At 41.9% G+C, this 111,517-nt stretch overlaps 4 protein-coding genes across 4 annotated transcripts; 2 read left to right on the top strand and 2 right to left on the bottom strand.

Annotated features, from left to right (window-relative positions):
• Window positions 1-16,254: 16,254 nt before the first annotated feature.
• LOC308294368 (uncharacterized protein) lies at window positions 16,255-50,802 on the top strand (the record flags this gene model as incomplete). Its single annotated transcript, XM_080737100.1, has 16 exons — window positions 16,255-16,380; window positions 17,643-17,745; window positions 29,715-29,849; window positions 30,119-30,491; window positions 32,483-32,839; window positions 33,372-33,407; window positions 33,888-33,955; window positions 35,629-35,878; window positions 36,471-36,599; window positions 38,640-38,683; window positions 39,333-39,411; window positions 39,975-40,103; window positions 40,815-40,940; window positions 44,525-44,596; window positions 45,954-45,976; window positions 50,799-50,802. The coding sequence occupies exons 2-16, from the start codon at window positions 17,672-17,674 to the stop codon at window positions 50,800-50,802; spliced, it is 1,899 nt and encodes a 632-aa protein (XP_080593226.1). The 5' UTR covers window positions 16,255-16,380; window positions 17,643-17,671.
• Window positions 50,803-51,763: 961 nt separating this feature from the next.
• On the top strand, window positions 51,764-61,235 carry tnnt2d (troponin T2d, cardiac; the record flags this gene model as incomplete). The annotated part of the gene is made up of 11 exons (XM_080737099.1): window positions 51,764-51,836; window positions 52,364-52,429; window positions 53,058-53,082; window positions 53,222-53,285; window positions 54,873-54,989; window positions 56,105-56,182; window positions 56,286-56,414; window positions 58,092-58,207; window positions 59,012-59,102; window positions 60,411-60,448; window positions 61,165-61,235. The coding sequence occupies 11 exons, from the start codon at window positions 51,764-51,766 to the stop codon at window positions 61,205-61,207; spliced, it is 840 nt and encodes a 279-aa protein (XP_080593225.1). The 3' UTR covers window positions 61,208-61,235.
• On the bottom strand, window positions 60,667-76,774 carry dnm1l (dynamin 1-like). Its single transcript, XM_080737374.1, has 18 exons — window positions 76,615-76,774; window positions 75,420-75,564; window positions 74,076-74,122; window positions 73,194-73,265; window positions 73,023-73,109; window positions 72,744-72,906; window positions 72,532-72,652; window positions 71,912-72,043; window positions 71,016-71,222; window positions 70,171-70,291; window positions 69,603-69,758; window positions 68,396-68,485; window positions 67,846-67,938; window positions 67,695-67,748; window positions 66,212-66,358; window positions 65,941-66,050; window positions 64,334-64,493; window positions 60,667-62,240 (listed from the first exon to the last, which is right to left on the bottom strand). Exons 1-18 carry the CDS (start codon window positions 76,714-76,716, stop codon window positions 62,184-62,186), a joined length of 2,064 nt encoding a protein of 687 aa, XP_080593500.1. The 5' UTR covers window positions 76,717-76,774; the 3' UTR covers window positions 60,667-62,183.
• Window positions 76,775-79,290: 2,516 nt separating this feature from the next.
• On the bottom strand, window positions 79,291-85,320 carry dnajb9a (DnaJ heat shock protein family (Hsp40) member B9a). Its single transcript, XM_080737375.1, has 3 exons — window positions 85,233-85,320; window positions 80,470-80,709; window positions 79,291-80,044 (listed from the first exon to the last, which is right to left on the bottom strand). The coding sequence occupies exons 2-3, from the start codon at window positions 80,684-80,686 to the stop codon at window positions 79,614-79,616; spliced, it is 648 nt and encodes a 215-aa protein (XP_080593501.1). The 5' UTR covers window positions 80,687-80,709; window positions 85,233-85,320; the 3' UTR covers window positions 79,291-79,613.
• Window positions 85,321-111,517: the final 26,197 nt, after the last annotated feature.

Genomic DNA, 111,517 nt, shown 5'->3' with positions numbered 1-111,517 from the left:
GTAGATTAACAAGCTCCGTTGAGCTTGTAAATCATCAATTTTAGAACATTTTTGAACATTTTATTTTATATAGTAGATAAAGTTACATAAATGCAAGTTGGTCATCACAGATCAAATCAAAAATGATGGATGGACTTTTGATTCTGAGCTCAGGTTTGTCTCTCTCTTTCTGTTATCAGTTAAGTAAAACTTTCAGCCACTGACTGACAGTTGTGGCATTTGCTGACCAAAAAACAAGCCCAGGTGCTGAAGTACTTGGCAAACAGAGGAAGATAAGATCACACACAAGATATTGACACTAGACGAACAGGATTTCCCTGCAAGTACATTGTGCCCAGACCTTTTCATTGGTAGTAGATACTGTACCGTGGCTGTCAACCAGACACACTCGTGTTCAAATGTTACTGTACACAAACTCTGCTGTGCTGTGCTATGTTATGCTGTGGCTTGCACACCGGTTGGAATCTGTGTTCTGGTCAAGGAGTTTTTCATATGTGACCATGTTTGGTCATGTGGAACAAGCAGCTGGGCCTTCTTGATTGATTGCAAACGCCTTTTCGACATGTGTTTATCTATAAGTGTGTGGAGGCCCTTTCTTTATCATTTAATGAGTGCTGTGTCTGATTTGGGGACATACGGTAGACATGTGAGCTCTCTGAAGAGAAACATTTTCAAACATTTTATGCATTAAGCTTTAAGTCACATAATGTAGTGCAACTGTTGAATAATACATTTACTTTGTAAGGAGTGCATTGGTCACTGTGACCCCCTTAGACATACCCCTTATTAGACAATCTACAATTGTAATTCTTATATTCTGATTGCTGGAAATGTGCTGAGTAAGGTTATGTTTTTTCTTTGTTTCGGTTTCTGTGAGAATTCGGAGCTCATCTCGGACACCAGACCAATCAGTGCTAAATTTCTCATGAAGGGTGTATGGAGAGGAAGTCACTCCACCCCTTCTTTTTCAAATCGGCCTCATGGTGGTGCGATACCAGCCTGCTTTACATTTAGGCCTACAACTATTCAACTGTAGATCGTATACAATCACGTACAGTCAAGTTATAAGCAATCTGGCTAACCGTCGTCAAAGAAAAGGGGAACGGCCTCTCGGTCTGTTCCTCTTCCCTTTCTAATGCGTAAGCTATCAGACTCTGTCTCGAGAGAATGAGTTATAAGAGCCTGTTTTACAAAAATAAATTATAAATAACAAATCGTGAACCGGTCTGATTGACCCCAAATTCAAATCACGTAATGAGGGGCCTCCATATAACCCATAGTGACACCACAAATGTGACAAATGTCTGTTTGTTTTACCCCCAATCTTAACCAAATTAGAAATGCATGGCCTTGGGAGTCACTTGGCAATGATTGATGAGCTTTTCCATACTGTTTGCCTGTACTTGGCTTCCAAAATTAGTGGGAGGAGCCTATTCTTTCACATTCAATAAGACAGGGTCTAATAACGGCATTGCTCTAATGTGGATCTCATACTTCATGTGGCCAGACATGACACAACTAGACAGGTGCTCATTGGGAACGATGCATGTTTGAAGTTGGTCGGTCAGATGGTTCTGGTGATACGTAAACTAGAGACACACACACGCAGACAGAGAGGCAGACATACAGAGATTGTGTAGACAGTATGTTTCAGCCCAATCCAAGGCCCTTTGGCGGCAGTGGCTTAGGAGGTAGAGCAGCCATCTTTCGAATCAGAAGGGTTCCAGCCAGGTTCGATCCCCGGCTCCTCCTGGCTACATGTCGAAGTGTCCTTGAACAAGACACTGAACCCTGAACTGCTCCCGATGAGCAGGTTGGTGCCTTGCATGGTTTCCATCCACCATCTGTGTGTGAATGGGTGAATGTGAAACACATTGTAAAGCCATATCTACTCGTAAGACGCCCTAAGGACGGCAGACTGCTGGGCGAGTGATGGGGCTTTGGCATGAAATCAACTTTGACCAAAACTAGGCTGCACTTACATCAGGTCGCACTTGTTGATGGTGATGTCACCAAGATTGCATAATATTAATGACATCAGGGCTCTGGAGTGTGACATGAGGCGTTACCGACGGACATACATGATCTGCAGGTTTTCATACTAGATGTCTCCATGATGTATTACTCAAAATATTCAGGCTAATCCAAGCTAATTTAGCTGAGCTACTTCTTTGGCCTACCGGCAGTGTGGATAAGAAATTTGGTGCTGATTGGTCCAGCGGTTTGCAAGATTAGCTTCAGACAATCACACCCGCATGCAGCTTCCTTAGGTCCTGGCGTCTGCAACCGACAACTTACACAGTCCTGGGTAGATCACCTGCTTGGCAGAGATATACTGTAATTATACTGTAATAATAAGGTCTAGTTGATCGGAACATAATCTCAACTGCCTCCACATCCTGACCTGGACATTTCCTGATGTGATTTGAATGCAAATCTTGCATTAAAAAAGGCCTTCAAAAGAACATAAAGCTTCACATGCCTCACTTTGATGTCTATGATTAATAAATTGGCATTCATGATGTAAAGACGACTTCATCCAGCTGGTCATTTCAAAGCCAGACATCATACAAATATAACATACTGTACACACAGCTTGTACACACCATTGTGGAATGAACAAATTCACAAGGGAGAACTAAGTGTTGAAACTGTTATGGGCTTTTATTGGAAGTCTTTAAACTTCTATTGCACACTGTGGTACATTATTATCTCGTAACATTTATTACAACCTGCAGTGGGCCACTTGAGCAATTCTTTGGCCAAGTCCATAAGCAACAAAGGCTTCCATTTCTTTTTTTACTGGCACTGGTCACTTGTCTGACAGGTTAAAACAACAACTTACTAAGTTAGTACATTTAATCGACAGTTGATGAAGGGAATGATTCATAAAGCTATTCCAGGAATGTGAACGATTGCCCTAGATTACATTTGTCTATAGTTCACCTTTTTCTTTTCAAATCTTTTTTATTAAGGTACAATGTCACAATGAGGCAGGTACACACATAGTGATGGCACCCCAAATCACATTCCAATCACAATAATCATTGGTACAAAATATCACAAGATCTGAGGCGATCACGGTACGTACACATTCAGTTGTAAGTTAGAGAGACCCTGCCCTTAAGAGATAATAAAAGAAAACATTTTTTCCCATATACCCAATTTAGTGTCAAGCCAATTCCCCCATCCCCATACTCTACGTTAGACCTATCCCTGCTAATCCCCACAGTAGTCATTGGGAGGGTAAAGACAACAACGGGTCTCCTCCGATACCCGATCCGTCATGCCACCATCTTCTTTTCACCTGACATTAAGGAGCTTCACCAGGGGGGCGTAACGCATGTGGAGGTACACGCTATCCTCCCCGGTTCCACCCCTCTCTGAACAGGCGCCCTGACCACTGTGGAAACCGTTTATGCAGAGACAAATTCTGTTCCTCCTCCCCAATCGACTTCCCTCCCACGAACACAGCCAATTGTGCTCGTTGGAGCGCCCGGCCAAGCCGAATGCACCATGAAGGTAGTGCTCCATGGTGGTGGACAGGAAGTTTAACCTGCCCACCCAGACGCCCCAATACTGGACTGCCACCGGGTCCCAAAAGGCAGCCTCCAGACATCAGAAATTAAAAAAAAAAAAACATAATAGGTTATATAATCCCAGAGGGAAGGTGCTATGTGGCGACATATTTATCTAAAAGGTAAAAAAAGAAAAAAAAACTAATGTCCATGAGTCAGTTGTAAAATAAAGTAAGGCCTGCCAGTCGAGAGGCTGCTGTTACAACCAAAAAGAAAAAGTAACAAAAATAGTAGTGATACCACCTCCCAGCCGGCAGAGGCAGCGTAGAACCATTAATTGTCGAGCGTGGTTCAGAGTTCAGAGTTCACAGTTTGGTCCATCCTGTCAGAGGCACACAATGGCGGCCACCGACCAAAAACAAACAACCAACTCAGGCTATCAGCATATTAGAGCCACATCGTAAGAAGATGAAGTATAAAAATAACGAAAACATGTCGAGAAGTCTCGACTACAATCATGTCATCATGAAGTGCAAAGTATTCGATCGCTCTCTAACACTTAACTAAACCGCCATAACGTAATCGTCATGTACGGAGAGAAAGAAACAGCGCATATTAGCATACCACAAGCGCAATAGAATTCGCCGTAAACAAAATACCTAATTGAGTAAACAAGTGGATCGCATTAACCGTTGGAACGGACATGTCTACATACGCCGTTTGATCATATAATATCAGTCAAAAAAGGGTCGCGTATTTACGTCAGAAAAGGAAATAGGAAAATTAAAGAAAGAAAAAAAACCCTGTTAGCATGTACTAGCTAGTTAGCCAACCCCACACACTATCGACCATTCCACAAGCTACTGTAAAACAATATAAATAAATAAAAAAAAGTGACATAGCAAATAACACAAGTCAAACCCATCTAAACATTTACTTTACACTGTAGTATCCATTGTGGAGTACGAGAGATCGTCCATATGTGTGTAGAAAAAATAGAAAAGTAGAAAAATAAAATTACTGGAGCATATATAGCATGTTAGCATGTGTTAGCTGGCCAGGCTAGCCAGACCAATATACTAATACATCCCTTCTCAAACCGATGCGGTCGAAGATGAAGGCGATGTCCCCTCGTTCTGCCCCTGGTTCTTCTTCAAAAAGTCTGCGGCTTCTTTTGGAGAGGAAAGATGTTTCCTCCCCTCCACGGTGGTTATGAAGAGTCGAGATGGATGTAGGAGCTTCGGTTTGAAGCCGCGTTTGTACAGGGCGGACATCACGTCTCGATAGGCCGAACGCTGTTCGATGATTTCTTGTGGCAGGTCCTCGAAGATCTGAACAGGGGTCCCCTTGTAATTTAGGGTTCCCCTTCTCTTCCTGGCGTCTCGAATTATGGCGTCCTTGATGCGGTGACGGTGGACACGAGCTATTACAGCCCGAGGTCTGGCACCAGGCCCAGGCCTGGGAGCCAAGGCCCGATGCACTATGTCAAGCTCGGGCGCTTCAGGTAGCAGATCCTTGCCCATAATTTCGACAAGTAGGTTAGAAAAAAAGGTATTAGGCTGATCTTTTTCGATTAGTTCGGGTAATCCGATTATACGGACGTTATTTCTACGCCCCTGGGACTCAATAGCGACAGCCTTGGCCTTGATTCTAACGTAATTATCCTCCAGAGTATCACATCTAGCGTCCAGCTCGGCGAGCTTGTCGGAATAACGCGACGCGTTCTCCTCCAGTGTCGTCAGACGATGTCCCTGGTCAGAGAGCTGGATTTGCACGTTGTCTATTTTCGCCTCAAGTGAAGCGATGGTTGCATTAGTTGTCTTGAATTCGGAGGTTATGGATGCATTTAAGTCGTCAAACCGTGTAAGAACAATGGCCAAGTCCGCAGTTGTTAATGGCGCCGGCGGGTCGTCCTTCTTGGCCTGGCGTGTCTGCGGCTTTGCAGAGACCGCTGGTTTCTGCGAGTTAGACATTCTACCAACTTCTTTTTCGGTTCAAATCAATGAAAAGTTGTAGAGGATGCTATTACTGCACTTTTAGTGGAGTTTAAAAGCAAGTGAGGCTTTGAAAAATAACTTTTTAATGAAAGTGGGAGCAGCAGCTCCTCAAACGCACTACTGTCCCATTCGTGACCCGGAAGCACTCTCCTAGTTCACCTTTTTAAGGTTGTAGGGTTCTTGAGATGAAAACACTATAAACACATAAATGTCCAATAACTCTGCGTGCGCTCTGTGCACTGCGTGCGTCCTCTGCCCTGCATGTAGCCATGCACCAACTCATTCAACTTCCAGGAAGCTTTCTCTTGCGGCTTTGCAGCTATTGCTGTTGAATGTCCTCCTAATGTCGTTTTCATGTAAGGTAACTGAAGAGTCCTTGGTAAATAAATTAAATTTAGAGAAGGTAGTATGTCGGCAGTTTGGGAACATATGTTTTTATTATCTACTTTTATAGTTCCAGTTGATTTTGGCTGATGATGGCATGTGCCAATGTAACATAATGTCCTTCCAAACTGCAGGACTTTCCTCTCCTCGCGAGGCATTTATACACTGTCGTATGACAGTGCCGTGTGCCGAAAATAGGAGATAAATCATGACGTGTTGCTTATGGGTATTACGGTCTTGTGTTTGTATTCGTTTGAATGCTGAAATTCATCATTTATTTTAGTGAATACAATGTTATTTTAACCAATCTGTAGACTAGAGTATGTTAATACTAATACAATATACCGGTAACTAACACAACTGCGGTGATTGGCGGTGGAGACATTTAGATCCTGTGGTAGGGTAGGACCACTAGTGGTTCACAAGAGATATAGCATGACATTCAATGGGAAATATCTTGCTTTTCTAAATTAGCACTCCATCATATCATATATAACAATAGAAATGTCAGTGATCAAGCCAGGTAGTCCTGGGTAGGACATGACAATAACAGATTGCAGTTTTAACTATGACGATGCCATGCGGAGGGTGAGACCAAGAGTGTGTGTAAGGAACTGAACCCCTATTAGTCTGCAATACAGTTTTAAATACCCCCAAAACACTACAGAACAGCAACAAAACCAAATCGTTTCTGACAATGGACTGATTGTAAGTTCTTGTTTGAATATTCATGAGTATGCGGTGCCTGGTGAGCGTTGTTGGAGTTTGCAAATGGTCAGCCTGTGATGAATGTCCAGTGGCATGAGAACAGACTGACCAGGGTGAAGTGCTGAGAGATGGGGGGGGGGGGTGAGGGAAGAGAGAATACGAGAAAACAGTAAGGAGAGAGAGAGAGAGGAGGGAATGGGTCCCGTGCCAGCTTGCTATCCAGTGAGTTTGAACAGCCAGGCCACAGAGGGGAGTTGCTAGGGCGACATGCCCAGAGAGTCAAATCAGTTACAGATGTATCCTTTAGAATCTGTGCTGGCCCGCCTGTCATTCGTGAAATGATTTGTGTATTTGACTATACCTTATGACAGGAAGACGGGGTACTACAACAGTAAGGAGGGTTTCTTTTTTTTTGGGGGGGGGGGGGGGGGGGGTAGTTGGCTGCCCATGCATAAATGAGAAGATTAGGAGTATTTTGTACGGTTTACGTAAAGTGGGGGGGGGGAGGCGTTGTTTCCCTGTTCAAGTTAGGGAGACGCATACAACACTGTTTGGTCAAAATTAGAAGGAGAATTCCACAGGGCAGGCCAAATGGGTTGCTTTGCAGAAAGCAAACTTGCAGCAATATCGGGATTTAACAGTCTATTGCGGTGCAGAGGGTAACGCGATCATCATCATCGTGTTGTGAAGTCTTCCATTTATCCGGCTGACTCCATAGAAATGTGTTTTTGCTCTTTTATTATGTTATGAGATAGGAGGTGTTATGGTGCCAGGGAATAGGAGGTGTGAGAGGATGGATAGAGGATGCCAGGCCACACACACGCACGCACGCACGCACGCACGCACGCACGCACGCACACACACACACACACACACACCGCTGCTCAAAACACATCACCTGCTCCATGATGAATGGATACATGTTATCCATTCTGTAACATGGTGTGTGTGTGTGTGTGTGTGCGTGCGTGCGTGCGTGCATGCATGTGCGTTGGGGGTATGAGTGCTGTAGTATATGTGCAGTCAGAGACACATGTTAAGGCGAAGGGGTGTCAAGGAAAAGTGTGCATGCGTGTGTGTGTGTGTGTGTGTGTGTGTGTGTGCGTGCGCGTGAGAGCATGCGTGCATGCGTGTGCGTCTTGTCCGGCAGCCAAAGTAGGAGTTTTCGAGTCCCGCACATGTGGAGCCTCATTGGCCTTCTGGACCGGAGCCAAGCCAAACAGGACTGGAGCAGCACTCTGACATGTCTGTGAGCTGTTAGCCTGCAGGTCAGCCTTTTGTCTGCAGCTCCATAAGGTCCACGCTGCCCCAACCTCCAGGCTCCCAAACACAAACCAGCTTTTGTCACACCCCAGACCCTTAATTGGTCCCATACAAGAACAGCTGCATGGGAATGATGGATAGCAGTGTGTCACATGTCTGACGAGGACTGGGGGGGTCAGAAAAAAGCAGTGGCGAATCGAACAGAAATGCACAGTCATTTGAATTACGGGAGGTTATGACTATAAATAATGATGATGAAGATGATATATATTTTTTTTAAGATTTGTTTTTTGGGGCTTTTTTGCCTTTATTGGATAGGACAGTAGACTGACAGGAAATGGGGAAGAGACAGGGAGTGACATGCGGCAAAGGTCGCTCGGATCGGGAATCGAACCGGCGACGCCGACAGGCATTGATGCCGAAATGGCAATGCCTATATGGTATGCGCCTGGTCCACTACAATCTGAGTTCCAAGAGGTTCTTTTTCTCGCCACTAGGGGGGCGAGAGGAACCTCTGGGCCAAAACTATGATATTCCTGGGCAGGAAGTTGTCCCAGGCTCAGAATCTGAGCTGGGACAATACAGGAAGTAGAGCCCTGTGCAAACCTTCAAAACATCCAGAACAGAAACCAACCAAAAACACTACAACAATATGCAGCCCATGTTTCAAGGTGAATCCTACCAGACTAGGTCCACTAGGCCACCAGGCGCCCCGATGAAGATGATATTTAAGACATAACTGACATTATGAGCGTAGGAAATGGTTGGGCTTAGAGTATGAGTATGTTCAGTGGCAAGCCACAAGGTGCCCTTGATTGGATAGTTGACCGATGTTGTCTCTACATGCAGGGTAGAGGGGGCACATAGCTGGAATGCCTCCTACATCACCGCTGAGAGGGACACTTTGTGTGATGATGGAGGAGGCAAGGAAAGGAGGCAGGGGTTGATTTGAGTCAAGGAGCACGCATGCTAGCAAGGGAGGGAGAGAGTGTACTTCGTTGTGTATGTACAACGGTAACTCTGGCTGGCTGACTGCACCTGCGAGCCCCTGGATTCCTGACCTTGTCAACCTGTAGACTGACATCTGACAAGCATCTTGGCCGAGTCCAGCGATAACATTCTTCACTCACCTCCCTACAGCAGGAGAGCGAGTCACAGTTAATAAAAGAAAGGGAAAGTCTAATCCATTTAACTCAGAGTTGAATTAACACTCTGAATATTACTGTGTACTGAAAAGTGAGTGAACTTGTTCATTACTGTAATTTTTCAGGCGGATGTTGACAGCTGACAATGATTTAACAAAACTGTTATAGCCTATTATGTCTTGATAGATGTGTTTGGTGATATGAAGCCAGAAACACCTTATGAACATATACCTGGATGTTATTAAGTGATTTCCTTCCTTTAAATAATGTAACCTGCCAATGTTGAAAAATAGCCAGGCCAGACCCCTCACTGTCTCTGGCAGTCATTCTAACCTCTCATTCTTAGGCTCTATTGCACATATCATTATGGTTTAGACCTCGGAAATAACCACCTACTTCAAACCACTTGGATTTTGTATTATTTTTGATAAATGTTGCCCAGAAATACTTTTTTCGTTCTTTCTTTTCCTGGGAATTGAATGTGGATAAGAGTGTCATGACGTTTCAGGATGTTTTATGTGTCTCGTAATGCCCGTGTTTGACATTTTAAAGCAGAAAAAGATCCCTTCTGGTCCATGGTGTTTTCAAGTCTCTGTGACTGTATATGGTATTGGTCATTCTGGCACTTTAAACCGCCATGCACTCCTGTCCCATTATCGGCCAGAGTTCAGCACTGGTGGGCTGCTCTTCAGATCTCACAGATTAAAGGAAGGGTACCCGTAGATGATGAAGCCTGCCACTTATAAGTCTGTATACAGTGTTGTGTACATACGGTACATGGTACACTACCTCATATGGTCAGTGTAAACAGAACCGGGCTCTGGGCTGGACCGCCTTTGCACTAACTGAAATGTCAACGTTGGGACCATTTTGTGGAGTCATGAGTTTCGCCCCCTTCTTTGCTTTTAGAGTGTTGACGTTTAGTGATGCAGCTCTGATGTCAGCTAGGTGCCAAAAAATAAGCGTTTGCAGTTGTGCCTTGTTATCAAGAGTAGAGAAAAATCTATGCGAGTAAATTAGTAAAACAATTAATTGGAATATGATGTGTCAGAAAAACATGACTAAAAAGATTGCGTGCGTGCGTGAGTGCATGCGTATGTGCATGTGTGTGTGTGCCTGTATGTTTTTCTGTATGTGTGTGAAAGACAGCGAGAGAGATAAAGAATTGGAGCAAGAATGAATGTTTGTCTGTGTCAGAGAGAGAGATGGAGAGTGGGGAGACAGCGATGGAAAAGCTCATTCCTGAATGCCAGTGCATCCCAGACAGAATGTGGCTTTCATCAGAATTCCAGATCCTGTTCTCAGTCAGATTCCTTCGTCGTGTGCCGGGATGCTGAATGTTTTCCTTCACCACTGTCTACTCTATAGCCTCATCTGCATTACATGAACGAGACCACCCACACCAAACGTTGCAGCTTGGCCAATATTTGGTGTATCAACGTGACCCATCCCCTACCATTAGCGGGGGGCTGAGAAGGATAGTGACATGCTTTGGGAAAACAGGGAAGGGGTCTCACTACAGAAACAGAATAGAGAGGAATGTTCCCAGTGGACGTCATTGTGCTCTACGGACGTTGCTACTGTACAGCATGAGTAGGCCTACATGCTTAACGGAATACAGTACTTCACCCCAAAATGTATTTTTTTCCCACTGTCAACCAGTTCATGGAGTGTTTGTTGCATGCCTTAATCGTAAATGAAGAATCTCAAAACAACGAAAATGTTTCATGAATTGAAGTAAATATGGATCCAATATTAACAACTGCAATCTGCAAACCTACCAACTCTCTAACCCCAGCATGCCTACTCTGGGTGGAACATTTGCCAAAAAATAGCAGAGATATACAAGCTTGTTCAGTTGAAACCCAGGTCCATTTCAATGATGCGAAGCCTGCAGAGCTAGTTCAGGCCAAGCCCCCAGAATCATGGTAGAACAGTGAAGCGGCCGTCGCCTTGTGGTCAAATCTGGGATTGCAATACTTCCGCATTTAAAATGCCACTGCGCATGCTTCAACCGTGTGAAACCCTAGTGCGCCTGCTCGGTGCTCAAGACTTCCACTATTGGGCGATGGGCACCCAAATTTGGTGCCTAAATGAAGAAAAAATTGGAAGTAGAGTGTTCTTCCGGGTGCTTCAAATGCTGGTGAGCAACTTTCATTGAAATGAATAGCTGGGGGCAAGTGGTAGGTAGTCTGTCCTCTAGATATATTACAGTACAACTCTATGGTTCAGGCAGACAACTTGCACTCTTCACCTGATCAGGGCGAGCTATTTAACGTCACTGCCTTCCTTGCTTTGCCTCCTCGCTCCTCTGTTTCTGCCGCCTCTCTGCCGTCCATTGCCTCTGCTGTCTGCTTTTCACAATCCCCTTTGGGATCTTAATTCATTCCCTTAAATGTATTTTTGGCATATCACATCACTTGATTTTTTAATTGTCATGCTTATGGGGAATGAATAGAGACAAATAAGCCTTGATGCTTCGATAATCTATATTAAATTATTTTATGCTCAATAAAAATATGTTGAATTCAATCCAAGAGATGTCTGACTGAAGTAAGATTAAGAATAAACTCATACTAGTTTTCTCTCAAAACGATTGTTTAAAACAACATTTCGAGGTGAGCGTGTGGTGCATGTGAGCTCAGCTCGTGCTGAAACCCACAGGCGTGCTCATCATTCATGCATGACACTGTTTACAGCATCTGAAGCACATCATCTGAAATAATAATACTCTGAAATAGAACAGAGCATCGGGTATAAAATCACAGTTTCCTCACAGTTAGTCAATCACAGTCAGTCAGTCAGTCAGTCCTCCTTGTGTCAAGCATGAAAAAGTGTGCATGTAAATTCTGTAATGCATTACAGACAGTCAGTCAGTCAGTCAGTCAGTCAGTCAGTCAGTCTTGTCATCTACAATGTTCAGGAATGCATAGTAAGTAAGCTGAGGCTGTAAATAAAAAGAACACACTTGGTGCTTTTGATTTATGTTCATTATATTTGAAAAGCAACTTTTCCCCATCTTCTCTATGTGAACTAAAACACAGCAGTGCAGGTAAAATCTGGATAATTTAACATTTTCATGGGCGCCCAGTGGGTCAAATCGTCCACGCAACTGGAAAAGAACATGCAGTAAACAGGAAGTCATCACTATTATCAGTACCATTTGACAAGGAATGGGGATTTGTTTTTGAATCTTGTGTCTTTTCTGCTCTGAAATCCAAGGACTGAACACATTACACCAGTCAATCACCACTGACAGCATATTCTCTGAACACTTTAGCCAATGCATCCCAGTCCAGCATATTCTCCATCAGCTAGTGAAAGGAGTTGTCTTGGCCCAGGGTTTTATGACCTTATTCTATAAATTACCCCCTGCCCATACAAACGTATAGAGATTTATTATTACTGTACTGGAGGCTTTTGGCTACAGATTGATTGCTGCAGATGTAGATTGGATAGTGGATTATATACTTTGGCAGTGACATACTAGAATTCTCCTTTTATCTATAATATATATGTAATGCATTTCACATGCACACTTTTTCATGCTTGACACTATAGGAGGATACAGTGTCATAGAGCCTCAACTGAAACTCTACAAAACAATAGTGAGACATGGAAAGGGAATATTAATGCATTTTATTTTTAAGCAGTTTAGTTATATATTATGTAACCAATATTTATATACCTTAGTGTCTACTCTTGATTATAATTACATCTAAAGATGCTTCTCCTTCATTCATGTTTGGTGAATGTAGCCTTTGCCTGGAAGAGTTAATGTCTTCAGGCGGTAACCATCGTCATCAGGTGTTTCGACCCTTGAACCGCTACACCCTCCGATGGCAGGGTCGACAGTGGTGGCCAAGTCACTGCCCATCTCCTCCTCCTGGCCAAGGTTAAACTCTTCCCTCCGGCTCCATGAATTATTGTTTTTTTAAACCAACAAGAGGCTGGAGGTATTGGGTGGGTCCCTCCTGAGGTCTTGAGGTGACACAGGTGCGTAGAAATCTCCAGTACTGTGGTGTTATTCCTGCCTGGGGCTCTCCTTCGTCTCACCAGCCGCTGAAGCTGCGCGCTGCAACTGTGACCCCTCTTCTCCACACTTGGTCATGGCTTGATGTATTTTGCCTTTTGTGTTCCTGCAGATCTTCTTGCAGTGACACTTTACTTCCAATGCCTCCCCAGTTGATGTTGTTTATGTGAGCCGTCACCTTAGCTGTGATTAATTACTGGCTGTAAACCGTTAAGTTTGTATTGTTGAGTCTCACATACTCCCCCCCTCTCGGGAGAATTCTGAGGGTATCTGTATGTCTGTAGCTTGAGTTGGTGCCCTCTCGCGACTCGCGAGTGCTGTGCATGAGGTTGCTAACCTCATACACCCACGGCAGGCTTTTCCTGGTGGTCATCTGTCTCTCCAGCGTCACCGACCTTCCTCGGTTTCCATCCAGACTTTCCTGGAAGTCACTGGTTGCCCAGAGGTCTATGATTATAATTACATCTAAAGATGCTTCTCCTTCATTCACGTTTGGTGAATGTAGCCTTGGCCAGGAAGAGTTGATGTCTTCCGGCTGGTAACCATCATCATCAGGTGTTTCGACCCTTGAACCGCTACATCCTCCGATGGCAAAATGTTTGAAACTAGTTTAAAATATAGTTGAGCAGCCCAGTAGCCAACGTGTAGTGCCAAGGGGGGGCCAACTCCAGTTGCATGCCAGTACCTTGGTCAGGGGCAATGGCAGGAGTATGTAGCATACATGACTTTCATTTTTATGCTGACGATACGCAGCTATATCTTTCTGTAGCCCCCGATGACCCCCATGCTCTTGAGCCACTGCTGTCATGTCTGTCCAGTATAAAATGCTGGATGACCAACAACTTTCTTAAGCTAAATGAGGACAAGACAGAAGTCCTCATAATTGTTTTTTGTGAACAGAGAGAACCAATTACAAGTAGACTCGGTAGCCTGGCTAAAGAAAGTAATACTTCAGTAAAGAACCTGGGTGTGATCATAGATGCAGAACTGAATTTTAATACCCACATTAATCATGTCACCAAAATTGCTTTCTTTCACCCGGATATTCACCAGAAATATTGCAAGAATTAGACCTTATCTGTCATTGGATGATGCAAAAACTTTGATCCATGCTTTTGTTTTCTCCAGACTCGACTACTGCAATGCACTTTTTTCTTGCCTCCCAAAGAAAACTACCGACCGACTACAACTAGTTCAAAATGCAGCAGCCAGGGTGCTAACCCTATGCTGCTAACTAAAACTAAGATGAGAGAACACATCACTCCAGTTTTAGCCTCGCTACACTGGCTCCCAGTTGGTTTTAGGATTGATTTTACTTGTTTATAAATCTCTTAATGGTCTGGCACCGTCGTACCTCGTCGACTGCCTGTCTAGATATGTGCCAAACTTCCAGCACACCTAAGACAGGCACCCTCTGTGGATAGTTTTAGCTCAAGACCTTCAGATGATTATACCGGTATGTGCTTGCTATCTTTCATGTCTGTCCGCCCTGTTGGTAAAAGTTTTTATTGTAGAGCTCTCTTATTGAAGCTCAAAACTAACTTTAAACTTCACCTCCCTGATTTCCAACCTGAGAAATTGGATGCTGGTTTGAGACGGTGGAGTAATGGAGGCATTAGTACTAGGTTGAAGGTCTTATTTTCTGGTAATACGGTAATGACATTTGAACAAATGATTGAGAAATATTGTATACCCCAGGCAGGACTTATTTGGTTACCTGCATATAAGGCATTATGTAATATACAGCACAACATTAATGGACAATCCTGAAAGATCTGTTGAGAAACTGTTATTTTTGAACAGCTGGAACGATGTCTGGCCATTTATTTTATGAAGCTATGCATCTTGCACCCCCTGCCACTTTGCAGGGGTTTAGGCACATGGGAGAAGGAGCTGTCAATTGAAAATGAAGAGTGAAAAGATACGGAAACTGGAGACAGGCTAAATCAATTTCAGTTTGCTTTCGTGCCAAAGCAATACAGTTTAAGATCATACATACTGTAACTGTATAATGTATATATCTCACAATCATAGATAATTTTAACCATATGATTTCACCCATGTGCCTTAAATGGAAGACTAACTCACTGTCTTTGGTCTATGTACGGTATGTCCCCCAAGGGGGGAGCTACAAGCTCACAGCTATTTTATTATGACATGCCCAGAATATGGTCGCTAGAGTTCATGTGTGTTTTTGCACACTATTACTGTAACATATGATATTGTGTATATGAAACCGAACCCATGTTTTGTGTTTTAATGTTTTATAATGTATCCTCTTTTACCCATAAAAGGTGAAAGAATCAATGAATATATTGTTTTAAAACTATAATTTCAGTCAACATTTACTAATGGCTAATTAAGGTTTAAAGGAGGAATGTTTAAAAAATGCTAAAAATAAAAATAAAGCCACTAATAGGACAATATACACATACTGTAGGCTACAGTATGACTGAAGCCTTGAATAGACAATGACTGTAACCACTTAAACCCTGTATACATCATTGACTGCAGTCCCCAGAGGTAAATACCACCAGACCCCCTCCTTTTTCCCTGTACACCAAATCTCTGAAAATGTCATGTTTTATTTTCGCCAAATGATCACCCGAGAATAGTGTGTTTTAATTACTGTAGCTTCGATGGGCGGGCAACCTTACCACACCCTTCACAACTTGGCCAACAAGGACAACAGCTCTGCTGGCATAGCAGGCTGAAGCAGAATAAGTGGAAAAAGAGGGAGAGGAAAGATACTGCCGATCAGTGGGGAACTTTGTGAGAGAAACCGTCTGGGCACCTAAAGGCTGCTAATCCAGCCTGACAGTGTGTTGGGGGTTCGAGTCCCGATCCTGACCACCTTTGCTGCATGTCACCCCCCCCCATATCTCTCCCCATTTCCTGTCAACCTACTATATATCTATCAAATAAATGCATAAAGTGTAACATGAGCTATGTTGGGTGGGGAGAGAGAAGATCGTGGAGGGATCTATTAACAAGATCTATTTGAAAGAATGGGAAAGAAATAGGCAAAACAAGAGAAGATTGTCAGTGGAAGCAAGAGGTAGAAGGAGAGAGAGAGAGAGAGAGAGAGAGAGAGAGAGAGAGAGAGAGAGAGAGAGAGAGAGAATCAGGCAGAAGGAGGAGGAGGGAAGCTGAGTGTAACACTGAGAAAGAGGAGGCAGGCTTTGCCTTTTCTGGTAGTTAAGGCTGTTGAAAGAGCAAGCAGGAATTCGTTGAGCTGCAGAAGGTTCAGGGATATAAACCAGACTGGAGAAGTAGATACAGTGAGAGAGGAGGGAGTGCTGTCCATGGACTAAACATCAGCTACTGTCAAGGTATTGTAAACTAGCAGGCGCTCTTTTAATTACGTGCCATAAGGCTGTCTTGGGTGGTCGCTTGGCTTCATGACGTTGTTGATGTTGGTTGGAGCTCATCTGTTGCATATGGTCTTGCCTATGGCAGTGCATGTCTTTCTGCAATCAGGCCTGTCCTCGAGTTGTGTTATTAGTGACGCTGAAATCCGACTTATTCTATTGCAGCGCCATTCTGTTACTGTTAAACTCTGCTGTGTGCATGTGCAATAATTTGAGCTTCATTCTAAAGAGATGGCTTGGCACTGTGCTAATATGACGTGACTTGGGGTTTTAAATGCATACTAGGGGTCGTACTACATTTCGTGACCCTTTAGTAATCAAATTTCATTTTCTACATGGGACAACAATGTTAAATGGTCTTGCAATACTATGCCACATAATACCAGTAAGACTCCCTAATCGGGAGATAAGCGACCGTTGGTCGCTTATCTCCATAAATAGAGCAAAAATGTGTTTTTCCAAAATCTTCCTGATCCATGTTGTTGACATGAGTGTAGACATACTGTGTAGTGATTGTCGTGATTTTAGGGCAAAATCTGAATCGGCCTCATGGTGGCGCTAGAGGGCCATGTGAGAAATGAGGGGTGGGGTCTCCTCGCCGCCAAGGCGGACGAATAGGTACCGGCCCCGGCTCTCCCGGTCGCTCCTAGCCCGAGTTACGGCATTTTATGTGAGCTGCAGTGGCAGGGGGTCCTCCACTGGGGGCGCCACCACTTTTGCATCCGTTCTGGAGCACCAGGAGTGGGTGGTCCCCGGGAATGCCCCGTGAGCAGCCCCGTTGGGGTGGTCATTTGGTCATTTTTGCACATTTGGTAATTTTTTACACCTGGGGGTCCCCCAGGGACCTGGGGGTCCCCGAAACTCCGGGGGTCCTTGGAGGTTGTAGTTTGGCAGGCAAGGAGTGTGTGTGCAAAATCTGGCATGGATCGGGGCAACGGTTGCAGAGATATGAGCAGGGCAAAAGTGTGACGTGTGACGTGTGACAGAGGGAGTGACAGAGGGAGTGACGGAGGGAGTGACGGAGGGACAGCCGGTGGAGGTTTGGATAGTGTGCAAGTAACTGCGACCTACGGTCGCAATAATACATGTTTGAATGAATGATTGGATGAATAGAGCAATTCACTTGATTCATCCAATGAAAAATGAATGAATGAATGAATGAATGAATTGATTGATAACTTTTGGTAATTACATGGTTAATATTGATTTGTGTCTGATTTCAGCGTGAACACAAGGAGAACCTTTGGAAATTATGGACGATGACTTTGAACGCCGTATGGAGCTGAGGAGACAGAGGAGAGAGCAGATGAAGTTGGATTCAGAGAAGTGAGTGACCTACAGGGCTCTTTTATAAATATTAATCGATGGCATACTTTAACATTTGCGCTAACACTTCATTGTACGATTGTTATAAATTCCAGTCCTTTGTGTCATGAGTTTCATATTAAGTTTGTTTTGTTCAGGCACCTTGTTTGGGCAGCCCAGCTTTTCTCTTCAGTCAGGCATTTATAGCATTGAGTAAATAGAGAGCGGATAGCCCCGCCCCCAGCAATTCATTTCAATGCTAGTGCTCAGTGGCGTTTTGAAGCATGCGGAAGTAGGTGAATCCAGGTGCATTGTGGGTGAATCCAGGTGCATTGTGGGGGAAATTGGCAACTGTGCAGTTGCCAACATTTTTGACGTCGAGACGTAATTACGTCACAAACGTCCATTGAACCCCATAGCAGACCCCAGCGGCGTGCTCTTTTGCTCGTGCATCTATTTTTCACCCCGCCTGCAGTTCCAGCTTTGGCCAGTGAGCTTGAGCTTCAATATGTACAAGCCATTCTGGGGGCTTGACTTATAGGTAGCTTTGTTAGTGTTGTAAACTCAGTGAACTCACGCCAGGACATATTCCACAGTGTCTCTCACGTTGATGGTGTTCAATGTGTGCTTCGTGAAGAGTAAAGGCCCATTCCCACTGGGCCAGATAACAGATATCTGGAGATATTTCTCCAGATATGTTTCCATGCAAAGTGGATGGTAGATACAGATAAAAAATATATTTGCCACAGATAAAAGTATCTGTGGCAAATATCTGTGGTAGACTTTTCTTTTATCTGCATCTACCATCCACTTTGCATGGAAAAATATCTGGAGAAATATCTCCAGATATCTGTTATCTGGCCCAGTGGGAATGGGCCTTAAGTTGCAATATTGTATAACTCATCATTGTCAAAAATTATGAAATTCAATCTCATAGTGGATTTGCATAATATTCTGCACACACACACACACACACACACACACACACACACACACACACACACACACACACACACACACACACACACACACCTCTGGTGTCGTGCAGTGGTCATGTCCATTTTGTTTATGTATTAGATGAGGGATTAGTCAATAAAATGTAAGTAATGGAAGTCTGCTTTCATGTTTCATGAAATACTTTAGATCACATACACAGTACACACGTTCAGTCAAAGAGAGATAGAGAGACACACACACACACACACACACACACACACACACACACACACACACACACACACTCTCTCTACGTATACACTGTGCACTCACGCACGCACGCACACAGACAGACTAAAGCATGAGAACTGGGAACATACCTTTTTCATTATCCACAGCATCATAATTGAAAGCCTCATTAGTTTCAACGCTGTCTGGCTGACTCACTTTACTGCTCACAAACAAACGTGATGAATGTCTGCACCAAACGGCCAGACTACACCAGAAAACGTGCACGCACGCGTGCGCTGTCTGTGTGTGCGAAAAGCCCCTGGCTACACCAAGGAGGGAGTATGTGTGGGAGACCAGGGATTTTATGTACAAAACGCATACGTGCACGCACAAAATCGAACCAATCCTATTTTTTCAGCATGCGTATGTGGGGCTCGCGCTATCTGTGAGCCTGGTGTAGCCGATATCATTGATATATATTGGATCTTTTCAAAACGCGCATACGCACGCACGCCCCGCATACGCACTGACACGCGTAAAAAGGCTTGGTGTAGCCCAGCCGTCAACAGAGCAAGATGTTGGAGTGGCTGAGCCTTATATTCTACTACTTCTGGTGGAGAACGTCCCCATTTACAATGGCTATTGGGCACAATGACAATCCTATAATATCCTTACGGATATTCATGCTTCACCGTTTCTATTTAGGGCCCCACCCCATTTGGGGTAGGTCAGTGGTTCTCAATGTGGGGTCCAGGGACCCTCAGGGGTCCCCTGTTGAATTTTTGATGGTTTAGGAACTAAATGGGCTGTAACTCAAGAGAGTGTACAAATGGAACCAAATGGACCCGTGTTCCTTATAGTCCTTTTGGTTCCATTCGTACCATCTCAGAGTTAAATTAACATTGAGGACTATTGGGAAACCCTGCAGTACAGTATCAAAGCGTGCTTAAAAAATGCCACCATGATGTATTGGTGGCAGAACACTGATGCTATTCTATTCACCTCTACTGTGGAAATGTACTTTCAACGTTTTCTCCAAACTCACATACAGACATTGCTTACACACTGAAAGTGAATGCTTGGACAAAAGCATCTAAACTGTAACCGTGCCTTAAACAAAAGCACGGAAAGCACAAACACATTTTCTGCTCTGCACTTTGTTTGCAGTTCTGCAACTCTTGCAAAACACTACGCTTTCTTACATTAGACACTTCCTTCAAAAGTGGAATCTCTTGTAGTCGTTGTGAAAACGAAATGCAAGACAGAATTGAGATTGGCAACAAACAGATACACGTCACACTTTCACATTAATGAGCACCTGTTGAGCACCGCCTTCACGCTACAAATCGGGCCTCAGGTAAGCTCACCTCTTTTGTGAGAACCTTTCCAAACACTGAGGCAGTGAGAGAGAGAGGAAGAGGTAGAGGAAGAGAGTGAGCAGGAAGAGGAAGAGAGAACGGAACGAGGACAAGGACAGGAACAAAGAAGTTAACATTTCTGATGACATCAGGGCCTCTTTGGTGGATCATGTCACACGTCATTGCCTGGCGATGAGGGAAGCTTGGCAGAGATGCTGCTACACGTTAGCATCCATAACATGGACCTTTATTATGGAGAACAGGTATGTCTACAACACCAGACTGTACCCTAGTCTGCGTCACAATACAATACATTGTAGTCCTACACAATAAAATGCTGTGAAATACATATAATCTAGTTTTGACGTTACTGTGTACAGTTTCATGGTACAGTATGTACAAAAAAGAACCTAACCAATGACATCATGATCTTGCATTTTCTACAGAACGTCCAGGCGACCTCCTGAGAGTGGAAGGCAACATCTGTTCCCCCACGAGCAGGAACTGATCATATTGTCAATATAGTGTTGGCAAATAACACCGTCCTCCTTCATCAACTATGAGCGCAAATGTCACCGATCACACAGCAGTCCAAATCCGTGTCAGTCTATCAACACTCTGCCGCATCTTGCGTCAACACTTTCAGCTGAGCTGAACACACAGTTCAAGTCAAACGACCTTCACTGTGACTATGTGCAAGTATATGCTAATATGTACTGTACTGTACTGTACTGTACTGTACCAATGGCCTTGTTATTAGAGTGTCCTCTCTGAGATTGGGAGGTAGGGGTTCAATCCCAAAACTATACCTGCTTGGCACTCAGCCTCAAAGGTTGGATTGGATGTACAGTAGGTCCCTGCAACATGCTAGCATCATGTCCAGGGGATGTTCTACTTGTATAGCATGGCTGTGGGACGTACTTGTACATCAGGCCACGGAAACAGGCTGTTCCTGCCTTATGGGCCACATGTCTACTTACTCTAATACAGTGTGTGTGTGTGAGTGTGCATGAGTGTATCTGTGTGCGTGCGTGCACAAGGGGTAATGTCCATGGTGGCACCTGCCTTGTCTTGTAGTAGGTAGTTTTAAAATCCAAATAAGAACTTCTGCACTGGTACAGGTATTCAGTTCAGGATGGACCAAAGCAGGGCCTTGGTTTGATGTCATCTGGGACCATTCTGGTTTCCACCAGGCTGCTCTGGTCCAGGAATGGTAACTTCACACCTATCTGATTGAGGAATTCTTTTCGGAATGTGTATATCGTCGTTGTCGGGTGATAACCTTGTACAAAACCTTCTTTTTTAAATAGCGAAAATAGACGATCTACAAGAACACAATGCCTCGTAGCGCGAGGTGTTGTGTGCTTGTAGATCTGCTATTTTCACTAGTTTTGTGCGACAGTCTTGTAACCAGGGCTTTACTTTACGAAAAAACATACACATTTGAAACTTGGAGATACAAGATGTCTACCCGACAGTGACGATATGCACCACATGCCAACTCTCTGCAAGCAGCGGAAGAGGCATGGGGAGACATTGAGATGGGGTCAGCCCAGGCTTGGATACGGCACACATGGCGGTATTTGCCTAGCCAGCCAGGGATGACATTGCATGTGATGTGGATGAGGTGATTGTGGTCAGACCCTAATAGAATGCGGGGTCCATGAACCATACTGTACAGTGTACACCCCATCCCTTACTATGTTTTGCTTTGCCATGGTGCTCTAATTTTACCATAATTATTGTTGGTTTCTGTGAGTTTACAGCGCTATAAAAATGCAATTCATTATTTACAGGAAAATGTTGTATTGGTTACGGTACTGTATTTCTACCTTTCTTTGTGTGTTTTATATTTATTGTTGTTTTGAAAACCTACAATGGAAAAGAAAAAGTAAATAAGCTTTTTCTGAAGCTTTTCTATTCTTGAGTTCATTGAAATGTGAGTAGATGTACTGTAACAGTTTTTCACAGAAGCCTTTATGAGAACATTAAAACTGCATACAAAGTACTAAAGACCGCAGTGTTTTGTATAAAGTACATCATCAGTGTGGTGTTTCTGCTTTGAAAGAGCCATTCAAATGGTGCATGTATTTATCATTGTTACAAAAAGGCTATGCTTTGTTTTGACATAGAATTTGAGATGTTTATCAAGTGTTGTGTCTTATTTGGCTTGTGTGTAGAGTTTAAGCCACAATGAGCCAAATTCCTAAACAAGTGTGTAAGCAATCACAAATAAACTAATGTTTTCTATAACAGTTTTGACATGCAAATCAAGGATTCTCTCCTCACCAATTTCCAATTTGATCTATTATCCTTATAAGGGCTTGGAAGCAGCAGATGCAAAGTGATCAAAGCTTAAATATGTAAGTTTGTATTTCTATGTTTGAGTGAGTGTGTGTGTATGCCGGTTCATTCTTCTTTGCATAAGGGAACATTTGAGTTTGGGTCTGACCTCATCCATATGTTAAGTACATTGTGGAGCTGACGTGAACAGACAGGCCTTGGACAGTGTTCAGGAGATGACGGTTTGATGACCTCCATTGACCTGCACACTCGTTAGAGAGTTGTTTGCCTGTGCTGATGGATTACTGGATCACTCTCTCACTGTCTGTCCATCTACCTTTGATTCATACATGTCTGCTTTTCATTTAACAGTGATTTATCACTTTAATACTTTAAACCAGGGTTAATAGAAGCTGGGCTTTAGACAAGAAATGACTTATGCTCTTTGAGGCCTCATCAATGCATTGAAAATTAAACTGATCCAGTGGGGATGCTTAGTATCCAACAATAACTGAACTAGACTTGGAGGGTGAAAGGATGAAGCTATGCCCAACAAGCTCTTCAAATAACAGAGCTTCCTGACTATGAACTAGCCGATGTGTCTGTGTACAAACCCAAGCTAAAACTCATGGTAATAAGATATATCAAATAGGCCTACATTTTAAACATACTTACGGTGGTGTAAAGCAGGGGTTTTCAAAGTGGGTGACGGGGCACCCTGGGGTGCCGTGATGTCAGTCCAGGGGTGTTGTGAGATCATTTAATAATATATATATTTTTTGGACAATTAAAACAATATTTACTATCATTTTAAACTTGAAGTACAACGTTATTTTCAGTCAGTTCTAACCAAAATGGCTATTATCTCAACGTTTTCCTCGCAACATAATTGCTAAAATATACTATAAATATAAGGTGCTGGGAGTGAAAATTATGAACATAATGTAGGGGTGCCTCGGATGAAAACAAATATTTAAAAGGGTGCCCTGAGCCAAAAGGTTTGGGAACCCCTGGTGTAAAGTAACCAAGTTACTCAAATACTGTACTTAATACTTATGTACAATGTTGAGGTACTTTTACTTGAGTATTTCCAATTTACAATACTTTTACTTCCACTCCACTCCATCTTTGAGGAAAATAGCCTATTGTACTTTTACTCCACCACAATTATTTGAAAAATGTAGTTACTAGTTACTTTGCTGATAGAAAGTATTATTGCGACCGTAGGTCGCAAGTTAACTATGGAAACCGGCACATCTTTCCGTATCTCTGTCTGTCTGTCTGTCTATACCACCTGACACTGTGGTTCCCCTGACATCACTGTGACATCACAGGTGATATCACAGGTGACATCACCTATGTAAAAGTCCATACCTATATGGGTATTCCCCAAAATCCCTTTTATGCCCATATATGAAGATCACTGATGTCATCGATATACATCACTGGCCAGATGGCCAAGACATGGCCTATATCTGTGTGGCTGGTTCAGATAGGGATCTCCATGTATGGGCATAAAAGGGATTGTATGTTGTGATGTCATGGGAACCAGAATCCATTTATGCCCATATATGGAGATCCCTGATGTCATCAATATTAAGCCCATATCTAACAGGACCTCATATGGTAATGACCATATATGGAGGAAGACGGCCCATATTTGTGTGGCTGGTTCAGAAAGGGATCTCTATGTATGGGCATAAAAGGGAAGTACCATACAGTACATGGAGCTCCATATATGGGTACCAGGGGTCTCCGTATATGGGTAACTGGTCCGATATACAGTATATCACTGGCCAGATGGCCAAGAATTGGCTCAATCTCAAGGTTGGATGTCTCCCTGAGGCGTCTTACTAGTATTACAAAACATACATTAATCACTTCAGCCCTGGCCCCTATTTTATGCATAGGCTGTGTGAAAATAGCCGATCTACGATGCGACGAGTTGTGAGCTTGTATATCTGCTATTTTCATACATTTTAGTACTTTTACTTAATTGGTACTTTAAGTATATTTTGATGCCAATATTTTTTCACTTTTACTCAACTAACATTTTGAACACAGGCCTTTTACAGAGTATTTATATTGTGGTATTGCTACTTTTACTTAGGTAAAACATTTGAGTACATTTTCCACCACTGAATACTGTACTTATAGTATGGCACAATAAGCCACAGGCTTCAGCCTACACCTTTTTGGTCTAATGATTCATATGCAATTAAATGAAAAGAATATATTTGAATTTCAAATGACCAAATAAACTAGTACTACTACTACTACTTATAATGTATTATAATCTATAATGTTTTATTGTTATAAAGCATTATAAGGCCTATTTGTGTACTGCTTATAGCTATACAGTGTTATAAGCAGGTTATAATGCAATGTAAGTATGTTTTTAATTATATTCTTATAGCCATGGGATTTGTAGAAAGTGTTACCAAACTCATATATTGAGTACTTAATAACTTAACTTGGTTTCGATTGTTAGATTCACAGTAAAAACCAGTGCTGAAACAGCAAAACAGGTGTCTTTATTTTCTGCCAGCACTGCTAAACATCTGTGTTATGAACAGCACCGTTTCCACCTGTGTTGATGATCGGCTTATTCACTTAATTACTCAAGCAATCAAACAAATGAACACACAGCTGGATGGGTAGACAGTTGTGATGAAAAGAAATGGCAGATTCAATTTAATGACATCTTACAGCACGGTGCTGTGAAGTAACTTTCTGTCCCGAACGTGTGAAAACATCTGCGCTCCTCCAGGCTGATCAAAGAGAACAGTTAATTCAAATTGATGCTCTCAGATCTCAACCTCCCGATTGGACAAGGAGAACCAATTTGTCCGTCTTTATAGTTCAGCGAGACGATGATTGAATGATTGGAAACATGCCCCGAACAGTGAAAATATGTACAGTTGGAATGTGTTGACATGAAAGTGTCATATCCAGCTCAATCCTTGTTCATTAAAGTGGTCTTTCAATCTTTCCGTTCTGAGGGAAATAACTTCTTTGAGGATAGTAGCCTACCGCACATGAGGATTAGCTACAGGATTATTGATGTGGTATGTTGCCTTTGACATCCCCTCTGCTGCACGATAGGCTAATATCGTCGTTGTCGGGTGGAAACCTTGTATGTCCAAAACCGTTTGTTTTGTATTTATCATTTGAAAAGTTATTTAAACTAGTGAAAACAGCCAATCTACAAGCACACAACGCCTTGCACTGCGAGGCGTTGTGTGCTTGTAGATTTGCTGATTTCACTACTTTTGTGCAACGGCCTTGTATTGTGACGATATGCAACATTTAGCTGCTTAAGCCCTACTATTCATAGAACGTGAAAATAGGCGATCTACAAGCTCACATTGTGTTGCAATGCGACACATTGAGATGTAGATAAGCTATTTTCACTATTGTTTTTTAAACATAAAGACAATAAATATATTTTATGAAAATTTCCCCAAAATTGGAATACCAGGAGTCATGGGGGTTCAAATAATCATTCACAGCCCAATACATATACAGTACAGTATAATCAATCCCCTTATTTGTTTTCTTTCAGATTAAAAGTCCAATGTTTATCATTTCAGAAGCCTTATCTGCTTTTCCTCTGCTGAGGGTCAAGGGGGCGTGCCAAGCAGCGTTCTCACAGTCTGCAGCCAGAACCTAGCAACCCTGCCTTTCCTGGCCAGAGTCGCTGAGCCTCTGCTCCGCACAGCAGGCAGGATCCAAGGAAACACTGCAGACACTGGAATGTTTTGACTGCCGTTTTTATTTCAGAGCTAGATATTCAACTCCCAATGTTCCAGCCTCTTGACAACTTGAGTGGAGTCTTAACAGTCAGCCTCAGTCTCTCTCTCTCTCTCTCTCTCTCTCTCTCTCTCTCTCTCTCTCTCTCTCTCTCTCTCTCTCTCTCTCTCTCTCTCTCTCTCTCTCTCTTGCCTCCCCCCTCTCTTTTCGCTCCGTCATTCTCTTTCTTTCGCTATCCTTTTTCTCTCACCCTTGCTCCCCCACTCACTACCATTGTATCCATCTCTTCTCTTCCCCTCGTTATTTGCCAACTGGAACAAGTTGGCTAACAATGTTAGCAAAATCTGCCAGATGTTTTTTGATATGCTTCATCCTGACAGTCTGTCCTGGCTAACAGTGTGTGACATTTCAATGGGACTCGTACAGTAGACCTGTAATGCTGGGTGGAGTAATATTTAATAGAATTACTTCCTCTTTGGTTTCATTCACTGAAAAAAGGGGGGAAAAAAAGTCTATTCCATTTCGGAAGAGCCTTGCCTGAGGATTCATAGGATTTCCGTCCTGTTCGGGTCATGGTTTGTGTTCCAGAGACAGAGAGGATTCTTGCGGTTCCCATCCTCACAACATCTGTAAATCATTGCGTCGGGGATTCAGAGGAAATAATACCCAAGCTCGATCAATGGGCCATTTCAAGTTCTCTCCCCGCCTCTTAAAGACTGGTAATGCTTAGAGAGATACATCCTGAGCCTGGCACGTACTGCAGTCTGGACATGGATGCAATGAGTGGAAGATGTATTCTGTAGACTGGGAGAGAAAGCAGGGATTGCTGGAATTGATTCAGAACCACTTTGTCATGCTTTAAAATCCTGTCCTTAATATCATTTTTTCTTATCGTCACTGTCCAGCAGAAACCTTGTATCTCCAAATTAAATTACAGCCCTGCCTCATCATACTGTTGCACAAAACTAGTGAAAATAGCAGATCCACAAGCACACAACAGCGAGGCGTTGTGTGCTTGTAGATCTGCTATTCTCACTAGTTTAAATCATTTTTAAAACCATAAATACAAGACGAACGGTTTTGGACATACAAGGTTTCCACCCGACAACGACGTTATGTAAGGGCAGTGGGGTCTTCAACTTCTTTTATTTCCCCTTTACTGAGTTTGACAGTGGGGAAAGCTGAGATAGCTCGGGGGAGGGCACAGGTTCTAGCGAGATGGCCAACTGAGTACTGACATCATGCTATTTTGGGGAATGCTGTTATTAATATGGTTAAATGTTTTCGTTGTAACTTATAGGTGGAAATGTAGTCCTTTTTATCTCCCTTTATCTTTTTCCTCTGTCCTTCTATCATCTTGTTCACGTTCCCCACCCCATCAACACGGAACTCACGTATGTTAATGCATACTGACAACGAGTCCTGAAGGGATGCTCACACTAGGTGTGTTCTTTCTCTTTCATCAGTGTGACATTTGGACGTGAGACACATGCAGGGTGTGTTATTAAGCTTCTATCTCCGACATCCTTGGAACCTCATCCTGTCTTTAGATGGTTTCTCTCTGGAGGTCAGGAGGAGCGTATGGGACATGTGGATCAGGATATTGCATCGGGGTTCTGGCCATGTGGTCCCATGCATAGAGTTAATTATTTGACTGGCAAGAATGTTAAGCCAGAGTTTCATGAGGACCAAGCCTTTCTCGGTCCTCATGTGCACTCGAGTACCTTCTGAGACTGATCAGGTTTAATGTGTATGATGTCATTACAGCTCTCTATATACTGTAGTATGGACATACTGTATGTGTTTAGGTTAAGTAGTGATACAATCAATGCAACACTCTCCTTTCCACCGAAAGAAACTGTGTCCACTACTGTGCAAGATCTCAATTATGCTTTTCAACAGGGCTTATCAATGCACTTGTTATGGCCTCTTCGTTCAACCAAGGCTCAACAAAGACTGCAAAGTGCAAAAGTAACAAAAGGATGTCATGACTTATAAAACAAAAATAAAAACATAACCAAGTATAAAATAATAAACTAAAAAAGAAATGTCGACACAGCTCTTCTCCCAATATACTAAAACACAAAACAGAAAACAGACTAAATTAAACCAAAACTGAGAAAATATTGGTGAATCCCAATGGCTACTAACAAAATAAGAACAAATCATGGAAGAGTCATTTTGTATAGCCTTTATTATTTCAGCATGAAGCCTATACTACTGTTTAGAGATTTAATAATAATACATATTTGGGCCCCACTCCTTTGGGGTATTTTTTGCACATACTGTACATTTGTCCTCTGCATTTACCCATCCTATATTAGGAGCTCTATTAGTACAGTTTACAGTTTAGGCATTTAGCAGACACTTTTAATCCAAAGTGACTTACAATAAGCAGATAATACATCACTATAATAAACATGATAACATGTCAGAACATCAACAACAATATAACAAATGCATATGAATATCAATCTAAAAAAACAATATAGGCCTAATCAGTAAAGAAAGAAAAAAAGGATTCTAAAAACCTAAAAAACAAATCCTAACTAGCTTCCTGTATGGCCATTGAGTGTTTCAGTAGTGCTATGGGTTTAGGTGGAGTCTGAAAAGGTGGGTCTTCAGTCCACGGCGAAAGCTAGCGAGTGAGTCCGTTGTTCTAAGTGCGACAGGGAGTTTATTCTACAGCTTGGGGGCCAGGAGGGCAAACTGTCTCGGTTAAATGTGGATTTTTGTCCTGGGGCTCTTAGCGAGGGTTCTGTCAGCATCCCTGTGTTGGCTGATCTAAGTGAACGGGTGGGGGTGTAAGGGTTGATCAGGTTTTGGAGGTATGGAGGAGCCATACCTTTGGCTGCTTTGAAGGTCAGCATCAGTGTTTTGTATTCAGTGAGGGCCGCAACCGGGAGCGCTTGGGGAGCCGTTAGGCGGCCTATACGCACTCAGCTACAACTGCCTCACTTTTTCATTTAAAGTGAACTCTGAGAAGCTCTGAGTAATATTGTGCTTGGCTCACTGCATACGGTTTAGTCTTACTACAGTAAGATGGAAACCCTGAACATTTTTATTTTATCACAAAATATGTGGGAAGCACATAAGCTACAAAAATGTGTGGGGATCACTACCTGGCAACATGGACCCCTTTCACAAACTTGCTATAGCAGGGCAAAGACGTCTGTAGCTAATTCAAAATAATAATGAGTCTGTTTGATTTAGGTGTGCCAAAGAGGAAGCAGTAGCCAATAGTATTGTCAACGCTTGGTAAGCCGGTACACCTAAATCAAATGTACCCACTATTCAATTAGCTGCAGCTGTGTTTACGCTGAATGACATGTATGTGAAAGGGGCCCATTATTTCTCTCAGTGGTTTGTGGCTGTTTCGCTAATAGCGTCCATTTAAATGTGAGCATACTGTGTGTTGTGCTGTCTCAGGATGCCCGGTGCCGTCAATGACGAGGACGAGGACGAAGAAGCTGCTCGGGAGCGGAGGCGGCGTGCCAGAGAGGAGAGGAAGAAGATGAAGGAAGCAGAGGAATCTGGAGTTGCTGAAGTCATCAACACCCACAGGTAAAACCTTTTCATTTTTGTCAGACGACAACGACGCAGTCGCCCCAACGAGCCATAACACTGTACAGTAGCATGTAATGTTTAATTGAATAGTATGTGCATGATGTTTGCTGGACAACATTTTAAAAACACAGACAAAATTCTTACTCCATTTTTTGCTTGAAGATAAGTTCTTGTGTCGGCAAGTCGCAAGTGACACCGTCATGCAATAATAGTAAGATGAGTAAATGAATGTTGTGAATGAGTGTGGGTTATGTCCCCAATGGCAGTGTGACGGCGACGGAGACGGAGACATCCACCGGGGGAGATGGTGGCGATGATGACCAGGCCTTGCTTGACCGTCTGGCCAAGAGGGAGGAGCGCAGGCAGAAGAGGGCGAAGGAAGCCGTGGAGAGACAAAAGGAGTTCGACCCCACCGTCACCACCAACGGCACAGAGGAGGACTCCTCCGCCCACAGAGAAGCAGAGGAGCCGGAGGAGGAGGTGAAGGTGAAGAAGGAGGAGCAGGAGGAACCAGCTCAGGAGGAGGAACCAGCTAAGGAGGAGGTGGCAATCTCCGAGACTCCAAACTCCTGGGGGACGGAGGAGGAGGAGTCTGCGAAGGCTGAAGAACCAGCGGGTGCTCCTGAGCCAGAGGAGGAGGTTAGGTCCCCTATGTCAGTGGTTCTCAAAATGGGGTCCCCAGAAAAATGATATAATAATATAGCATCAAAACAATTTCAACCACTTTAACTGTATATCGGCGCTTTGAAAATAGCAGGTCTACAAGCTCACGATCTGTTGCACAAGTGTTTTGAGCTTATTTGAGAGGGTAAGGACTGTATTAGGCGGGAAGGATAGGACAGTAGTATTCGTCAGAGGGAATTGTTGAGAATTCAAAAGGAGACAGGTGTGGAGTGTTGCTCATAGGCAAAGCTAACCTGCGCTGAATGACAGTCAATTGTCAATTTAAATGACATATATTGGTGAATATTTCGCATAAAATATATTTGGTTGATGCCTCATTCATACAGGTTGTTGTTTTTATTGGTGGTGATATTGATTCCAGCTTACAATGCATCATGATCATTTATTGTCAGTGAACAACACCGTTAACCTGACTTTCGCCAGATGGTTTGCAGCATTGCGTATGCCTGCATAACGCTCTGCTTCTACCATCTGGACTCGGTCCAGCACAACCGATGTAAGGGGCGGGCCATTTTTTAAAATTCTAAAGCAGGTGATTGGATATGGCCGTGCCAACTCCAACGACTCATATTGGCCTGTCTGCATGACGTTGCACCCAGAATCCGCCTCCTGGGTTTCCACGTGGTCTGCAATCAGACTCTATTGGCTCAGAGCCGCTCAGAGCCCGCCCATAGCTGCCGCTGATTGGTCCGGCCAGGGACATTCCGAAGGGAACCCCTCCTCCGCAAGTGAACCCAGATGGTAAAGCAATGCATATTAATGCTGCCACCATCTGGCGAAAGTCAGGTAACAACACCGTCTCACGATGACGTAAATTGAGATGTACTGTATGCTGAGACACATGAGCCCATGTTTGTCTTGTTGATTTTTTTTTACTGCCCCTTTTTAATGCCCAAAAAGTTAATTCCCCCTTTTTGACAAAAATATGAATGTTCCAAACTGAGAGCTTCTGAGCCAAAATGTAATAGTCGTTATTACAGACTTAGAGCAAATTGACTAGTCAGTTATTATGGTTAGCCAGTGCAATCTAGTGAAAAGTACATAATTTACTCACAATTTCACCTCAACTGTCTTACAGAACATATTCTTAATGCCCCCTCTCCTTTTAATGCAAAAAAGGTTAAAGCCCCGTTTTAGAGCAAAAAGACGAAAAGGCCTCTTTTCATTTTGTCTTATATAAATACATTGAAACCCCTACTTTAGTTTTGAGTAGTTAAGTGTCTTTTCCTATGAACAGACGCCTGCAGAGGAGCCATCGAGGACATCCACCACCAGGGCAAAGGTATGTATATAATGTATCTGATGCACTGTTACAGTATTAAGGTTTTGAGATTTTCATTAGGGTACTTTCTTTCTTTTATTTATTTATTTATTCTATATTTTTTGGGGTTGTTTGAATTAGTTTACATTTAGTTTAGTTGAAAAAAGTTTTAGTATTTGTATTTAGTTTTAGTATGATGAAAGCCTAGATTTATAGAAGCAGACAAAGATTTTATTTCACGTATGCAATTCTATTTTGTTTGAGTTAGTTTGAGTGTGTTTTGCACTGTTCATTTGTTGTTCATTGTTTATATTCAGTCTTAATATTAGTTAACTGAAATATATCCTAATGTGAACATTTAGGGATGACAAGTTGTTTTTAAATATGTTCACTCATATTCCAGTAAATGAATAGAAAAGACATGCACCTTATCTTACCTTAGGAGGAGGTTGAGGAGGAGGAGCCTGTAGCTTCAGAACCAAAGATAGAACAATCAGATTTAGGAGAGAGAGAAACCGAAGAGGAAGTCGCTGCTGGCGCTGATGCGGAAGAACAGGAGGAGCGGAGGAAGAGAGAAGAAGAAGAAGAGGAAGAGAGGAGGAAGAGAGAGGAAGAGGCGGAGAGCAGGAAGAGAGAGGAAGAGGAGAAACGCCAAAATGAGATGGAGGAGGAAATGAGGCGGAAGGAGGAAGAGGAACGAAAGAGGGAGCTGGAGGAAAAGATGAAGAGGGAGGAGGCTGAGAGGAAGCTAAAGGAAGAGGAGGAACGTAAGAAGAGGGAGGAAGAGGAGAAGCAGAGGAGAAAGGAACTGGAGGAGAAGAGCAAGAGAGAGCAGGAAGAGAGGCAGAGGAAGGAAGTGGAAGCCAGGAAGAAGAAAGAGGAGGAGGAGGAGAAGCGGAAAAGAGAGGCGGAGGAGAAGAAGAAGAGAGAGGAGGAAGACAAACGGAAGAGGAGGGAGGCGGAGGAGGAGAAGAAGAAGAGAGTGGAAGAGGAGGAAAAGCGGAAAAAGCGAGAGGCAGAGGAAAAGAAGAAGAGAGAGGAGGTATCATGTGACTCTCAGGGCTTTTAACCGGCAACCGCTCCCAAATCCTGGATAACTCAAATGAAGTCATTGGTTTTATGCTCCCTCTTTGAAAAGTAACAGAATACAGACGTCATAATGTAACAGAAACACGTCCTGATCAAAGATGATTAAATCTATGGGTGGGTGCGTGGGGGGCAACATTTGAGTTATCCAAGCTCCTTCTTCTTTTTTGTTTTTGCACTCCCAATCCCATCATGCTTTGCGGTGTGGTCAATGGTCACAGATCACAGTGTGGTCGCAGTGTTTTGCTTGCCACATGGATAGACAGGCTGGTTGTCCGAGACATGTCATAACACTCTCACAGCACGCTGTGTGTCTTCAGAATCACAGTATTACATCTGCACTGCATTCACGGGCAGGCCTTTGGACGTGTTATGTATTAACGGCTTCTCTTGTGGGCTTTGGCATTTAATGTGTTTCCACTGAGAATCGCTGTTTTCATTGTTTGATTAATCTCTTTCCAATTTCCGTGTGTCTTCTTTGTCAAAAGGAGGAGAAACCCAAAAAGCTCGGTTTCAAGGAAAAGGTAAAATTTAGGTTTCTTGTCACAGAACATTCCAGGTTAATATTAAAGAACCATACCAGATTTTTTGTTTTAAATGTTGGATCTTTATCACTCTTACATAGATAGAGGACCTTTGCTAAGTGTCACTCCACATCTCTCTCTCCCCACTTCCTGTCAGTCTACTGTTCTATCAATAAAGGCAGAAAAGAAAAATCTATAAAAACATTTTTAACTCATTCTTGTTATTGAAGACTGGTGCCTCTCAAAACAAGATCTCAAAATCATACAAAAGCTACCTCACTTCAGCAAAATGCTATTATGAAGTTGATTCGAACTGGGATATGATGTTGATGCTCTGCTCTCACTTAGATTTAGTCATTTAGCTTGTAAATTAGATCTGCTATTTGGATTCAGCACCCAGATAAGACTGTTTAGGGAGAGTTGAATGTGTTGATTCTTTGTTGTTATAATGGTGTAACACTAATCTATTTCCTTTGCCAGTTTGAACCAGTTAAACAGAATGGAGCTGTCCATGACAACAAACTTAAGAAACTAGAGCGGACTTCAAGGTGAGGTTTGTTATACTGACCAATTTCTGGGGTCTGCTCATAATGCCAACCTCCCATTATTCCAAGTAACAGGCATTCGCACACATAGACATCAAAGGGGGCTTGAGCCCCTGCCCTTTTATCTATCTGTAAAAACTGCCCTTTCCAGACCATAAATGCAGTTTCTACCACTTTTTGTGGTCACATGTTCAGATACTGGATTCTGATTGGCTTAAAACAGTGGTAAATCAGTCAACAACCTTGAGTTGGCTCATGGACCCCGCCCACTGTTGTGTTGCAGTTGATTGTAACTATATAACCTTGCCAGTTTAAACTGTGTTTTCTTTCATTTATATGGTAGAAGTGGTAGAAAAGCAATTTACCATTCAAGGGTTGTTGTTATTCAAGGGTCCACAACCCTGAAACAGAGGTAAATCAGCCAACAACCCATTCCCTCTCATGGTAAATGGCTTATTTTTACTATGGTGAAAGAAATGCAAATGCCCTCTTTCCATGCCATACCTGAAGGCAGCATTCAAGAGAATTGCCTTGTCCAAACTCTCCTGAACTTGAATGCAGCATCTTATGTTGAAAGAATTGCCCTCTCTGTGTTGAAATCCATGCCATTATGCCACATCTCCAGTATTGACTTGATTATGCTTAGTTCAGTGTGGTTTCACACACTTAAAATAGCCAACCTCCAAGCTCACAACGCGTGAGCTTGGAGTTCTGCTATTTTCGGTGCTTCCACCAAAAGGCCCTTTTGGAAGTTTCAGCCCCTTCCTCTCTAACATTCTCTGCACATCCCTGCCAAGTAACGCCCCAATAGTCCGATAAACTTTAGGTTAGAGTGAGGTGAGGTTAGGGTTAGGGCCGTCGGAATAATGACATGGAACCCACTTTCTTTCCAATATGGCTGCTGTGCATAGAGCTCATTCCCATTCTCATCACTACTGCCTCAGTCTGTGTTCTGTTCGCTCATATGCAGCTCAACACACCCCTCTCCTGAGGAAAGCAGCGTGAACCTTTTTAAAGTGGGAGATGAGGGGGGTAGTACTAGTAACTGACAGTAAGTCATTCATTCAGACAAATGTTTGTAATAACTTTGTTTTGGAGAATTAAATCACATTCTGCATTCATAACAAATCCTCTAAGGACTTCTGCTTTTCACAAATAAAACTACATCTATAAAGTATACATGATCTAAATTGAGTACAATCAAAGGTGACAAGGGACATTTGGGAGGAGGCCCGTCAGGGTCCTGGGGGACAGGAGGGCTTTCATGTAGGAATGGGCTAAGCCAGTGGTTCCCAAACCTTTTCCCAAAAGAGAAATTTGCTCGGGACCCAAACTAGTGAAAATAGCAGCTCTGCAAGCACACAATACATTTCGCGTCGCGTTGTGAGCTTTTAGATCGGCTATTTTCACCACTTATACTTTTTTTAAATTTATGTCATTTCTGTGTTTGTTTGTTTGTTTGTTTGTTTGTTTGTTTAAATGTGTATTGAAAATATATTTCTAGAAAAAAAAATATATATATGTACAGGGTATATAAAATTGGATTTTTACTTGAGTTGTGACCATAAAAAATGTGTCCGTGACCCACAAATGCCCAAAGCCTGGGTGCTTGTTTCTAGTCATCCTAATAAGTATTGTGTCACAGCTTATTGACCCGTTCACGTGTTGCTCTGCAGCCGAGAGAACGCGCACGCTTCCACGGCGGAGGAGGCGGAGCGCCTGGAGGCGGAGCGGAAGCTGATGGAGCTGCAGCGCCGACGGAACGAGACCGAGACCGAGGAGCTGGAGAAGATGAAGCTGAAGCAGCAGGAGACCGAGGCCGAGGTGGAGGAGCTGAAGAAGAAGAGGGAGGAGAGGAGGAAGGTGCTGGAGGAAGAGGAGAGGCAGAAGAAGCAGGAGATCGCCGACAAGAAGGCCAAAGAACAGGTGAAGAACGACAGGCAAAGGAACTGTGTCATTTTATCAAAAGAGCCAAAGGGCTTTTTTGTGCTTGAGCTCAATCAAGAAAAGAAGTGCATAAAATGGGTGAGACACTTTCTCCGTAAAAAAGAAAGAAAAACTCAATTGGCATTATCACACATGGGTGATGTTATGGTCAGAAAGAAAGAAAGAAAGAAAAGAAAGAAAGAAAGAAAGAAAGAAAGAAAGAAAGAAAGAAAGAAAGAAAGAAAGAAAAGAAAGAAAATTTCTACAATTACTGCCTATAATGACATACCCAAAAGAAGCCTCAAGGGTTAAAGTGGTTACAATGCTTATTGGTTGGTATAGGAAGTCCAAATTGCAATTAACAATAACATACTGTATATAAAACCATTTGTTTTTAATAGAGAGGATGTTTCAATATGGAGTCTCTCATAAGTATGTAAGAATACAACACATTTATAAAAGCCAAGTCATTTTGGAAAGAAACCCAAACATAGCATAATACTTATCAGACGCAGAACTTGTGGAGAGACTACAGAAGGACTCTGTAATTGTTTAGATGTCGTCGATAGAAAATATGTCCTTTTTGTAACAGGAAGAGAGGAAGAGGATGAGGGAGGAGATAGAGAGAAGGAGGGCGGAGGCCGCGGAGAAGAAGAAACAGATGGAGGAGTCTGCGGGGGCGAAGCCCTCCTTCAACGTCGGTGCTAAAGGCTCCTCAAAGGTGAGAGTCTGGAGTCTCAGTCAGTTGGTTTCACTCTGGTTGGGGACCAGAATGTTCTCTGACCACTGAATGAGGAGCAATATAAGAATTAAATCACTGTCACTCATTTAACCCATTTAGGACTGAGGCCATCTAAATCCTGACCTACGTTTTCTGAAAAACCTCAAATATTCTTCAAAAATTACAAAACAATATATTGCTATATTGTTGTTCTTTCATTCCAAGGCTTTTCGGCTGCAATACCAAAATGTCCTTGGCTTTTTTGCTTTAGGGGCGCTCCTCACCACTTTACCCCGCCCACCTCATAGTCTCGTTACAATATTGCCTGCTATGCCTCTCGTCCCTTTGAGGAAGCAGAAGCAACTAACGCAGATGGCTCTGAAGTCTGAACTAGCCAACAACGCTCCCCTGGGTGACATCATCCAGGGGAGCTTTTCAGGAGAGAACCGTTCTGACACACCCACCCAGAAAATCACAGAGATGAAAGGCAAGAGTTAATAAATTGTGTATTTTTTGGTTGGGAAAAGACACTGGGAAGAATAAAAAACAAGAACAAATAGACGATTTTTTATGTTATGGTGTAGCCCCTTTAACTCTGAAAGTGTTAATTTTCTGGAGTTTCAGAGTTAAATTGACACTTGATTGATTTTACTGTGTGTACTGTAGATGATGGCTCCAGTGTACAAGACAAGTCAGTTCTGGCGGTGGAGGTTTGGAACACTGAAATAGATGTACTGTACATACTGGTCTCCTAGGTTTTTGCAGCATTCTGTTAACTGCCTAATTCTGCCAGTATGTTTTGTATTTGCTTATGCTCAGTTTACAGTACAACGCTTACAGTATAGTATCTGTTTTCACCATTTTACAGTCTATTGACTGTGGACACAGCCCAGTCTGTAAAAGTAGAAGACATGGCAACCCAGCGAAAATACATGTTCGCCAACCATCGCAAAAATGGGTTTGGAATCACCATGCAGGAAATGAGAACCCACTTTTTTTGTTTTTACCACTTTTCTTATTTTTTCTTATTTTTTTATTTTCATTTGCTTAATCCCACTTTATCCATGTGCATCTAATATTGCCCCAATGTTATTGAAGCTTGAGAAAAGGTCAACATGCTCTGCAGTTTAATACTCTCTGGTGGTCTGTTTTCCAATGTTCCCATTTTATTATCTGTTTCTAATTCCTCTCGTTTGCAGGCCTTATATTATTAGTTGACAGGGATAAAAAAAATGAATATGATGTTGCTGGCATCTAATCTTTGTTTTAAAAATATCTATTTTCAAATGAGGACCAATGACTGGGCAATTTTCTCACTGGGGTATTAGTGGAGGAATGTTGTGGATTGTGTGTGTGTGTGTGTGTGTGTGTGTGTGTGTGTGTGTGTGTGTGTGTGTGTGTGTGTGTGTGTGTGTGTGTGTGTGAAGTTCCCCGCTTCCCAAGTGTGTTTGTGTGTGTGTGTGTGTGTGTGTGTGTGTGTGTGTGTGTGTGTGTGTGTGTGTGTGTGTGTGTGTGTGTGTGTGTGTGTTACATCCAGCTCTGAAAGTGTATATCAGAAGCATGATGAATCCTAAGCAGAAAGTGTGGGTTTACAACCCACATCCTACATGTTTGGAGTGACAGCTCTTGTGCTTATCCTGGCTCCCCGACAACCCAAACCTTCAAGAACCAACAGCGTTCATTTACCAGGCGGAGCACTGGTTCTAAACCTACTGGGTCTGAACCTACTGAGTCTGGACCAGTGTTGCACTGTCGCGTTGTCAATGGATGAAATGGTTTGTAGAGGGCTACGCTTGGCCAGGAAAAATGTCACACTACGTATACAGCGTAACATGTTAGAACACACCACTGGTCTGAACCTTCTGGGTCTGCCACTCTTAGGTGCCGTGTTCACTCTGGCTTTTTTCCCTGAGTTGAACATATTTTAGCTCTCAGGAAAAAGTCTTAACTGGGAGCTGTTGTTTATTTCAGTTTTCGTACGTGAGTTGTAGTTGTTGAATGATGATATTACAACTTAAAACGATATGTTGTTTTGTACAGATCGGAGAGAAGGCCGAATTTTTGAACAAGTCAGCCCAAAAAAGGTGAGCTATAAGGCAATTTTGTAGCTTCATGTTCCATCAACTCAGCTGAAGTACTGCAATACACCCATATTTACACAAGCAGATACCGTGTGCTGCTACTCAAAGATTTGCCATTTCAGTCATGACAAGTGACAAGCCAGTGGGCCAATTACTGTACATGAGTTATATTTGGTTGTTGTCGGGTGGAAACCTTGTATGTCCAAAAGGGTTTGTTTTGTATTTATCATTTTATAAATGATTTAAACTAGAGAAAACAGCCGATCTACAAGCACACAACGCCTCGCGGAGGCGTTGTGTGCTTGTAGATCTGCTGTTTTCACTACTCTTGTGCAAAACAGTTTAATTTTTACTTTTGTGCAAACAGTTAAATCTTTTCCTAATGGCCGGCCTGGACCGGCCGGGAATGAACCGGCCGTTCGGGAGTTGTCCCGCTTTTCCCAATGGCCAGCACGTCCCTGCGTGTCACTGAAAAAGAGCATGCATGAGCAAACCTTACCAAGACAGACCCTCATTTTACTTATGTCTTATAAGTGATACGATGTTGTCCTGTGACAAGAAGTAATTTTTGCCACAGGACACCGTCATACGACTCAGTATGAATCAGTCTTTAAGACTAAAGTTCACTTTGTTGCTCATCTCTTCTACATAGTGGCACAGTCAGAACGGCCCACACCCCGATTGTCTCCAAGATAGGCAACAGACTGGAACAATACACTTCTGCCCTACAGGTGAGAGACGCCGATTCATCTACAGCAGTGGTTCTCAAAGTGAGGTCCGGGGACCCCCAGGGGTCCTTGAGGGGGATCCGGGAGGTCCCCAGCAAAATGTGTCAATTTAGAATAACAAATGTGTTAAGCACTTTAAATTTGGAATATGAAAAACAAACAAACAAACAAAAAACATTTTAACAACACAAATCTTGCATATATATTTTCAGATTAATACATCTTAATTTGGGGGTTCTTGATGTGAAAAAGTTTGAGAACCACTGATCTAAAGCAGTGGTTCCCAAACCTTTTTGCCAAAAGAAATGTTGTCTCCCCATGACATAAACTAGTGAAAATAGCAGATGAGATGACGCAATTTGACATGTGTTTTTGTAATTTATGGAATTTCTTAGATTTATTCATTTATTTATGAAAAATGCTTGAAAATCATTTAAAGTAATTAATAATAATAATAAAAACAACAGACATGTGATGTAGCACTGTACAGTAGTAGCATCGATGCAGAGTACAGTAATACATGTATCTTACTTTCTTTTTCACAAAGTGTCAATGTATTTCTGCAGGGAAACAAAGACGTCAAATCCCCCAAGTCTGCTGTGGCAGACATTCCTACAGGAGGGACACGTAGCATTAAAAGCATGTGGGAGAAGGGCAACGTCGGCTCCTCTGATAGCCCTGCTCCCTCAAATAAGGTAAGGGAACAACAGAGAGAGAGAGAGAGAGAGAGAGAGAGAGAGAGAGAGAGAGAGAGAGAGAGAGAGAGAGATACCTTTGACCACATACTGTCCCTATGTTGGGTATGTCATTATAGACAAAAATGCTCTAAAGTTATGACTGAGCCGAAGCAATGTGAGATTGTCGGCCTAGTACAGGGCTTAAAGGAGTAGTTCACCCCCAAAATGACTTTTTTTCTATTGATTAGTCACGCTATGGAGACTAGAGTTCAATAATATTTTTAGTTTTTTGTCGCATTCCTAAGACAAAAATGTGATGACAATAAATTTACCCCCATTCGTTCCGGATGGTGACCCGTTTTGAAACGGGTCACCATCCGGAATCAATGGGGGTACATTTACTCGAATCAAATTTTTGTCTTAGGAATGCGACAAAAAACTAAAAATATTATTGAACTCTAGTCTCCATAGCGTGACTAATCAAGTCTCCATAGCGTGACTAATCAATAGATTTGTATAAAGAATACACTTTCTTTTCGTTAACTTTCATAACTCTGTTTTCACATTTCTTTATTCTAGTAGAAAGCCTACATCTTTAGTTGTACGTACGTTTGTACATTTTTGTTTTATACAGTAAATGTAGGTTTCCCATGCCAATAATGCTCCTTTGAATATGAAAGATGGGAGTACTGTATCTCTATGAATGACCTTGGACCATGTCTCTCCCAGGATGCGGCTGGGATCAGAGTGGGCGTGGCTGGACGGGTCAACAGCTGGATGGCCAAGCCTGCTGAGGTGGAGAAGACACCAGCACCAGCACCGGCCCCTGAACCTGAACCAGTTAAACCACCAGCAGTAAGTCTTAAACCTGAACCTGAAGCAGTTAAACCAGCAGCAGTAAGTCTTAAACCTGAACCTGAACCAGTTAAACCAGCAGCAGTAAGTCTAAACCTGAACCTGAAGCAGTTAAACCAGCAGCAGTAAGTCTTAAACCTGATCCTGAACCAGTTAAACCAGCAGCAGTAAGTCTAAACCTGAACCTGAACCAGTTAAACCAGCAGCAGTAAGTCATAATCAAATGTCCCCTACTCCCCACATTTTCTTGACCACTTAAGGCCCATATTACTTCTTGGTTCAACAAATAGCGAATAGTGGAAAAGAAACAATCTACTCACAAGCTCACGAGTCACGACACATTGTTATGTGATGCATTGTGATGCTTGTAGATTGGCTTTGATTAAAATTGTTATGATGGACTTTGATGCATTTTGACAAATGCCCAAATTAGGGACACCAATGGTTATCATACATTTTAATTAAATTGTTAAATTGAGATATTATCAAACATAAATATCAAACCTATCAGAAAGTGTACATTTCCCAAAAGGAAGCGCTGTGTATTTAATTCAGTCTGACCAGAAACAGGGAGCCACACATAAAATGAATGAGGAATGAGAGGATAATTAAAAGCAGAGGCATGGATCCCCTCAAACCCCCCAGCAAATCCAACCCTGACTGTAGGTACTCACACAACAGTGTCCCCTGATATTCTATCGTGTGGATTTACTGTACACATCAACAACTTCACTGCTGTGCCTGTCCCATAGACTGGACATAAGTTTAGTGACACCACATGGACAATTCTCTACCCAGCATTTGAGAAAAAAAACAATACCAGTAAGCAGTGGTGCAATGGTGATTCAATGTTTGGGGGGTCACGAACGTCGCTCAACACCCACTATACAGGTCTATTGATATGCATATACGTAGGCTTGTTTCTTTGTTAAAACAGTTGTCGAGGTGTGAACTTGGGGGGGTGCGAGACCCCAGCTCAGAAAAGATATGGGTCGTCGAAGGCGCGCGACCCAAGACTGCGGCAACACTGCCAGTAAGACACCCAAATGGCGAGAAGAGGTTGTGCACTTGGGCGTGTGCACGTGGCTACTTTGGAATGTATACCCTTCGGCTGAGCTGGTCGAGTCATCAGTAGTTGCGTTTCCATAAAGCCATTTTTTGTGCATTAAGGCTTTTGCGCATAAATCTTTTTATGGAAACACTTCAAAATTATTCGAAAAAACTTTTTTGCACTTGGAGGAGGAGGATTTTGAGGCTTTATCGAAAAAATGTAATGTGCACTAAGCGAATAAGTTTTGAATTAAAATGCAAAAGTAAAACCAAAAGTAAAACCATTCGTCATTATTCTCCTTTCCGCGACGGCGTCACGTGCACAGAATGGCCAAGAACAGCAGACCTCCAAGTCCAAGCTCACATCGCATCCGCAACGAGCTGTGATGAGCTTGTACTGTGTATCAGCTGTTTGCAATGCTGTTGCGGGGGTGAAGTAGCCTACAGTATGTGGAGTGGAGTGGAGCGTCTCTTCTCTCTCTCTCTTATCTTAAGAAATCTATAGGCTGAAGAGCCCTGGGTTAGAGACAGTGCATGTTCAATAATGTGTCTCACTTGACTGGAAAAATACCGCCTGTCCGACTGCTTATTTCATGAACTATCTCCCAAGAATCTCATTTTATCAGTGGATGGAAACAGGCAAAATGCGCATTTTCTTTTTTCGACTCTCTGATGATTCGCTTCCTATTTTCGAAAAAGATTTATGGAAACGACTAATGTGATGTCAGAACAGGTCAGCCATATCCATGGAGTCTGTGAGGTCAAATGTAGAGGTATTGACCAGCTCCATATATAGAGATCTATATATGTGAACTTCAAGCTCACAACGGGTCACACAATACGGCGTGTTGTGAGCTTGTAGATCTGCTATTTTCACAGAGCCTTCCCTCCAGAATGGAGATGCTAGGGTCCTTAATGCTACGCTGCTGGAAATAATCTGATAAAACTATCCTGTTACCTACCGTTCAGCCCGAGCGATAAACAGTACACACACTGTTTCTCATGCCAGGTGGCTGAATGCCAACATATCACCTTGCACTTCTGTTTCGGCACCCTTCTATGGCCACAATAACTCACGTTCACCTCGGCAGTTATTTTAAGATGATTACCTTACACCTCATTCTTTACATTCACTGTAGTCAAGTGGGCAAAAACAGAACTCTCATTGTTGCTAAGAATGTCTTTCTGTGTGTGCAAAAAGGACTTTGCCGCATTGGGACTCCACGTCTGTCCACTCCAAACAGTCGCTCTGTCTATATTTGACGATGAGAGCACCACTTCCTTTTGAGGAATCCTTCAGCCAAGGGCAAACAGTCATATTGCTTCATTTTGAAAAACAATGACTTTTCACCATTTTATACAACAAACTATGCCTTTTTTTTTTAAGATTCCATAACACAATCTTATATGTATAACCTTCTTAACCAAAACAGTGTGAGTTTCATAAGCTTTCATACAGCAACAATTGTGAGTTGTTGTTCACTGCCTGGCATTGTAATGTAGTGTAGTAATGTAGTAATGGCTTAATACCATCATAATCCATCATCATAATTCCTAAGGATTGGGTGAAGGAGGCCCTAGTTATGTGGTAGACATTGTGTCGTGTTCTATATTGGGGACTGCTAATGTATCTTACCAGTTATAGGGACACACGTGACTATGCTGTGTCTGCATGTGTAGGGGAATTGCTGACTGACGTATTGCATTATTCCTACTTGAAAGTTACGAGGGGGATATCTTTAGTGTTGTGTGTCCAGAGGAATGGTCATAACCTTGAGTTTACTGATGTTGCAACACTTCCACCCCATGGGAAGAAGTTGTACAGCAGTCTGCTACTTGGACTTACACTTAGGACAATTACTACTACATTTTGGACATTTAGCAGACGCTTTTATTTTTTTCTTACAAGTGTGAGATCAGAGTAAATGGCATGAAGCCCGGTCACTAAACGACAGGGTAAATGGTCACATAAGTAAACAATTTAGTGCTTCAAAGAAACTGGGTTACTTTACCACTGTATTTCTGCTATTGTTGTCAAACATTGTGTTTACTGGCATGTGTTATTCTCTTCTACTTTGCTAGCTTTTCAGCTTTCCCTCTCTTCAGCTTCGCTTCCTTTCGGACTTTTCTGTCTTCTCGCTTCCTTACTGCTCACATTGGAAAAGGTACTGAAACCGTGTGTTTACTAAAGTATAGAGCACAAATTTGGAGTGTTAATTCAACTCTGAGAATTTACAGACCTGCAAAGTGTCCATTTGGTTCCCCACTATCAATGATTTAGCTGGGGACCCCCCTGGAGCCCACCAAGGACCCCTGGGGGGTCCCCTAGCCCCATGTTGAGAACCTATTTTGCTAAAGGATCATAGATTAATAATCATAATTAATAATTATTAACGTATTTCACCTGTCATATGAAATGCCAGGGGAAAAACATAATAATGGGGATTGATATGAATCATTTCAGTTGAGACTATTTGGATTTCAGGGTTGTAACTTCGAGTACAGATAACACTTTTTACGGTTCATCATCACAGGAAGTGAAACCCAGCGATGTTGGCAACAAGCGTGGCCCCTGGGAGACAAAGAAGACCTCCACGCCTGCTAAGGTACAAAGAGCAAGCTGAACACAACCTGCAGAGTAACCATTTCATCTTGTTGTTGAGCTTTAAAGTCACATGCTTGTTTGTTTTATTCAGTCTACCTAAAGGCGTGACTTCAGAGGTAACTGTATTGTAATGTGGCTTTAACACAGTGATTCTCAACCTTATGAATTTAAAGGACCCTCAGTTTGATATGCATTTATAGGCCCATTTGATACGAGTTCTACAGTATCTCCGGGACCCCAATCTACACTGTAAAATCCTCAGTGTTATTTATATATTAATATAACTTCGATTAAAGGGTCCATTTTGTCCAATTTGTACACAGTCGGAGTTACGGGCCTGTAAAGGTCCTTTTGGTTTTTATGTGTAATTTAGCTGGAGACCCACTGGAATCCCCTCAAGGACTATTTGGGGTCCCAGGGCCCCACATTGAGAACCACTGGCTTAGCGTAATGCGCGTTCCACTCTGCACACAATGTGTGATCGCTGTGGTGATTGCACTGGTTCCATCCATGAACACTTCAAACTATCACCGTGAACTGCGCCATGCCGTATTATGCATATTTGTAAATGCAACATGTGTGTATGGCTATGATTATTTGCCAATATGGCCTCATGGAACTTTTATTGCATTCTGGGATTTAGAGTTCTGTGGAAACATCTCTGATGTGGTTTCTCAACCGGACCAAGGACGGATCTTTCCATGTCACACTTGGCGGTGATCTATGCGATGTTAGGGGATAAGTTGGCTGCACGACACGGCAGTTTGGCATGGGTAACTGCATTACAGAAACAATATAACGGTCAGAAATACCTTACAGTTCATGTGGTTATGCTTTGATACAATACTGCACCTCGCGCAATTTTAAAGATCGAAGTGCTCCAGAAAACTGTTTGACGTGCAATTTTCACCCAATACTCAATGTGTGTGTGTAGCTCTGTGTGCTCGTGCATTTGAGTTTGCGTGGGATGGCTTATACATCTGGTGAGAATTTTGCTGAATGCATCCGTCTTTAGGGAAATAAGAAGTGGCTTTCTTGTGGATTGCTTGCCTACAGTATGATCTCACCCTGCACCGCACAATCCTGAGTGTTCATTTAAATGAACACTGAGAATTTCACAGTGCACCCCACCTGAACCCACTCACTGCACTTTGTTAATTTAACTAGGAGTGTGTAAAAAGTGACCCATATGGTCATTGTTACAACCTCAGACTCAAACTGATTTTACTGCGTACTGATGATAGTCCTTTGGACAGCTCCAAAACTGGATTACATTAATCCTTAATAAGGTGCTGTGAATGGCGTTTCTACGGTCAGCTCTAAATAATTTAACTTCCTCTTCCTTTATGTGTTTACAGGTGCCCGTTGGAGGAAGGAGCAAGTTTGGCGCAAAATAATGGTAAGTAGAAAGTTTAATGTTCTGCACATCAAACCAGGACCCGATTGGACCTAAAAATAGCAGGTGTCAGGAGAAAGAGAGCGTGTCCTTTAGGCTAGACTTTGAGTGAAGGAGTGAGCCATGAAGTCATGACAGCCATTTTATAGCCACCCCAGTGGGCAACCATTACTGCCATGCCCCTATACCAAACCCACCCTAGCTGTTCACCGTAAATCAAACGTTCCACTTTGGAACACTTTGACACCGGTCATGGCGCTGTGGACTAACGTCACCGCGACCTTGTTTCACAGTATGAAGAACGTTCCAGTCTTAGCAAGAATGGCTGTCATAGTTCACCCCGCGCCACCTGGAGCCGCCCAATGCCACATAGCATCGTTCCACACTGCAGCTGCTTGATTGTCACATTACTGCTGTGTGCGGGGGAGGATTAGTGGCCGTTTAAGCAGCAAAGTAGCCTCAATCGCCAGGCTTATTCAATCAGGACTAATGATAAAGTCTTGCAAAGCTTTAGTAAACTTAAAAGCTGTTATCAGAGAGTTTGCCGACTAAGAGAAGTTGCAATAGTAATGATGATAAATTTGATAATAATTGAGGTTGCTGCCAGTGCCACTACTACCGAAGCGCTGACTTTGATGAGATAATACATCTCTTCCTTACTTTATCCTCAAGCGGCTTAGCCTAAATGCCAATACAAAAGTAGTCCTTATGTAGACTTACCCCCCCCCCCCCCCACCCCCCCCACACACACACACACACACACACACACACACACACACACACACACACACACACACACACACACACACACACACACACACACACACACACACACACACACACACACACACACACACACACACACACACACACACACACACACACACACACACACACACACACACACACACACACACACACACACACTGGTTGTGCCAGAGCTATATAGAACAATACAAATGGAAAAGTGTTTGTCAGGTTTTAGTTTCAGCCCTAAATAGTGTTCCTCATTTGTAACCTCCCCCAATTCTTGATCAGAAATAGACCCCCGAGGAATGAAGTGAAGGGCAAATGACAATGTTACGGCTTCCAAACACTCCAAGCAGAGTCATGGCTTCTACTGCAGTTATGTGTCAGCGGACGGAGCAAAGGGATTGATCTACAGCGAGTCACACGCACATGTCACACACACACACACACACACACGCGCGCACACACACACACACACACACACACACACACACACACACACACACACACACACACACACACACACACACACACACACACACACACACACACACACACACACACACACACACACACACACACACACACACACACACACACACACACACACACACACACACACACACACACACGTTTGCATTACTATTCTAGTGAGGACAAACTTTTAACATACATTTTATAAATGCAATTTCTTACCTTTTTTAATGCAATCTTTAACCTTAATCATGAACCAGGTCCAAGACATTATTGTCCTTGCAATGTCTATTTCTCAACTTCTACTATACTTGTGGGGACATTTGGCCCTCACAAGTATTCATATACTGTACTAATGGCAGTACACACACACACGCACACGCAGACACGCACATGCGCGCGCGCACGCGCACACACACACACACACACACACACACACACACACACACACACACACACACACACACACACACACACACACACACACACACACACATAAAGATTTACCTGTTGGTTAACAGCCAGGAGGTTAATAATCTCTACTGGCACCTCATAAAGTTTGATGGGCTATGCTATGCGTTAAAAGCAATACTGACTGGCTCATTGAAAGGGAAATTTATCATTTCTCTTTCTCTGTCTCTCTCTCTCTTTTTCACCATCTCTATCTCAGCAGGTGTGAGACCGTAGCCATCGGGATCCCACTTTGAAGGCCCAACCAAACCAAATATATAAATCGAAACATTTTGATTCTCCTATAAAGATCAAAGGGACCAGGAGAACAACCTTTTTGCTACAAAGTCTACAAATTATATTTTTTAAAGTTGCTTTTGGCGTGGCCCTTTTACATTAGTTTGGTGTGTAATAGGAATGTTCAGTGTTTTCATTGTTAACAATATAAACCTATGATGATGTATTCCCATTGCACCTGACTTGATTTCTTTAAAAAAGTCATTCATTTGATACCGTAGAAAGAGTTTCCCATGCTATCAGTAATTTAACTTTTTGGCCGCTGTTGAAATATCAAATATTACATGAATAAAGGTTAGAAGGGTGGATGATGGAGCAGCCATCCATTAAAACACTACGTATATTAGTTACCTATTATAATATGATTTCAAAATTAAAATAGGAATTAATTCTAGTTGTTGTGTTGTGTGCTTTCTTTCTGAACTTTCTTTTCAGTATTTCAGGATAGATTTATATAATTCATTCATTAACGGGATTTGATGATGTCACGTGGCTCATCTTGAGTAATATGCAACTACTCTAGCTCTAGTTTTATATTCCATATACCATCACAGCTTGTTCTGATTATATTAAGCATGCTTTATTCAATGTGATATCTGAGCAGGCTGTATTTGCCACGTCATGGATAGCATTTTTATCTGTGACAGACAGTACAATATATTACCAGTGAACTGATTGTGGTTTGACTTGCCTGTACATACTTGACTTTGTGTTTGTTTTGCTAAAGAGCGGCGCTTCATAGATGATAGAGACCACGGGTAGAACATGTCAGTGGTACAATCAGCCCAGGACTGCAGCCAGAAAACCACAGTTTGCAAGCAGTTGTCTTTGTGTACAACATGGGGGATGTCGCCTTTTTGACATGTGCAAATTTGTTTGTGCATTTACTGTAATATCTGTTAACCACATGAACCCTACTGTCCCTAATCTGGGGGGAAAAACAGCTCATCTAGCTCACTGGTCCTAAACCTTTTAGCTTGTGACCCAAAAGCGAAATTTGATTTCGCTTTTGGGTCTGTACCCAGGCTAGTGAAAACAGCAGATCTACAAGCACACAACGCGCCGCCTCGCGCTGCGTTGAGAGCGTGTAGATCGTCTATTTTCACTACTTCTAAGTCTAATTCATGTAATTACTTAGATTTTCCTTTGATTTCTTCATGAAAGCCTTTTTGTGAATGCTTTTTGAAAATGTTTTGAAATAATAAAAATAACAAAAATTAGGAGACGCATAAAAGGTTGTCCGCGACCCACATATGGGTCCCCGACCCACTGTTTGGGAAACAGTGATCTAGCTGATACAGTACAAGCTCACAACGTGTTGCATTGTGTGACAGGAAAAAAGGGGACTCTGGTCAACTAAGTGTACAGTATAGGGTTTAAGTGGTTAACACTGTGACATAAAACAAATGCCTACATTTATATCTACATGACCAAACTCTATACCAAATTTGATCTGTTCTGCCAAAAAGGAACTGTCATTCCAGCTTCTTGTTTACAATTGTCTCTTTACAATTCTATTTGCATCGCAGCAGGAGGGATATGGTTGATGGGACAAGGAAAATGTTCACCCTACTGTACCAAAGCCTGTAATGAACAGATACTGTACTCTGGTGTTTCAGAGGAATGCCTTATTGATCTCTATGTGCTTGAAATGTGCCATGATGATGCATATCGTTACTGTCGGGCAGAAACCTTGTATCTCCAAGTTTCAAATTTGTAAATTTTTTCGCAAAGTAAAGCCCTGCTTCATCATACCAGGCCATCGCACAAAAGTTGTGAAAACAGCAGATCTAAAGGCACACCGCGAGGCGCTGTGTGCTTGTAAATCGGCTATTTTCACTAGTTTAAATCATTTTAAAAATGATAAATACAAAACAAACGGTTTTGGACATACAAGGTTTCCACCCGACAACGACGATATTGTGGGGTCTTTCAGATTAACTGTTGTAATGAACTGCTTTATTTTAAGGTATGAACTTCTACATTGTACTTGCTTCAGCAATAAAAGAATGGAAGCCTTGACATTCGCTTTGGTTTTTATTTTTGGTTGACTGTCAGGAGGTGCTTTTATTACCCTGCTTAACCGGTGATTAAATCATCTAGCGCTGAAACATACGTTGATGATGAAAGCTGGGAATGGATGCCTGACATTTCACCTGGGAAAGGGTTAGGGTTAGTGTGTACATCCATCAATGTATAAGTGTCTCTGCGTGCATGTACAGTAGTTGCATAGCATTTTTGACATTTTCAAAATGTATATAAAAAATAATACAGTTATTACACAAGAGGCCCAAGTTGGGGCTAGTTTCATTATATGTATACATTTGTATGTACACTTTGATTGATTAATTGAATCCTTTTTTAGAAGTTTGCATAGGAAAAGCACAGGACACAGTATACAGTAGTTCAAAATCAAATACAAGGTCTACTAAAAGGATTTAAACCCAGAAAGCACAATGGCTTGTTTACATTTTGGTCCTTTGGTACTCAATTCATAGAGTAAACTTAAGCATATGTAAACCGTAGACCTTTTCACACTTTCCCTTTTCAATGTTTGTGAATTTATCTGATCTGATCTGTTCCTCAGCAACACAATTCCACTGACATGGTCTTTTACATGATGTATTTTTGATGGAACTTTATTGTACACTTTTCTAACAATAGACAATGTCTCTCCCATGCCGCTCAGCCATAGGACAGTGCAGTCATATGACTATGAAGGGTTGGACTATGTACAGTATCCTCAATCCTCAAAGCTGAACTTGTTGGAATTGTGAACCTCAAGGAATTGGAGTGTGTCTCTTGTTGTCCCCCTCTCTCTGTGTCTGTGTCACAGGTAAGGATTATTTTATGAACTAGGGAAATTCCTTTGATGTGCCGTATTTCTTTGAAATATAGCATCATTTTGAAATGCATTTTGTTGGAATTTTGCTTTGTAAAAAACAAAACTGGAATCCTGTATTTTAATTTTGACTACAGATTTATAGTTATTATTCATAAGCTTAAGTACTACAGACCATATATGTTCCTGAATTATGTTTATTGTCATTGTCGATAGCAAAAGTTTCAACATATAAATAGTCATCTTTCCTCAAAACATCTCACTATAAAAATGGTTGTCAACGCTCTCACAAATCATGAACATGAATCAAGGAACATGAATTTGGGGCAGCCTGTCAGTCACTCAGAGTAACAGCCTCTCTAGACAGGTGTAGACAGAGTTTGAGTCATTAGCATGACTGACATTCAGTCATTCTGTTTGTTTGTTTGTTTGTTGGTCTGTCGGTCAGTCTGTCAAGGTTAGAAAGACTTTAAAGATCTAAATGTGACCATCTTCATTCGCCTGGGAAACACCTTTTGCTATTTGAAAAGATTCCAGTGAGATTATGTTATGACGTTCAGCTGTTTGTGAATGTAGATTTGAATTTGTAACAAGTAAAAGGAGCTTTGATCTAAAAATAATACAAACTATGTAGGCCTATTGTAGAATAGGATAACCCTTTATTAGGCTACAGTGTTAGCAGCAGAGAGTTAAAAAAGTAGTCTACAAAACAACGAACAATAGAGAAACATTTTTCGCAGATAGTGACTGTAGAATGACATGTAAAGGCTTGCTTGCTATATCCTGTGTTGTATCATTTTAAATATGCACAGTAAAATCCCCAGTGTTACTGTATCTATTTGTAACTCCTAGAGTGTACAAATGGATTTGGTTACATTTGTACATGCTCAGGAATTAACTCTCAGGATTTTGCTGTGTAGGCTGACAGAGATCTGTTTTCCAGGGTTCACATTTTAACAATGTCTGACACCGAGGAAGTGATGGAGGAGGAAGTTCAGTATGTTACCAACTTTATACTTTTAAGAATCAGATGTATTTATTCAATAACTGCAGTTTATCTGATTCAAACATCTTCTCAATACATAATGTGATATTTTGTCTTTTTTTCCACTGCCACTGCTTTAATGAAGAGAGGAGGAGGAAGAAGATTGGGATAATAGAGGTATCTATCTATCTATCTATCTATCTATCTATCGTGAATAGTAACTCTGTAATTAAATGCAGTGGTCGACACCACTGGAAAAGAGGAATTGAATTAACCACATAAGCCCTATTTCAAATATAATGAAAATAGCCAATCTACAAGCTCAGTGTGTCGCATTGTGACGCATTATAAGCTTAATGTAGATCATGAGCTTGTAGATTTTCACTATTTTTGAAGATTTCTGGAAAATCTTTTTTCAACGATTTGTTTGAGGGATATTTGTGGAAAACAACTTTGATTTGTTGTTGAGTAGGCCTAGTATTCAACGGCAGTAGTTGAGTCTATACTTTGACTCAAGTACTGGGGTTGAGTACTTTGTCCACCACTGATTCATGGTATGTTTTTGGGTTATCAGTACAAGAGGAAACAACAGAGGAAGCAACAGAGGAAGCACCAGAGGAAACACCAGAGGAAACCACAGGTAAAACATATTTTGTAGACTCCATATACAGGGGTGTCGCACCATATTCTGGGCCCTGGGTACAAGGATTCACTGCGGGCCCCCCATGAATGTTATTTATAGGGGGAGAACCCATTTATGCATTATTTTGTGCTTTAACTATTGAAAAATATCAGATAGAGTGCCGCTTGTATATCTGCTATTTTTGAAAAATCGTAAAAGGTCTTGAATATTTCAAAAAAAAAGAGAGAAAAAAAAAGTTTCTATGTCAGTGGTGCTCAAACTTTTTCATGTGAAGGAGAAGGACCCCCAAAATTATATGTATTTGGCCATGGACCCCCATCTCAAAATATTTAGTTCCAGGGACCCCCCCCAGAAGCAAAATTTGAGTTACAAATATTCGCTTAAAAAAGACATATATTCAAAGATTTGCACACATTTTCACGACTTTTCAAAGATAGCAGATCTACAAGCTTGTCGCGCTGTGATCTTGTATATCTGATATTTTTCAATAGCTAAAGTATTAAATAATTGAGGCCCCTCCACCTTGGGCCCTATAACTCCTTTACTCATATACTGTACCAATTACCATAGTTCTACAAAAAATGCTCTTGATTATCAATTCATTTATGTCTGTTCCTCTTCACAGATGAATCAAAGCCCAAGCCCAAGCCGTAAGTTGCCATTCTTCTTTTGTGAAAATGTCAGGGTAGACTAGCTACTTTGTTACCCTAAAATAGGCCTATACAAAGTAAAAACTACCATTGATCATTTTTATTGATCATGTCACTAACTTCTCATTCACACCAACAGGTTTGTTCCAAATATTTCGGCACCAAAGATCGCAGCTGATGGAGGAGACAAAGTGGACTTTGATGTGAGCTGATGAAGACACGCACACGCACACACACACACACACACACACACACACACACACACACACACACACACACACACACACACACACACACACACACACACACACACACACACACACACACACACACACACACACACACACACACACACACACACACACACACACACACACACACACACACACACACACACACACACACACACACACACCATAAAACTCCAGCAGTGGAGGAAGTGCAAAGATTTTTGTTTAAAAACGTAAATAAATAAACATAAACATATTAGCTAGATATACCTACTGTATTTACAGTAGGCTACCAAATGCTAAACTACTCATTATGCAGATGGCCCATTTCACAATAGCTATAGGTTCAGGCTACTACAGTCTAGCTCCATTGTCATTATTACAGAAGTATCTAAAACAATTATGTTGCCTATTCCTAGTGGACGAGTTTTCATTTTCAGATTGTTTATTTGTCACACTGTAAGGACTTTAAAAATGTAAAAGTGCAAAACATGCCCTCTGAGATGTAGTGGAATGAAATTGGATTGTGTATGTATTATGGGTGTAACGATACATTGTAATATCGATTCGATACATATCACGATACATGGTTGACGATGCGATACATGGACGATATTGGTTCATTCATGGTGATACGATACGATTCGATTAAATGATTTAAAATCGATATAGTAACTATTTAGCAACGAAATGAAATCTGTGTGAAAGGTGTAGATAGCACAGGTTTTTAAGGGAAACATGTATTATTATGGATATAAATACGTAATACACAGTGATTATCTGCCAAATACATGGACAATTGTATATTGACAAACCTGCACCTTGACATGAACCCAGAGATTACACACATTTCTCGATAGACCAGTGTAGCTATATGGAAAGGAAAAGTAATTAAACCCCTCCTTTTAATTTTTTCATTTAAAAATGCTAAATACAATGCACAAGTAGGTAGTATCGATACAATCGATTCTTTGCACTGCCGATTCGATACGATACAAAATAAAACGATTCGATTCGATTTTAGCTGTTTTCATTTCGATATACTTCGATTTTTAAAGTTAAAAACGATATTTCGATACAGTTACTATATCGTTACACCCCTAGTATGTATTCTTTGTAAATGTAAAGTAGGCTTAAAGCTGTAACTCATTCCTGTTCTACTCTGGATTTGAACACAAGTCCCGTGTGAAAGTGCTGACATTTTTACCACTGAGCAAATAGAGCCTGCCTGCTTGCTCAGAGGAGAAATCCAATTTTAACCTTCAGGTCAACCTTTTGACCTTCAGGTAAAAGATATGGACCTCCAGGTCAGAATTCATAGCAGACAACAGGATTGTGTCAAAGGTTGTGTCAAACCTAGATGTCTCAATAGAAGAGCAGGGAGGCCAAATACAACCTCCCCAAATGTATAGTTATATTGTATTAACATACTCTACCATACAGCATGTTTAGCGTTTTATTCACTAAAAACGAGCTACACAATACAGCTTTAAGTAAGGTACTTGAACAAACACACTTGTTAGCTACTGACTGCCCCCTATTGGTTTGTGCTGGTACCAGGACATCCACAGGAAGCGTCAGGAGAAGGATCTGTCTGAGCTGCAGTCTCTGATCGAGGCCCACTTCATCCAGAGGAAGAAGGAGGAAGAGGAGCTCATCGCCCTCGTCCAAAGAATCGTGGGTTCCTACTATATAGAGCAGTGGTTCTCAAAGTTGGATCCGGGGACCCCCAGGGGTCCTTGTGGGGGGAGGCTTTAGATTCATTATATTGTTTTATGTTTGGGAAATTGATATAGCAGTGGTTCTCCAACATTTTCATGTCAAGGACCCCCAAATTAATATGCATTTTGGCCGCCAACCCCCATCTAAAAATATTTTGTGCCAGGCACCCTCCATACAAAGTTTGTGTTGTTGCCAACAAGCTGACAACGTGTGAGCTTGTAGATTTTCACTAGTCTACAGTATATGAAATATGGCTTCTACCAGGGCAGGAATTTCATGGAGGCCATGGCCAGTTTGGCCCCTCAAATCAATGGCATTACCTGAGGCCACAGTGGCCTTAATGCCCCAGCTGACTGTACCACTTTCTCCTCTGTTTCTTTCTTGTCAATATGTAGACAGTAGACACCAGTGTCTCTTTCTTGTCATGTAGACACCAGTGTCTTTTGTTGAATTCTGAAATCTTAACTCCCGAGTCCCCATCTTTAAACAAATCCAGTGACTTTGATTGGTGCTTGACTAAGCATGGATCAGATTGTAAATACCATAATTTATCTATTTCACTGGAGATTAGGTTATCATCCCTAAGTTCACTTAATTCAACAAATTCTTTCAATCGTGTTTTATTTCTTTCAATTGTGTTTTATTTAATGGCCTTCCTGTCCTGGCATTTGGCCTTTGTGCCCCCCAAAAATGGAAAACACCAAAGGCCAAGTGGCCCTGCCTCTAAAATGACAGGATTCCGGGCCTGGCTTCTACGTATGGTTAATTCATAATGTACCCGTCCCCTTGCTGCATAGTAGAGTGAAAATGTCAATATTTGTCTTTGAAATGTAGTGGAGTGAAAGTCAAGTAGCTAAAGTATTCAAAAATCCAGATCCTCTCAAAATGTACTCAAGTACAGTACTCAATGTAGTGTAGTCTACTTCATTACTGTCCACGACTGTTTAAAACTACAATGGTGCTGAATAAGAATGCTGTGTGTGTGTGTGTGTGTGTGTGTGTGTGTGTGTGTGTGTGTGTGTGTGTGTGTGTGTGTGTGTGTGTGTGTGTGTGTGTGTGTGGCCCTGCAGGACAAGCGGCGTGCTGAGAGAGCAGAGCAGCAGAGGATCCGGGCTGAGAGAGAGAAAGACAGGCAGGCCAGACAGGCGGTAAGGAGATCTCACCACACAGGTCTCATCTCACACACCAGCGACTTGGAGCTTGCAGCGTTCATTGGTTAAGTGCTTTCTTCTTTGCTGGTGTGTTTTACAGGAGGAGAAGGAGAGGAAGGAGCAGGAGGAGCACCGTAAGAAGCAGGATGATGACATCAAGAAGAAGAAAGCTCTCACTACCATGAGCCATCAACAAAAGGTCATTCAACATCTGCTCCACATCTGTCACGTACAGGGGCGTCACAAGAGGGGGGGGGTTGGACTGAGTTAATAGGGCCCAAGGTGGAGGGGCCTGTCTTTAGCTATTGAAAAATAGCAGATATACAAGCTCACAGCGTGGCACCGAGTGCCGCGCTGCGAGCTTGTAGATCTGCTATTTTTTAAACTAATGTGAAAATGTGTGGAAATCTTTGAATATGTGTATTTTTTAAGCGAACATTTGTAACTCGAATTTTGCTACGGGGGGTCCCTGGAAAGTGGAAACACATATTTTGAAATGGGGGGTCCGTGGCCAAATACATATCATTTTGCGGGTCCTTCACATGAAAAGGTTTGAGCACCACTGACGTAGAAACATAGTTTTTTCAAAGAACCTTTTCGAAGGATTTGAAATATTCAGACTCTGCACAAATTTTCATGATTTTTCCAAAATAGCAGATCTACAAGCTCGCAGCGCTTGTATATCTGCTATTTTTCAATAGATAAAGCACAAAATAATTGAAGTGAATCCTTGTACTCAGGGCCCAGAATTTGGTGCGACATCCCTGGTCACGTAGTCAAACCAAACGTCACGGGGAGGAAGCCGATCATTATGTCCAATCACTCAACCCCTTGGAGAGATAGATTGGTCTGAAGGCACGTGCAAAGCGGGCTGGGCCAAGCCAAGCTTTCTCTCAAACGGCAGAGAGATTGAAAGACTGAAAGACAGAGAGAGAGAGATGTTCCTTATTAAGGACCTGGCTGATTTTTATTCAACTTTTGCTAGTACTGTAACTTCAGCAATTCTTGCTTGCCAGGGGGCCCCGGCCCCCCGAACATTTGTCAGTACTGTAGTTCCAGCATTTCTTGCTTGCTTGGGGGCCCGCCTGGTGGTTCACAGGGCCCCAAGTTGCTGCTTAACTCACTTAATCCTCAAGCCGGCCCTGCATGCACGTAAAAGGGCCAATGTACAGGCTGAGAAAGAGAATGTTTACACTTTACAATGTAAATTGTAAAAAAAAAGGTCTCTTCATGAACATATACATACATAACTTATGCCATTACTTCTCTTTTGTAGCAGTCATTGTCTGCCCTGCTCCAATTCAATACAGCATGGGCCACACGGAAAACTCCTTAGCATCAAGTGTAGAAATAGACCGGCAATGGCCCATGTTTTCCAGGACATGCCTATAGCACGTTTATCCCATGCACACCATGTAGATCTTCTATTTTCGGCTCTGAGTATAAATTAAGCTTATGTGTGAACTTGCAGGCTCTGTTGACAGGTGTTTTAACGGGTCAGTCAGTACAAATTATAACAATCACTATAATCCATATTTGTAACTCATCTATTAAATGTATAAACTTTGAATGAATCGCTTGTTTCTAACTTTGTTAATATCCTTATGTAATGAATAGGCTATTTTCTTCTTAATCCCATTCTAAATCAACAGCTTTGGGAGATATTGTAACTTCTGAGCTTCAGGCAGTACTAGGCTACTTGTCCTACCTGGCACCAGGTTCTACATTATGGAAGAGTAGTCCACTACATATATACTAGTTATATTGTATTAACATACTTTACTATAGGCCCACAGATTGGTTGAAATCAGATTATTCATTCAAATAAGTAACGGATTGCAGCTTTAACAACCTTAACCTCTTTCAGTCCAGTTCACGTTTTCCACTTCACATGTGACCACCACAGGGTTCTGAGGGTAGAAAGGGAGCCAAGAAGCAAACAGAGAGGGAGAAGAAGAGGAAGATCTTGGCTGACCGCAGGAAACCCCTCAACGTCGATCATCTAAACGAGGACAAACTCAGGTATGTCAGCACAGTCAAACGTTCCACTGGCCAGTGGAGGGAACTAACTAAGGACATTTATTCTATAAGTACTGTACTCAGATTAAAAATGTATATACTTTTAATTTACTTGAGTATATCCAGGCAATCTCAGGCAAATATTGTACTTTTTACTGCCCTACAATTAATGAAAATGTGAGTTACAAGTTAATAGATTTAGATTATTATTAATAGAAATCCAACACAAATGAAGGGTTAATTACGCAAGTACTGCGTTCGGCTGCGTATGTAGGTATGTAGGTACAGTAGCTGTATGTTTAAGCCTGTGGCCCAATCAGGGACCAGCATTTTTGGCAACGTCATCAATTAACAGCCAACGAGGGACCAGCATTCCTGGTGATGCCAGTGAACAAGTAGGCCATACATACATGGCCTACTTGTGCACAAGGCGCAAGTTGGCACCTCGACAGAGTGCAGTTCTAGTTGTACTCCGAGTGTTTGAGTCAATTTAAGTACACTCTCAGTTAAATTAACACTGTGATTTACTGTACTGTATATACTAAAGCTTCAATCTGTAAGCCTTATGTCCATTTTCTCCCTCTCCCAACAGAGAGTGGTAATCTCAACAATGCCCAACTACATTAAAGAGGGTTCAAATAGCTTTGACAGTTGGCGTCCTACCCAACAATAGGCTCTAAATATCTCAATGAGGATGAGGGAGACCACCTCCAACCACTACTGTGCTATAGTTATATTGTGATGACATAATCTACCATGTAGATTAAAATAAGTCTGACAGTGCATTGTTTTGTCTGTTTTTTTTAGGGACAAGGCCACTGAGATGTGGAACTGGTTGATGGAACTGGAGGCAGAGAAGTTTGACTTCACTGAGAAACTCAAGTTACAGAAATATGATGTAAGTCAGACAACACATATCTCCAATCATACGTCTGTCATACACTGTGACCTCTGCAACATGCTAAGTTTTCCAAACAATGGCTGCCTTAGGACCACGTAAATGGAACGGTTTGTTCAGAACGAGAACATTGTGGGTCCTTAGTGCGACCGTAGGTTGTATTTAGTATGAAAACCTGTCTGTCCATCCGTCCGTCCGTCACGTGTCACGCTGAGGCGTGATCTGATGTCTTGATTCCATTAGATCCCTGATGTCATCAATACATGTCCTTGCCTTTTTATGCCCATATATGGAGATCTTTGATGTCATCAATATTAAGCCTAAATCTGTGAATGCCCATATATGGACATATTGGGTCAGTCTCATGGGGTCTATGACGTCAGACATCTATGTTGTCAGACGTCACGGTCAGTCATCTGCATATTTGGGAAAATATGGCAATTCATTTGGTCAAAGTTGATCCCATGCCAAAGCGCCAGCGCTCGCCCAGCAGTCTGCCGTCAACCCCAGGCAGATGCGTGCACGCGCCCATGTTGCCCTCTCCCTTAGGGCGTCTTAATAGTTGTCTGAGATACTGTATAGACTTGTTTGATGGTGGTTGCATTATTAAGTCAAGGGTTGAGTTGTTCTTCAAGGGTCAACAGTACAGGTGAATAGGCTTTGTGCGTATCCAGTGCTTCCGGTTCATTTTCCCATAACTTCATTGGCTCCACCCAAGACAAACAGACACGCCATCTATGCATTCATTCCCATCTCTATGTGACATTGGTGGCTGTCTCTTTAGGAGACCAGAAGTAGGTTGTGAATCTATTAATTCCAATTGGAGAAGCGAATTCACAAGTCACACGTTCCGAACATTCCAATCAAAACATCAATTTCTTTAGAGTCAAACCAGGAGAAAATCTACTTTATCGACCTCTGTCCCAGCAATGTACTCTCGAGAGATCTAGAAACAGTAATCATAGGACGATTGTCAGATCTGACGTCAGATGGTGCCCACTTAGGAGACTTATTTGTGTACCATTTCACACATGGCGAAGCGTGGGATGGCACGTCTTCCTAAAATAATTGAGCATCTTTGGCACAAAAGATTTGAACTGGACACATAATGAAGGTGTCCATGTTTCTGGTTCACATCTGCTGCTGGGCAAACCAAAAAAAATCTATGGGAACTGAACAGGAAACGGTTTGTGACTATATAGTTATGCACAGAGCCTATTGTATCAATAGACTTTAGATTCTTGGGTTCCTGGTCAGATTCTTACATGGACTTGAATGATTTAGTCATGCTTTTCTGTATCTTTACAGGTTAATCAGCTTCTTGCTCGTGTCAAGGACCACCAGAGGTAAGCACAAGAGGCCAAAAATGTTCCAGGCCTGGCCAACATTGACAATTAGGCTAGAAGTTATATCTGCCATCTCCACTCGCCTCCCTCATTTTACTTCTAATCTCCATTACGACCATGGTCATGAACGATTCAGAGTTCATTAAGGATCCAATTATTTATTTGAACACATTCTTCAAATGCTAAAAAAGAAAAGAAAAGCAAAAACAATACTGTATCAAAGCAAAGAATGACCATGACATTCCACAAGGCTAATTATCAATCTGCAACCATCTCCACTGTTGGCATCATACCTTGTTCACACTCAACACTTCATCCATTTGTATGTGAATGTTTGCATTGCACATTGCATGCAGTCTGCGCTGCATTGGAGTTCTCAATGCATTTTCAAGGAGGACTAGACAGAAATGTGCGTGGGTGCAATACAAATTATGGTAAAGTCTGAAATTGTAGCAATACATGAGACAAGGATTTTGGTTCATGGAGGATTTTCCCTTTCCACATCAACATGGCCCAAAATAAATAAAACCCTGTTCACCGGTGACAGCACTGACAAAACAACATAAAGCATTATACATACTTTCACCTAAATCATTAGTCATTTTGACCCCCCCAGGCACCCGGGTTTTAGGTGCTGCTACTGAGTGACTTTCACTGGTGCTAATAGCTGTACTATGCTTGGCTTGAACACTGACCATTTCTGGTGCTCTTTACAGCGCAAAAGGCCGTGGCAAGGGCAAGATGGGCCGGGTAAGGTAAAGCAGACACCGGTTGTCTGTCCTGCACCTGGACAGATGATGACTCAGTCCGGGGATCATAGGCCCAAGTGTCTCTTATGGTTTCTGTAGTGTTGGGCTATGTGTCAAATAAAAGAATCATTACAGATACTGTGTTGCCTTTCTGTAATTCCATACCGATTGTCTTATTAAAAGGTGCAGTGATGTGATTTTGTCTTAAGTACCGTACCCTGACATTTAGCTGCTAGCTGATACATTTACTAATAAAACACCAAGCTGAACAGCATCCAGAATTATTCAGAGAACTCAGTTATTACTAGATTATAATATCATACAGAACAAGTACGGGACATGTAATCAAAATGACAACTGAAATGTTTTACTTTGACTGTTTTAGCTTTGTTACACACCATGGAAGCTTGTACTGAAAATAATGTAATTACACCTGTAACTTGCGACAATAAACTTGAAGGTGAAGGAAAGCATTGAAAACAGAACACTAACAGTATGTGGCTATGGCAGGGTAGTTCAGCTTACTTGCATGGTATAAACGATGCAAATAACCTAAAAAGGGTTGTGTCATTTCTTAAGAAATATCCTCAGCACACATTATGTTATTTCATATACTCTCAACAGGAGAAGAAAAAATAAAAAGCATGAACGCGTAGCATTCAAAGTACTTAATCTAGTCGGTTTGTCTGTAAATCTACAATATGGACAAACATTCCTCAGCTGAACCCCACATGGTGAAGCTTAATGTACTTACTGTACTACTTACATACAAGATGTGTGCATGTGCTATGCAGATGGCAGAGGCTGGGATATTGATATGTGCTGCCTTGTTGATGTACTTCAAGTCCATTTGTACATAAAACTACATTTCCATAATACACAAATTGATACCAGTGCATGTTGAAGGTTTGAGTCTTGGTGGACTGGGACAATGGAGAGAGAGCAGGGTCCATGTAGGAGGGGGACAGGAGACAGCAAGGTCGTCCTCACCATAAATGAGTTTCTCTGATCTCTGCTATCACCTGGCTGGCTTTCTGCAATGCCTGGGGACAGGAATGAAATGGAACCGAGTGAACACAAATCGGGGCAGCTGTAGCTCAGGAGGTAGAGCGGGTTGGCAAATGATCCGTGGGTCGGAGGTTGATAGATAGATATGATAGATAGAGATACCTTTATTATCCCACGGGGGAAATTCAGTTGCCCAGAGGCAGCACAGCAGTTTAAGGTTACAAGTTACAAAGAAGTAAGAAAAAGAAAAAGAGTACTGTAGTGTACAGTCCAAGAGCAAGCACAAAAAAGAAGATATAAACATAAAGTGTTGAAAAGCTATTGCAAAAAAAGAAAAGAAGAATTTATACATATATATATGTTCAAATCCCGGCTCCTCCTGTCAACATGTCGAAGTGTCCTTGGGCAAGACTCTGAACCCCACACTGCCCCCAATGAGTTGGTTGGTGTCAGCTTGCCACCATTGGTGTGTGAATGTGGGAAGTGAGGACGCTGGCGTCGAATGTTCGCCGCTTCACTTCCCAATGTATGAATGAATGAACCATTGTAAAGCGCTTTGAGCACTTGGAAAAGCTTTATAAAAATGCAATTCATTATTATTAAATACATCACAAAGTTGTACATTCGCCATAACCAAAAATATATTTATTTAAATACCAGGCTCATAGCTCATTAGCCAATTTGGCTGCATGATGAATGTATTCCTAGACACTAGGGATGGCCAACGGTTAACCGTTACCGTTAAACCGATAAGAAATTGGTTACCGGTAAGCACTAACGGTCAATTTTGACCGATAAAAAAAGAAAAGAAAAAGGAAATCAACCAATGTGTCACACCAAAAGCCCCGTAGACCAATATCTACGCAACATCAAGTCATCAACCATGCAACTATACGCGCTGTGGTCACACATTTCTGGACACCAATGTCTGTGTAACATCCATGCATTCACGCAACTGCAAGTCAGCGACGCTGCTTGATTTTGGAGTCGTACACGCTGACTTGTTCAACAAATGCTCCGTTGTCGATTGGATTTTACAAAACAGACCCCCATCACATTGAATCCCGTTTAAGAAGAGCTTAAAACACAACTTTCTAATGTTACATGTTGATGACGTGAGGAACGCTAAAGTCGTCTTTTACAGAGTAGGATATGCGAAAATAACAAAGCTCAGAGTCACAAATTCAATGATCGCTGCATCAGCACACACAAAACACGGGCGAGAGAGAAGAAAATTAATGAAATGGACATCACGTTTAGCCAATTAAACCATTCCAAAAGTCATACGATTGAAAGTTATTGCTCTACATGCGAGCATCTCGCTGCGGCTGTTTTGTTAGGCGAGAGCCAGGGAGTGCACAGAATGTTAGAGAGGCATGGGCTGAAGGGCCTTTTGGTGGACAATTCTGTTGATAAAAGTTAAGGGCTCCAGCCCCCTTTGCTGTATGTGCGCAGTGCGCACGTTCCTGGTGACAGCGCATCACATTACAGACTGATCATTTAAATCCCACCGTTTCTTTGCAAAAACACATTTCTTTTAGAAAACATTTGTATTCTTGTTTCTCCTAGTTTTATTGTTTTTAATGTGTAAATATGGCACTTTATTATGGGGAAAAACGGGTGTATTTCCTTTTTTAAATCGCTAAAATAGCGCATTTTTGAACACATTTCCTTAACGGTTAACGGTTAATTAACTGATAAGGCCTTACGGTTATCGGTTAAGAAAAAAATCTCCATTTGGCCATCCCTACTAGACACTTTCAACCTGGCGTTCCTATTCAGGGCAGGTCATTATAGGTCAAATAAAATAGATATAATTATTCTTTCATTTGTACAGTGTGGCTCTAGAAGAGGGTCTGTGGTTGTGTGTACGTGTGTATTTCTGTAGCTAATCTAACTGATGCACATCACATTTTGGTACGGATGCTGCCAGTAGGCCACAGTGGTATGTCCACAATTTATTTTTAAACATTCAATACTTTTAGTGAAAATCTCTGATTTACAAGCTCAAAAGGACTTACAGTGCAGTGTGAGTTTGTAGATCAGATATTTTCACGCGACACTGGCGTTCGACAAAGTATGAATTAGAGCTCAAGTGGTTGTTCACTTAGCAGTAACGCATGGTTACCTTGAGCATGTCTGCGGCCTCGTTGCGTCTCTGGGCCATGTCCTCAGACTCTGTGAGGAGGTCATCCAGCAGGCCTGACTTGTAGAGCTGACCCACTAGCTCACTCTGCATGCAGTCCTTCACATGGTTGACCAGGAAGTGCATCACAGCCTTGGGGACGCTGGGACCCAGGAGGAGGAGGAAGACAACAAAAGGGGCATTCAATACCTTACAGATTAGGAGAAAATACAGAGGAAATAAAAAAATAGCTGTCTTTTAAGATAATATGTTGCATTATCTCACTATTCTGTTACAGTTGTAGTGGCCGATACCAAAAACTCAACGATCGAAAAAACCCAAAGTAACAGAGAAAGAAGATATTTACATCAGGAGATGTAAAGAGACAGTGCTACAAATGAACTTGCCAATAGGGGTCACTATTAATAAATAATACAAATAATACAAAAAAAAAATAATAATAATAATACATCTTAACTCAAGTGCAGAACACTCATTTTAAAGGACAACTTTGTTTTTTTACAACAAGGGTTCATCTTTTAGATTGTAATTAGAGAAAAGAAAAGATGAGTGTTAAAATGTTTTCATCTACTGCTTTCTAATGTTTTAGCAATTGGAGCTATTTTGATTTCAGTGTGTGGGGGCATGTGTGCAAGTGGCTAAATATGTATTTTTCAGAAACAATAAGCCGTCGATTTGTTTGTTACTATTTACAGTAACACTGCTAGCCCCCATAAGTGACATCTGCCCATGGAAGATTGCAGTGCATCTTGAGAATGGGCTTACTGTGACTAAAAAGGCATATTTAGCCACTTGTATGCATGCCCCCAACCACTGAAATCAAAATCGTTAAAATCGCTAAAACGATAGAAAGCAGTAAATGAAAACAGTTTGACACTCATCTTTTCTTTTCTCTAATTACAATCTAAAATATTAAAGCAACAATCCAGACCTGATTTTAGGCCTTAACCAATCTGTATGATAATGTTAATACATATATACAGTATGTTAATATAACTAGCCCTTACCCGTTCAAAGATATGAGCTCCGAAATGATGTGCAGTGTGTGGGTTATGGGATGTGCACTGTGCACACAGTATATGAGGGATGGAAAGTAACTTTAACTGGTGCTTGCATGCTAATATGTAGGAGCATCAATGTAAGAAATACCCGTTCCATTTAACGGCTACAGAGATACTGTGTAACGATCTGCATGATTTTTGGACAACATCTGTAACAGGGCCAGAACCCCCCCCCCCCCCCCCCCCCCCCCGCCCGCCCACACACACACACTCCCCCCCCCCCCCGTGTGTGTGTGTGTGTGTGTGTGGGTTCAGACAGACAGACACTCACTCACTCAGACAGACATTCGCAAAATTATAGTATAGATATAAGCACATGTAGTCACTTAATTGTTCGCTTAATGATTTTTTGAAACAGATGGCACAAGGGATTGGACACTAGAAGCACCACAATTCTTATTGTAGTTCTGACATTGCAATGTTCCTCTCTCCGTCAGGAGAGGGAAACAAAAGAGATGAAACTTATGAATTGTACCTTCAAAACAATTATAGTGGTGGTAGAAGCATAAGGGGTAAAAAGACGTGTACCTATCCTGGATGTTCTTCCGTACGATGAGGAAATAGGACTTAATGAGCCTCTCGATGACCTCACAGTCTCTCTGCTCCCGAGCAGACAGCTTCCGGGCGACTGGCACAGGCTGGAAACACAACCATAAACAATCTAATTCATTAAAGATTGAAGAAAACCATTTGGTTCCATTTGTACACTGTCAGAGCTAAGGGGAGACCTTGAAATGTAAAAGTTTGAGAAACGCTGTGGTAAGGGAATAACAGGTAGTCCAAGGCCTGGAGTACTCACCACATCTAGCAGGTTGACAGCGTGGCCCTTGTGTGAGCTGGCAGAGCCGGGGGCCCTTTCTACTGGCATACCGTCCTCTCCCTTCTTCAGCATGCCCCTCCAGTTACCGGTTCCCCCATCCACTTGTTCACTCTGGGAGCCTCCTGCCTGTAGAGACCAACGGATGGATGGGTGTCCGTCAGATTACAGTATCGGACTTGACATGCATCTGAATGATCACTGGCACAAGGTGCACACACTGACAGGCAGTGACGAAAATATGTTTACGGCAGGGATTCATAAAATAAAAGACAAATGAGTAAGCAATCAAATAACGCTGTGACACAGGCCTTCTTGTGATTTAATTATTTAAGTGTTATTTGTTGCTTATTTATAGTCTTCATTCTTGCCCCCAATGGCTCCAGGGTTGATCTCGGACTTCATGTGGCCACTGTGACATCTCTATGATGTATGACTTCACTTGACAAGTTTTAAGCCTGATCAAAGCCATGTTGACTTCCATTATAAGTTATAACACAAAAATGAAATGTATTTAAAAAAGTACAAAAACATGTGAAAAAAAGAATTAGTGGAGGTATTCAAACTGTGGCCTACGGGAAAGAAATGAGCTCAAGAAATGTATCGCTGATAGTTCCAGCGGTTTCCGAGGTCAACTCCGGACATACAGACACACAGACAGACCATCTTTAAGAGAGCTGTAAAACGGCATGCAGTGGACAGATATACAGCAAAATCTTCAGTGTTAATTTATCCATTTTGGTTACATTTGTACACTCTGAGTTAATTTAACATTGAGGATTTTACAGTGTACGGTCCAACAAGGCCTTCGTGAGTGAGTATGGTAAAGGGGGATGGATGTCTGTGGGACATTTCAGGGACCAAAACAAGTGAACAAGTGTTAGCTGCATGGAGACAGGGATATGGACTACGTGTAGGAAGCGGTTGAAGGTTCTAGTTAGGCTGGGCAGCAAGACAAGTGTGGTTGGGTGGGTAGACGTTGACCATGCCATCAGCAGGCAGTGAGGGCACACACCTTGGTGGCCTCCCCCTCAGGGGAAGAAGGCGCAGTGGGGGAGTAACCTGGGTCCTTAACAGACTAGAGAGAGAGAGAGAGAAAAGGAGGAAGAGAGGGTGGACCGAGAACCAAAGAGCTTGATACTTCGGTGCGTGCATACATAGTCGTGCACCGAAAATACCTGATCTACAAGCACACAATGTCTGTCGTGCTGTGAAGACCTGCTATTTTCGGTGCGCTACACTAGTGCAAGTATAAATCCAGCTTAATAGGACCTAAAAGCAGAGGTAGGGACGCGCGCGTGTCTCTATTTAGGTCGAGAAAGTGTCCCCATAACTTTTTAAGTTTTAATAAATTATTAAATAATATGAAAGCATTTGAAAAAGGTATCTGAAATCTTGTAGCTTGGAGAAAAGAGAGCAGAACAGGAGAGGAAAGAAGAACAGGGAGGAGAGATCCCGGCAGTACCTTCTCTCTGGGGCCAGCAGAGGGCGCGTCTCTCATTCTGTTGCGTCGCTGCTCCTGTGAAAAACGAGTGCAATGCAGTTATTCACTGGCCAACAGCAGAGTTGCTCTACGTTGCCCTCAGTGAATACGTGGAATGAGGTTCAATTCTTACTTCTATATTATTGTTCATGACACCACAGGCGTCAGCAAAATCTGGATGCTTGGTGTTGATATAGGCAAGCTCAATTGCTACTAGATTATGAACCTGGGGAAAAAAAGCAAACAAAAAACAAGATACAATTAATTTGAGCTCAGAAAGCATTAACCCATTTAGAACGGGTACACATTTTGTGTATCATTATTTTATGCTTTAACTATTGAAACATAGCAGATATACAAGCTCACAGCGCGGCACCGAGTGCCGCGCTGCGAGCTTGTAGATCTGCTATTTTTGAAAAATCTTCAAAATTCGAATTTTGACCCCATTCTATAAGTGTCTTTTGAATCCTTCTAAGATGTTTTGAAAAACCTATATTTCTATGTCGGCAATCTGGCTATAACCATCGTCAAAGAAAAGGTCCTTTTCACTTAAATGGAGCTCAGTTGGTCTGTTCTTGAGACACTACTATGGCAGTGGTTCTCAAACCTTTTCATGTGAAGGACCCCCAAAATGACAATTAATAATACCCAGGCATCTTGAGGGTAAAGAAACAGGGACTGACCATGTCATTGGTGACTGGTAGTCTTTTCCTTAGCAGCGAAGTGACCACTTCTACAATAGCATCGTGAAGCTTTGGAAACCTCAGCAACTCCTGCAGGGATGGAAAAGAAGTATCACCAGAATAAAGTGTATGTGCACTGAAAAAAGCATTCCCTCTACCCGTTTATTGTATGCAGTCAGTGTACCACCAAAATGAAACCAAAGCAAAAATTGTCTTCAAACTTAATGGTAGGCCAATCGCTAATTGTGGTGAGCAAGTTAGATATTTGGGTCACATGAGCAGGAATGACTTCTTACAGCATGTGATGATGACGATGTGCAGCGCCAGTGTTGCCAATTGTATGCACAGCACAGCCCAATAGGCTAGCATGCAAATTGCAGTACAGATGATGTTAAAACAGCTCTTTATTGCGTACTGTACTCCACTCTTTAAAGTTATAGTAAAAATGAAAAGTTGCCATTTAATGTTTCAGTCTTGCTTAAACTCCTGATGGAAAGATGGAAAAGTCCAAGTCATACGTTTGTGACTATTATGTTCCCACCTTTCATATTGTATTGAGGAATTTCATGTACAAATTTTATATTTGCAATTGAGTAAACAAATATGATCATATAGTCTTTGGCTGACCCTACATTGAGCGACAAGATATTCCTCCTGTTTCTGGAAACATTGGAACATGTCTGTATTTTTTGGATCCATGTGTTAGATTAATTGAATTGAATCCTGCTGTCAGGGTTTCTCTGAGCCATGATACATTCATACCTTCATATGTTATGATACACCTTTGTGCTGTCTCTATGGTAACCAACTGTTTATGTTGACAAAAAGGGAAATGGCAACCGCCGATGTTGTGATGTACTGTGATCCATCTATGCCACGGTCTACATGCAGACACTGCCAAACCTGCTCTGCTAAAAGCTCTTTAAAGCGATAGAAAGTAGTACTTTGCATTTCCAGGACAACAGACTGCACTTGGACATGCTAACCAATCTTATTATACAACCTTTATTGTAGGTGTGCAACAGCCTGAGAAGGTCTTCACATTTTTTCCTTTTGAGATCACTTGTCCGAAAAAGCTTAAAATTACTTTAACAGTGGAAGCCAAACCAGAGCATTGTGTTGGTGATGGATGTCTAAAAATGGTCTAACAATAAAGATCTTGATCTACAGGTATGTGCTTTAGCTTGTGTGTTTGTGTGCATCCTACCTGTGTGCTGTAGTTGCTGCAGTGTTGAATAATTCTCTGCATCTCCTCATGCACCAGCTCCACACAGCGCAGACTGGGTTCTTCTAATCGTTTGACTTGCCTCTTCACCAGCAGCTCAAACGACACTTCAGGCACAAATAAAGCAGGCCTTGGACCCTGCACACACAAACTCCATTAACCCACAACTATCTTTGACTCAAGTGCAGAAGCCAGTGAACCAATGAAACTAAAACGGTTATATATTTTCCCATAAGACGTAATCTAAAAGAGGGGTCCCTAACTTTTCCACTTAAAGGACCCCCAAATAGACATAGAATCTGGCTAATGCGAAATGGGCCAAAAAAGTGAAAATCGCCCATCTACAAGCACACAGAGCACCACTTGTAGATCTGCCATTTAAAAAGCGTTTTGTTTTTTATTTTATTGACTAATTGTGACAAATATGACATAAGGGGGTGCCATTTTGAAAGTGAGTAAACTCGCACAATAATATATTATGAACTGAATTTTATATATCGATTTTTAAGTGTGTTTGTTTCTTCTCCTTTCCGTTGCAAAGCTAACTCACCGTTGCGTTTCTTATCGCTGTGAGCACATCTATAGTTGTCAGACCGCCCAGCGGATCTACGGACTCCAGTGTGCGTCCAAATGTCTCATGGAAGATATAACAGATTCTTGCTCCACCGCATCTAAAAAGAAGACAAGAATTCAGAGGGGGCCATTCAAGTGGTCAGAACTTGTCTTTTGTATTTTTCCTGAGACTAGCTCAGGGGGGATCCAGGGGGTCCTCAGTTAAATGTGTTAACACAGCATCACAATCATTAGTGTGGTTGCCAGTAGGGAAACCACACTATTGTTCTAGTCTGGAACAAACATAGCGTAAACATAGCCAATCAGGAAGCAGCAAAAAAAAAAAAAAAAAAAAAAAAAAAAACATAGCATAAACATAGTCAATCAGGAAGCAGCAAAATGATTATGGTCAACATAGCCAATCAGGAAGCAGCAAGATTATTATGGTCAAAATAGCCCATAAGGAAGCAGCATTCTCTGTGACGTCACCATTATAGAGTACAGGTAAGTCTGACGTTCTGCCTATCCAGGCAATAAATATGCAACAACACTTGCAATTTCCAATTGCATCTTTTCTAGTTTTAAACACATTTATACTTCATTGGCTATTAAAAAATAGCAGATTGTAAGCTCACATAATAATTTAGCATTTGTAAAACAAATCTTCTATTCTGGGGGTCCTTGGCATGGAATATTTTTAGATGGGGGTCCGGGAACACACAAGAAATGGCCAAATACATTTTGGGGGTCCTTGCCATGAAAAGGTTTGAGAACCACTGCACTAGCTCCCCTCAGTGGTCTATGACGGTGCCTGCATGCAGTAATCAGGGTTGCATAACTCACAGTTCAGCTGTCTCGATGTACTTGGCTGTGCCCTCTATGGTGTGGCAGTACTCTGCGGCAAACTTAGTGATGAGTTGCAGCAAGGTGGAACTCTTGTCCTCTACGGGTTCACCATAGCTGCTCAGTAGGGACTGGTACTGGGCAGCCAGCACGTTGATACGAGTCTTCAGCTCAGGAAGACAATCTCTGATGTGGTGCATGAGTAACCTACCGCCAGGAAAGAAACAAGATTTCACTTTTAAGCTTATAGACATACTGCAGATAGATGTATATTGATCCCAACTAAGTGAAATGCAGTCATAGCAGCACCATAGTAAGGATTAAACAAACGGTATAGAAAAGGGAAGAGAACAATTACAGAATAAGTAATAATACATGTAGGCCACTAGTGGTTGGAAATAGAGGTATAGGTATTGTGTGCTTTATCACCAATAAAAATGGTATATAAATGGACTTAAAACATAGTGACTGACCTGGCCACCAGCATTTCGGACAGACCGACCGGACATAAATAAATATAACGTGGCTCAATATGTACATATTGTATAGTCACGTAGTTAGATATAAATAAGTATAAATATGGTAAATGGACAATCTATCAACCGTAGTACAGTATGTGCATATTCCAACAGCAAGTATTATATCTTGACTGAATTATTTAACCATCAGTAGTTCTGAAAGAGAGAACTGAAAAGTGGCACGGTCGAGACAGATGGACGCCCACCCTAAAGCCTGGGTCTGCCTGACGTTTCTTCCAGTTATTAAGGGGGAGTTTTTCGTTGCCACTGTCGCAAAATTGCTTGCTCAGGGTGGGACAAGGTAGGGTCTCTGCTCTACATGTAAAGTCATAAAGACATTTAATAAAATTGAATTGAATTAATTATTGTTCACCCTACCTGTTCAATGTTCTGGCCAGATATTTGGTTCCATTTCTGTTTGCAAGGGAGGGGTACTTCTTCTGTAGGAAGGCATATTCATCACGAATGGAATCTGCCACCAACTTCTTATTGTTGATGTCCAGCTGACTCCTAGGAGGTGGGTATCAACAAAACAAATATAGAATTATGCTTAATTTATACACGTAGATGTGTTACACGTGGTGTAACACATCTACAAGCTCACAATACGTCACAGATGCAACACAACCCCTCCCCTTCTTTCTATCCATCACTTTATAAATTTATAAATGTCTTTATCGCAGACTTGTGGTCTACAGAAAACATACAATTATCACAAACATCGAAAAAAAACACAAATAAAAAATAGTCCAAACAAACCTCATTTGAGAGATATAGTAGATATAATAGTAATATTAGTAGTAGTAGTAATACATTATACGAATAATAATCGTGTTCCCTTTAGTTGTTATTGGGGTGTTTTGCTACAGTACTCTTGCACATATATGGAATGTGTCCTGTGCATTTATACCTCCTAACTATTAGGAGCAGTGGATGCCATTAGATATGACTGATGGGATACGACAGGCGACGGTTAACCTTTTCAGCATGTTTCATACCTGTTGACAACACCGATGAGACCCAGTTTAACAGGGATAACTCTGCCCATCAGTACGTCCATGGCATCTGTGCCAGCGTCCATCAAATCAAGTTTGGTCACCACTGCTAACGTCCTCCTTCCTAAACATGATACAAATAAAAATAAAGAGATAGAAAACAAAACAAAACTAAAGGAAACCAAAGTGACAGGAAATAGAGGAGGGATGTTTACCATCGGGGTCAACCTCACGGGCCACCTTGAGAGCCTCGGAGGTGGCCATGTCTGTGTTGGCAGCGGTCACAGCCAGGATAATGCTGTTGGGGTTGGCGATGTACTTCAGGATCAGCTCTCTGATCTGAAGCTCAATGTCTTTGGGTTGGTCTCCCACTGGAACCTGTTTGAACACACACACACTTTAATTGATGAATGTACTACCGCTATACCACTCCATACTAGTCCAAATTCTATATAAGTTACTGGTCTTGACAAAACATTGATTCTTTGCATTACCTTTGTAATGCCAGGCAGATCCACCAACGTCAGGTTCACTACGTGTGGTGAGAAGATCTTCAGGTGAATGGGCTCATCACTGATCCCCTACAACAGAAAACTATTAGATCTCTGTCGCCATCCGATTAGTGTTGTCTGTCTCGCAGCTCGCCATGTGGCTAATTAGCATACCTTGTTGTTTCCAGACACTCGTTCGGTTTCTGCTTCAATTTCTTGCCTGATCTCATCAAATTCTGTGTATATCTGGAAAACAAGCAAAAAATAAAAGAACAGTGACATTAACAAAACAGAAATGTCTTTAAGCATAATGACTCATGTTTAGACTATTCAAAGTATCAATGAATCATTCAAACTACTTTATTCAAACTAGAAGATAAATTGATTTATGGATGTATAATGATTAATATGCAATATCGTCATAGGCTTAACCACTTAAGCCCTAATTTATACTTTGTTGTACAATGGTGTCCTGCGAAAACAGGTCTACGAGATCACAATGTGGTGCAAGATCTGCATTTCTTTCTATTTTTTAAAATTTCTTCAACTATAATAACTGGCCAAAATAGAACCGCCAGGTAGAAAGTGGTTAAGTAAGTGCATAAAGAATTGGCACTCAAACACAAGTGTGATCAATGAAGCAGTTCTTTTCTGAAAAATCCTGTTAACAGAATAATACATCATATCATGGGATGGTACCAAACCCATAATAACAAATCATAAGCATAAGGTATTCTTTGTTCAGACTCTGATTAACTACTGTATTTGGGACAGTGAAGCAGGGAAAAGCCATGATTCCCTTGTGAGGACATTAGCCTTAGAGAAAATCCACAGTTATATTTTTAGTTACGGCAGTGCTGTGCACTTGATTTGATAAGAGATTGTACAAGTTCCTGTTGATTCACACACTCCAGAAAACCACAATCGTGCCTCTGGCAGTTATTCCGTGGCTGCCAATGAATCAATACAATATTATACAGGGAGCCCGTTTTATTATCTGAGCTGGGTTATCAAATATTCAGAGGTTTCTATTCATAGACGTGGTCAGTAACCTACCTTATTTTTGGTGTGTAGAAATTTGCCCCATTCTTCTCCATCGATGCCTGTAAAAGAACAAAAGAAAAGGGAAAGGAATCAGGAATCTTTCAACTTGGGGTGTCAGTTCCTGCTTGTTTGACATCATGTAGCTTTGAGATCAGATGTGATAGATTATAACTGCCATCATGTTAAATGTCTCTGGGGATGACAGTGACACTGTATGATTGCTTGTCGCTTCAGCTGGGATGGAAATTTACTCTTTAGGCCAGAAAGCAATCCATGGCCAAGAGCCAAGGATATGAATAAACAACAAAGCTGTTTATATAGCCCACAAATGGAAAATAGAAGTCAACTGTGGAAAGTGTTTTAAAAAAGGACAGGCACAACCAGGTCTAACCGAGTCTAAAAAAAAAATGTATTTCAACTGCAATCAGCCGAGCTACACAACAAGGAAAAAAAACAAAGGTTGGAATCTGTCAGTCAGTTAGTTAAAAGGAGTTTGTTTAAGCAAATCGGAATCACAGTGAAGTGCTTTCAAAACTCCATGGTAATTTCAAACTGAAGACAATTTCTTTCATTGATTCAATGACATAGGTAAACTAACTGAATTAAACAGAGACCAGCCTTATGGGGGATGGATGCATGATGAGCTGAATTATGCTAAGCCACAATGCTGGGTTTAAGGCAACACAAATAAGTTACAAAATGGGCTGCTAAATGTAGACAAGAGAAGGCAAGGAAAAGGAGACCTCTGTAAAGGTGTCCATTTTTCCTGGAATTGGAGTCTGTGGTTCAGGAGAGATGAAAGGAGAATGGTGTTAGCATGGCTAAACTGCAGCTACGGCACTCTGCAGCGATGCAGTCGTTTGTAATCAAGGAGCCATTCCAAGAACACAGATAGAAACAAAATCCACAACTAGTGAAACCTTTTTAAAGGTTTTCAGCTGCTGGGTACGTCACCACCACTCTCCTGTACTATACAGTAGGTGAAAGATATTGCTGACCTCAATATCTGCTGACGTAACATGACACACTGCAGATGCACGTCTACTGTATGTCATGCTGTGATTGTATTCACCTATCCAAAATTCCAGACGATATCTTGTCTCATGTCACGATATCAATATAATATTGATCTATTGCCACTGCAGGCTGTTTCAGCCTGCACCAAAAACCCACTCAAATCAAAAGATCCATAAAATGCTAGAATCTCCCATGGAACTTTCATTATATTAACCAGTCAAACATCACTTTTTTTCTGCCAGAATTTGGCCAGTGACTGCAATGCTATTTCCCATGTACAATCAGAAATCCCCACAGAAGCCAAGCAATGGACGGAAACAGTAAGGGCAAAGACATTACCATTCTCCTCGCTGGTTTTCCTGCGGTCCTCTGGATCTACATGTACCAGCTGAAGGATGAGAGGCCTTCGGGTGACGACACCAGTACCGCGTGGTAGGAGGTCTCTGCCAACCAGGCTCTCTAGCACAGAACTCTTCCCACTGCTCTGTAAACACAACAACTAAAGGTTACAAACTTACTGTAGCTTTCATATTTATGTTAGTATGTATGACTCATTCAGCATTGTCCATAGTACATAGCATGACATGGGACACTCCTTCCATGGGTGTTGTTCATTTAATGTTGGGTTTCACAAGTGGGAAGTAGTAACACCCAGGTCCTCCTGAGAACTGGTATGGCAAAATGTTACACATAGCCTGGCGGGATTTACTGTATCATTAATCAACTGCCAATTAAGATAAGGCTTGTTTGGCAAATTGTGTGCAGAAGCAGTTCCAGTGTGTGTTGGCTAGTGTAGTGGACTGTGGCATGCAAGAATATGATAGCAGTTAGGAGCTTCCTCCTGACAAGGACACGCACAGGGACATGGCATCTGAAATGTCCTGTGGCTGGCCCATGTCACTGTAACAACCTCATGATCAGGTGCCTGTCAAAACGTCTAAAAACACAGTGATGTTGACCTGTAAACGTACACACAGTATTGCTTATTAATGTATTGGTCTGTTTACTCAATTAATTAAGCAACACAAAGGAACTAGACAGGCCCCCCCTGTCTGCCTATGCTGTGTGAATGGAAAACAATAAGTCAACACAAATGCTTGGTTTCTGAATGCCATCATAGTTTTCTAGAAAGAATTGACTGATGTTGGACAGGAGTCAGGGTAGTTTGTGTGTGTGTCTCGTGTGTCTGTGTGTAATGCAAATTATGAGTTGAGATATCTCTGTGGCCAATCTAAGGTAGCAAATTGCTGTGGGTTATTTTGAGGAAATGTCGGTTAATGTCATAAACTGACATGGGATTGTCCCTCAAGTCACGGTAGCCAAAATATTACTTAAACACCATTAAGTACATCAAAAACTATAGCCAACTTTAGGGTAAGGTTGATGCAGTTGTTGGATAATTGTAGAATCAAAATGAAAACGGTTACGTCTAAAGCTGAAATGTGAAACTGAAGGATACTTTGAAGTCAATGAGCAGAGCAAGCAGCAGGTTAGCGTCAGTTAGCCTGCTATCTTCTACCACTACGGTTCCTACCTGGGTTCCAACAACAGCTATTTGCGGTAGCTGGATGATATCCGCACCAACTGTATTAAATACGTCTTGTAGTTTGTTTATGACGGGTATGAGGGCTTCCATAGCTGTGATTGAAATAGCTACCCGTCAAACCGACTACCACAAACGACCCAGCTAAGCAGGCAGCAGCACGGGTACAAAGTCATTCAATGTCCCCCTCCTAGCATGTCTCAAAAGCCAGCCAACAACTGCGCACAAAATAAATCACCGTTGCATTGTGGGAGTTTGAGTTCGACATAACCAAAGGTTCACCCCAACTCATTAATAAATCAATAATATAATAAAATGTAATACAGCATAATATAATAATATAGGCCTACCTAAACAAATTGGCTATATATTACAGAATGTAAAAATATTTCAGCAAACGTTTTAGCAATATGCCTTTATGTATTCAGTTATTTCTTGTATTAAAGATACTAGCCCTTACCCGTTCAAAGATATGAGCTGTGAAATGATGTGCAGTGTGTGGGTTATGTGATGTGCACTGTGCACACAGTATATGAGGGATGGAAAGTAACTTTAACTGGTGCTTACATGATAATATGTAGGAGCATCAATGTAAGAAATACTACCCGTTTCGTTTAATGGCTACAGAGATACTGTGTATCGATCTGCATGATTTTTGGACATCTGTAACCCCCCCCCCCACACACACACACACACACACACACACACACACACACACACACACACACACACACACACACACACACACACACACACACACACACACACACACACACACACACACACACACACACACACACACACACACACACACACACACACACACACACACACACACACACACACACACACACACACACACACACACACACACACACACACAGCTGGTTAAACATGTTGCCTCATGCTAGATGCAGAATAGATAAGCCTCATGCTAGATGCAGAATAGATCTTTAGATACACCATAAAAATACTAATATACAGCATACGATTTGTGAAAGTGACAAACGGGCTTCACAGTTATGTTAGGTGTGTTCATATGCTAATGGCGATGCGATTTCAGATCAATTGCTCCAGCCACTGAGGAGAAACGCTGTTACAGACAGACAGACAGACAGACAGACAGACAGACAGACAGACATTTGGAAAATTATATGTTTGATGGTACATTGACAGTGGGGTCCAAGTTTGAGTCCAAGGTATCAGGGTCGGTTTTCTTTCAATTTAAATAGCCCTACATATGACAGCCAAAGAAGTATAAAATAAGGCGAAAGTGGTTAACAAACCTCAATTTAAGATGTAATTTTCCTTGAGTCTAATTTTTACATGGTTTTTACCTGTACTGTAAACATAACAAAAATAGGAAGCAATACTACGTTCATTCTGATTGGCCTCAACCTTTTATTTTTCAAAACACACCAAGTAAAACACAGTATGCATAAATGAAAGTGCAATGGGTTCTTTTTTACAACTATTACATGGCTATGTTGAATACCTTACTTCTAATTGGCCAATTATGGCATTCTGCTGATATCTGAGAGGAAAATAGAATTCTTCATGTCAAATTTATGAAGACAGCTTTAAATGTTGTAAATCATAAATCTATAGGACATGCTACTGTAACTGACAGGGATAAGGTAAAATTATGAAAATGCCACTGAACTATGCCTTGTACTGTATGCACATCTGGGAGCTCATCATTCAAGTGGGTCCACTTTGAATATTATATTGTTTGTGTTCTGTTGGACACATCATCATATCCACATCACAATCAGTCAACACAGTAAAATCTTATGAAGGGCTTTTCACATGGGAATCGACGGACGCGCATAGAAATTCATTTTCAATGAGAGGTGAGCAGGCATCAAGGTGATGCAGGAATTCTGACAGACGGAGGCAAGCTACAAGGGAGCGCACTACTCAGTGAAACTGTTCGTCATGCTCGTTTATGTACCCGCCCACCCTTGACAAGAGCTGTTTTGTGGTCAACCTTTTCCCCATGTGACGCGCAGGATAGTGATTTGACACAGATTGTCACTGTGTATTCACATGAGAAGTGCAGCGCGACCTGCTGATCCAAGCAAGAACGCAGGCATTGTGACGTTCTCCGTCTGTAAAGTCCTTACTAGTGAAATTGTATTATCCTTAATTTGACTAAGAAGAGTGTATAAAGGGTGTACACTCTTTGAAGCCTATGGTTCCATTTGTAGGTTCCTAATAGGTTCCATTTGTGCATTCTTCAGACTAAAATTTTAAATGTACTGTGTAAGCATTGGATGTTACTTACAAACATCTACCAAGAAAGACAAAACTAAAAGGGACCCTTTTAGTTTTGTCTTTCAAGACAACAGACATTTTGGTCAAACTAGCCTAGTCTAATTTTTTTCAAGACACTAACAAAACTACCAATGTCAAAAGAAGGAGATTATGCAGATATTTACATAATACTTTCAGCTTTCTGAGAAATTATACAACAATCACTCACAATTAAGGAAGGAGGAACTTTAACTGATAAATTATGCAAAGAATACAATTTCAGATAAAGCATTGCTATTTAGGCAGCTTGCAGTGTGGGTGCACAAAGTCTGCAGTAGACTTTTTCCTCTAGTCGTTGCCTATACAGGCAAAGATACCTCAACCTTTTTCAATTCAAGGACACCCAATTTATTATGCATTAGACCACACAGAGCCCAATTATATAGTTTTTTTTTATTATTATTATTATCTCTGGGACCTCAATCTAGGAAAAATGTTTGTCTGACAGGAATTTTCGTCCGGCATAATCTGCCTTTTGGTCCTGAATTGTTATACTATAATATAGTGACAACAGTGAAACGCTGATCAAAATACCCATTCTTGTACATTCTCTAGTTCAGCGGTCTTCAACAGGGGTTCCGGGACACCTAGGGGGTCCTCAGAGTTACTACAGGGGGCACACCAAATGTTTGTTTGATAGGCACTTAAAAAAATAAATCCTTTTATTGACCCTATCAGGAGCCAGTGCAGTCTGTGTACGTGGTCACCATATTTCCTCTGCGTTGCGTCACAGTTCTACAATGCTGTTTTGACGCACCTTGAAAACTACCATCCGCGTGCTTGGTGTGTCTTTCAAACGTAAACATCTTCTCCATATCATCAAAAATGTCATCAAAGATTCCGGTCTCAAACCCTCCAGGGAAGTGCTTCTTCTTCTTATGTTTACTGTGCGTCTCCTGGTGAGACTTGGAACGGTCATCGAAATGTTTTCTGTGACGGGCATGCCTGTTCAGGCTGGAGATGTCAAAGTCTTTGAACATGTCATCAAAGTTGAATGGTTGGTGGACGTTGTGCCTATATCCACTTTGGCTCTCCCCAGTGAAGTATCCGTACCCAGAACTGTCATAAGCTCTTCTTTTGTCCTCATCTGATAAGGTTTCATATGCTGTGCACGCACACGCGCACGCGCACACACACACACACACACACACACACACACACACACACACACACACACACACACATTTCAGATCACATTAATAAAGTATATAATGATGTTATTCATAACAGCTATTACAAAGTAATATAATAAATAAAAAAACATTGGACTGCACTGATGGTGTGCGTAACACCAGTCATGAATACGTTCAGATCACCTGCAAATTATTGATGGAGCCGTTGAAGTAACATTTATTTTAATTATTCATTACAGTAGTTCATTCAAACACTCATCCTAGCTCAGCCTCAGCACCTGAATCTGGGTGGTGAGAATTCCTTCCTCTCCAGGAAAGTAGGAGAGCAACATCCTAGTGGCCAAACTGAATTTTTTGCAATACCACCAAAATAAGTAGAAAGAAATTCCAGTCTCACCTTCAGCAATTACCCTGAACTTCAGTTCAGCATCGGGGCTCTTGTTCTTGTCTGGGTGATACTTCATTGCAAGCTTGTGGAAAGCCTTCTTAATCTGACGCTGAGTAGCATCTTTAGGAACTCCCAGTATGTCATAGTAGTCCTTCTTGGCGAGGATCAGTTCTGTTATCACTAAGATGCCCAGTGCAAACGTTATGGCAGACTGTGCATTTGCCATGGTTCTGAATGATTGATGAACTCCTGTATTTAAAAGAAAGAAAACAAAAAAATCCCAATATGGTTCAGGGGGTAACAGGTAATCTCGCCGAAATGAAGGTCGCCGGAAAACGTGGAAGAGTCGCCGAGGAAGGCTCACCAATTTCGGTGGAATTCTCGCCTGCCTGATTTGGAATTGTCGCCGACAGCTTTTACATGTCGCCGACAGTGTCGCCGACGTTTTTGGAATAGTCGCCTATTTTTATACCATTATAGACAACAAGGTATAAAGGGAGTGAGTGAGTGAGTGAGTGAGTGAGGGGTATTCAAGTGAGTGACGTTTTTGGAATAGTCGCCTATTTTTATACCATTATAGACAACAAGGTATAAAGGGAGTGAGTGAGTGAGTGAGTGAGTGAGGGGTATTCAAGTGAGTGTAGCCTACTTAGTCGCCTATATTTATACCATTATAGACAACAAGGTATAAAGGAAGGGAGTGAGTGAGTGAGTGAGTGAGTGAGTGAGTGAGTGAGTGAGTGAGTGAGGGGTATTCAAGTGAGTGTAGCCTACTTAGCATTAAAGTGAGTGTTCATATGTCACCCATTCACACGTTACATAAGCTTATAACTGTAGCTGTACCTGTCTTCTGTTAAACATCCTGGCCCCTCAACTGTTGCTTTAAACACATGAGCTAAATTGCGGTTATGTTGGGATAGAGGAAATCAGAGACGCAGCAGCAGCCAGCCAGTGGTGATCTGCAGATTTAATAGCAGCACGTCTGACTGCACAGATCGCTTCGTTGGGATTAAAACCGCTCGTAGTCCTACCACAGTGGTGCGGTGGTAGGACGTGGCTTTGGAAATAAACGTCATGACACTTTACCTTTTTCTATGCAAACTATAAAGTCTTCAATCAATCCATTTCATCCTCCATGACACAAACGATGCCACTATGTGCTGAGTCGCGGCTCGCAACGACGTGGCTTTGGAAATAAACGTCATGACACTTTACCTTTTTCTATGCAAACTATAAAGTCTTCAATCAATCCATTTCATCCTCCATGACACAAACGATGCCACTATGTGCTGAGTCGCGGCTCGCAACATGATGCCTGTCAGACAGTAAAATAAAACTGTGTAGATATAGGTCTAGTTTGATATAATTAGGCCTACATTTCTGTTGATGTTTCAACCAAGGGACGAGTTTGTGATTCCCCCATATCCATATAAAACACTCATGATAGCTGATACAACAGAAGTAAATTACATTTCACAGAAGATCTTTTTAATTTGCAAAAGATTTTAAGACAAGGGGTGTTATATTATAGCAATTGATGCACCAATGATGTGTGGAACACTAATGGAGAGACATGGCACGCATTACGCGTCGTGCGTAATGCCATCCAGCCCATTTAATTGCGTTTTGCCATTGCCATATGGACAGAGAGATTTCTCTATACGGGGCCATGTAGAAGTAATCAAAGCCATCAGCTGTAGCCTGTAAATGATCAGTCAATCAATTAAAAGGGTACCCACGTCCGTTTAGTTTGGCAGGTCCTGTGCAGGGCTGCAGGCTGAGTTTCAATTGTTTTTTACCGTCATATCAGACAGCGATTTATCTCCGACACAAATTGCCTATTATAGGCCTATTGTAATAGCCTACAATAATTGGCTGGGATGTAGGCCTAATATTACAATTAGTGTGATGATGTGAACTCTAAACGTTCCCCTAATCCCTAACTCTTGACGCAAAGCTATAAGATTCATGTGATATCCTCTATAATGTCAGGTCTAAGTTGTGGCATTTAGTACATTATTTCTATTTGATACCAGTGACATGCAGTGACATGCATTCTGAGACTCTCTCAGAATGCATTGATTTAATCGAATCTTAGAAAAAAGAAAGAAAAAAATTCTGCGCCTATTCTCATTTAATACTATTTCATACTGGCCTGGGATTGTTTTCTTAATAGGCCTATGATTGTTGAATGTCCATACAAAATGCACTTTGTATTTAGGCCTACTTTGAATTTCAAAGTGGGCTATTAATCTTTCTGTTTGGTGAAACAGATACTTGACTGTGCACATTTCAATATGATGTCAAATGCCACTTTGCTGCTTTGTCCATATGCGCTTAGGAAGCAAAGTAAGAGTAAGACACCAGTTTCATTCGAACATGGCTCGTCAATTATGAAGCGATTTAAAAAAATAAAACGTCACCTCATTCATTGGAAAGCCCCACTTCCATGACCAATGACTGTAGCCTATAGACCTATATAGTAGTGTTCCTATTAAATCTAAATATTTAAACGTTGGCTGATCTACCAGCTCTACAGACTCCTGTCCCAAAACTGACATTTCCTGATTCTCAAAGCTCTGAGCTTTGGTTGGCAGCTTGTAGATCGGCTATTTTCAAATAAACTAGGACTTATTAAGTGGATTGATTATGTAGGCTATGTTTGTTAATGTCATCTATTAGTGATCTAAAATTACAGTATTTTTTATGTGTGCCCATTGTCTCTCTCTCTCTCTCTCTCTCTCTCTCTCTCTCTCTCTCTCTCTCTCTCTCTCTCTAGTGACCCCACTGCACAGACCTGGGTGAAAGGTCCACACTTTTTTTCTTTCTTTCTTCTTTGTCAAATACAACACAAGAGCTCAAATGCAGAAGTATAACAGTTTCAGTTCACCGATCGACCGCTTGATTATGTAGGCCTATTATTATTTTCAGTCAAGCAAACACATCACAAGAAATTCCATAAATAAAAAAATATAATTATGAAGTAGTGAAAATATCCGACCATTTTAATTAAAAAGATCTTCTGTGAAATGTCATTTACTTCTGTTGTATCAGCTATCATGAGTGTTTTGGGGGAATCACAAATAAAATAAACTCGTCCCTTGGTTGAAACATCAACAGAAATGTAGGCCTAATTATATCAAACTATATCCACAAAGTTTTATTTTACTGTCTGACAGCATCATGTTGCGAGCCGCGACTCAGCACATAGTGGCACGTGCACACATTAGACATCAAAGGGGCTTGAGCCCCTGCCCTTTTATCCACTGGTAAAAAGTGCCCTCCGGCCGCACATTGGCACTCGCCATTACTGCTCTCCAGTCTAGACCATGAATGCGTTTTTTTTACTATGGTGAAAGAAATGCAAACGCCCTTTTCCGTGCCATATACCTGAATGCAGCTCCTGAACTTGAATGCAAGTATGTTGAAAGAATTGACCTCTTTTAGAAGTGTCAGCCCCTGCCTCTCTAACATTCTCTGCACGTCCCTGGCACACACTGACAGCTGCACGGAGTGCATGCACACTGTTTTCCTCGTGTCGTCTTGGTCGGAGGCGCGAGCATAGGCTCGGTTAAAGTAGTTTGTGTCATGGAGGATGAAATGGATTGATTGAAGACTTTATTAGAAGTTTGCATAGAAAAAGGTAAAGTTTCATGACGTTTATTTCCAAAGCCACGTACCACCGCACCACTATGGTAGGACTACGAGCGGTTTTAATCCCAACGAAGCGATCTGTGCATCCAATACGTTGTAGTCGTTGGTCAGAGACAAAGTTGCCAGCAGCCAGCTTGTACAGTTATAAAGCTTAGACCCTATAGTTTCTCTAAATAGCACAGGTACAAAACATGTAGGCTAGTAGTATACTACTGTAACGTGTGAATGGGTGACATATGGGTAGGGTAGCCTACACTCGCTCCCTTTGTTGTCTATTTTGGGCATCAGAGTTTTAAATGCTAAGTAGGCTATAATGGTTTATAAATATATACCCCACTCACTCACTCACTCACTCACTCACTCCCTTTATACCTTTGTTGTCTATAATGGTTTATAAATATAGGCGACTATTCCAAACACGTCGGCGACCATTCTCGATGAGATTTCTCACTGCCTGGATGAGTTTTCTATAACGCCAGGCGACTATTCCAAACACGTCGGCGACACTTGTCGGCGACCATTCCGGGCGACCTTCATTTCGGCGACTCTACTGGTATTCGGTTCAGGGTAATGTAGAGACAAGTACACATAATGTGAACGTGCAAGGTGGGCCTACATCATCTTCAACTTCTTATGCCCCAAATGACTAGATATACAGCTTTTATAGAAATTGCAGAAATATTAGACCTTAATTGTCGAATGTTTAATCAGGTAAATCACCGTAAATGTACCCACAATGCGAAATGCGAATGTTGTTTCCGTAGTAGACGATGCCTTCTAAAAGGGAGCGCTTGTTTTCCGTGGAGACGACGCCCGGTTTAGAGTGGTTACAAATTATTGTTGCCATGGAACAAGGTAACGTCATCCGTTTCAGCAAAACATCAATGGACCTTTTTCACAGACATGCATTAATGCTACAAATACAATTTTAAGCCACCCGTTTGATCTAGATATGACGAAGTGATCAATCTAAATCAAACGGCACCCACTATTCATTCCAGCAGTTTGTGTTTGTTTGTGCTGTTCTATGGTTGTGACACGGTTTGTCTGTTCTGTTCCATTGACCGTCAGTACAAAATAATATTTGGCGTTTGCGACGTAACAAAGCGTTCACTCACCCTTTACTTTCGGGGACAGACCGTCACGTTGGCTATTTATTTAAACTTTTGCCTATAACTAAATAACATTAAAATTATAATGTTTTTTAGATTTGAACTGTCATGTAAGAGAATGGAAAAGAAGAGCAGCAGCCTTCCCATCTTCTTCTTCTCTTGACTTGTTTACGTTTATGGACTTTTTCTCTCCTTTATTGGCGGATTTGGTGCATGCCGCCACCTGCCGTACCGGAGTGTGCGTACACACACACACACACACACACACACACACACACACACACACACACACGAAATACATGCAGACAGTCCACACACACGAAATACAGTCCACAGAACAGAAGTACAAGAACACCTGCTTCTAATGATATCAAATGCCTTGTACAAAAGACATAAACAGTGCCAGTGCAGTCAGACAATGCAGACAGACAGCAGAATGTTACATACAAATACTGTAGGTCAGACACAGCAGACATAAATCATATAGAGGGTATGCGTGTGACATCACTGTAGCTGGAAGTTATGTGGGAACACGCCCACTGAGTGGCAAAAAACAAATTTCTTCCATTGACAGCCCATACATCCAAACAGAAAAGTCCTATCTGATTGTATTAAACAAAGTTAACTCACCAATATTGCGGCTGTACTGAAAGCTTGAATTATCCTCTTTCTATCTGCAAAGTTTTTGTTTCATAAAAATCCACCATAGGCATGTTATGAGCTACTTAGTGTCAAGACATTTTGTGCAGGTTTTGATTTTTCCAAGTGTCAGAGTTTGGAAGCACTCGTTTTCAACAACACAACATCCTGCTGCCTCCTGCATTATGTGCAAATAAGAAACAGGTGGTATGCAGGACCGTTGAGTGATTTGCAACTAGCACTTCCAAACTCCAATGCTCCATGCTGCTCAGTGTTTTGCCACTCAGTCTAGATTAGGGGGGCGGGTCCCAGTGGACGTGCATACCCTCTATAGGCCACTTAAGGTACCATCATATGGAAATCAGACGGTAGACAGCACACGTCCAGTTCAGTTTTTGTTTGCATGTTTTCTTTTGTTTGTTTAAGTTCATTTGAAATGTATACATTTAAAAATAAAGTGGAAGTAATTATTTGGGTGTGTGATTTTATGTCCTGCTGTCAAATGTTCCTTTTATTTTATTTTTTTCTTAAACTAAACACATCTCAAGTACAACTGCACTTCCACAACTCATCACAAGAGGTCAGACTTAACATTACTTAGGACAGGGGTCTTCAACGTTTTCAGGCCAAGGACCCCTTATTAGTTGAGAGAGTTTAACCAGGGACCCCCACAACCTTTTCATAGATTCCAATCCTCAGTGTATTTTGGAGTCATGCCAATTTGTCATTTAACCACTTGAACTATCATTACTCAATACTTAACTTGACCTTTCACTCTGTATTTAGTCTGCTCTTTTCCCCCTCTACACCAAACCTTTTTGCCGAAAATAGCCGATCTACAAGCTCACAACACCTCGCAGTGTGAGGCGTTTTGAGCTTGTAGATCTGCTATTTTTGGCTAACATTCTCAGAATATGGACACTAGGGTTCAAGTGGTTACTACCCAAAGATTTGGAGGACCCCCTGTAGTAATTATGAGGACCCCCTAGGGGTCCCGGGCCCCCTGTTGAAGACCTCTGACTTAGGAGTAGGATCAGAGAATCTATTTGTCAAGCACTGCCAGAATAGGAGCACTGATTTACATACAAATAATAACATGGACACATTTGAAAACCAGATGAAATTGTCTTTCTAGTCACCTGACTCATACATAACCTCCTACTTCAAACATAAGTCATTGTCCTGCTGTTCCAGCATAACTAAGAAAAACACAGGCACAAATCATATACAGTGAAATCCTTGGTGTTAATTTTACTCTGAAGAGAGTATTTGTAACCCCTTTGTAGTTAACAGTAACATTCTTAGACATCTATTTTTTGCACAAAGAAAAGTAACCTCATTATTGGTGTTTGTCAGGGACCAGAGTTGGTCGGCAAGAGAGACTCTATATGTGTAGTTTCTTAAAAAAGAAATGTATTTCTTTCCCCCCATAAATAAATACAATACAATTATTCTAGGCCCAAAATAAGTGTCTCCATAGGGAATTGCTGTCAGTCATCACATATTTGGCTTAGGAATGTGAAAAAAATGAAAGAAATATCCATGAATACAAGTCTCCATGGGGTGAGTAATGATAAAGAATAAGTCATTTGGGGGGTGAACTATCCCTTTAACACAAAGGAGAATAGACAAAAAATTACATTTAAACATACTACAAATCACTATGGAGATCCCTGATATAATCCACTACAGCACTAACTCATATTAGAAAGGTTCCACTGGGAACTGAATTCAGTCTTACCATATTACATATTGTGATGTCATGTCATGTGAGTGTAGAACAAGAGAAACAGGAGGTATAGCAGCAAAGTTAAAAACGTGTGGTGGGTGCTTCTAGGATCAGTGGGATAAAACTTGAAAAAGAGAGGAGATCTGAGCACTCAAAAAGTTAAAAGAGGAGGCAAACGGACGTAAGGGACCCTGAGCGGTCGAAACATGTTGGCTTTTAATATTTTGTAATGAAATAAAGTACCCCGTTTTTACGTCCGTTCTCCTCCTCTTTTAACTTTTCTGAGTGCTCGGATCTCTCCTCTCTTTTTCATGACAATAGTGTGTTAAGCATGACCAAAAGCTTAACTTTTACGTTTGTGCAAGTTTACAAAAAGCAGGTTCACTTTGATGACATAAAAAACTCGGACGAGAATAGTGTTGCCTATAGCAAACCACAATAATAACATCACTCAAAAAGTTTACAAAACAGCCCACTGTTTCGTCTCAGACGAAATGATGATAGTCGTGATCTGAGACACCTCAGTACTCCTGCACACTCGAATCACATCAACAATGGCATCCGGGTGAGGGTCCCTGTTCTCTAGCTCAGCGATGGGTATGAAGTCATACGGCAGTGTGGGAATGTCTCGGCTGTCATCATAGGGCACGATGGTGGTAGTGTTCAGTGTAATCTTGTAGTCGTTCTTCCCCAGGTTGAGAGATGATCCAAGTGCGGTCCGGCAGTCTGGCGTTACCCAGGTGGATGCATGCACGCGCCCTTTAGGGCGCCTTACTAGTATGTATATGACTAACGTCATAGCACTGATGTCATAAACTTCACAGTTGATGTATGAGGTAGCCTTGCAGTTGGTAGACAGCATCTTTTTCTCAAGTTGAATCCAACCATGATGATTACAATGACACCTAAGGCAACAGCAGCAGCAGCAGCACAAATAACCATCTTAACTGTGAAAGAAAAGATGAGAAATGCTCATGTACCGGTATGTCAATTAATATAAAGAGTCACACACAAAAGTGGAAGGCCCCCAAAAAGGAAAATGCATCCTTTAGTTTACAGCGTTTATCTAGGCTTGAAAACATGCAGACTATTACTCTGTGACTACAACACATTTCGAGGCATAACCCTTGAGATTCTTGTAAAGGATGTGTATTTGAAGCCATTAACATATTTTTTTGCATTAGGGTGGTCAGGATCAAACAGGCACATTGATGAACAAGAACTTACTGAAACGACTCTGATCTGCTTCACTTTTCTCACACACATCTGGGAAAAGAAAGTATCATAGAGTAATTAGTAACATCATCAGTCTATCCATCCAATAATCCACCCACCTACATGAAGGACACTAACATTCTGTCTCTTTGTGGCTCTGAACCTTTAATCAAATGGAAATTAAACTATGTCTCACCTTGTTTGTCAGAATAAATGACCCTGGACATCTTCTTTACAAGCCCAGAGTAGAAACGCACCACACAGTGGACCTGCGTGCCGTTGCTAAAGAACCTTTCTACTGTGACAGTACTGGTCACTGTGATGGTACCATTAGCGGAGGCTGCATGGACAGTGGTGTAGTTTGAAAAGCCTACATGTCTGGGTAACTCCAAAGTTATCGTTGGAGCAGGATGTGACACAGCCGAGCAAGACACAGCCATCAGCTCTGTGCCGTTGTGTTTTGTTATGTGTAATATGGGATCAGGTTGCTCTGCAAAACAAACAATAAATTCATCAATTTAAATCGCATGCTCTCTCCCTTACAGTAGGCTACATGAAGATGAACACAGTGTAAACTGACATGCTTGGGTGTATTGTGACCCACATCAAAATAAAAGCACCAACAGAGGATGAAAGCACATACTGTATGAGAACCAAAAAAGGTTTCATTTAATCAATGTTCAATGGATCCGGGAGCCCTTACATAGATTTGTGTTTAAGAAGATTAAACTTAAAGTTATGCCATATGTTGTCATGGTGCAACTGCAACAGAATTTAGTAACTCACTAGTTACAAACTAACGCCCCTCCCGCTTGTATGCGAGAGCTGCCAAAAACGTATGGGAATTAGTGGCTTATAGCCTCTAGTATGGATGCCCTAAATTAGGACTGAACTTCGTTTCAGCTGGTGCAACGGTGCAACCCTACACTAGCAGGAGTTTTCTTCCTTAACAACTTCCCATTTGGCGTTCCAATATGTCATATCATTGTTTCCCCGTTTCATCAAGATCGTTTTTCATTATCTTCCCCACTGGGATTTCCATACTCAACTTAGTTATGTTGTGGCAGAAAGTCAGCATTACAGAGCAAGAAAACAATCAGATGAATGAGTGCACAAACAAAGTGAATTGTTTAGTCATTGCCAAAATTGTTTAGTCATTTTTGTTTAGTCATTGCCAAAACCCACCGTGAACCTCCACTGTGTCTGGGTAGAAATAAACAACCACGTCTGCTCTAATACACAGTCACAAGCCAGTCACACACACACACACACACACACACACACACACACACACACACACACACACACACACACACACACACACACACACACACACACACGCATGCACGCACGTGCACACAAGTTCATGTCTTACCATCAACTGTGAGGCAGGTTTTCCTATAGATGGCTCCCTCAGGGTAGGCATTAAATAAACATCGATAGCAGCACTCGTCTGCTTTGGTCACATTCCTGACCACTATGGTGCTATTCTGCAGTCTTGTGTCTTCAAATCGCACTTTCCCCTGAAAAGGAGGGTTGATCTTGGTGCCAAAGCGTTTGTTACAGGTGGCAACATTCTCTGTCCCTCCTGGTAACATTTTTTGCCATGTAACTTGAAGGACGTTCTTGGATTGTGTGAGTAGGCAGGTGAGACGGGCGTCTTCTCCCACTGTGGTTCTTAGAGTATCCTGTGTTTGGATCATCTCTGATAGACCTAAAGGTGATGGAGGTGAAAGGTAATCACAGAGCATAAGGTTTATAGGCTACTATAAACAAATACATGTGCATATAAATCTCTAATGTTGTTGCCGTGCTACATATACTACACATTCAATGCTGAGACAAACACACAGTCAGATATGTGGCAAACATATTTTAATATTAAATTATTTGATATACTACATTTAATAACCCTTTGTTTAGTGATTTTCAAAATGTTCTTTTCATAGAAACAAATGTTTTATGGTCACGATTCACTGCAATCCTGGATGGCTTGGTTCTAGGCTTAACATAATTGTTATAAATATTTTCGTGAAAGTCTATGAGGAAAATGAACAGGATATGTTTTAGTGGGACCAGTAAATCACGCCCACTGCGATGCTCTAGTCTATATTGTAGCTCAGTGTTTACTTGAAGGGATATTTCACTTTCAAAAAAATGTTTGGTAATTTTATCGTCTAATCAGGCTTTTATGAACACCCTAAACAGTTTTTAATTTGCTTCATTCAGTATTTAGATATTTGATGTAAATATTATCAGGCCCTCCCAGTCCAGGGCTCCTCCCCATACACACCCATTGTAACTGCAAACTCCATGATAGATTCATTAGATTCATTAAAAACACCCATTATTTTTTCTGGTGACTCATAATACCCTCCTAATAACATTTCTCATTTATTTGAATAATTCTTTGGGAAAATATGGAAATAATTAAATACAATAAAAGAATATTAAAAATAAATGAAAAACGTTATAGTAAAAACACGGCCAGCTCAAGTATTAGGAGGGTAGTATGAGTCACCAGAAAATATAATGGATGTTTATGGGTGTTAATGAATCTATCATGGTTAAAATGGAGTTTGAAGTTACAATGGGTGTGTATGTGTAGGAGCCCTGGACGGGGAGGGCCTGATAACATTTACATCAAATATCTAAATACTGAATGAAGCAAATTAACTGTTCATGGTGTTCATAAAAGCCTGATTAGACGATAAAATGACAAAACGTTTTTTTGAAAGTGAAATATCACTTTAAAGGAGTAGTTCACCCCCAAAATTACTTTTTTTCTATTGATTACTCATGCCATGGAGAGTAGAGTTCAATAATATTTTTAGTTTTTTGTCACATTCCTAAGACAAAAATTTGATTCGAGTAAAGTTACCCCCATTGATTCCGGATGGGGACCCGTTTCGAAACAGGTCCCCATCCGGAACGAATGGGGGTACATTTATTGTTATCACATTTTTGTCTTAGGAATGCAACAAAAACCTAAAAATATTATCGAACTCTAGTCTCCATGGCATGAGTAATCAATAGAAAAAAAGTCATTTTGGGGGTGAACTAATCCTTTAAGAACAGAGGGTCGTTCTCCCTGACCTGTGTGTGCTATTGCAGCGGTAACGGTCTACTCGCCAACAAACCTTCTCGCCCTGATTTCTTTCCGCCGACCTCATGCGGACCACTTGTGACGGTTCAAGTGTGAATTTGTTTTACTGAGGATAAGGTTAGATATAACTTTAGGGTTAAGCATAGCTTTACTGAGGTTAAATTTAGGAATAGGGTTAGATTTTGGCACCGTTTCACTGAGGTTAAGGTTAGGAATAAGGTTTGGTTTAACAGTATAGGCATAGTTTACCGAGATTACATTTAGGAATACCAGGCAGAGACCATTCTACCGCTCCGCCAGATAGACGCCCGGGGCGACTGTGTTTTAGTCTAGTCTTTAGTGCGAGTCTTCTGGTATTCATTGCAACGTGCGTGTGTGTCTTGATACAAACAGACAGACATAGTGTAGCGCGCTACAGCCTGGGCCACAGGGTAGTGCAGTCCAGGCACCTAGGCCGGTAAGGCGTCGCAGGTTCGAGTCCCGGTTCGAGTCCCGATCCTGACGACCTTTGCTACGTGTCACCCCCCATCTCTCTCCCAGTTTCCTGTGTAGTACACCTATCAACTAGAAGCAGTGCTCTTCCGAGCACAGGTCTCCACCAGGCCAGGCGTCCTGGTGGTGCTACTGTATAATAGGCCAATGTAAAAAGGGTGGCATATGTTCTTCACCTTTCATAGCAATCGGACGCTGCATGCATGATTTGAAGCATTGTGTTCCAAAAAAGGTAGCATTTGTTCCTTGACCTAGTGGGAATATTTGTGGCCAATTTCACGGTAATCGCAAGCTGTGTTGATAATTTGAGGCATTTTGTTCAAAAACTGAGCAATCCTGCAAACTTTGGAAACTAATATTAGCCAATCAGGATGGAATATGAAATATCAGACGGATCGGACTTGATCACATGACTATAGAGATACTGTGTACTGATTTCCATGATTTTTGGATAAAATCTCAAGGAGTAATATCCAAAAATGTGTTTTACATAAGTCGGCCCAAAGGTGGCGCTATAAAAGGCTTGTGTGAAAAATGCAGAGAAAGGGTTTTTCCTTGGCCTCTAGGGAGTGCGCTTACAAAGTTTGAAACTGATCGGTGGAGTTATAGGTAAAACCACAAATCGGCCTGTTATAGCGCCACCATGAGGCTGATTTCAAAATTTTTAAGTGGCATTTCTTCCTCGACCTAGTGGGAACGTGTGTGCGCGATTTCATGATAATTGCACTTTGCGTTTGGGATATGAGGTATTTTGTTCAAAACGGCTCAATCCTACAAACTTTGGAAGCCAATCTTAGCCAATCAGGATGGAATATGCAAAATCGGACAGATCCATGTCGATCACATGACTGTCGAGATACTGCCTACCGATTTGTAGGATTTTTGGACAAAATCTGTAAGAGTAGTGCACAGAAATGTGTTTTGCGAACATCGGCCACTAGGTGGCGCTACAAAAGGCCCATTTGAAAAATTTAGGGCAGAGGTTCTAGATTGGCATCCAGGGAATGTGTGTGCTCACTTTGGCAGCGACCGGGCCAACGGCGACTGAGATTAGGTGCACACAAACTGCGAGGACACACGCACGCACGCACGGACAGACGGACACACGGACACACGGACGGGGAAGGGGAAAACATACTCTCCCCCATGCCTTCGGCTGGTGGAGACAAATATGCCTGACACCGTTGAAACTACTTGTTGAACATTGCGGTTGGAACGGCTATTCCAAAACTCTAAATAAGACAACTTTATAGATTCACTTAAAGTGAATCTATAAAGTTGTCTTATTTAGAGTTTTTAATATTTCGAGTAGGCCTAACATTAAACAGAGGATGGCTGGTAACTACAGAGTCCTACCAGGCGTCGACGAAAGGAAGCCAAATGAAAGTTGGAATAATGAGATTGCAATAACCTATGGAGCAGATCGGACCTCGCGAAAAATAAACAAGCACTTGCCATGTTCGAGTGATAAAGCAGAATAGTCGTAAACGCACAAGGAAACGCATGCAGAGAAGGAGATCTATGAAAACTGTAGGTATTGATATAGAATTATAAATATACATAAATTTACCTTTTTGGAAGATTACCAATAGAAAAAGACGTTCCATGATGTCTAATATGTTCAGATTTGTTGTTCAGATTCTCAATCTCTTTGCAGTCCCAGCGACGATCTTGTGACTGAGAAGGAAAATCCAAGAACATTTATCAATTGTTGTTTTGTTTTTTGAGTCATAGCCTACAGTCATGACTAGCTCAAGAAGTAGGCTATGCTTGTCGACAATAGGCCAGGGGTAACGTGAACCTGAACAGCGTGACCTGAACAGTCTCACGTCACGACTGCACTAGCCCTGAATACATGACTATCATATACATGATATGATAGTCATGTATTCAGGGCTACTACGACTGCACGTGAGTCAGCACTTGGTCAGCTGTGGCTCACACAGTGGATGAGTCAAGTGGGAAGCCTCTGACGACTCGCGTGCGAGGGAGCACACACTGGACGCGGGCGGCTGCACATCCATTTCCCTCGGTGGGGAGAACCATGGGAGAACATGTTCACCGCGGCAACGCTGGAAAAATAGAACAGCGGCGTATCGGCGCGGCAGGCGCCGCCGGTTAGTTCTTTGAAAATAATGGGGCCGTATTTTTGTGACGCGCCGCCTCCGCGTCCAGTGCGTGTTCCCCTTTAGCCTGACTGCTCCTTTTATTTATCCTTCAAGTGTGTCCGCGAGTCGCGGACCGCGACAGTGTGCAAATGGTAAAAAATACTCAAATTATTGTAGCCTAATAAAGTAGTTGCCTAGCCCAGTGGTTCTCAACCTGTCGGTCGGGGTCAAATAATATAGGGTCCGGATTGTCAAATAATATAAGAGATTACATTTTTTTATTATGAAAATAGCTGATCTAGTATTAGTAAGCTTGTAGATCTGCTATTTTCACAATATTTAGGTATCCGTGGAACAGAGTCCAACTCCTACATTCCAAGTGCTTGTCAGAAACTTCCACTCCCTGTGTCTGACACAAAGTTTGTTTTACGTCCATAAATTCCAATCCGTTGACTTGCTGACTCACTGACTTAGCCAAAGTCAACGTGCGCGTTCACGTTGGAGCTTAAAGCTATACTGTGTAAGATGCCCAACTAGTGGTCATTAGCCCTATAGCAAACCGCGGTCGCGTCCGCGTCTTTCGGCCGTTTTTCGTACCTTCAGACCCCCGCGTCTGCCTCCACCTCGCTGAGATCTATCTTTTGAGGGGTCCCTTGTTCCTGTGCGTTCAGTAATTCCAGAGATACGGACTCCTTCACCCTGCCTGGTAGGCGAAATTACCTAGAGAAGGGATGGTACAAACGGGCGACAACAAATATGGCTGCCATAGCGACCCCACTTCAAGATGCGCTGTGATTGGCCGGCAGTTGTATAACCCTCGCTGTGATTGGCCGGTAGTGTGATGACGCAATTTTGGCGCGAGATCCGGTCCACGGCAAGGATCGCAGTTTACATATATAGAGAAGGCTTTACAGGCTGAAATTCACGGAGTGGGTGTTCTAAAACTTTAGCGATTTAACAGTTAGGACAATTTTAAGATTTGTTTTATAAAAAAAGTTACATGGTACAACTTTAAGGTCTTCTTCGAGTCTGTAGCAATCTCAGATGTCGTTCTGCCAGTATCGGGCACAGGCCACAGCTGATGGGGTGGGCTCTGCCAGGTCCTCTGGACGGCACTGGGGGGCATCGGCACATTCCAGTAGGTCAGTAGGTGGGACATTGTCTGCACTGATCCACAGCTGCTGCATGTGTCTTCTGTAGAATAGTTCCAGACTTTCATCAGTGCTTTGCACCGCCCCTGTTCCACACGCAGTCTGTTTAGTGACTTCCAGGTGATCCAGCCAAGGTCGTGGCCACTGATAGGATATAAATTATGATACATAATTGTATGGTTTGTGTATGAGGGTCATATGACCATACAAGGATATATTATGAACTGAACTTACAGTATAGGAGACCACATTTTGGTCGGATACTATAAGCTCAGGCTTAATAGATTACAGGTCATAGTAACTTTGGTTGCCATGACTATAATCATGTTTTGGTTTATACTGTATGTCACTAGTGGATAATTACCAACACTACGTGTCACTGTCTTCCTTGTTATGATCTGGGAACCAATCAATGAGTCCCACGACTTATACTGTTATAACTGTACTCTTTATATACATGTTAACTTCCATATTGGAAGGGAGAGAGATTTAGAAAGCTACCACTATGGTATGCTCACTGTCTGTCTTCCTTGTCTGCCTCTCTTCAAATACAGCAATCTAAGATATAGTCCTTTGGCTCGCCTCTTCTTATTTTACTTATGGATTTATATATCCATATATTTATTTAACTTAATTAATTATTAAACAGCCACAAGCAAGGCTTTCCGTTGGTGTAATTCCTCTGTTCAACCAGTCAAGAGCTCCTATGTTATGGCTTTGCCATTCATCTTCCCAGATGTTGGCCCTTGCTGCTTGTTTGGTTTTCTGGAGGGGCAGGACTGTCTGCAGGAAGCTGGCTCTGGATGGGAGCCTCCGTGGGGGTGCTACATGGCCATGTAAAGGGTGTCTACTGTCCATCTCCTGTGTCCTGTGTTCATCTTGAGCGATACCCAATCGTCTGATGTGCGGAGGAGAGATGCCGGCTAGCGCATAGAGGCACGGGACAGGTGTTGTTTTGATGCATCCCGTGATGATGCGGCAGGTGTCGTTTAAAGCTGTGTCGACCAGCTTGGTATGGCATGATCGACTCCAGCTCGAGCAGGCATATTCAGCAGTAGAGAAGCACAGGGCCATGGCAGTTGTGCGGATTGTTGGTGGGTCTGCGCCCCACTTGGAGTTTACTCGTTTTCGCAAGATCTTGTTTCGGGTGTTGACCTTAGCTTTGGTGTTCTCCAGGTGTTTTTTGAAGGAGAGTGTCCTGTCCAGTGTTACGCCAAGATACATGGGATGAGTATGGTTCGACAGTTTGTGGCCATCCCAAATAACGCTCAGTTCTTTTTAGCGTCACGATTCCTCAGGTGAAAACTGCATAGTTGGGTTTTTGATGGATTTGGTTTCAGGTGGTTGTTATTGTAGTAGCTTGACATTTCTTGGAGAGCACTTTCAAGGACAGACTCAATCTTTTGGAAGTCTACTTGTTGGGTGGTGATGCAGAGGTCATCTGCGTAGATGAAATGTTGGCATTCTGGGGTTAGTGGCTGGTCGTTTGTGTAAATGTTGAAAAGGAGGGGGGGCCAGTACGCTACCTTGCCGTTCTTTTGTGCTTTCCATTTGCTCCTCTGGTCATTTAACTGGACGTAGAAGCGCCTGTTGTTGAGGAGGCTTTTGATGACTTGACACAGGTTCAGGTCACCAGTCATGTCCAGTAGTTTCCTGACCATTGTCCGGTGCTGGACAGTATCATAGGCAGCAGAAAGGTCTATGAATGCTGCTCCAGTTATTTGTTTGCCTTCAAACCCATCCTCAATGTGTCGGGTGAGGTTGAGTAGCTGTCCAGCACAGGAACGGCCAGGACGGAACCCAGCTTGGTCTTTTGTCAGCTTGGTGTCTATGAGTGGCTTGAGATGTTGGAGTAGCAGCCTCTCGTAGAGCTTGAAAGTGATGCAGAGGAGAGAGATGGGTCGGTAGCTCTTTGGGGATAATGGGTCTTTGCCGGGTTTGGGGATTGCAACCACTTTGGCCTTTCTCCAGATAGGAGGGATGGTTTTCTGTGCCATGCATACATTCAGCATCTCCAGGAGCCAGGTCTTTGCTTTAGGTCCCAGATGCTGTATCATTTCTGCCAGGATGTCATCAATCCCTGCTGCATTTCCGGGTTTCAGCTTTCCCATTGCAGTTTTGAGTTCTTCCATATCGAAGGGTTTGGTGAGAGGATTGGCTGATTGTGATTGGTCTGATACCACTGTGCGATGGTGTTCTCCTGTGGGTCGGCGGCGATGTTGGTTCCGGCCGTTGGCCACCAGCTGTGTTGCAACTGAGTTTGCTGTGACCGTTGTGATTATGGGTGGTGTGGTCTTCGCCCAGACGGCGGATTGTAGCCCATGCCTTCCTGCTGTTGTTTGGAGCTTAAGGTGAGGGTGTGGGAACGCCCCTTTTTGTTGACTTTCCGTAAGTCCGATTTGTAGCCTTTGGCAAAGGAATTACCCACAGTTCATATATGAAGTCCGTGAGGCAAAAGTCAACAGGGCTTAGGGAGGACATTGGAATTTGGCCCATGTTGACGTCACTTAAGTCCGTGAGTTAACAGTCAACAGGGCTTAGGAAGGATATTGGAATTTGGCCTATAGAGTTATAATAGTTTACATCAGGGTCCCATTGGCCAAGCTTTGCAGGAAAGGAAGTGTTGTGATTGGCTAGTGGCTCGTATGTCCCGCCTCATCCGAAATAAGCCAAATTTAGCAGGATGCTTAATGACATTAACTCATAAATAAATACATCAGGCCTAGATACCTAGATGGGGGGTGCTCTCCATTCCGACATGTCTCCATTCCGACAGTGAATGGAGTTGGCACAACGTATGTTCAGGAGGAAGACTACGCCTTCAAATAAATGAGATGTTATTACATTCTCTCTTCTACTCATCCCTATTCCCTACTACCCAGGCGACAATTTATCTATCACCACGGTAACTGAGTCGACTCCTCCCTCAAATTATATGCCATGGTAACTGACCATAGCTCCACCCTTGCCATCCACAGTGGCACAGCTACCATGGTAACTGATTCACGCTCCACCCATTGCCAATAAGGAGGTGTATTTAAACCTGCCAGTCTTGCCCGTCTCTCGTGCATAGTACTTCGCATCCCACCCTCCCACCCCTTACTGTTCTAACCTACCTTTCTAGTTTCAGGTTCCAGATGGGGGTCTCGGGAGTGATGGCCAGTCCACGGACGACTACAGACGAGAACGCCATCGCTCTCAGATCCCAAGCCAAATACTCAGGGTCTTCACCCCCCTGGAACCTATGGTCATGCATCCCTCGGGCTGCAGCCCACCGGCCGGTCCGGCCGCGTCCCTACCCCTATCATCCCCCTATCAGGGCGACGCCCTACGGCCTTCGGCCACACCCCTCCCCCATCAGGGCTACGCCCTACAGGCCTTCGGCCACACGCCCCTCACTCATTTGCGCCCCATACGCACTTCCCTCCCTCGCCAACATCATCCCTCCCTCCCCCCTCCCCCACTCCCTTCAGCTCACATCCTCTCATCGCCCGTTCATCCCCACTCCCCGTCCTCACTCCCTACATCCTCACCTCCCCCCTTCACTGTCGCCATCCGTGCCCCCTATCATCACCCCCCATCCCCACTCCCCCCTCCCCTCCTCACTTCTTCTGTCCTCACGGCACGGCCCATTCAACCTCACCTCCGTCCCCCACTCCCTATCCTTCCCTTCCCATCCGCTACTCAGCAACATCCTCATTCTCTACCCCCCCTGCCATCCCATCCATGCATAACCAACTATCATCCTCTCAGGTTCCATCTCCTTCTTTTCTAAATAAAGAATGTTTAACAGTGTTTGGTTTGAAGGCGTGGCTCTGTACTAGTGAACTTCTTATTCTCGGAGTGGCAACACTTCCATAGAGGTTAGGGATAGGGTTAGATGGGGAAAATCGCGCTCTTTCGAACGACCATCATGTCGACCGGAGGGTTAGCGACTCACTCCACGGAGGTGAGGGTTAGAGTCGGGTGTCGAAAAGATGACATGTAGTACCAGCGACACGCTCCTGTTAGATGTCGGAAAGGAGACATGACGGAAGGGGCAGACCTCTATTCAGAAACACCCCTACCTAGAAACATCCCTATTCAGAAATACCCCCACTGAGGTTAGGGTTTAGGTTAGGTTTAGGTGACACCTCCATTTAGAATAATGGAAGTCAATCTTCTGAATAGCAATGTTTCCGTAACCCATGTCGGAATGGAGACGTGTAACCAAAACTTTGAGCCCTTTGACAGTTTTACATTGTATGCAGTTGACCAAGCTTTGCAGGACGTGTTGTGATTGGTTAGTGAAACTCTTGATGAATTTAACTGAATAGCACCCCTCACCTCACAATAGGTGTACAAACCAATCCCAAAAAATGTCCAGGTCGGATGTAGGCTTTGGCCTACGTCTGGCCTAGATTCTGAAACAAATGGCTCAATGTTTGTTGAGGATAGCAATTTCATCACTATGACATCACAACATAAATAGCACCGCTCACTTCACAGGGGTGTGTGATTTTTTTAAACAGAGTGAGAGACAGAAAGGTCCACACATACTGTAGAGATACTGGGGTCAGATAACCTGAGACAACCTTAGAGTTAGACCTTACACACTCCAATGGGCATAATGGGCATGTCAGTGTGAATGAATGAATGAATGAATGAATGAACTTTGAATGAACTTTATTTATATAGCACATCTTCACAGCACGAGTGCACAGAGTGCTTTACAGATACACAATATTCAATAAAAATAAAAATAAAAAGTAAGTAAGCTCTACAGTTGCAGAGATACAAAGATAAAAGAAATAAGCTCTACAGTTGCAGAGAAGACACCAATAAATTAAAAACACCTACAGTAACATAGAAAACAAAAGAACAGTGAAAACAGGGACGCCTATAAGTGACCAAAGGCCTGTCTGAACATGTGTGTTTTCAGGTGCCTCTTAAAGGAGTCCTCTGAGGGGGCCGTTTTTAGTTCCAGGGGGAGGGCGTTCCAGAGTTTAGGGGCTATGGCCTCAAAGGCTCGGTCGCCCTTGGTTACAAGGTACGTCCGAGGGACATCAAGCAGGTGTTTATCTGCGGATCTGAGTGAACGGGTGGTGGGGGTGGGACGGATAATTTCTGAGATGTACGTAGGGGCTGGGCCATGAATTGCTCTGTAGGTAAATGTGAGGACTTTGAAGTGGATCCTGTAGTGTACCGGGAGCCAGTGCAGAGAGGCTAGAATGGGGGTGATGTGACATGACTTTTTTGATCTAGTGAGTAACCTGGCAGCAGCGTTATGAACCAGCTGCAATTTGTCAACGGATGTTTTGTTGAGACAGGTAAAAATGGAGTTACAGTAATCTAGCCTGGATGAGATGAAAGCATGTACGGCCATTTCAAGTTCAGAGTGGGATATGATGGTCCGGAGTTTTGCAATATTTCTGAGGTGAAAGAAACAGGTACGTGTGAGTGATTTGACATGATTGTCCAAGTGCATGGCTTGGTCAAACACCACGCCCAGATTTCTTAAAAGGGGGCGTACGTTTCCCTTGAGGGCCCCCAGGTGTGTAGCTATTTTGGCGGCGTTGTTCTCAGCCGCTACAATCAGCACCTCGGTCTTATTGGGGTTTAGCTGAAGGAGGCTGTTTCCCAGCCAGGCTTCAATAGCCAGCAGACATTCCTGGAGGACATTTAATTGATCCAATTCATCAGGCTTGATAGAGCAGTATAATTGTATATCATCTGCATAGCAGTGATATCGAATGCCGGGAAACTTATTTATGAGCAGACCTAGGGGGAGCATGTATATAGCAAACAGGAGGGGCCCAAGTACAGACCCCTGAGGTACACCACAATGTAGTGGTGCCTGATCTGAATTAAAGGGGCCCATAGCCACGGAGAATTTTCTTTCCCTCGGGTACGAGGCAAACCAGTCAAGAGCATTCCCAGAGATGCCCACCCACTCCCTGAGCCTATCTAAGAGAATACTATGACTGACCGTATCAAAGGCCGCGCTCAAATCTAGCAAGATCAGAACGGAGCATTTCCCAGAGTCAGCGGACATCATGAGGTCGCTTGAGACTCTGAGGAGGGCGGATTCAGTGGAATGATGTTTGCGGAAACCGGACTGAAATGTGTCTGAGATGTTGTGGTGTATCATGTGGGAGGTGAGCTGACTGGCTACAACCTTCTCTAACACCTGTCACCCTGTTCCTCTGTTATCTAGGTGAAGCAACGGACTGTACGGGAAGAAACACACTTTTTAAATAAATATTTATAAACAGTATCCATGTATGACCTTTCAGGTGAAATACAAGATCTCTTTTAAGAAGGAGCTCTGTTTGAATACAGGAAAGGTCAACCTAAAACAATTAAAGTTTTGTGGCCTTAAGGCCACAGACCCGTTGGGAAACGAGTTGGGGTCGACTTTGTTTTAGATCGACCTTTCCTGCTACCCTCTGTTTAGAGTAGCAGCAGCACCACATAAAACAAAACAGAAATATTTAAAAATAAATTAGGATTGCAAATAGTGTCAGAGCAAATAATAGGAAGTTTTTTTTCTTCAAATTCGATCTAATCCAATTGATAAATATATTATTAGTAAACAACAACACCTTCTTATTCCCATATGAGATACAATAATCCATCACACAGAAATAAGACAGGAGAGTGATCAGAGTGAGAATGGAATGTTTTACTATGGAGAGAGAGCTTTTGATAAATATATTATTAGTAAACAACAACACCTTCTTATTCCCATATGAGATACAATAATCCATCACACAGAAATAAGACAGGAGAGTGATCAGAGTGAGAATGGAATATTTTACTATGGAGAGAGAGTATTCAAGACAAAGGTACAACAGAATAATCAATGGTTTGTGCTCTCTCTGACAAATTATGTTTTGACATGAGTTTATGTGGTCATTTGGTTAGTCAGTAGATGACATTTCAACAGTTCATAGGATATGTTTCTTGTCCACGAATGACAAGACAAAGAGTCCATATACAGTAGGTTACTGGGGGGAAGAGATGTCCTTGCTGGTGTCTGGATGACACCAAATGTCCCAAGCTGAGCCTTATAAACCAAAACAATTCTCATTGTTTAGGTACAGGCTCCAGGCAGTTGATAAGGCCTCAGTTCTATCAGACAGAGACCTTGTGGGTACTGTACATGACATTATGGCAGGACACAGTCACTGTGCCTTAGGGTCAGGTGGTCATCAATATGTATTGATAGATGATATGAACCATAACAAAATACCTATCACCAATATATTAATTGTGATATTTCCCGATACCGATACTTACTATAGGCTATTATAGCAAGAATAAAAAATGCATCACCTTTCAATTAAAGCCATTTATTAATTGTAGGATAGGCTTCAGTTCAAATAACAGAGTGCAGTCAGTGAAACGGAGTGCAAAATGAAATGGAAACTTGTGTCTAGAGTGGAGGAGCGACAGAAAAAAGTTTGCTGGACAAGATTGTGGGATATCGTTAATGTAATATTAAATGCTAAAACGTTTGGTTATGGGCTTAAAATTGCGTGATTATATATTATATGCGTGTATATTTATATGTTTTTTTTCTTTTTTTTTTGTCCGATTAATTAAGTCATATCGGGACCCGATACCGTTAAATATATCGTTATCGGTGCATATGGATTCTACCATCTGATCGGACAGTAGACAGCACACAGTCTCATTCGTCCAGTTCAGTTCGAGCTTTAGAGACAGTAACAGGGAGTCACAACAAAAAAATAAGAGATGTGTAGAGTTGAGGAAAATGAGAGCATAATCAAATGTTAGTTTGTTTGCATGCTTTTTGATTGATCGTTTTTAATTCATTTAAAATGTATACATTTAAAAAAAATGTTTAAGTACGGAAATTATTTGTATGTGTGATTTTATGTCCTGCTGTCAAACGTTTCCTTTTCATTTTTGCCTTAAACTAAACACAACTGCACTTCCACAACTAATCACAAGAGGTCAGACTTAGGAGTAGGATCATAGAATCCATTTGTCAAGCACTGCCAGAAGAGGAGCACTGATTTGCATACAAACAGAAACCATGCACATATTTGAAAACCAGATGATGTTTTATAGTAAGGAAATTAGAAATTGTCTTTCTAGTCTTCTACCCAACTCATAACCTCCTACTTTAAACATCAGTCATGTTTCTGCTGTTCCATCCAGAATAACTAAGATTAGGAATTCCCACTGGGCACGAAAACTATAAAGATAACTATATCCTTCACCATTTTTGATAGTGCCATCCGCTTGACGTCCACTTGACTTGTGTAACATTTTAAAACTATGCTTTTATAGTTAGTTCTCAGTGTGAATGGCCCTTTATACAGTGAAATCATTGTTGTTCATTAAACTCTGAAGAGTGTATGTCCTTTTGGTTCCATTAGTAAGCAACAGGAGGAATTACTGTAAGGTTTAGGTTAGGTTTCATTACAGTTATTACTTACACATCTATTTTAGCACAGGAAAAGTAAGAGATGAGAAGAATCATCTCCCTGATGAATCAAAACCAGTTTTTAAATAGGAGAATATGGAGGGCTTTCAGTAGTCCCAAGTTGGTGTTGACTGGACTGCACTCTTGCATCGCATCGAGTCATAGTACTGATGGCATAGACTTCACACATGATGTCTGAGGTAGCCTTGCAGTTGTTAAACCGCATCTTTGTCTCAAGATGAATCCAACCATGACGATTACACTGACACCAAAGGCACCAGCAGCAGCACAAATAATCATGTTAACTGTGAAGGAAAAGATGAGAAATGCTCATGGATATCATTCAATATAAACAGTCACACATTAAAGTGGAGAGTCCTAGGGTTCCCAAAAAGGATAATGCATCCTGTACAGCATTTATCTAGGCACACAAACACACAATAAGGCTTAAAAACAGACTAATACTCGACGAATGCAACACATTTTGAGTCATAACTCTTGAGCAATAATTGTAGTAAAGGATGTATTGTTTGTATTACGGTGGTCTCCCTCCTCGTCGGTTTTACTAAAATATAAACAGTCAGTTTCAAACGGGCATATAAACAAGAACTTACTGAAACTACATGGATCTTCACTTTTCTGAAACACATCTGGGAAAAGAAAGTATCATAGAGTAATTAGTTACATCATCAATCTATCCATCCAATAATCCACCCAACTACATTTCCACAAACGACACTAATATTCAGTCTGTTTGTGGCTCTGAATTCTCAACATTTAATCAAATGGAAATTAAACTGTCTCACCTTGTTTGTCAGAATAAATGACCCTGGACATCTCCTTTACAAGCCCAGAGTAGAAACGCACCACACAGTGGACCTGCGTGCCGTTGCTAAAGAACCTTTCTACTGTGACAGTACTGGTCACTGTGATGGTACCATTAGCGGCAGCTGCATGGACAGTGGTGTAGTTTGAAAAGCCTACATGTCTGGGTAACTCCAAAGTTATCGTTGGAGCAGGATGTGACGCAGCCGAGCAAGACACAGCCATCAGCTCTGTGCCGTTGAGTTTTGTTATGTGTAATATGGGATCAGGTTGCTCTGCAAAACAAACAATAATTTCATCAATTGAAATTGCATGCACTCTTTCTTACAGTAGGCTACATGAACACAGGGTACGCTGACATGCTTGGGTGTATTAATGTGACCCACATCCAGATAAAATCACCAAAAGAGAACCGAAATTCAATGTTCAATGGATCTGGGAGCGCATACATAGATTTATGTTTCAGAAGATTGAACTTTAAGAATAGCGCATTTACTAAATAAGTTATGCCAATTATATTAACTAGCTACAAACTAACTACTAGCCTTTAGTAGGGACTTTACGCCCTGACTTAAGACTGAACCTGATATGTTCATCTGGTCCAACCCTACGCTGGAGGTTTTTCCTCAATACCTTCCCTCTGGTGTTTCCATATGTCATTACTGTTGGCGATAACCCTGTTTACCTATATCGGTTTCTTCCTACTTCCCCTCTGGGGTTTGTGGGAATATTCCTCTGTTTCCTTGTTTCAATAATTACATTGACTTGTTCCTCGTTGATCAGATCCTTCTTAACTTGTGGCACAAAGTCAGCATTACAGGACGAACAAACAAATTAACAAACGCTCAGGGCTATTTTAAATTACCTCCTCCAATTTCTTGGTGGGGGACAATTAATAACTTTTCACTATTCATTTACTCCCAGTTTAGTCAAAGCCAATCCCCAACATGTGATCACTGTCAACCTCCACTGTGTCGGGATGAACAAACAACCATGTCTGCTCCGATGCACATAGCTTCACCAGCCAATCTCTTTTCACCTGACCATAAGGAGTTTCACCAGGAGAGGTTTACCTCATCCTTAAATACTTTATTCGGTTCCTTCCTCATCTTTTCATTTACTATAGGTTCGGGAATCGGGCCTCTACGCAGCCCTCATATCTAGAGTTCGGGCCGCTACGTCACACCAACGATCTTAGATCTTAACAGGGGGCTTTGCCAGGGTACCCATTGTCTGTGACCCTTTTGTGCACATATGGAGATCTCAGTATCTGTCAGCCCTTGTCCCTTTTATGCCCAAATATGGAGATCACTGATGTAATCAGTATATGTCCATACTGGTTGGATTGGTTCTGGATATCTGAACTCATCAGTATATGCCCATATATGGCTACGCCCCTTTTGTGCCCATATATGAAGCTGACTGAATTGTTTGCACCTGATGCCATGACGACACATTAAGGTTAGACAATACACTCCATATTTGGGCATAGCTGCAGGGAACTCCTTATATGGTAATGGCGTGGTCAGTCTCACACGCGGGCACACACACACACACACACACACACACACACACACACACACACACACACACACACACACACACACACACACACACAAACACACGCGGGAAGAGAACAGGGTGTCCCCACCTGCTGTCTGCAAGAGAGACATGAAGGCCCTTGACATCAACATCAAGTCCTGGGAAGCTCTTGTATCTGACCGCACAAGGTGGAGAAGCACCATCCACCAACACCTCATGACAGAGGAAAAGAAACTGTCAAGACGCAGCGGAAGACAAGAGGGCCCGAAGAAAAGTGCACAACAACGCAGACAGACCAACAACCAGGTTAGACAATACATTCCATATTTGGGCATAGCTGCATTGGGAACTCCTTATATGGTTATCTTACCATCAACTATGAGGCAGGTTTTCCTATAGATGGCTCCATCAGGGTAGGCATTAAATAAACATCGATAGCAGCACTCATCTGCTTTGGTCACATTCCTGACCACTATGGTGCTATTCTGCAGTCCTGTGTCTTCAAATTCCACTTTCCCCTGAAAAGGAGGGTTTATCTTGGTGCCAAAGCGTTTGTTACAGGTGGCAACATTCTCTGTTCCTCCTGGTAACATTTTTTGCCATGTAACTTGAAGGACGTTCTTGGATTGAGTGAGTAGGCAGGTGAAACGGGCGTCTCCTCCCACCGTGGTTCTTACAGCTCCCTGTGTTTGGATCATCTCCGATAGACCTAAAGGTGATGGAGGTGACAGATATAAGAACACATTGACTGTATGTCTATAATATAAAGATAGTATAAAACCAGTAAGACTCCCTAAGCGACCACCACGTCGCATACACAAACTTTAGAAGGCAATTGTAGCCAATCAGGAGGGAATATGGTAAATCCAAGGAATGTGTGTGCAAAGTTTGGCATGGATAGTGGCAACAGTGCCGGAGATAAGAGTAGGGGGAAAAGTGTGATGTTACGTTACGGATAGCCGGTGGAGCTTTTCATAGTAACTTAACTACCGGTAATGGTGTGGTTGTGCACCTGGATTGGTTGCTTTTGATTTGTGATTTTCAGCCAATTCTGCTGATAATATTAATAAAGTGGTTGTTTCAGCACAGGAGCATCCCAGGGATGCCTGCTGAGTCCTCTCCCCTACTCCCTGTACGCACGCGCACACACACACACACACACACACACACACACACACACACACACACACACACACACACACACACACACACACACACACACACACACACACACACACACACACACACACACACACACAGCCAAGAGATCTGCTTACATTGGATAGTCTAGTGGAATTTCTGAAAAAAAGTGATTGTTAGAGGCATTTTGGGGTAAAAGTTGGTAACCAGTCTATTTTACACAATTCAAGGGTGCTGAATCTGAAAAAAATGGTTCCCAAGCAAAATTTTGAGTTTTTGACCTTCTAATTTGCAAAACAAAATAGCTGCCGAATTGTCAATTTTAAACTATTTCTTCAAGGGATATTTCACTTTCAAAAAACCTTTAGTAATTTCATCGTCTAATCAAGCTTTTGGGAACACCCAGGACAGTTTTTGAGTTGTTTGATTCAGTTTAGATTTAGATATTTGATATTCATTTTATCAGACACGCCCCCTTCCTATACAAACCCATTGTAACCACGATAGATTAAATGAAAACATCCGTCCTTTTTGTTTTGTCAATAACATTTTTCATTTATTTGTAATAATTTCTTAATTGTATTTTATTTTTTTCATTTTCCCAAATAATTATTAAATAAACTAAAAAGGTTATCGAAAAAACACTGCCTGTTCGTGTATTAGAAGGGCATCAGGAGTCACCAGAAAAAAGGGTGGGTGTTTTAATTGAATCTGTCATGGTTAAAATGTTTTATTTTTATTTAAAAGGGATATTTCACTTAAATACAAAAACATTTTAACCATGATAGATTCAATGAAAACACCAATCCTTTTTTCTGGTGACTCCTGACACCCTCGTAATACACAAACAGGCAGGTTTTTTTTTTTATAACTTTTTTATATTATTTATATTATTTATAATGGGTTAGGGTTAGGGTTAACCCTAACCCTTATAATATGTGAAATGGCCTGGTTCCCCACTTTTACCCCCAAATGCCTCTAACCTAGCCTGACACTCAGCCTGAATTGACATTTCGTTTCACTCCCTGAATCGCCAAAACAAAAATTTAAAGGGGTGTGGCTAGCGATTCAGGGTCTGGAACTAGGCTACCTCTAACCTGCATATAGAAGGCCTTTTTTCAGAATTTCCGCCACATGATTTTTAAAGGATCCTTCTTTTTAGACTATTTTATGCAAATGTTTTTATTCTGTACTGTAGCACTCCGAGGTTTGTTTTCAATGTAAAGTGCAATATAAATAAAAGTATAAAGAGATGTTACTGCATGGATATGTAACGGAGGTGATCCGAACCTCCCACCCAGCTTCGTACCCGGGTCTCCCGTGTGAAAGTCCAATATCTTAACCATTACTCCAAAGGGACATCCCTATGGAACCAGAGCAGATACTAGACTTTTGAGGCTTCGGGGCTGTTAAGTATGACATCATTTTGTAGGCAGAGGAGAATTTCTGCCCCCAGTTTCCGTGAATCTTTTTACTATTTTTACTATTTACACATTTTTCTTCTCTTTGTTGTTGAAAGGAAAGTGTTAGAATTATACTTTAGTCGTTATTTTTGTCTCGGATCTGTTGAAATAGCGAGGGACAGAAAATGCTCTGGGGGCAGAGTTCTCCTCTGCCTACAAAATGATGTCACGGCTTAAAAGCCCCTCAGGCTCGGGCAGCGACTCTCTCCGCCACACTCACCCCCCTTTGACCTCCTCCTACGGGGAAGCCCAGATCCGGGTCACGGCACCAATGTAACGGAGGTGATCCAAACCTCCCCACCTGGCTTCGAACCCGGGTCTCCCGTGTGAAAGTCCAATATCTTAACCATCACTCCAAAGGGACATCCCTATGGAACGAGAGCAGATACTAGACTTTTGAGGCTTCAGGCTGGGGCTGCGACTCTCTCCGCCACAGATATATAGACCCATAAAAAATAATATTGTGTCAAAGTTAATTCTGTAATATTATTGAACATTTTAAACGTTTATATATTCTAGATTCATTGTACATACATGTAAAAGTTCATTCTTTCTGTAAAATAATTTTACATTTTAAACTTTCATATATTCTAGATTCATTGTGCATACAGTGAAATATTCAAGTTTTTTAAATCAAGTTCATCACAGCCATATGTTACAAGTGTGTACACACACACACACACACACACACACACACACACTAGTATGACAATATGAAATAAGGCTTTAAAAACAACAATATTTGACTTGTAGAATGCCTACTAACCTGTTGTTGTTAAAGGGGCAGTTTATACTTTTTTACAGAGAGGAGAATGACTTGAGTCTGGCAACACGAGGCTAGAAAAATAAATGACTGTCAGTCTGTCATACTGGCATATGGGAGGGGGGTTAACGCACACACCGACCTGACTCCGTCACTAGACAGACGGACGGACGGACGGACGGACGGACGGACGGACGGACGGACGGACGGACGGACGGACGGACGGACAGACAGACAGACAGACAGACAGACAGACAGACAGAAGGCTATACATGTCTATTCAAATTCTCACCATTGATTGCATAGACTGTATACAAATTGAACTATTATTACCTTCCTGAAAGACTATGAGTAGAAAAACAAGTGATTGAGTGCGACGATAAGCCATGTCCATTCAGTAGGCAATTCTCGATCCCTCTGTCGACGTGGATGTTTGGATGTAGTGCCACGTTAATGCCTGTGCTGTGCGACATATCATTTTCTTCCTCCAGCCTACTTTTCAGTCACCAAGGTAGCGCCATGTCAACAATAACAACCACACCCAGGTTGGAAAAAAAATCAGTATCAGCCACAAATCAGGGCTGGGCTTAAAATATCACAGGTGCAGTCAATGGCGAGTGTGAGTCACTCAAATTTCAGCCTAAATAAAAGCAAATGAACAAATGTTGTATAGAAAAATAATAAGTATAGGCCTATAAAGTACATTTAAGACAGTGAGTGATACAGGACAGTATGGTGGTCACTACAAAACTACTGAAGTGAACCATTAAAAACGGACCAAAACACAACGCAGTTATTATAGGCTACTACTTATTTTAAGGGTAGTCAAGACTAAAAACAAGACCCACATGATGGGATGTGATACAGTCGTGAGGCAGGTCAGGAGGAGACTATCTGAAACACAAGCAAAAGGGGCCCATTAATAGAGAAAAGAATGACAGGTTACAGGAATGGTCTGATATCTTAATGTAGGCCCTTATTTAACTATTGTCTAATGTGGAGATCCAAAATGCCTCCTCCTCTGGGAGACATTTGACCTGTTCAATGTCATATGCCAATATATTTTAAAGAGAGGCTTCTGTAAAAGGTTGCCTACAACAACACAGTTGAAAATTATCCTGCACAAATAAAAGCAAGTGGTCCCCAACGCCATCTACTGTATAAGCGTGAAAACATATGGAAATGGTATTCAATTTTATTGCACCTTCTAAAATCCATACGTTCATGATCACATTCACAACATAAAAAATTATAACAGCAAAGATAAATACTTTATATTTCTGTTCATTAAAGGAAGCAACACATGCCAATACACAGTAACTAATAACTATCCATTTCCAGAGATGTCATTATCTAACCATATAAAGTATAACAAATAATTCTCTCACTTGTTCATCTGGACAATCAGTGTTATCTTTTTTTGTACGATCAGTGCATTTAATATCACAATTTCAACAAAGTAGAAACAAAATGTACAAAAATCATAAATATATGAACATCAAAACCCATAGGCGTTTTTTCTTCTATTAACTTTCCAGACCTTGAGTGCTAAACAGCAGCCTGAACATTCCATCATTGTAAACATTTCTACGTTAAATATACAGTAGCCTCACAGAACATTTTGCAATTATTTAAATGCAAAACAGACACTTTTCCCACAATCCAAAAACATAACCTGCAC

The sequence above is a fragment of the Nannobrachium achirus genome (genome assembly GCF_963921795.1).
Source record: "Nannobrachium achirus genome assembly, chromosome: 11".
Taxonomy (NCBI): Eukaryota; Metazoa; Chordata; class Actinopteri; order Myctophiformes; family Myctophidae; genus Nannobrachium; species Nannobrachium achirus.
Note: the sequence above shows the minus strand (reverse complement) of the source record. Positions and strands in the feature narration are given on the sequence as shown.

Bases quoted from the DNA above. Each gene is read 5' to 3' on its own strand.
- dnm1l (XM_080737374.1), bottom strand. From the start codon at position 76,716: ATGGAAGCCCTCATACCCGTCATAAACAAACTACAAGACGTATTTAAT. The intron at 72,907-73,022 runs GTAATGCAAAGA...GTGTTCAAACAG, and splicing joins ATCTGCCTGGCATTACAAAG to GTTCCAGTGGGAGACCAACC. The intron at 69,759-70,170 runs GTGAGTTAGCTT...TTGTGTGTGCAG, and splicing joins CAGCGATAAGAAACGCAACG to GGTCCAAGGCCTGCTTTATT.
- dnajb9a (XM_080737375.1), bottom strand. From the start codon at position 80,686: ATGGCAAATGCACAGTCTGCCATAACGTTTGCACTGGGCATCTTAGTG. The intron at 80,045-80,469 runs GTGAGACTGGAA...GTGCGTGCACAG, and splicing joins GTTCAGGGTAATTGCTGAAG to CATATGAAACCTTATCAGAT.